This window comes from Archocentrus centrarchus, chromosome 1 (genome assembly GCF_007364275.1).
Source record: "Archocentrus centrarchus isolate MPI-CPG fArcCen1 chromosome 1, fArcCen1, whole genome shotgun sequence".
Lineage (NCBI taxonomy): Eukaryota > Metazoa > Chordata > Actinopteri > Cichliformes > Cichlidae > Archocentrus > Archocentrus centrarchus.
In genome coordinates this window covers 367,235-511,413 of record NC_044346.1, presented here as the reverse complement: position 1 = coordinate 511,413, position 144,179 = coordinate 367,235, and the positions used below count along the sequence as shown (strand labels likewise).

The following is a 144,179-nucleotide window of genomic DNA, read 5'->3' as shown; positions in this document are numbered from 1 at the left end:
TGCTCAACGTCACCAAAACGAAGGAACTGATCGTGGACTTCAGCAGGAAGCAGCAGAGGGACTACCATCCACTTGTCATCAGTGGTGCTGAGGTGGAAAGAGTGGACACTTTCAAATACCTGGGAGTGACCATCTCACAGGACCTGTCCTGGACTCATCACATAAACATCACTGTGAAGAAGGCCAGACAGCGTCTCTACCTCCTCAGGCGGCTGAGAGACTTCAAGCTCCCACTCAAGGTGCTCAGGAACTTTTACACCTGCACCATCGCGAGCATCATGCGTGGGAGCATCACCACCTGGATGGGAAACTGCACCAAGCAGGACTTCATGGCCCTAAAAAGGGTGGTTCGTTCAGCTGAACGGACCATCAGAACCACCCTCCCCAACCTGCAGGACATTTACACCAAGCAGTGCAGGCTGAGGGCCATGAAGATCCTAAAACAGCCCAGCCACCCCGGACACTCTCTCTTCTCCCTGCTCCCATCAGGCCGGCGTTACCGCTGCCTGAGGGCTAAGACTGAAAGGTTGAAGAAGAGTTTTTACCCACAAGCCATCCGTCTGCTCAACTCTGAGCCCTAACTGGACCATTATTGCACAGTGTAAATATTATAATTTATAAAAGTGTGTATAGTGTATAGTATATAGAGTATAGTGTATAGTGTGAATTACTTTTTTTTTAATTTTTATTCTTATTTATATGTGTGTGTATATATGGTTGCAGGTACAAAATACATTTCACTGTGCATTGTACTGTGTATAACTGTGCATGTGACAAATAAACACTATCTTAATCTTAATCTTAATTTCAAACAGAAGCTTCAGAGACGTTCACATCACAGCTCTCCAAAAACTGTTGTTGCATTATTGTGGAAATTAATCAGTATTTAGGGGTCATTAAAACGTGTTCATGAGTCATGACACAGCTCTCCCCTACCTCAGCTCCCTTTAGGAGTTCAAAGTATTGCAATACTCAGGTGGCCCTGTACTCAGTACTGTGTGCACATGTATGAGAGCAAATGCTAGCTTGGGTTACTTCTTGGTAGTAAGAGCCCAAAATAATATCACTTATCTTACCTGTGCTGATCATAATTAACTATCATGGTCACCATCTGCAACACTGGGTTTGTGTTTAAAGGATATGTATATAAACACTTGATTATCAGGGTATGTGTCTGTAGCAGGAGTGTCTGAAGAGTGTGTTTCAAGTAATGGTTTGAAGAGCTGTGGTGCGCTGCAAACATGAATCATTTGTCCTCATTGAACGTGTGGGCGGCCCTTAAAAGGACCTTTGTGTGTTTGTAGTTGTGTGTCCGAGCTGTGAGCTTAACCTCCAAAGCCGTACAGAGTGCGGCCCTGCCTCTTGAGCGCGTACACCACGTCCATGGCGGTCACGGTCTTCCTCTTGGCGTGCTCGGTGTAGGTGACGGCGTCACGGATGACGTTCTCCAGGAACACCTTGAGCACCCCGCGGGTCTCCTCGTAGATCAGACCGGAAATACGCTTGACACCACCGCGGCGAGCCAGGCGGCGGATGGCGGGCTTGGTGATTCCCTGGATGTTATCACGGAGAACCTTGCGGTGACGCTTAGCGCCTCCTTTTCCGAGTCCTTTGCCTCCCTTACCTCTTCCACTCATTTTCACTGGTCGGTCAGTAGATCGTGAATCAGCTCGTCGAGGGCCTTGCAGCTATTTCTGGGTGCTCTGAGGACGTAATTGAGAACAGGGGCGGGTCTTATTCGTGTCCGTGGGCAGCATCAGCGCCACCTGCTGACCGGTAGCAGGAATGATGTAGAGAATGAGGAAGACACTGATGAGACTCAGCAGATCGACGCGCTCTCAGGCCTGCTGGACTTCCTCTGATCTCTCTGCTCTCACTGAGCTTCACTGTAGTCTGAAATTCATCAACATTGTAGGGTTTAAATGTAAAGTTAAAAATGTCCTGACCGTAACAGGAAAGGGTTTTTCACCAATCCGGTCATTTAGAGTCAGCGTGGTCACGAGTTAAAATCCCTGAGCTCGTCCAAGGTTTCAGTAAAAGTGAAACAAGATGACAAAGCTCAGCCGAAGCGGGGTCAGAAGAGTGTGGTCAGCACTCTGAGGTGTGCAAAGAGCCACAAAAAATTTGGGTCTATTATAAATTGTATTGAAATGATTTTCCTTTTAAATTATGTCCTTTACCTTTTCCTAAAGCAATTTTTTTTTATCTGATTAGTTTGAATCAACTCTAAAGACGAATCTGCTGAAATAGATTTTTGTTACATGCAGGAGCTCCAAACAAACATGCAATGAAGACCGGCTTACAGTCACAGACATGATGTCTCTCAGTGTTCAGCTTAAAGGCATTTGACAGCATGAAAACTTAGTAAAACTAGTGGTATATTAAAACTGTAAGATAATTTCTCAGCATGATAAACAAACAAGGGATTTACCATTAAGAGCCACTGACACCTTGGTGTCCTGTTAAACTATAGTCCTGGTTGTTTGTGTAAATGTAATTATTGACCCATAAGGCCTGCAGGTCATGACTCAATTTGTTTAACTGACAGGGAGGAATTGGAACTTTATTTCACTTTCTCCACAGGAGCCTGAGACCAAACCTGAGACATTGATGCGCCTTTCACAGGAAACTAACCAGGATGACGGCCATATGTGAACAGTGTTTGTCTAAGAGGTGTAGGAATACATTTCAAGTGATAAATCGCTGACTACTGTGGATTGAACATCTATGTATTCAGTGAATATAAGCACTGTCAGAACTGATGAGTTGGAGGCTGAAGGCTGCATATTTAACTGCTACCTGTGCATTGACCCAGTTGATAATTTCTTTTTATGTTTGGAGTAAGAGCTTCGTAGAGTTGGACTTTGATTTGACCCAAAGATAGATGCAATCAACATATATCTAAAGAATTTTAGGCCAAAAATTAGGTAATAACGGAGTCAGAGTCACTGTTTGCCATGTGGGCCAATTTATATGAAGAATCTAGATTGAACTGACTGATTTTAAAAGCTAATACACTTCACAAGAGCATCACTGACACACAGAAGATCAATTATTGATATCAATAATCATGGGTCACTAGCTTATGGGAATGTGAAATAAATAGGTGTGTTCTGATTTATGTGTGTAACGGTGATCTTATCTTATCATGCTTACATCTACTGTTTGTTTTATTTTTTTATTTTTGTTTTAATGCCATAAAAAATAATAGAATAGAGGGAAATATGTTATAAATATGACATTATTAAACCCTGTCTTAAACTTGCTGACAAAGATTGACAACCACAAAATATGAGACTAGTTTTTCACAAACGGGCCTTGTAACGTCCGGGTTGTGTTCGGTGGTGAAGAGGAGGCGGCGGGCAGCCAAAAAAACGCACAAGCACACTGGCACTGAGAATTTCAGTGTTGCCCTTTTAATAAACGTAATCTTCACAACCTTATGAAGCCCGGTTGAACGGCTGCTACAACAACACACATGAAAATGAGCAGTGTTCATACAACCTGTGACGGTGCAAAAAATAAGAAAAGGGAAAGGTCCTCCTCAAGCCAAAATGTCCGTCTGCAAAACATCTCCCGCGCTCTCTACCGAGGAGCGGTGGGCGCACACTGGTGACATCATCAACACAAAAAGACCAGACTGTCGTAAAGAGACATCACAATTACGACTGTTACAAGCACTAGATAGATGCTGAAGTACCACGACCACAACTTATGGACATCTGCACTCAGTCCGGCCACTGTTAGCCCCGAGTACAGAGCTATAAATGATACAGGAATGATCTGGTTTTGCCTCTTTCATGTCTTTTTATATGATAAAGCCTGGGGATGGATACACCAATATGATTGTCCCCTGCCAGCACACATAGGTGGGCCCCATATGGGATAAGGAAGGGAAAACATTATCTATTAAACACGGACAAATTCAATTTAATATTCTTCAACCTCATATATTATACACCATACAGATTGAGTAAACTATCACTGACAAATGCCAAAGGTGTAAGATGTCTGTTGGGGATGTTCTCCATTTGCTTTGGAGTTTTGCATTCACAATAAATATATCTAAAACAAAAAGGTGGATTCTTAGCAAAGAAAGAAGCAGTAAACTCTGGAGCAGCTCTCGATCACTGTCTTAGTTAAGGCACTGCAGGGAGCTGAGGAACACGTTTGGCTGTGTACGGTTCAAATGCAGTGATAGACGAATAAAGATCAGGAGTTATCTTCAGAACAAAGTTCACCTCATCCGGTTGGCTTTGGTCTCATCGCTGCCATCGACAGACTGATAAGTGTTGTTCACGTCAGCAATCTGAAACAGAGACGAGTGATTCAGGCGTGGCTGATTTGACTTCTCCCCGAGGCCCACCGGAGCATCCCGGACGAACAGCGAGGGCCCATGAACCCGACACTCTTCACAGACTGAAGGACAAACCAAACAGTGGATACAGGCTGAATCTGGATCACAGCTTCCCCCTCTGCAGTTGCACAAGCACAGTCTCATAAGTAGGAAACTAAAACGTCTCTGCTGTACACTGAGCAGCAGTGTGAGTGTTAAAAAGAGAATAATCAATGAAAATGAAAACATCCACATGAAGCTGATTTGAAGGTAAAATGAAGAGTTTTTAATCCTGTTTTTAAGGATCTCTGTCAGAGACGAGACAGATGACCCAGGTGATGATCTTCTGCTGGCTGCTCCTCATCACATGAATGTTTTCAATGCCAATGAACTGCAGCTTGATGTTGGTGTAGTGGTCCTCGTTCTCATAGCCTTTACCCACTGCTCGATTTGCCATCGCGTTCAGCTGTGTGCGCGCGCAAACACACATGTTATTCACAACCCCTCTTCATGTCACTGTACGTGCATGTGTGTCTGTGTTACCTTGGGCCTGGTATCCACCACATAGATGTAGTCACTGCCAGGGTTGGACTTCATCACCGCCTGTAGCATCATCTCATCCTCCTGGCAGCGGCTGACTGCACCGGCACACGGCTGCCTACAGGGCGATAACACACTCAGAATCACCACCTTCCTTTCTGTGTGTGTGCGTGTGTGTGTGTGTGTCTGACCAGCGTGTCCTGGTGGAAGTACGACAAAGCAGGAAATCGTCCTCGACTTCTGAACCTCGAGCTGCCGACAACGATGGCGGGCGTGGCCGACTTTGGAACAAACAGCTCTGAGGGGTAGGTATCACACACCTGCAGAGGACGCACACAGCAAATACTTTTGGGCTCCAGCTCAAACCAAAGGCAGGCATCATTTTACAGTGAGACATTGGTGCTCAGCTTTATTTAGCACAAATGCAGCCAAAGTCCAATCTTTGTGCAGGGTTTGCCAAAAGCTTCCCATCTGAGGTCAATTACTGCTCATTTCTGATTAAATATTTAGTGACTAAACAGCCCTGTGACAGACTGGCAACCTGTCCACAGTGTACCATGCCCCTCATCCTAATTGCAGCTGGGATAGCCTCCAGCCCCCCCCCCTTATGGATAAGCAGAAGAAAATGGAAGGACAGACTAAGCACTGGAGGAAAACTGGACTGAGCCACCCTGAGCTGGAGGCAATAAGCAGCGTTCTGAGGGAGCTGCTGATCGCAGGCTGAAGGGAAACTTATCTAATCTATGACCTTGTAAACATCCTGAGTACAAAGACTACTCACTGCACTTATCAAGAGAAATATGAACAGCTTCAGCTCATAGTACAGGAGCAGAGCCCAATGCTGTGCTAACTAAGGAAACAAAAATCAACTTGAGAACACATGAACTACAAAACAAGCAGATATGGAAACACTGCAGGGAGCACAGATAAATGTTTACACTGGACACTAAAAGTGATGAACCTGACCGGGGCGACCAGAGTCAGAGGCCACAGCCCTAATAATACAAACATCCTCCCCCTACAGCTGTTATGAAGGTGAAAGTTATCTACAGAGACCAAAACAGTTTCTGCATCTGGCTGTAAACACATGTTTCTGCTGGGAAGTTTTAACATGGGGGTCTATGGGACTGACTCACTGCTGGCGCCCTGCTGGACTGCAGAGGAACTGCAGCTTTTGTCTCCTTTGTCTCCCCAATAGAAACATTCCTGCTGTCAGCTGAGCAGCATGTCTGAATCTGATGATGGTTTGAGTGGCAGAGCGTGGAGCTCTCAGAGCATCGTACCATCAAAAGTCTTTAGCAGTAACTTTAATTTCAAAGTGTTTAAATGTACTCATCTGTTAATTAACAGTGTCCTTTTCCTTACATACTTGACCCTTGTTCCTACATAAATGTCACATGACCACGACTGACCCTGTATTCGCTGTTGGCTGCCGTAGCAACCCACAGGTTGTTAGGAACTCCCATCCTCTTGTAGTCGGCGACGAGGTCGATGAAGCTCCACGACTCCTCTCTCTCCTCTTTGTTCACGTTGGGGTTAAAGGACAGGCAGTAGAGCTCGCTGTACTTCTCTAAGAGGACAGGACTCACTGTAACACTCAGTATTTTGTGTGTCCTGTCACAGCAGTTCATACACACAAAAAACATGCACACACCTGGTCGTGACAGCCTGGCCAGTGAGGTGTGGACGTCCAAGCAGTCCCGCTCCTGTGGAATGAGGATCTGGAAGATCCTGAAGTCCTTACAGCGAAGGATCAGCTGACCTCCTGAGGGGGTGGTGGGTGGCCTCTCCACGCTGCTCACCATGCTGTGCAACACCTGTAACACAGTCATTTCCTGTAGACCTGCTTCATTCTCTCTCTTCATTCTTCATTGTCTAAACTTAATGTTTTTGAATACTCTGATTGGCCAGTGCTAGTCTTTATTGGTTAAGGGTTAAGCTGGGTTCACATTCAGCCGTTTGTGTATAAAGACACGTTCATTAAACACAAGCTAATCTAAATTTAGGCCTGAATCTGTCTTTGTTTCTGCTAATCCAGTCAGTCTGTGCCTGCTGAGTGAAATGTGACACGCCTGGCTCCCTTTATTATCCACTCAGGTCCAGAGGGACGAGGTGGACCCTGGGAGGAGGTTTAAGAGGGGGAAGGGTGGCATCTTTGCTCCCTGTCTCTGCCCCCCCCCGAAAAGCCTGCAGATTTGAAATAAATTACATGCCAGATGAAGCTATAACTCCCCGTGTCATCATGGCAAATGTGCCACTAACAGCAAAGGAGATGAGGAGCTGCAAAAAGGCTGCAGTTAATGTTCTTCTGCTGCTTTTAGCATGCGGGCCTCTTCTGCTCAAACAGGATTCACTAAACAGTCTTTAAAAAGGCAGGATACTCATACAGGCCATAATTTCCTGTCAGTCACAAATAAAAACAAATTCTCCTCATTAGCATTCTGAGGGCAGCATTTTTGACATCCTTCATGGAGGAATTACATTGGGGGGGGGGTTAATCTGCTGCATGATAAATGAGTGAGCGAAGCTCTCAGCAGCTTTTACCGTCAAATGTTTCTCTGTGGCTCACATTTCTGTCAAAACATGCCTTCATAGTTTCTCTCACTTTCAGATCTGTGAGTATCTCTGCAGCCACACACACACACACACACACACACACACACACACACACACACACACACACACACACACACACACACACACAGATACACACACACCTCTATACTGTATTACCCCTAGTCTTTATTACATTGTAGGGACACCTGACTAGAGCATGCATTGTGGGAACCGGCCTTTCTGGTGGTGGTCATCGCTGGAAAAAAATCAGGCAGTATTTCACAAAGGACCTAAACATAACTGTCACTTCAAATGATCAATCAGAAAAAGCAGAGTTCCCAGACCTGACTATGAACAGCCTTCTGGGGCCTTATCAGGTTTTCAGTAATAAGTCAGGACAATCTGTACACACTGGTTTTTCATTCTTCCTGAGTACCACTCAATAAACTTCAAGGTTCAACTTACTTTGTGGTATACTTTTGTCTTTAAAAAGTATACTGAGCAAAAGGTTCTGCTAAGAAATTGTACACCAATAAATTTAAGTTACACAGTATTATGTACAGGCCCAATTGATGGGTCTCCCATCCATGATTAGATACTGCTACTTTAGGAAACCTGGTACTTGTTGAATAAATGTCACAATTTAAGTAAAACAGACTGATTAAAATTTCATGAATGAACAATGTGAGACCAGCATCACTGAACACAATAATTAAATACATGTATGATTAAAGAAACTAAGACTAAACCCTGCATCATAAAATATTCTGTTTAATTATCTTATGCACTTCTGATTATCCACACACCAGCTGTTGTATTAATAGTACAATACATCCATCCATCCATTTCTTCTGCTTATCCTTTCCTGGGTGGAGGGGCTGGAGCCTATCCCAGCTATCACAGGGTGAGAGGCAGGGTACCAGCCTGTCACTGTTTTCTATTTATTTCTTAGGTTGAATTTAAGAAGTTGCTCTGAATGAGAGACTTAGGTCAGATTAATTCAACAGTTCAAAAGTTTTATTTGAATGTTAAAGCAAAACATGTTTTTGTGCATTTCTCCAAGTAAGTTATCCAAAGAAAGTATTAAACAGAAGCAGCTACTGAGATCATTTAAATGTGAAGCTTTTCACTGAATATATGAATGTAAATAAAATCCCTTTGGGTTTGGATGCTGGTTGGACAAGAAGCACAAATAAAAGGTTACAGACTCCAAAAATATTTTTCTGACACTGAAAAAAATCAAATCTGAAGTATAAATTAAAAAAATCTATCTTGAAATGAACCGTTAGTTGCAGCTTTTGTATTACTAACAGTACAGATTTGGACTTCACAGGGTACAAAAACTGCTGCAGTGATTTATCTTGAATGTACAAACAACAACAACAATGAACCTGTGTCCACCGTCCTGAGCTGAGATGTCCAAGCACCAAGCTCTTTTTCTGGTCACCTGGTGACGTCACTGCTGTCAGTAACATCAGAACAATCCTCACCTGGTTCAGTTCTGGTGGAGTCTAAATGGTTAATCTGGTTGCTCATCTTTAGAAAAGAAAAAAATAAAGTCAGCAAACAACTAAACATTTGCTGTGTGCACTTGATGTGCATTATCAACAAAGAGATAGTAAATGCACACATACATCTGAGCTACAGTATTTCACAAGAGTACACCTCTCATATTTTGATAGTACTTTATATCTTTTCAAGGGACAACACTGGGACAACCCTTATATGGCAGTATAGATTTACTCTCTTCTGAAAATAACAGCCATTAAAGTCCAAGTAGCTGGCAACACAAGTCAGCACACCTCACAGTGAACACGTCAAAATTGGACCCAATATTTTGTTTGCATTATCCTGCTGAAAGTGGCCGCAGCCATCAGGGACACGTGTTTCTGTAAACGGGTGTACATGTTCAGCAACAGTGCTTTGGTAGGTGGTACGTGTCAAAGTCCACATTGATGGCAGGACTCGAGGTTTCCCAGCAGACCATTGTCCAAAGCATCACACTGACTCTGCTGGACTTCTTCCCACAGTGAATTCTAGTGCCAAGGGTTCCCCAGGTAAGTGACACTCACACACACACACACACCCGGCCAGCCACGTGATGTAAAAGAAAACTTGACTCATCAGAGCAGGTCACCTTCTTCCATTGCTCTGTGGTCCAGGTCTGATGCTCATTGGTGCGCATTTGGCAGTGAAAAGGGGTCAGCATGGACACCCTGACTGGTCTGCTGCTATGCAGCCTCATACACAACAAACTGTGATGCATTTTGTATTCTGACACCTTTCTATCAGAACCAGCATTAAGCTCTTCAGCAATGTGAGCTACAGCAGCTAATCTGTTGGATTGGCCCACACAGCATCAGTGAGCCTTTGCTGCCAATGACCCTGTCAGTGGTTCACCGCCGCTCCTTCCATGGACCACTTTGATAGATACTGACCACTGCAAGCTGGCAACGCCCCACAGCAGCTGTAGTTTTGGAGATGCTCTGACCCAGTGGTCTAGCCATCACAGTTTGGCCCTTGTCAAATTCACTCAAATCCTTACGCTGCCCATTTTTCCTGCTTCTAACATCAAATTAGAGGAAAAAATGTTCACTTGCTCCCTAATATGTCCCACCCACTAACAGGTGCCATGATAAAGAGATTATTCACTTCACCTGTCAATGGTCATAATGTTAAGCCTAATCAGTGTGTTGCCTTTGTCTCACTCAGAATCATTTGTTACTGTTGTCAGCCTTATGTTGGCTCTGATATGGTAACTGGACCAGTTCTTATATAGCACTTTTCTCCTCTACATGCCTCATTCACAAGCACTTCTTTCTAGGGCAAAGTGATTTCTATCTGACATCCACACATATTCATTCTCCCAACAGCTGCATTGGAGCAGCAGCCAGGAATCAAACCACCAACCTTCCAATTAGTAGGCGACCTGTTCTACCTCCTGAGCTACAGCCAAACATCTCTGATAAACATGAGGTCTGCTGTAGCATGGCTGTAATCAAGTCCATTTCCTCCTGCTAAATTGGACCTTTACTTGTTCTCAGTTGTAATTGTTACAATGATTCTGAGTCAGATACAGCAAATATTTGGTTATTGTTTAGATAAGTCTCTGGAGCTTGAAAAAGGCGACTGGACTTCTTTTTGTTTCTTGAAGACGTTTCACCTCTCATCCGAAAGGCTTCTTCAGTTCTCAACCAAATGGTGGAGAGACCCAGGTATTTAAACCCCTGTGGGCGTAGTCCCCTGGAGGTGGTTATGACCCTCTATTGATCATGTGCTTGAACACATGTGCCCAGGTGTGAAGGGGGCGTGGGTCATATTTAATCAGTGGTTTCAGTTGAAACCAATTTAGGACTCCGCTCCATTGTTTCCTGTGGCCTATTGAGGTCACTGGAACAAAGGTGTGAATGGGGGTTGAGACGTCTGGGAAGGGAGCTCAGGACAGCACTGTAAGCGGGGGAAAGTTGGTGACGTAATCCACCTCCTCTGTTCAGTGATGGTTGTTCACAGTGGACATAGATGGCTTCTTTCACTCCTCTTTCAAACCATCTGTTTTCCCTGTCCAAAATGTGGACATTGGCATCCTCAAAAGAGTGCCCTTTTTCCTTCAGATGCAGATGTACTGCTGAATCTTGTCCTGTCGAGGTGGCTCTTCTATGTTGTGCCATTCGTTTGTGAAGAGGCTGTTTGGTTTCACCAATGTAGAGGTCCGAGCACTCTTCACTGCACTGAACAGCATACACTACATCGCTGATCTTGTGTTTGGCGGGTTTGTCCTTGGGATGAACCAGTTTTTGTCTTAGGGTGTGACTTGGTTTGAAGTATACTGAGATGTCATGCTTGGAGAAAATTCTTCTGAGTTTCTCTGACAAGCCTGACACATATGGGATGACAATGTTGTTCCTCTTGTCCTTCCTATTCTCTGTAGTTTGTGTTTGGCCTTCATTCCTGTGCATCTTAGCTGATTTGATGAAGGCCCAGTTGGGGTAACCGCATGTTTTGAGGGCTTTCTTAATGTGTGTGTGTTCCTTATGCTTCCCTTCTGCCTTAGAGGGAACACTTTCCGCACGGTGTTGTAGGGTCCTGATCACCCCAAGTTTGTGTTCCAGAGGGTGGTGGGAGTCAAAGAGGAGATACTGGTCTGTGTGTGTGGGCTTCCGGTAAACTTCAATGTTGAGGCTTCCATCTTCCTCGATAAGCACCGCACAGTCCAGGAATGGTAACTTGTTATCTCTGGTGTCCTCCCTGGTAAAACGTATGTATTTATCCACTGAGTTAATGTGACGAGTGAAGGCTTCTACTTCTTGGGTTTTGATTTTGACCCAGGTGTCATCTACATATCTGTACCAGTGGCTAGGTGCCTTCCCTTTGAAAGAACCAAGAGCTTTACTTTCCACTTCCTCCATGTAAAGGTTGGCTACAATGGGAGACACTGGAGACACTGTTTAGATAAGTGTAACCCTGAAGTCATAAATAGGCTGCCAAGGACATTCTGGTTTTAGGGATTTAGTGAGGCCCAGTCACACACCTATCAGGTCATAGTGTTTGTGGGATCCATGGAAACTAAATTATATCACTTTAATTTAATTACATTTATTTATATATAAAAAGCATATATAACATGTCCCTGAACACGAGCTCAGTCCCCTTCTTACCAGTCATTTCAGCTTTAGGCCGCAGGCTGAGAACAATAAAGGTTTAGTTTGGCAGGAGGAAACTGACCTGTGACCCAGAGCTGAGATGACTGCAGGAAGACAGCTGAGCTTAATTTCAGTATTTCATGATATACATGGTGCTTTAAAGGTTCACTGGAGATTATAGACAATGAATGTAATTAAAAATGTATGTTTGTTACCATGGCAGCAGACTGTAGTCCATCCTGAAGGAGTTCAGCATCATTACTGAGTACCTGTTCAGCAGCAGCATCATCTCAGTTCAACAACTATCACCAGAGGCAGATGCAACAGACAGAAAGACGGGTACTTGTATTACTCAAATATTTCCTGTGTCCGGCTCAGAAATCATTGCTGCTTCTGACTGAGTCAAGCTGGCTCTGACACGGCTCACAAATTCAAAGTGAGCTTTGGCACTGCTTTAAACCTTTAGCTGTTTTCAACTATAACATAACTATAACTATAACTGACCCAAAGCTGAATAACTGGCAGGAAGACAGCTGAGCTGATGTTCAGTGTCACACATGGTGTTTCATAGGTTCACGGGCTGAACAGATGCAATAAATGTCATTAAATATGTGCATATGATTCAGTTACCGGGGTCCCCACAAACACATCAGACCTGACAGGTGTGTGTATGACCGCACCGCATTAAATCACTAAAAGCAGGAAGTGCTTGGCAGCCTGTTCATGTTTTATAGTCATGTTTTATTGTTCTCAACAAATCCAACATGTACAGTGATGTGAAAAAGTATTTGCCCCCTTCCTGATTTCTTTTTTTTAATCATATGTATCACAGTCACATGTTTCATTAGCAAAATAAGCCAAGAGCAAAAACCACTGGTTCCTAACTTTACAACAGGCATTAGTGCTGTGATAACACACATTTATTTAATGAGGCGGCCTGTTTCATATTCAGGTGCTGGTTTTCATCACGTGCTGTGTTTCACTGACTGAGTCCTTCAGACTGACTCGGTCACTGAAGTCGATGGTCATCCATTAAGAGTTTACCTGTCAGTACCTGCAGAAACAGTACCTGCAGAAACAGTACCTGCAGGAACAGTACCTGCACGAACAGTACCTGCAGAAACAGTACCTGCACAAACAGTACCTGCAGGAACAGTACCTGCACAAACAGTACCTGCAGAAACAGTACCTGCACGAACAGTACCTGCAGAAACAGTACCTGCAGGAACAGTACCTGCACGAACAGTACCTGCACAAACAGTACCTGCAGAAACAGTACCTGCAGGAACAGTACCTGCAGGAACAGTACCTGCACAAACAGTACCTGCAGAAACAGTACCTGCACGAACAGTACCTGCACAAACAGTACCTGCAGAAACAGTACCTGCAGGAACAGTACCTGCACAAACAGTACCTGCACAAACAGTACCTGCAGGAACAGTACCTGCACAAACAGTACCTGCAGAAACAGTACCTGCAGGAACAGTACCTGCACAAACAGTACTTGCACAAACAGTACCTGCAGGAACAGTACCTGCACGGCAGTGTCCATTGGTCACTAAGAGCTGTTGTTGCTAGGCAACATGAGCATCTGACAATACTGTTCTATGTAGGCGGGGCTTGTTGCAAATTTTAAAACAAAATGTTCAGTAGAACTCTGATGTCATCACATCGCTTAGTTTCAGCATTTTTAAACAAGACAGACAACACAACACTGCAGACAGCAGCCAACACAGCAGCCAGCAGCCAACAGACAACACAGCAGCCAACAGACAACACAGCAGCCAACAGACAATACAGCAGACAACAGACAACACAGCAGCCAGCAGCCAACAGACAACACAGCAGACAACAGACAACACAGCAGAAAAGACATCTCAGCATCTCAAATAAAACAGAAATTATCACAGTGAAAGCACAACAACAAAATACTGGAAGAACACAGCTTCGACTGTGAACACCTGAAAGGTAGCTTCATTTCCTCTTTTACAAATTTCTTCCTTTGATTAAAACTTTTCTCAGTTGATTTGGCCCAATTCTCACAGCACAAAAGTGATTTTCACCACTCTTAATGCAGTTCTCCAAACAGTTAAAGCATTTTTCATAACTTATACTCACCTGTGCAAAAGGCAACATGGCGTCAACTACTATATAGTCCATAAAGCCATGCTACATACATTCAGCAGCCACTTTATTAGGTACACTTGTTGGTCACTCGACCTCAAAAAAGTTTGAGGTCATTTGATTGAAACACTAACACAATGCTGGACAGTATTCAGGGAAATGAGAGCTGGAGAGTTGTGAGTGACAAAAGTGTGAGAATTGCTCCAAATCGATTGAGAAGAAACTGTAACAGCACTTTAAAAAAAAAAGAGATTTTCATGGGAGGCTAATAATTCTGTCCTGATCTGTTGCTTCATTTCTTGGTGGAAAAGCCACAATGAACAGGTCAAACTCCAGAGCAGGACTGGTGAGCACCTCGCCCTTCACAACCGTCTCAGAGCTCATCGCGCTGCGCGAGGCCTTTAAGTCCCTGCAGGTGGAAAACTACAAGCTCAAAGAAGATGTGCAACGAGTTCAACATCAACTTAAAGAGGAAGAAAAAGGGAAAATGGAGGCAAAGATGGAAGTAGAGAACATAAAGAAGGAGCTGAGAGCAGTAAAGAAAGAATTAGAAGAAGAAAGAAAAGGAAAAGAGCATGTGGAGAAGGATGCAGAAGATCTCAAAAAGAAACTACAGGAAGTGGAAGAAGCTCTAGAGGAGGAAGTCAAAGGAAGACTGGAGGCTGAAAATGAAAATGGGAAAATAAAGAAGGACTTGTTAATATTATTGAAGGCACTGGAAGAGGAGGTAAGGGAGGTGCAAAAAACAAAACATGACTGTGAAAATGCAAAGGAGGAAGTGGACACTGTTAATAAAAAACTGTTAGAGGTGAAGAACACATTAGAAAAAGAGAGAAGAGAAAGAAAGTGGGCAGAGTACGAAACCAAAAGTGTGAAGCAGAAGCTACAGGAAGTGGAAGAAGCCCTAGAAGAGGAAGTCAAAGGAAGACTGGAGGCTGAAAATGAAAATGGGAAAATAAAGGAGGACTTGTTACAATTATTCAAAGCATTTGAAGAGGAGGAAAGGGAGCAGGCAGAGGACGACACCAAAACTGGGAAGCAGAAACTGCGGGAAGTGCAGCGTGTGCTCCAAGAAGAAATGAAAGAAAAGCTGATGGCCAAAAAAGACTCAGAAGATCTAAAAAATGAATTATTGGCCACAAAACAAAAACTAGAGGAGGAAAAAATAGAAGTTTTTATAAATACAAACATGCCCGAGACTGAAATGACAGCAAAAGACTGTAAAACAGCTCTCAAACAGCTGAAACTAGAACACAAAGCAGCCAAGAAGAATTTGAAAGTGAAAGCAAAAGAGGCCAAAAGAAACTGAAAGGAAAAGTGAAAGAGGCCGAGCAGCAGCTGCTGAACACAATGAAAGAGCTGAAGAAGCAGAAGAAATCCACTAAGACATGAAGTCCACTTCCTCCTTCTCCTCCTTCCCTCTGTCTCCTCATCCCCCCCTCTCCTCATCCTTCCCTCTATCTCGTCACCCCCCCCCCTCCTCATCCTTCCCTCTGTCTCCTCCTTCCCTCTGTCTCCTCATCCCCCCCCCTCTCCTCATCCTTCCCTCTGTCTCCTCATCCTTCCCTCTGTCTCATCCTTCCCTCTGTCTCCTCATCCCCCCCCTCTCCTCATCCTTCCCTCTGTCTCCTCATCCTTCCCTCTGTCTCCTCCTTCCCTCTGTCTCCTCATCCCCCCCCTCTCCTCATCCTTCCCTCTGTCTCCTCCTTCCCTCTGTCTCCTCATCCCCCCCCCCTCTCCTCATCCTTCCCTCTGTCTCCTCATTCCCCCCCCTCTCCTCATCCTTCCCTCTGTCTCCTCATCCCCCCCCTCTCCTCATCCTTCCCTTTGTCTCATCCTTCCCTCTGTCTCCTCATCCTTCCCTCTGTCTCATCCTTCCCTCTGTCTCCTCACCCCCCCTCCTCCCACCACGCCTTTCTCTTTAACACCCCTAACCTTCCATTTTCCTCCCTCCCTTTCCCTCTATCTTTCCCATCTCCTTTTTGACTTGTTTCAAGTTATATTTCCTCCCATTTTTTAGTTGTTAAGTTTCCTTTTTTAGTGGTTGAGTTTCCTAAATGTTAGTTAAGTTTCTTATTTTTTAGTTGTTAAGTTTCCTTTTTTAGTGATTGAGTTTCCTAAATGTTAGTTAAGTTTCTTATTTTTTAGTTGTTAAGTTTCCTTTTTTTTAGTGATTGAGTTTCCTAAATGTTAGTTAAGTTTCTTATTTTTAGTTGTTAAGTTTCCTTTTTTAGTGGTCGAGTTTCCTAAATGTTAGTTAAGTTTCTTATTTTTTAGTTGTTAAGTTTCTTATTTTTTAGTTGTTAAGTTTCCTTTTTTAGTTGTTAAATGTGATTGAACTGTGTTGTGTTTTGATGTCTTCATATAATAAATGAATACAAAGTAAACAAAAGAGGTTTCTGTCAGTATGTTCAACAGGACGAGAGGAAGCACTAACTCATGTTTTTGTGTGTATGTCCTCATGGCTGCATTAATGGTGTACAACTCATTTTGTTCACAGTTGTGTATCACAGAAGTTACTATGAAGTGTCCCCACAAAAACTTTTGAAATTGCATTTTTTCACACAAACATCATTTAATTCTTCTGCTTCATTTTCAAACACATTCATCATAAACCACCTCAGATAGTAAAGAGACTCGGGACCGGATCCATCCTGATGTATCACAGACTGTAATGGATCTGCAAACTGGGTCCGGATCAGAGTCCATTCGCACAGCGGGATGAATCCAGAATGGATCAGATTTATGGATCAGGATCGCTCCTTGTACTTTGCTGCACAGCTGGTTATAAGCTAACGTTATGGCAGCTAACGTTAGGCTCGAGTGTCCTAAAAAGCCGCTTTCTCTCCGATACAGTTTGATTAAATCATCACTTTGTGTCACACGACAGGTCAGTTGGAAAAACAACAGATTTGTGTTCACTGAAAGTTTTTGTTTTATAAAGAAATCTTTATTTCACATCATTTCATTCAGGAGTAAGAATAAAACTCCCCACTCCACAGAGTAGGTCCGGGGACAATTTCACTGCAGCCAATCAAAGCATACGAGGTGAATAAACCCCTTCAATGATCTTTAACTCTAATTAGCATCACACTAAATCTCCAAAAACAATTCTCCACGGCAAGAGCAGCTAGAGGCTCACAGGTGTGCCGCAGGGAGACAAATTTACACTATTAAAGGTTTTATTAAAAAGACATTTAAAAACAGTTTTACTGATACACACTAAAATACCTGGTACCTCGATCTGCCCCTCTATTGACTACCAGCTTCCTCTACTACTGCCTCTACACAGATCTGAAATTAGGTCATCTATAAATACACAATTTCACAAAAACTTCTGTAAGAAATAAAACTTGAAACCTTCAGATATTCATGCCCAGGATTATGCCGCTCACATGGAGTGAGGTGTGCACCCGCCTCACTCCAATGGCCTGATCCCACTCGTAAAACTGTTTCTACGTGCAGTTGATTGTATATTTACCCCTGGAAGCACTAATTAAAGGCACAACCCCCCCTTTTTCCTTCAGTACCAACTGCCACATTCGTATGAGTTTATTCTCCAAGTGTCGCAGGTCAGTGATGATGGATCTTCTTCACCGCTAACAGCAGCAGAAACACCAGGGCTCACTGACAGAGAGGTCAGGATGTCCTCAGCAGCTCACCTCAGTATCACTGACACTGCTCAGCAGAGCTTCACTCACTTGTATTGAACTCCTTTTCCAAAGTTTTCCAGCCTCCTCCAGAGTAACACCTGGAAGCTTCTCACCGGCTCACTGACAGCTGAGTTACTGACAGCAGCACTGACTACACACAACATTTAAAGGAGCTTGTTGCAGCCCATCAGTGTGATGTTCACTGAACAATGACTTCATAAAGGAAATGATCATAAACTGTGGCAAAAGCTTCATCTTAAACATTTGAACTTCAGCAACAGTTGAAGACATTCAGACATCAGTTTTAGGCAATTAAGCTCAAAATCATTATTTACACGAACCAAACTAAGGAAACCAGTCAGACTGTCTTAAATTCAAGTTTGGAGTTATGAAACATCCTCATAACTCCAAACACAAAAAGAGTGCAAATGTGCAGGAACCACTGAGAACTGTGTTTGACTCACCGAGTAAGCTTCTGTTTGCATCTCATAACAGAAAGAGGTAACTATTACAACACTCCAGAATAACATGGAGCTGGGATAGGCTCCATCCTATCAGCGGATGGATGGATGGATGATGGATGGATGATGGATGGATGGATGAAAAGTAATGCATCCTAAAAGAAAATAATATTCAACTTCAGCCCTCAGCATTAACAATGGTTAGGCTCAGGTGACAGTGGAGTATTATGAGTGGGGCCCCTTCAAGGCTTGTCCAGCCCTGCTCTAGCTGCAGCATTTTGGATCAGCTGAAGGCTTTTCAGGGAGCTTTTAGGACAGCCTGATAATAACGAATTACAATAGTCCAGCATAGAAGTAATAAATGCATGAATTAGTTTTTCAGCATCACTCTGAGAAAGGATGTTTCTCATTTTGAAAATATTGCGCAAATGCAAAAAAGCGGTCCTACATATTTGTTTAATATGTGCATTGAAGGACAAAAATGACTCCAAGATTTCTCACAGTGTCACTGGAGGCCAAAGTAATGCCATCCAGATCAATCAATCAATCAGTTTTAGTAAGGTCTAAAATGACCCCTTTCAGGGTATGAGAGTACAGTTAACAAATGTTTTAACCTTTAACCTCTCTTCTTCCTCTCTCCTCCTCCTTCTTCCATCTTTCTCCATCTCTGAGTGAACTTCTCTCTCTTTTCTCTCCCTGGAAACACAGCAGCTGTTCTTTAAGCTAGCAGACACACTGTGTGACAAACTGCACACAAACAGTTTTTGTGTTTGCTGATATTTGAAATTACCTGCAACACGTTACTTGGGTCAATGTCACCAAAAAGTGCGTTTGGGACTTCGTAAATCGCCCCCAAAAAAGTTTCAATTTCCCAACTAATTTCATATCCATTGTATCAAGTTGACCTTTGGCTGTTGTAAATAAATGTTGGTCAAGCTCCCACACTTTGTATGAATTTACTGCAAGCAGGTAAAGAATGAGCACATTGTAAAATATGTCCACTCTGTCATGGACAAAGTCAAATGAAAATAAATACATTTTCATAACAATGTGATTACAGTGGCTTGCAAAAGTATTCATACCCCTTGAACTTTTTCATATTTTGTCACATTACAACCTCAATCATAAATATTTTTCACTGGAATTTAATGTGAAAGACCAACACAAAGCGGTATACAATTGTGAACCACCTTTTGCTGCAATTACAGCTGCAAGTCTTTTAGGGTATGTCTCCACCAGCTTTGCACATCTAGTGACTGACATTTTTGCCCAGTCACAATTAAGATCTATAATAGGATCTAAGGTGGCACTTATCCGCAAACAGGATAAGTGGAAGAGAATGGATGGATGGAAGGAATCTTGTAGCAACAAGGATGTTACTTAAAAGAAAAAAGAATCTCAGTTGTACTGATGCATTTCTCCCACAGCAAGTTAAGGCAGCAGGACACTCCTCTCTCTCTCTCTCTCTCTCTTTTTTTTTCCATTTTGCCCCCTTCTCTGTCTCACTGAGCTCAGGGAGACCCTTCTTCTTTCCAGTGTTTCTGTCTTTATCTCGTCCTCTGTCTGGAGCAGCATCATGGTGTTCCCAATATTGCCGTGCTGTCTCTGCTCCACCTGGACTCATTGCTTTAAAAAGACAACACAACACTCACCAATGATTGACCCTTTTTAGCAGTATGAGCCTAATTTGAGAAAAAAAAGTTCAAAGAACTCTTAAATTATCACCATCTCATCAAAATATGTAAAAGAAATGAAAGAAAATCCCAACTATACAATACAAAGTCCACCCTGTCATGTGGGGTTTGGCGACAGGGTGGACAATGACAGGGTGGACATTTTTGGATGAATTTAGTATCTAAGAAGCACACGGTGGACCATCAGCTACCAAAGTTATTGGTTATTGAAGGAGACCACCTGCTGTTTTCAAAATATATTTAAACTTTCTGAAAACTTTTTCTATTAATCAGCTTTTCCTCTGACAGGGAGGACATGTTAAGGTTGACCACACCTAACTACCAACATAATTACATGAAAATAAGGAAATATAAGTGTAGCTGCTCACTGTAGCTGCCGCAGTTGTTTCAACCTCCTTGAAGAAAGACAGATTCAGGGTGTTGATGTTACTGATTTCATTAGTTGGTCTCTTAAAGGGGCAATTACTCAATGAGGACAGGGTGGACAGTAGTTTTAGGGACGTGCACAAAATGTTAAATAAAATAATAAGAATAGAGACAAAAAAAGTCAAAATGGTTTGTTTTACCCAAGAATTTGGTAAGAGTAATAAGAACAGGAGTTATCTTCAGAACAAAGTTCACCTCATCCGGTTGGCTTTGGTCTCATCGCTGCCATCGACAGACTGATAAGTGTTGTTCACGTCAGCAATCTGAAACAGAGACGAGTGATTCAGGCGTGGCTGATTTGACTTCTCCCCGAGGCCCACCGGAGCATCCCGGACGAACAGCGAGGGCCCATGAACCCGACACTCTTCACAGACTGAAGGACAAACCAAACAGTGGATACAGGCTGAATCTGGATCACAGCTTCCCCCTCTGCAGTTGCACAAGCACAGTCTCATAAGTAGGAAACTAAAATGTCTCTGCTGTACACTGAGCAGCAGTGTGAGTGTTAAAAAGAGAATAATCAATGAAAATGAAAACATCCACATGAAGCTGATTTGAAGGTAAAATGAAGAGTTTTTAATCCTGTTTTTAAGGATCTCTGTCAGAGACGAGACAGAGCCATGGCACTCAAGAGCCACAGACAGAAATATGGGAAAAAATTCAAAGTGCTGGACTTCCTGTTGGGTTTTGCGTGTCTTGCTATGGTGCAGGTATCACATGAAGCTCAAACCATGCACAAGAGGTGCTGCTCTGAAATTTCAGTGATGCATTGGAACAGTTTTGTGTGTAAGATCAATAAAAATATGCACATTTTGACAACTTCAGAGTGCAGAGATTTTGAGCATTTTCACGCTCTTCTGTAAATAATGACTCTGATCCAGCAGGGCCTTCAGTTTGTGATTTGGTACTAAAATAATAAAAGTGAGCTGAGCTGATTTCACAGGAGGACTTTATTTATTTGGTAACTCTGAGATTTAACTAACAGCATCACAGATGTTAGTTTGGGGGATGCCGTGTCACTGTCTGAATATAAAGGAACCTCAGGCAGGATGTTGGGATGCCTCCTGGACCCTCCTGGGTGAGGCGTTTCGGGCGTGTCCAACAATGAGTCAGGCCACGCTGGAGAGATTGTGCCTGTTGAATAGTTTGATATACCTTGGTGTTCCCCAAGAAGAGTTGGAGGTGTGGAGGTGGCAGAGGAGATGGAGGTCTGGACATCTCTGCTTAGACTGCTGCTGCTGCTGCAACCCAGACTGGGATGAGTGCTAGAAAATGGGTGGAAGGAGGGAAACTAGGGAAAGAAGGAGGAGAAGAAGGGAGAAAGTGTAAAAGAGAGACATAATGGTAGCACCACCCTCTGGGTGGAGCCTTTGTGCAGCAGCTGCCTAAAGCAGCCATGGGTACAGAGTGTGAGGTGCAGCTCCAGGACGTTTGGACCTGAACGCCTCGTGATTCACACCACAACTGCAATTCAAAGGAAGATGATGGTTAGAGTTGATGAAGATTGTTGTTCTGATTTCTATAAGGGATTTGACTGAATTTGGTTTCTAATTTGGCTAAGCTGCTCAAACTATTTAAAGGAGCACTGAGATCATCTAGCCAGATGCTCTTAGTGCATCTTGTTTTATACATAGAGGGGATCCGGCTTTTTATAATTAAAATGATATAATTTACCACTTTATATTTGTACTGCTGAGTCCATACAGTCATTTAAATCCTCTCTAAAAACTCACCTTTTTACCTTGGCTTTTGATTCGAGTTCAGTTTGAGTCCCATCAGGTTTTATGTTGTGGTGTCTCTTGTTTTAGTGTGTTAGTTTTAGTTTGTGTTATTGCATCATATTTATTGTGTTTCTTTGTTTTTATGTTCTGTGCTTGATTCTATTTTATTCACCTATGAGGTTATCTTGCTTACTTTTGTAGTTGATCTTGTAAAACACTTTGGTCAACAATGTTGTTTTTAAATGTGCTCTAGAAATAAAATTGACATTGACATAATTTGAGAAAAAACATCAAGTAGTTAAACATTAGAGTTAGTTTGGTAGTAAACTGTTTTAATGAGCTCTGGATCCACCGACCGAGTGAATCCCGAACGAAAATACTCGAAACATGCACGTGTGTGTCCTCATTCGGCCGCTAGAGGGTAGCACGAAACATGAAAACCAGCAGGTGAGGCGTCAGTTCTGCAGAGCGCCCCTGCAGCAAACTTCAGAAATGTTAACCCCAGATTAAACATCCAGCAGTTTTCTTTGGGCAACATTTGACCTTGACTGATAGCTTCAGACGCAGGTCCATCTTAGGTGTGCTGTGGCACGTGGGCCACATCTGGCCTGGAGAACATCTGCCAGTGCTGTAACTGTCGCAGTCTGTGCGCTGTATGAGGAAGAGGTGCGTTTTAGTCCCATCAGTTCCAGACACGCTTTTCACCCACAAAGGTGCAAATTTCAGAGCATGTGCTAAACTGTGCATAAATGCTAAACTGTGCTTGATTTGTGTTTTTGCTTATGAAGAAACTGTCATCATAAATTAAGCTTTATATTTAAATTCATAAAGCAGGACATTCCTGCTACGCCCACGTCTTCACTCCCATAATAAAATGTTTTTTTTAACTATCAACTATAACATAACTATAACTATAACTGACCCAAAGCTGAATAACTGGCAGGAAGACAGCTGAGCTGATGTTCAGTGACACACATGGTGTTTCATAGGTTCACGGGCTGAACAGATGCAATAAATGTCATTAAATATGTGCATATGATTCAGTTACCGGGGTCCCCACAAACACATCAGACCTGACAGGTGTGTGTATGACCGCACCTCATTAAATCACTAAAAGCAGGAAGTGCTTGGCAGCCTGTTCATGTTTTATAGTCATGTTTTATTGTTCTCAACAAATCCAACATGTACAGTGATGTGAAAAAGTATTTGCCCCCTTCCTGATTTCTTTTCTTTTAATCATATGTATCACAGTCACATGTTTCATTAGCAAAATAAGCCAAGAGCAAAAACCACTGGTTCCTAACTTTACAACAGGCATTAGTGCTGTGATAACACACATTTATTTAATGAGGCGGCCTGTTTCATATTCAGGTGCTGGTTTTCATCACGTGCTGTGTTTCACTGACTGAGTCCTTCAGACTGACTCGGTCACTGAAGTCGATGGTCATCCATTAAGAGTTTACCTGTCAGTACCTGCAGGAACAGTACCTGCAGAAACAGTACCTGCACAAACAGTACCTGAAGAAACAGTACCTGCAGGAACAGTACCTGAAGAAACAGTACCTGCAGGAACAGTACCTGCAGGAACAGTACCTGCACAAACAGTACCTGCAGAAACAGTACCTGCACGGCAGTGTCCATTGGTCACTAAGAGATGTTGTTGCTAGGCAACATGAGCATCTGACAATACTGTTCTATGTAGGCGGGGCTTGTTGCAAATTTTAAAACAAAATGTTCAGTAGAACTCTGATGTCATCACATCGCTTAGTTTCAGCATTTTTAAACAAGACAGACAACACAACACTGCAGACAGCAGCCAACACAGCAGCCAGCAGCCAACACAGCAGCCAGCAGCCAACAGACAACACAGCAGCCAACAGACAACAGACAACACAGCAGCCAACAGACAACACAGCAGCCAGCAGCCAACAGACAACACAGCAGCCAACAGACAGCACAGCAGCCAACAGACAACACAGCAGAAAAGACATCTCAGCATCTCAAATAAAACAGAAATTATCACAGTGAAAGCACAACAACAAAATACTGGAAGAACACAGCTTCGACTGTGAACACCTGAAAGGTAGCTTCATTTCCTCTTTTACAAATTTCTTCCTTTGATTAAAACTTTTCTCAGTTGATTTGGCCCAATTCTCACAGCACAAAAGTGATTTTCACCACTCTTAATGCAGTTCTCCAAACAGTTAAAGCATTTTTCATAACTTATACTCACCTGTGCAAAAGGCAACATGGCGTCAACTACTATATAGTCCATAAAGCCATGCTACATACATTCAGCAGCCACTTTATTAGGTACACTTGTTGGTCGCTCGACCTCAAAAAAGTTTGAGGTCATTTGATTGAAACACTAACACAATGCTGGACAGTATTCAGGGAAATGAGAGCTGGAGAGTTGTGAGTGACAAAAGTGTGAGAATTGCTCCAAATCGATTGAGAAGAAACTGTAACAGCACTTTAAAAAAAAAAGAGATTTTCATGGGAGGCTAATAATTCTGTCCTGATCTGTTGCTTCATTTCTTGGTGGAAAAGCCACAATGAACAGGTCAAACTCCAGAGCAGGACTGGTGAGCACCTCGCCCTTCACAACCGTCTCAGAGCTCATCGCGCTGCGCGAGGCCTTTAAGTCCCTGCAGGTGGAAAACTACAAGCTCAAAGAAGATGTGCAACAAGTTCAACATCAACTTAAAGAGGAAGAAAAAGGGAAAATGGAGGCAAAGATGGAAGTAGAGAACATAAAGAAGGAGCTGAGAGCAGTAAAGAAAGAATTAGAAGAAGAAAGAAAAGGAAAAGAGCATGTGGAGAAGGATGCAGAAGATCTCAAAAAGAAACTACAGGAAGTGGAAGAAAGCTCTAGAGGAGGAAGTCAAAGGAAGACTGGAGGCTGAAAATGAAAATGGGAAAATAAAGAAGGACCTGTTAATATTATTGAAGGCACTGGAAGAGGAGGTAAGGGAGGTGCAAAAAAAAAAACATGACTGTGAAAATGCAAAGGAGGAAGTGGACACTGTTAATAAAAAACTGTTAGAGGTGAAGAACACATTAGAAAAAGAGAGAAGAGAAAGAAAGTGGGCAGAGTACGAAACCAAAAGTGTGAAGCAGAAGCTACAGGAAGTGGAAGAAGCTCTAGAGGAGGAAGTCAAAGGAAGACTGGAGGCTGAAAATGAAAATGGGAAAATAAAGGAGGACTTGTTACAATTATTCAAAGCATTTGAAGAGGAGGAAAGGGAGCAGGCAGAGGACGACACCAAAACTGGGAAGCAGAAACTGCGGGAAGTGCAGCGTGTGCTCCAAGAAGAAATGAAAGAAAAGCTGATGGCCAAAAAAGACTCAGAAGATCTAAAAATGAATTATTGGCCACAAAACAAAAACTAGAGGAGGAAAAAATAGAAGTTTTATAAATACAAACATGCCCGAGACTGAAATGACAGCAAAAGACTGTAAAACAGCTCTCAAACAGCTGAAACTAGAACACAAAGCAGCCAAGAAGAATTTGAAAGTGAAAGCAAAAGAGGCCAAAAAGAAACTGAAAGGAAAAGTGAAAGAGGCCGAGCAGCAGCTGCTGAACACAATGAAAGAGCTGAAGAAGCAGAAGAAATCCACTAAGACATGAAGTCCACTTCCTCCTTCTCCTCCTTCCCTCTGTCTCCTCACCCCCCCTCTCCTCATCCTTCCCTCTGTCTCCTCATTCCCCCCCCTCTCCTCATCCTTCCCTCTGTCTCCTCCTTCCCTCTGTCTCCTCATCCTTCCCTCTGTCTCATCCTTCCCTCTGTCTCCTCATCCCCCCCTCTCCTCATCCTTCCCTCTGTCTCCTCATCCTTCCCTCTGTCTCCTCCTTCCCTCTGTCTCCTCATCCCCCCCCCCCCCTCTCCTCATCCTTCCCTCTGTCTCCTCATTCCCCCCCTCTCCTCATCCTTCCCTCTGTCTCCTCCTTCCCTCTGTCTCCTCATCCCCCCCCCTCTCCTCATCCTTCCCTCTGTCTCCTCATTCCCCCCCCTCTCCTCATCCTTCCCTCTGTCTCCTCATCCCCCCCCTCTCCTCATCCTTCCCTCTGTCTCCCTCCTTCCCTCTGTCTCCTCATCCCCCCCCCCCTCTCCTCATCCTTCCCTCTGTCTCCTCATTCCCCCCCTCTCCTCATCCTTCCCTCTGTCTCCTCCTTCCCTCTGTCTCCTCATCCCCCCCCCCTCCTCATCCTTCCCTCTGTCTCCTCATTCCCCCCCCCTCTCCTCATCCTTCCCTCTGTCTCCTCATCCCCCCCCTCTCCTCATCCTTCCCTTTGTCTCATCCTTCCCTCTGTCTCCCTCATCCTCCCTCTGGTCTCCTCACCCCCCCCTCCTCCCACCACACCTTTTTCTTTAACACCCCTAACCTTCCATTTTTCCTCCCTCCCTTTCCCTCTATCTTTCCCATCTCCTTTTTGACTTGTTTCAAGTTATATTTCCTCCCATTTTTAGTTGTTAAGTTTCCTTTTTTAGTGTTGAGTTTCCTAAATGTTAGTTAAGTTTCTTATTTTTTAGTTGTTAAGTTTCCTTTTTTTAGTGATTGAGTTTCCTAAATGTTAGTTAATTTTCTTATTTTTTAGTTGTTAAGTTTCCTTTTTTTTAGTGATTGAGTTTCCTAAATGTTTGTTAAGTTTCTTATTTTTTAGTTGTTAAGTTTCCTTTTTTTAGTGATTGAGTTTCCTAAATGTTAGTTAAGTTTCTTATTTTTTAGTTGTTAAGTTTCCTTTTTTTAGTGGTCGAGGTTCCTAAATGTTAGTTAAGTTTCTTATTTTTTAGTTGTTAAGTTTCTTATTTTTTTAGTTGTTAAGTTTCCTTTTTTAGTTGTTAAATGTGATTGAACTGTGTTGTGTTTTGATGTCTTCATATAATAAATGAATACAAAGTAAACAAAAGAGGTTTCTGTCAGTATGTTCAACAGGACGAGAGGAAGCACTAACTCATGTTTTTGTGTGTATGTCCTCATGGCTGCATTAATGGTGTACAACTCATTTTGTTCACAGTTGTGTATCACAGAAGTTACTATGAAGTGTCCCCACAAAAACTTTTGAAATTGCATTTTTTCACACAAACATCATTTAATTCTTCTGCTTCATTTTCAAACACATTCATCATAAACCACCTCAGATAGTAAAGAGACTCGGGACCGGATCCATCCTGATGTATCACAGACTGTAATGGATCTGCAAACTGGGTCTGGATCGGAGTCCATTCGCACAGCGGGATGAATCCAGAATGGATCAGATTTATGGATCAGGATCGCTCCTTGTACTTTGCTGCACAGCTGGTTATAAGCTAACGTTATGGCAGCTAACGTTAGGCTCGAGTGTCCTAAAAAGCCGCTTTCTCTCCGATACAGTTTGATTAAATCATCACTTTGTGTCACACGACAGGTCAGTTGGAAAAACAACAGATTTGTGTTCACTGAAAGTTTTTGTTTATAAAGAAATCTTTATTTCACATCATTTCATTCAGGAGTAAGAATAAAACTCCCCACTCCACAGAGTAGGTCCGGGGACAATTTCACTGCAGCCAATCAAAGCATACGAGGTGAATAAACCCCTTCAATGATCTTTAACTCTAATTAGCATCACACTAAATCTCCAAAAACAATTCTCCACGGCAAGAGCAGCTAGAGGCTCACAGGTGTGCTGCAGGGAGACAAATTTACACTATTAAAGGTTTTATTAAAAAGACATTTAAAAACAGTTTTACTGATACACACTAAAATACCTGGTACCTCGATCTGCCCCTCTATTGACTACCAGCTTCCTCTACTACTGCCTCTACACAGATCTGAAATTAGGTCATCTATAAATACACAATTTCACAAAAACTTCTGTAAGAAATAAAACTTGAAACCTTCAGATATTCATGCCCAGGATTATGCCGCTCACATGGAGTGAGGTGTGCACCCGCCTCACTCCAATGGCCTGATCCCACTCGTAAAACTGTTTCTACGTGCAGTTGATTGTATATTTACCCCTGGAAGCACTAATTAAAGGCACAACCCCCCCTTTTTCCTTCAGTACCAACTGCCACATTCGTATGAGTTTATTCTCCAAGTGTCGCAGGTCAGTGATGATGGATCTTCTTCACCGCTAACAGCAGCAGAAACACCAGGGCTCACTGACAGAGAGGTCAGGATGTCCTCAGCAGCTCACCTCAGTATCACTGACACTGCTCAGCAGAGCTTCACTCACTTGTATTGAACTCCTTTTCCAAAGTTTTCCAGCCTCCTCCAGAGTAACACCTGGAAGCTTCTCACCGGCTCACTGACAGCTGAGTTACTGACAGCAGCACTGACTACACACAACATTTAAAGGAGCTTGTTGCAGCCCATCAGTGTGATGTTCACTGAACAATGACTTCATAAAGGAAATGGTCATAAACTGTGGCAAAAGCTTCATCTTAAACATTTGAACTTCAGCAACAGTTGAAGACATTCAGACATCAGTTTTAGGCAATTAAGCTCAAAATCATTATTTACACGAACCAAACTAAGGAAACCAGTCAGACTGTCTTAAATTCAAGTTTGGAGTTATGAAACATCCTCATAACTCCAAACACAAAAAGAGTGCAAATGTGCAGGAACCACTGAGAACTGTGTTTGACTCACCGAGTAAGCTTCTGTTTGCATCTCATAACAGAAAGAGGTAACTATTACAACACTCCAGAATAACATGGAGCTGGGATAGGCTCCATCCTATCAGCGGATGGATGGATGGATGGATGGATGGATGGATGGATGGATGAAAAAGTAATGCATCCTAAAAGAAAATAATATTCAACTTCAGCCCTCAGCATTAACAATGGTTAGGCTCAGGTGACAGTGGAGTATTATGAGTGGGGCCCCTTCAAGGCTTGTCCAGCCCTGCTCTAGCTGCAGCATTTTGGATCAGCTGAAGGCTTTTCAGGGAGCTTTTAGGACAGCCTGATAATAACGAATTACAATAGTCCAGCATAGAAGTAATAAATGCATGAATTAGTTTTTCAGCATCACTCTGAGAAAGGATGTTTCTCATTTTGAAAATATTGCACAAATGCAAAAAAGCGGTCCTACATATTTGTTTAATATGTGCATTGAAGGACAAAAATGACTCCAAGATTTCTCACAGTGTCACTGGAGGCCAAAGTAATGCCATCCAGATCAATCAATCAATCAGTTTTAGTAGGTCTAAAATGACCCCTTTCAGGGTATGAGAGTACAGTTAACAAATGTTTTAACCTTTAACCTCTCTTCTTCCTCTCTCCTCCTCCTTCTTCCATCTTTCTCCATCTCTGAGTGAACTTCTCTCTCTTTTCTCTCCCTGGAAACACAGCAGCTGTTCTTTAAGCTAGCAGACACACTGTGTGACAAACTGCACACAAACAGTTTTTGTGTTTGCTGATATTTGAAATTACCTGCAACACGTTACTTGGGTCAATGTCACCAAAAAGTGCGTTTGGGACTTCGTAAATCGCCCCCAAAAAAGTTTCAATTTCCCAACTAATTTCATATCCATTGTATCAAGTTGACCTTTGGCTGTTGTAAATAAATGTTGGTCAAGCTCCCACACTTTGTATGAATTTACTGCAAGCAGGTAAAGAATGAGCACATTGTAAAATATGTCCACTCTGTCATGGACAAAGTCAAATGAAAATAAATACATTTTCATAACAATGTGATTACAGTGGCTTGCAAAAGTATTCATACCCCTTGAACTTTTTCATATTTTGTCACATTACAACCTCAATCATAAATATTTTTCACTGGAATTTAATGTGAAAGACCAACACAAAGCGGTATACAATTGTGAACCACCTTTTGCTGCAATTACAGCTGCAAGTCTTTTAGGGTATGTCTCCACCAGCTTTGCACATCTAGTGACTGACATTTTTGCCCAGTCACAATTAAGATCTATAATAGGATCTAAGGTGGCACTTATCCGCAAACAGGATAATGGAAGAGAATGGATGGATGGAAGGAATCTTGTAGCAACAAGGATGTTACTTAAAAGAAAAAAGAATCTCAGTTGTACTGATGCATTTCTCCCACAGCAAGTTAAGGCAGCAGGACACTCCTCTCTCTCTCTCTCTCTCTCTTTTTTTTTCCATTTTGCCCCCTTCTCTGTCTCACTGAGCTCAGGGAGACCCTTCTTCTTTCCAGTGTTTCTGTCTTTATCTCGTCCTCTGTCTGGAGCAGCATCATGGTGTTCCCAATATTGCCGTGCTGTCTCTGCTCCACCTGGACTCATTGCTTTAAAAAGACAACACAACACTCACCAATGATTGACCCTTTTTAGCAGTATGAGCCTAATTTGAGAAAAAAAAGTTCAAAGAACTCTTAAATTATCACCATCTCATCAAAATATGTAAAAGAAATGAAAGAAAATCCCAACTATACAATACAAAGTCCACCCTGTCATGTGGGGTTTGGCGACAGGGTGGACAATGACAGGGTGGACATTTTTGGATGAATTTAGTATCTAAGAAGCACACGGTGGACCATCAGCTACCAAAGTTATTGGTTATTGAAGGAGACCACATGCTGTTTTCAAAATATATTTAAACTTTCTGAAAACTTTTTCTATTAATCAGCTTTTCCTCTGACAGGGAGGACATGTTAAGGTTGACCACACCTAACTACCAACATAATTACATGAAAATAAGGAAATATAAGTGTAGCTGCTCACTGTAGCTGCCGCAGTTGTTTCAACCTCCTTGAAGAAAGACAGATTCAGGGTGTTGATGTTACTGATTTCATTAGTTGGTCTCTTAAAGGGGCAATTACTCAATGAGGACAGGGTGGACAGTAGTTTTAGGGACGTGCACAAAATGTTAAATAAAATAATAAGAATAGAGACAAAAAAAGTCAAAATGGTTTGTTTTACCCAAGAATTTGGTAAGAGTAATAAGAACAGGAGTTATCTTCAGAACAAAGTTCACCTCATCCGGTTGGCTTTGGTCTCATCGCTGCCATCGACAGACTGATAAGTGTTGTTCACGTCAGCAATCTGAAACAGAGACGAGTGATTCAGGCGTGGCTGATTTGACTTCTCCCCGAGGCCCACCGGAGCATCCCGGACGAACAGCGAGGGCCCATGAACCCGACACTCTTCACAGACTGAAGGACAAACCAAACAGTGGATACAGGCTGAATCTGGATCACAGCTTCCCCTCTGCAGTTGCACAAGCACAGTCTCATAAGTAGGAAACTAAAATGTCTCTGCTGTACACTGAGCAGCAGTGTGAGTGTTAAAAACAGAATAATCAATGAAAATGAAAACATCCACATGAAGCTGATTTGAAGGTAAAATGAAGAGTTTTTAATCCTGTTTTTAAGGATCTCTGTCAGAGACGAGACAGAGCCATGGCACTCAAGAGCCACAGACAGAAATATGGGAAAAAATTCAAAGTGCTGGCCTTCCTGTTGGGTTTTGCGTGTCTTGCTATGGTGCAGGTATCACATGAAGCTCAAACCATGCACAAGAGGTGCTGCTCTGAAATTTCAGTGATGCATTGGAACAGTTTTGTGTGTAAGATCAATAAAAATATGCACATTTTGACAACTTCAGAGTGCAGAGATTTTGAGCATTTTCACGCTCTTCTGTAAATAATGACTCTGATCCAGCAGGGCCTTCAGTTTGTGATTTGGTACTAAAATAATAAAAGTGAGCTGAGCTGATTTCACAGGAGGACTTTATTTATTTGGTAACTCTGAGATTTAACTAACAGCATCACAGATGTTAGTTTGGGGGATGCCGTGTCACTGTCTGAATATAAAGGAACCTCAGGCAGGATGTTGGGATGCCTCCTGGACCCTCCTGGGTGAGGCGTTTTGGGCGTGTCCAACAATGAGTCAGGCCACGCTGGAGAGATTGTGCCTGTTGAATAGTTTGATATACCTTGCTGTTCCCCAAGAAGAGTTGGAGGTGTGGAGGTGGCAGAGGAGACGGAGGTCTGGACATCTCTGCTTAGACTGCTGCTGCTGCTGCAACCCAGACTGGGATGAGTGCTAGAAAATGGGTGGAAGGAGGGAAACTAGGGAAAGAAGGAGGAGAAGAAGGGAGAAAGTGTAAAAGAGAGACATAATGGTAGCACCACCCTCTGGGTGGAGCCTTTGTGCAGCAGCTGCCTAAAGCAGCCATGGGTACAGAGTGTGAGGTGCAGCTCCAGGACGTTTGGACCTGAACGCCTCGTGATTCACACCACAACTGCAATTCAAAGGAAGATGATGGTTAGAGTTGATGAAGATTGTTGTTCTGATTTCTATAAGGGATTTGACTGAATTTGGTTTCTAATTTGGCTAAGCTGCTCAAACTATTTAAAGGAGCACTGAGATCATCTAGCCAGATGCTCTTAGTGCATCTTGTTTTATACATAGAGGGGATCCGGCTTTTATAATTAAAATGATATAATTTACCACTTTATATTTGTACTGCTGAGTCCATACAGTCATTTAAATCCTCTCTAAAAACTCACCTTTTTACCTTGGCTTTTGATTCGAGTTCAGTTTGAGTCCCATCAGGTTTTATGTTGTGGTGTCTCTTGTTTTAGTGTGTTAGTTTTAGTTTGTGTTATTGCATCATATTTATTGTGTTTCTTTGTTTTTATGTTCTGTGCTTGATTCTATTTTATTCACCTATGAGGTTATCTTGCTTACTTTTGTAGTTGATCTTGTAAAACACTTTGGTCAACAATGTTGTTTTTAAATGTGCTCTAGAAATAAAATTGACATTGACATAATTTGAGAAAAAACATCAAGTAGTTAAACATTAGAGTTAGTTTGGTAGTAAACTGTTTTAATGAGCTCTGGATCCACCGACCGAGTGAATCCCGAACGAAAATACTCGAAACATGCACGTGTGTGTCCTCATTCGGCCGCTAGAGGGTAGCACGAAACATGAAAACCAGCAGGTGAGGCGTCAGTTCTGCAGAGCGCACCTGCAGCAAACTTCAGAAATGTTAACCCCAGATTAAACATCCAGCAGTTTTCTTTGGGCAACATTTGACCTTGACTGATAGCTTCAGACGCAGGTCCATCTTAGGTGTGCTGTGGCACGTGGGCCACATCTGGCCTGGAGAACATCTGCCAGTGCTGTAACTGTCGCAGTCTGTGCGCTGTATGAGGAAGAGGTGCGTTTTAGTCCCATCAGTTCCAGACACGCTTTTCACCCACAAACGTGCAAATTTCAGAGCATGTGCTAAACTGTGCATAAATGCTAAACTGTGCTTGATTTGTGTTTTTGCTTATGAAGAAACTGTCATCATAAATTAAGCTTTATATTTAAATTCATAAAGCAGGACATTCCTGCTACGCCCACGTCTTCACTCCCATAATAAAATGTTTTTTTTAACTATCAACTATAACATAACTATAACTATAACTGACCCAAAGCTGAATAACTGGCAGGAAGACAGCTGAGCTGATGTTCAGTGTCACACATGGTGTTTCATAGGTTCACGGGCTGAACAGATGCAATAAATGTCATTAAATATGTGCATATGATTCAGTTACCGGGGTCCCCACAAACACATCAGACCTGACAGGTGTGTGTATGACCGCACCGCATTAAATCACTAAAAGCAGGAAGTGCTTGGCAGCCTGTTCATGTTTTATAGTCATGTTTTATTGTTCTCAACAAATCCAACATGTACAGTGATGTGAAAAAGTATTTGCCCCCTTCCTGATTTCTTTTTTTTAATCATATGTATCACAGTCACATGTTTCATTAGCAAAATAAGCCAAGAGCAAAACCACTGGTTCCTAACTTTACAACAGGCATTAGTGCTGTGATAACACACATTTATTTAATGAGGCGGCCTGTTTCATATTCAGGTGCTGGTTTTCATCACGTGCTGTGTTTCACTGACTGAGTCCTTCAGACTGACTCGGTCACTGAAGTCGATGGTCATCCATTAAGAGTTTACCTGTCAGTACCTGCAGGAACAGTACCTGCAGAAACAGTACCTGCACAAACAGTACCTGCACGAACAGTACCTGCAGAAACAGTACCTGCAGGAACAGTACCTGCACAAACAGTACCTGCAGGAACAGTACCTGCACAAACAGTACCTGCAGAAACAGTACCTGCAGGAACAGTACCTGCACGAACAGTACCTGCACAAACAGTACCTGCAGAAACAGTACCTGCAGGAACAGTACCTGCACAAACAGTACCTGCAGAAACAGTACCTGCAGGAACAGTACCTGCACAAACAGTACCTGCAGAAACAGTACCTGCAGGAACAGTACCTGCACAAACAGTACTTGCACAAACAGTACCTGCAGGAACAGTACCTGCACGGCAGTGTCCATTGGTCACTAAGAGCTGTTGTTGCTAGGCAACATGAGCATCTGACAATACTGTTCTATGTAGGCGGGGCTTGTTGCAAATTTTAAAACAAAATGTTCAGTAGAACTCTGATGTCATCACATCGCTTAGTTTCAGCATTTTAAACAAGACAGACAGCAGCCAACACAGCAGCCAGCAGCCAACAGACAACACAGCAGCCAACAGACAACACAGCAGCCAACAGACAACACAGCAGCCAGCAGCCAACAGACAACACAGCAGCCAACAGACAACACAGCAGAAAAGACATCTCAGCATCTCAAATAAAACAGAAATTATCACAGTGAAAGCACAACAACAAAATACTGGAAGAACACAGCTTCGACTGTGAACACCTGAAAGGTAGCTTCATTTCCTCTTTTACAAATTTCTTCCTTTGATTAAAACTTTTCTCAGTTGATTTGGCCCAATTCTCACAGCACAAAAGTGATTTTCACCACTCTTAATGCAGTTCTCCAAACAGTTAAAGCATTTTTCATAACTTATACTCACCTGTGCAAAAGGCAACATGGCGTCAACTACTATATAGTCCATAAAGCCATGCTACATACATTCAGCAGCCACTTTATTAGGTACACTTGTTGGTCGCTCGACCTCAAAAAAGTTTGAGGTCATTTGATTGAAACACTAACACAATGCTGGACAGTATTCAGGGAAATGAGAGCTGGAGAGTTGTGAGTGACAAAAGTGTGAGAATTGCTCCAAATCGATTGAGAAGAAACTGTAACAGCACTTTAAAAAAAAAAGAGATTTTCATGGGAGGCTAATAATTCTGTCCTGATCTGTTGCTTCATTTCTTGGTGGAAAAGCCACAATGAACAGGTCAAACTCCAGAGCAGGACTGGTGAGCACCTCGCCCTTCACAACCGTCTCAGAGCTCATCGCGCTGCGCGAGGCCTTTAAGTCCCTGCAGGTGGAAAACTACAAGCTCAAAGAAGATGTGCAACAAGTTCAACATCAACTTAAAGAGGAAGAAAAAGGGAAAATGGAGGCAAAGATGGAAGTAGAGAACATAAAGAAGGAGCTGAGAGCAGTAAAGAAAGAATTAGAAGAAGAAAGAAAAGGAAAAGAGCATGTGGAGAAGGATGCAGAAGATCTCAAAAAGAAACTACAGGAAGTGGAAGAAGCTCTAGAGGAGGAAGTCAAAGGAAGACTGGAGGCTGAAAATGAAAATGGGAAAATAAGAAGGACTTGTTAATATTATTGAAGGCACTGGAAGAGGAGGTAAGGGAGGTGCAAAAAACAAAACATGACTGTGAAAATGCAAAGGAGGAAGTGGACACTGTTAATAAAAAACTGTTAGAGGTGAAGAACACATTAGAAAAAGAGAGAAGAGAAAGAAAGTGGGCAGAGTACGAAACCAAAAGTGTGAAGCAGAAGCTACAGGAAGTGGAAGAAGCCCTAGAAGAGGAAGTCAAAGGAAGACTGGAGGCTGAAAATGAAAATGGGAAAATAAAGGAGGACTTGTTACAATTATTCAAAGCATTTGAAGAGGAGGAAAGGGAGCAGGCAGAGGACGACACCAAAACTGGGAAGCAGAAACTGCGGGAAGTGCAGCGTGTGCTCCAAGAAGAATGAAAGAAAAGCTGATGGCCAAAAAAGACTCAGAAGACCTAAAAATGAATATTGGCCACAAAACAAAAACTAGAGGAGGAAAAAATAGAAGTTTTTATAAATACAAACATGCCCGAGACTGAAATGACAGCAAAAGACTGTAAAACAGCTCTCAAACAGCTGAAACTAGAACACAAAGCATCCAAGAAGATTTGAAAGTGAAAGCAAAAGAGGCCAAAAAGAAACTGAAAGGAAAAGTGAAAGAGGCCGAGCAGCAGCTGCTGACACATGAAAGAGCTGAAGAAGCAGAAGAAATCCACTAAGACATGAAGTCCACTTCCTCCTTCTCCTCCTTCCCTCTGTCTCCTCATCCCCCCTCTCCTCATCCTTCCTCTGTCTCCTCATTCCCCCCTCTCCTCATCCTTCCCTCTGTCTCCTCCTTCCCGCTGTCTCCTCATCCTTCCCTCTGTCTCATCCTTCCCTCTGTCTCCTCATCCCCCCCTCTCCTCATCCTTCCCTCTCTCCCTCATCCTTCCCTCTGTCTCCTCCTCCTTCCCTCTGTCTCCTCATCCCCCCCCCCCCCCCCCTCTCCTCATCCTTCCCTCTGTCTCCTCATTCCCCCCTCCTCATCCTTCCCTCTGTCTCCTCCTTCTGTCTCCTCATCCCCCCCCCTCTCCTCATCCTTCCCTCTGTCTCCTCATTCCCCCCCCTCCCTCATCCTTCCCTCTGTCTCCTCATCCCCCCCCTCTCCTCATCCTTCCCTCTGTCTCCTCCTTCCCTCTGTCTCCTCATTCCCCCCCCCCCCTCTCCCATCCTCCCTCTGTCTCCTCATTCCCCCCTCTCCTCATCCTTCCCTCCCTGTCTCCTCCTTCCCTCTGTCTCCTCATCCCCCCCCCTCTCCTCATCCTTCCTCTGTCTCCTCATTCCCCCCCCTCTCCTCATCCTTCCCTTGTCTCCTCATCCCCCCCCTCTCCTCTCTCATCCTTCCTTTGTCTCATCCTTCCCTCTGTCTCCTCATCCTTCCCTCTGTCTCCTCACCCCCCCCTCCTCCCACCACACCTTTTTCTTTAACACCCTAACCTTCCATTTTCCTCCCTCCCTTTCCCTCTAATCTTTCCCATCTCCTTTTTGACTTGTTCAAGTTATATTTCCTCCCATTTTTAGTTGTTAAGTTTCCTTTTTTAGTGGTTGAGTTTCCTAAATGTTAGTTAAGTTTCTTATTTTTTAGTTGTTAAGTTTCCTTTTTTTTAGTGATTGAGTTTCCTAAATGTTAGTTAAGTTTCTTATTTTTTAGTTGTTAAGTTTCATTTTTTAGTGGTTGAGTTTCCTAAATGTTAGTTAAGTTTCTTATTTTTTAGTTGTTAAGTTCCTTTTTTTTAGTGATTGAGTTTCCTAAATGTTAGTTTAGTTTCTTATTTTTTAGTTGTTAAGTTTCCTTTTTTTTAGTGATTGAGTTTCCTAAATGTTAGTTAAGTTTCTTATTTTTTAGTTGTTAAGTTTCCTTTTTTTTAGTGGTCGAGTTTCCTAAATGTTAGTTAAGTTTCTTATTTTTTAGTGTTAAGTTTCCTTTTTTTTAGTGATTGAGTTTCCTAAATGTTAGTTAAGTTTTCTTATTTTTTAGTTGTTAAGTTTCCTTTTTTTTAGTGATTGAGTTCCTAAATGTTAGTTAAGTTTCTTATTTTTAGTTGTTAAGTTCCTTTTTTTTTAGTGATTGAGTTTCCTAAATGTTAGTTAAGTTTCTTATTTTTAGTTGTTAAGTTTCCTTTTTTTTAGTGATTGAGTTTCCTAAATGTTAGTTAAGTTTCTTATTTTTTAGTTGTTAAGTTTTCCTTTTTTTAGTGGTCGAGTTTCCTAAATGTTAGTTAAGTTTCTTATTTTTTAGTTGTTAAGTTTCCTTTTTTTAGTGATTGAGTTTCCTAAATGTTAGTTAAGTTTCTTATTTTTTAGTTGTTAAGTTTCTTTTTTTTAGTGATTGAGTTTCCTAAATGTTATTTAAGTTTCTTATTTTTTAGTTGTTAAGTTTCCTTTTTTTTAGTGATTGAGTTTCCTAAATGTTAGTTAAGTTTCTTATTTTTTAGTTGTTAAGTTTCCTTTTTTTTAGTGATTGAGTTTCCTAAATGTTAGTTAAGTTTCTTATTTTTTAGTTGTTAAGTTTCCTTTTTTTAGTGGTCGAGTTTCCTAAATGTTAGTTAGTTTCTTATTTTTTAGTTGTTAAGTTTCTTATTTTTTAGTTGTTAAGTTTCCTTTTTTAGTTGTTAAATGTGATTGAACTGTGTTGTGTTTTGATGTCTTCATATAATAAATGAATACAAAGTAAACAAAAGAGGTTTCTGTCAGTATGTACAACAGGACGAGAGGAAGCACTAACTCATGTTTTTGTGTGTATGTCCTCATGGCTGCATTAATGGTGTACAACTCATTTTGTTCACAGTTGTGTATCACAGAAGTTACTATGAAGTGTCCCCACAAAAACTTTTGAAATTGCATTTTTTCACACAAACATCATTTAATTCTTCTGCTTCATTTTCAAACACATTCATCATAAACCACCTCAGATAGTAAAGAGACTCGGGACCGGATCCATCCTGATGTATCACAGACTGTAATGGATCTGCAAACTGGGTCTGGATCGGAGTCCATTCGCACAGCGGGATGAATCCAGAATGGATCAGATTTATGGATCAGGATCGCTCCTTGTACTTTGCTGCACAGCTGGATATAAGCTAACGTTATGGCAGCTAACGTTAGGCTCGAGTGTCCTAAAAAGCCGCTTTCTCTCCGATACAGTTTGATTAAATCATCACTTTGTGTCACACGACAGGTCAGTTGGAAAAACAACAGATTTGTGTTCACTGAAAGTTTTTGTTTTATAAAGAAATCTTTATTTCACATCATTTCATTCAGGAGTAAGAATAAAACTCCCCACTCCACAGAGTAGGTCCGGGGACAATTTCACTGCAGCCAATCAAAGCATACGAGGTGAATAAACCCTTCAATGATCTTTAACTCTAATTAGCATCACACTAAATCTCCAAAAACAATTCTCCACGGCAAGAGCAGCTAGAGGCTCACAGGTGTGCTGCAGGGAGACAAATTTACACTATTAAAGGTTTTATTAAAAAGACATTTAAAAACAGTTTTACTGATACACACTAAAATACCTGGTACCTCGATCTGCCCCTCTATTGGACTACCAGCTTCCTCTACTACTGCCTCTACACAGATCTGAAATTAGGTCATCTATAAATACACAATTTCACAAAAACTTCTGTAAGAAATAAAACTTGAAACCTTCAGATATTCATGCCCAGGATTATGCCGCTCACATGGAGTGAGGTGTGCACCCGCCTCACTCCAATGGCCTGATCCCACTCGTAAAACTGTTTCTACGTGCAGTTGATTGTATATTTACCCCTGGAAGCACTAATTAAAGGCACAACCCCCCCTTTTTCCTTCAGTACCAACTGCCACATTCGTATGAGTTTATTCTCCAAGTGTCGCAGGTCAGTGATGATGGATCTTCTTCACCGCTAACAGCAGCAGAAAACACCAGGGCTCACTGACAGAGAGGTCAGGATGTCCTCAGCAGCTCACCTCAGTATCACTGACACTGCTCAGCAGAGCTTCACTCACTTGTATTGAACTCCTTTTCCAAAGTTTTCCAGCCTCCTCCAGAGTAACACCTGGAAGCTTCTCACCGGCTCACTGACAGCTGAGTTACTGACAGCAGCACTGACTACACACAACATTTAAAGGAGCTTGTTGCAGCCCATCAGTGTGATGTTCACTGAACAATGACTTCATAAAGGAAATGGTCATAAACTGTGGCAAAAGCTTCATCTTAAACATTTGAACTTCAGCAACAGTTGAAGACATTCAGACATCAGTTTTAGGCAATTAAGCTCAAAATCATTATTTACACGAACCAAACTAAGGAAACCAGTCAGACTGTCTTAAATTCAAGTTTGGAGTTATGAAACATCCTCATAACTCCAAACACAAAAAGAGTGCAAATGTGCAGGAACCACTGAGAACTGTGTTTGACTCACCGAGTAAGCTTCTGTTTGCATCTCATAACAGAAAGAGGTAACTATTACAACACTCCAGAATAACATGGAGCTGGGATAGGCTCCATCCTATCAGCGGATGGATGGATGGATGGATGGATGGATGGATGGATGAAAAAGTAATGCATCCTAAAAGAAAATAATATTCAACTTCAGCCCTCAGCATTAACAATGGTTAGGCTCAGGTGACAGTGGAGTATTATGAGTGGGGCCCCTTCAAGGCTTGTCCAGCCCTGCTCTAGCTGCAGCATTTGGATCAGCTGAAGGCTTTTCAGGGAGCTTTTAGGACAGCCTGATAATAACGAATTACAATAGTCCAGCATAGAAGTAATAAATGCATGAATTAGTTTTTCAGCATCACTCTGAGAAAGGATGTTTCTCATTTTGAAAATATTGCACAAATGCAAAAAAGCGGTCCTACATATTTGTTTAATATGTGCATTGAAGGACAAAAATGACTCCAAGATTTCTCACAGTGTCACTGGAGGCCAAAGTAATGCCATCCAGATCAATCAATCAATCAGTTTTAGTAGGTCTAAAATGACCCCTTTCAGGGTATGAGAGTACAGTTAACAAATGTTTTAACCTTTAACCTCTCTTCTTCCTCTCTCCTCCTCCTTCTTCCATCTTTCTCCATCTCTGAGTGAACTTCTCTCTCTTTTCTCTCCCTGGAAACACAGCAGCTGTTCTTTAAGCTAGCAGACACACTGTGTGACAAACTGCACACAAACAGTTTTTGTGTTTGCTGATATTTGAAATTACCTGCAACACGTTACTTGGGTCAATGTCACCAAAAAGTGCGTTTGGGACTTCGTAAATCGCCCCCAAAAAAGTTTCAATTTCCCAACTAATTTCATATCCATTGTATCAAGTTGACCTTTGGCTGTTGTAAATAAATGTTGGTCAAGCTCCCACACTTTGTATGAATTTACTGCAAGCAGGTAAAGAATGAGCACATTGTAAAATATGTCCACTCTGTCATGGACAAAGTCAAATGAAAATAAATACATTTTCATAACAATGTGATTACAGTGGCTTGCAAAAGTATTCATACCCCTTGAACTTTTTCATATTTTGTCACATTACAACCTCAATCATAAATATTTTTCACTGGAATTTAATGTGAAAGACCAACACAAAGCGGTATACAATTGTGAACCACCTTTTGCTGCAATTACAGCTGCAAGTCTTTTAGGGTATGTCTCCACCAGCTTTGCACATCTAGTGACTGACATTTTTGCCCAGTCACAATTAAGATCTATAATAGGATCTAAGGTGGCACTTATCCGCAAACAGGATAATGGAAGAGAATGGATGGATGGAAGGAATCTTGTAGCAACAAGGATGTTACTTAAAAGAAAAAAGAATCTCAGTTGTACTGATGCATTTCTCCCACAGCAAGTTAAGGCAGCAGGACACTCCTCTCTCTCTCTCTCTCTCTCTTTTTTTTTTCAATTTTGCCCCCTTCTCTGTCTCACTGAGCTCAGGGAGACCCTTCTTCTTTCCAGTGTTTCTGTCTTTATCTCGTCCTCTGTCTGGAGCAGCATCATGGTGTTCCCAATATTGCCGTGCTGTCTCTGCTCCACCTGGACTCATTGCTTTAAAAAGACAACACAACACTCACCAATGATTGACCCTTTTTAGCAGTATGAGCCTAATTTGAGAAAAAAAAGTTCAAAGAACTCTTAAATTATCACCATCTCATCAAAATATGTAAAAGAAATGAAAGAAAATCCCAACTATACAATACAATGTCCACCCTGTCATGTGGGGTTTGGCGACAGGGTGGACAATGACAGGGTGGACATTTTTGGATGAATTTAGTATCTAAGAAGCACACGGTGGACCATCAGCTACCAAAGTTATTGGTTATTGAAGGAGACCACCTGCTGTTTTCAAAATATATTTAAACTTTCTGAAAACTTTTTCTATTAATCAGCTTTTCCTCTGACAGGGAGGACATGTTAAGGTTGACCACACCTAACTACCAACATAATTACATGAAAATAAGGAAATATAAGTGTAGCTGCTCACTGTAGCTGCCGCAGTTGTTTCAACCTCCTTGAAGAAAGACAGATTCAGGGTGTTGATGTTACTGATTTCATTAGTTGGTCTCTTAAAGGGGCAATTACTCAATGAGGACAGGGTGGACAGTAGTTTTAGGGACGTGCACAAAATGTTAAATAAAATAATAAGAATAGAGACAAAAAAAGTCAAAATGGTTTGTTTTACCCAAGAATTTGGTAAGAGTAATAAGAACAGGAGTTATCTTCAGAACAAAGTTCACCTCATCCGGTTGGCTTTGGTCTCATCGCTGCCATCGACAGACTGATAAGTGTTGTTCACGTCAGCAATCTGAAACAGAGACGAGTGATTCAGGCGTGGCTGATTTGACTTCTCCCCGAGGCCCACCGGAGCATCCCGGACGAACAGCGAGGGGCCCATGAACCCGACACTCTTCACAGACTGAAGGACAAACCAAACAGTGGATACAGGCTGAATCTGGATCACAGCTTCCCCCTCTGCAGTTGCACAAGCACAGTCTCATAAGTAGGAAACTAAAATGTCTCTGCTGTACACTGAGCAGCAGTGTGAGTGTTAAAAGAGAATAATCAATGAAAATGAAAACATCCACATGAAGCTGATTTGAAGGTAAAATGAAGAGTTTTTAATCCTGTTTTTAAGGATCTCTGTCAGAGACGAGACAGAGCCATGGCACTCAAGAGCCACAGACAGAAATATGGGAAAAAATTCAAAGTGCTGGACTTCCTGTTGGGTTTTGCGTGTCTTGCTATGGTGCAGGTATCACATGAAGCTCAAACCATGCACAAGAGGTGCTGCTCTGAAATTTCAGTGATGCATTGGAACAGTTTTGTGTGTAAGATCAATAAAAATATGCACATTTTGACAACTTCAGAGTGCAGAGATTTTGAGCATTTTCACGCTCTTCTGTAAATAATGACTCTGATCCAGCAGGGCCTTCAGTTTGTGATTTGGTACTAAAATAATAAAAGTGAGCTGAGCTGATTTCACAGGAGGACTTTATTTATTTGGTAACTCTGAGATTTAACTAACAGCATCACAGATGTTAGTTTGGGGGATGCCGTGTCACTGTCTGAATATAAAGGAACCTCAGGCAGGATGTTGGGATGCCTCCTGGACCCTCCTGGGTGAGGCGTTTTGGGCGTGTCCAACAATGAGTCAGGCCACGCTGGAGAGATTGTGCCTGTTGAATAGTTTGATATACCTTGCTGTTCCCCAAGAAGAGTTGGAGGTGTGGAGGTGGCAGAGGAGACGGAGGTCTGGACATCTCTGCTTAGACTGCTGCTGCTGCTGCAACCCAGACTGGGATGAGTGCTAGAAAATGGGTGGAAGGAGGGAAACTAGGGAAAGAAGGAGGAGAAGAAGGGAGAAAGTGTAAAAGAGAGACATAATGGTAGCACCACCCTCTGGGTGGAGCCTTTGTGCAGCAGCTGCCTAAAGCAGCCATGGGTACAGAGTGTGAGGTGCAGCTCCAGGACGTTTGGACCTGAACGCCTCGTGATTCACACCACAACTGCAATTCAAAGGAAGATGATGGTTAGAGTTGATGAAGATTGTTGTTCTGATTTCTATAAGGGATTTGACTGAATTTGGTTTCTAATTTGGCTAAGCTGCTCAAACTATTTAAAGGAGCACTGAGATCATCTAGCCAGATGCTCTTAGTGCATCTTGTTTTATACATAGAGGGGATCCGGCTTTTTATAATTAAAATGATATAATTTACCACTTTATATTTGTACTGCTGAGTCCATACAGTCATTTAAATCCTCTCTAAAAACTCACCTTTTTACCTTGGCTTTTGATTCGAGTTCAGTTTGAGTCCCATCAGGTTTTATGTTGTGGTGTCTCTTGTTTTAGTGTGTTAGTTTTAGTTTGTGTTATTGCATCATATTTATTGTGTTTCTTTGTTTTTATGTTCTGTGCTTGATTCTATTTTATTCACCTATGAGGTTATCTTGCTTACTTTTGTAGTTGATCTTGTAAAACACTTTGGTCAACAATGTTGTTTTTAAATGTGCTCTAGAAATAAAATTGACATTGACATAATTTGAGAAAAAACATCAAGTAGTTAAACATTAGAGTTAGTTTGGTAGTAAACTGTTTTAATGAGCTCTGGATCCACCGACCGAGTGAATCCCGAACGAAAATACTCGAAACATGCACGTGTGTGTCCTCATTCGGCCGCTAGAGGGTAGCACGAAACATGAAAACCAGCAGGTGAGGCGTCAGTTCTGCAGAGCGCACCTGCAGCAAACTTCAGAAATGTTAACCCCAGATTAAACATCCAGCAGTTTTCTTTGGGCAACATTTGACCTTGACTGATAGCTTCAGACGCAGGTCCATCTTAGGTGTGCTGTGGCACGTGGGCCACATCTGGCCTGGAGAACATCTGCCAGTGCTGTAACTGTCGCAGTCTGTGCGCTGTATGAGGAAGAGGTGCGTTTTAGTCCCATCAGTTCCAGACACGCTTTTCACCCACAAACGTGCAAATTTCAGAGCATGTGCTAAACTGTGCATAAATGCTAAACTGTGCTTGATTTGTGTTTTTGCTTATGAAGAAACTGTCATCATAAATTAAGCTTTATATTTAAATTCATAAAGCAGGACATTCCTGCTACGCCCACGTCTTCACTCCCATAATAAAATGTTTTTTTTAACTATCAACTATAACATAACTATAACTATAACTGACCCAAAGCTGAATAACTGGCAGGAAGACAGCTGAGCTGATGTTCAGTGTCACACATGGTGTTTCATAGGTTCACGGGCTGAACAGATGCAATAAATGTCATTAAATATGTGCATATGATTCAGTTACCGGGGTCCCCACAAACACATCAGACCTGACAGGTGTGTGTATGACCGCACCGCATTAATCACTAAAAGCAGGAAGTGCTTGGCAGCCTGTTCATGTTTTATAGTCATGTTTTATTGTTCTCAACAAATCCAACATGTACAGTGATGTGAAAAAGTATTTGCCCCCTTCCTGATTTCTTTTTTTTAATCATATGTATCACAGTCACATGTTTCATTAGCAAAATAAGCCAAGAGCAAAAACCACTGGTTCCTAACTTTACAACAGGCATTAGTGCTGTGATAACACACATTTATTTAATGAGGCGGCCTGTTTCATATTCAGGTGCTGGTTTTCATCACGTGCTGTGTTTCACTGACTGAGTCCTTCAGACTGACTCGGTCACTGAAGTCGATGGTCATCCATTAAGAGTTTACCTGTCAGTACCTGCAGGAACAGTACCTGCAGAAACAGTACCTGCACAAACAGTACCTGCACGAACAGTACCTGCAGAAACAGTACCTGCAGGAACAGTACCTGCACAAACAGTACCTGCAGGAACAGTACCTGCACAAACAGTACCTGCAGAAACAGTACCTGCAGGAACAGTACCTGCACGAACAGTACCTGCACAAACAGTACCTGCAGAAACAGTACCTGCAGGAACAGTACCTGCACAAACAGTACCTGCAGAAACAGTACCTGCAGGAACAGTACCTGCACAAACAGTACTTGCACAAACAGTACCTGCAGGAACAGTACCTGCACGGCAGTGTCCATTGGTCACTAAGAGCTGTTGTTGCTAGGCAACATGAGCATCTGACAATACTGTTCTATGTAGGCGGGGCTTGTTGCAAATTTTAAAACAAAATGTTCAGTAGAACTCTGATGTCATCACATCGCTTAGTTTCAGCATTTTTAAACAAGACAGACAGCAGCCAACACAGCAGCCAGCAGCCAACAGACAACACAGCAGCCAACAGACAACACAGCAGCCAACAGACAACACAGCAGCCAGCAGCCAACAGACAACACAGCAGCCAACAGACAACACAGCAGAAAAGACATCTCAGCATCTCAAATAAAACAGAAATTATCACAGTGAAAGCACAACAACAAAATACTGGAAGAACACAGCTTCGACTGTGAACACCTGAAAGGTAGCTTCATTTCCTCTTTTACAAATTTCTTCCTTTGATTAAAACTTTTCTCAGTTGATTTGGCCCAATTCTCACAGCACAAAAGTGATTTTCACCACTCTTAATGCAGTTCTCCAAACAGTTAAAGCATTTTTCATAACTTATACTCACCTGTGCAAAAGGCAACATGGCGTCAACTACTATATAGTCCATAAAGCCATGCTACATACATTCAGCAGCCACTTTATTAGGTACACTTGTTGGTCGCTCGACCTCAAAAAAGTTTGAGGTCATTTGATTGAAACACTAACACAATGCTGGACAGTATTCAGGGAAATGAGAGCTGGAGAGTTGTGAGTGACAAAAGTGTGAGAATTGCTCCAAATCGATTGAGAAGAAACTGTAACAGCACTTTAAAAAAAAAGAGATTTTCATGGGAGGCTAATAATTCTGTCCTGATCTGTTGCTTCATTTCTTGGTGGAAAAGCCACAATGAACAGGTCAAACTCCAGAGCAGGACTGGTGAGCACCTCGCCCTTCACAACCGTCTCAGAGCTCATCGCGCTGCGCGAGGCCTTTAAGTCCCTGCAGGTGGAAAACTACAAGCTCAAAGAAGATGTGCAACAAGTTCAACATCAACTTAAAGAGGAAGAAAAAGGGAAAATGGAGGCAAAGATGGAAGTAGAGAACATAAAGAAGGAGCTGAGAGCAGTAAAGAAAGAATTAGAAGAAGAAAGAAAAGGAAAAGAGCATGTGGAGAAGGATGCAGAAGATCTCAAAAAGAAACTACAGGAAGTGGAAGAAGCTCTAGAGGAGGAAGTCAAAGGAAGACTGGAGGCTGAAAATGAAAATGGGAAAATAAAGAAGGACTTGTTAATATTATTGAAGGCACTGGAAGAGGAGGTAAGGGAGGTGCAAAAAAAAAACATGACTGTGAAAATGCAAAGGAGGAAGTGGACACTGTTAATAAAAAACTGTTAGAGGTGAAGAACACATTAGAAAAAGAGAGAAGAGAAAGAAAGTGGGCAGAGTACGAAACCAAAAGTGTGAAGCAGAAGCTACAGGAAGTGGAAGAAGCCCTAGAAGAGGAAGTCAAAGGAAGACTGGAGGCTGAAAATGAAAATGGGAAAATAAAGGAGGACTTGTTACAATTATTCAAAGCATTTGAAGAGGAGGAAAGGGAGCAGGCAGAGGACGACACCAAAACTGGGAAGCAGAAACTGCGGGAAGTGCAGCGTGTGCTCCAAGAAGAAATGAAAGAAAAGCTGATGGCCAAAAAAGACTCAGAAAATCTAAAAAATGAATTATTGGCCACAAAACAAAAACTAGAGGAGGAAAAAATAGAAGTTTTTATAAATACAAACATGCCCGAGACTGAAATGACAGCAAAAGACTGTAAAACAGCTCTCAAACAGCTGAAACTAGAACACAAAGCAGCCAAGAAGAATTTGAAAGTGAAAGCAAAAGAGGCCAAAAAGAAACTGAAAGGAAAAGTGAAAGAGGCCGAGCAGCAGCTGCTGAACACAATGAAAGAGCTGAAGAAGCAGAAGAAATCCACTAAGACATGAAGTCCACTTCCTCCTTCTCCTCCTTCCCTCTGTCTCCTCACCCCCCCCTCTCCTCATCCTTCCCTCTGTCTCCTCATTCCCCCCCTCTCCTCATCCTTCCCTCTGTCTCCTCCTTCCCTCTGTCTCCTCATCCTTCCCTCTGTCTCATCCTTCCCTCTGTCTCCTCATCCCCCCCTCTCCTCATCCTTCCCTCTGTCTCCTCATCCTTCCCTCTGTCTCCTCCTTCCCTCTGTCTCCTCATCCCCCCCCCCCTCTCCTCATCCTTCCCTCTGTCTCCTCATTCCCCCCCTCTCCTCATCCTTCCCTCTGTCATCCTCCATCCCTCTGTCTCCTCATCCCCCCCCCTCTCCTCATCCTTCCCTCTGTCTCCTCATTCCCCCCCCCTCTCCTCATCCTTCCCTCTGTCTCCTCATCCCCCCCCTCTCCTCATCCTTCCCTCTGTCTCCTCCTTCCCTCTGTCTCCTCATTCCCCCCTCTCCTCATCCTTCCCTCTGTCTCCTCCTTCCCTCTGTCTCCTCATCCCCCCCCCTCTCCTCATCCTTCCCTCTGTCTCCTCATTCCCCCCCCTCTCCTCATCCTTCCCTCTGTCTCCTCATCCCCCCCCTCTCCTCATCCTTCCCTTTGTCTCATCCTTCCCTCTGTCTCCTCATCCTTCCCTCTGTCTCCTCACCCCCCCCCTCCTCCCACCACACCTTTCTCTTTAACACCCCTAACCTTCCATTTTTCCTCCCTCCCTTTCCCTCTATCTTTCCCATCTCCTTTTTGACTTGTTTCAAGTTATATTTCCTCCCATTTTTTAGTTGTTAAGTTTCCTTTTTTAGTGGTTGAGTTTCCTAAATGTTAGTTAAGTTTCTTATTTTTTAGTTGTTAAGTTTCCTTTTTTTTAGTGATTGAGTTTCCTAAATGTTAGTTAAGTTTCTTATTTTTTAGTTGTTAAGTTTCCTTTTTTTTAGTGATTGAGTTTCCTAAATGTTAGTTAAGTTTCTTATTTTTTAGTTGTTAAGTTTCCTTTTTTTTAGTGATTGAGTTTCCTAAATGTTAGTTAATTTTATTATTTTTTAGTTGTTAAGTTTCCTTTTTTTAGTGATTGAGTTTCCTAAATGTTAGTTAAGTTTCTTATTTTTTAGTTGTTAAGTTTCCTTTTTTTTAGTGATTGAGTTTCCTAAATGTTAGTTAAGTTTCTTATTTTTTAGTTGTTAAGTTTCCTTTTTTTTAGTGGTCGAGTTTCCTAAATGTTAGTTAAGTTTCTTATTTTTTAGTTGTTAAGTTTCTTATTTTTTAGTTGTTAAGTTTCCTTTTTTAGTTGTTAAATGTGATTGAACTGTGTTGTGTTTTGATGTCTTCATATAATAAATGAATACAAAGTAAACAAAAGAGGTTTCTGTCAGTATGTACAACAGGACGAGAGGAAGCACTAACTCATGTTTTTGTGTGTATGTCCTCATGGCTGCATTAATGGTGTACAACTCATTTTGTTCACAGTTGTGTATCACAGAAGTTACTATGAAGTGTCCCCACAAAAACTTTTGAAATTGCATTTTTTCACACAAACATCATTTAATTCTTCTGCTTCATTTTCAAACACATTCATCATAAACCACCTCAGATAGTAAAGAGACTCGGGACCGGATCCATCCTGATGTATCACAGACTGTAATGGATCTGCAAACTGGGTCCGGATCGGAGTCCATTCGCACAGCGGGATGAATCCAGAATGGATCAGATTTATGGATCAGGATCGCTCCTTGTACTTTGCTGCACAGCTGGTTATAAGCTAACGTTATGGCAGCTAACGTTAGGCTCGAGTGTCCTAAAAAGCCGCTTTCTCTCCGATACAGTTTGATTAAATCATCACTTTGTGTCACACGACAGGTCAGTTGGAAAAACAACAGATTTGTGTTCACTGAAAGTTTTTGTTTTATAAAGAAATCTTTATTTCACATCATTTCATTCAGGAGTAAGAATAAAACTCCCCACTCCACAGAGTAGGTCCGGGGACAATTTCACTGCAGCCAATCAAAGCATACGAGGTGAATAAACCCCTTCAATGATCTTTAACTCTAATTAGCATCACACTAAATCTCCAAAAACAATTCTCCACGGCAAGAGCAGCTAGAGGCTCACAGGTGTGCTGCAGGGAGACAAATTTACACTATTAAAGGTTTTATTAAAAAGACATTTAAAAACAGTTTTACTGATACACACTAAAATACCTGGTACCTCGATCTGCCCCTCTATTGACTACCAGCTTCCTCTACTACTGCCTCTACACAGATCTGAAATTAGGTCATCTATAAATACACAATTTCACAAAAACTTCTGTAAGAAATAAAACTTGAAACCTTCAGATATTCATGCCCAGGATTATGCCGCTCACATGGAGTGAGGTGTGCACCCGCCTCACTCCAATGGCCTGATCCCACTCGTAAAACTGTTTCTACGTGCAGTTGATTGTATATTTACCCCTGGAAGCACTAATTAAAGGCACAACCCCCCCTTTTTCCTTCAGTACCAACTGCCACATTCGTATGAGTTTATTCTCCAAGTGTCGCAGGTCAGTGATGATGGATCTTCTTCACCGCTAACAGCAGCAGAAACACCAGGGCTCACTGACAGAGAGGTCAGGATGTCCTCAGCAGCTCACCTCAGTATCACTGACACTGCTCAGCAGAGCTTCACTCACTTGTATTGAACTCCTTTTCCAAAGTTTTCCAGCCTCCTCCAGAGTAACACCTGGAAGCTTCTCACCGGCTCACTGACAGCTGAGTTACTGACAGCAGCACTGACTACACACAACATTTAAAGGAGCTTGTTGCAGCCCATCAGTGTGATGTTCACTGAACAATGACTTCATAAAGGAAATGGTCATAAACTGTGGCAAAAGCTTCATCTTAAACATTTGAACTTCAGCAACAGTTGAAGACATTCAGACATCAGTTTTAGGCAATTAAGCTCAAAATCATTATTTACACGAACCAAACTAAGGAAACCAGTCAGACTGTCTTAAATTCAAGTTTGGAGTTATGAAACATCCTCATAACTCCAAACACAAAAAGAGTGCAAATGTGCAGGAACCACTGAGAACTGTGTTTGACTCACCGAGTAAGCTTCTGTTTGCATCTCATAACAGAAAGAGGTAACTATTACAACACTCCAGAATAACATGGAGCTGGGATAGGCTCCATCCTATCAGCAGATGGATGGATGGATGAAAAAGTAATGCATCCTAAAAGAAAATAATATTCAACTTCAGCCCTCAGCATTAACAATGGTTAGGCTCAGGTGACAGTGGAGTATTATGAGTGGGGCCCCTTCAAGGCTTGTCCAGCCCTGCTCTAGCTGCAGCATTTTGGATCAGCTGAAGGCTTTTCAGGGAGCTTTTAGGACAGCCTGATAATAACGAATTACAATAGTCCAGCATAGAAGTAATAAATGCATGAATTAGTTTTTCAGCATCACTCTGAGAAAGGATGTTTCTAATTTTGAAAATATTGCGCAAATGCAAAAAAGCGGTCCTACATATTTGTTTAATATGTGCATTGAAGGACAAAAATGACTCCAAGATTTCTCACAGTGTCACTGGAGGCCAAAGTAATGCCATCCAGATCAATCAATCAGTCAGTTTTATTAAGTCTAAAATGACCCCTTTCAGGGTATGAGAGTACAGTTAACAAATGTTTTAACCTTTAACCTCTCTTCTTCCTCTCTCCTCCTCCTTCTTCCATCTTTCTCCATCTCTGAGTGAACTTCTCTCTCTTTTCTCTCCCTGGAAACACAGCAGCTGTTCTTTAAGCTAGCAGACACACTGTGTGACAAACTGCACACAAACAGTTTTTGTGTTTGCTGATATTTGAAATTACCTGCAACACGTTACTTGGGTCAATGTCACCAAAAAGTGCGTTTGGGACTTCGTAAATCGCCCCCAAAAAAGTTTCAATTTCCCAACTAATTTCATATCCATTGTATCAAGTTGACCTTTGGCTGTTGTAAATAAATGTTGGTCAAGCTCCCACACTTTGTATGAATTTACTGCAAGCAGGTAAAGAATGAGCACATTGTAAAATATGTCCACCCTGTCATGGACAAAGTCAAATGAAAATAAATACATTTTCATAACAATGTGATTACAGTGGCTTGCAAAAGTATTCATACCCCTTGAACTTTTCCATATTTTGTCACATTACAACCTCAATCATAAATATTTTTCACTGGAATTTAATGTGAAAGACCAACACAAAGCGGTATACAATTGTGAACCACCTTTTGCTGCAATTACAGCTGCAAGTCTTTTAGGGTATGTCTCCACCAGCTTTGCACATCTAGTGACTGACATTTTTGCCCAGTCACAATTAAGATCTATAATAGGATCTAAGGTGGCAAAAGGAAGTGTATGACAAATTGCTTCTCTGGGAGTCCCTTCCTAAGTTCTTCATTGTATTGTACACAAACTCTCTGCATTTTTGTCTTAAGTTGTGTGACTTTTTGCTTGTGTCCAGTTGCCATTTGACTAACATAATCTTGCAGAGGGCAGCACGGTGGCGTGGCGGTTAGCACTGCTGCCTCACCGTTAGAATGACATCTAGAAGGTCCGGGTTTGATTCCACTTTGGCCCTGACCTCTCTCTCTCTCTGTGTGGAGTTTGCATGCTCTCCCTGTGTCTGCATGGGTTTCCTCCCACAGTCCAAAGACATGCAGTTACTGGGGTTCGGTTAATTAGTCACTTTAAATTGGCCAAAGGTGTGAATGGTTGTCTGTCTCTCTGTGTTAGCCCTGCAGCAGGCTGGCGACCTGTACAGGGCGTACCCTGCTTCTCACCCTATGTCAGCTGGGATAGGCTCCAGCCCACCCCCCCCCGCAAACAGGATAAGTGGAAGAGAATGGATGGATGGAAGGAGTCTTGTAGCAACAAGGATGTTACTTAAAAGAAAAAAGAATCTCAGTTGTACTGATGCATTTCTCCCACAGCAAGTTAAGGCAGCAGGACACTCCTCTCTCTCTCTCTCTCTCTCTCTCTCTTTTTTTTCCATTTTGCCCCCTTCTCTGTCTCACTGAGCTCAGGGAGACCCTTCTTCTTTCCAGTGTTTCTGTCTTTATCTCGTCCTCTGTCTGGAGCAGCATCATGGTGTTCCCAATATTGCCGTGCTGTCTCTGCTCCACCTGGACTCATTGCTTTAAAAAGACAACACAACACTCACCAATGATTGACCCTTTTTAGCAGTATGAGCCTAATTTGAGAAAAAAAAGTTCAAAGAACTCTTAAATTATCACCATCTCATCAAAATATGTAAAAGAAATGAAAGAAAATCCCAACTATACAATACAAAGTCCACCCTGTCATGTGGGGTTTGGCGACAGGGTGGACAATGACAGGGTGGACATTTCTGGATGAATTTAGTATCTAAGAAGCACACGGTGGACCATCAGCTACCAAAGTTATTGGTTATTGAAGGAGACCACCTGCTGTTTTCAAAATATATTTAAACTTTCTGAAAACTTTTTCTATTAATCAGCTTTTCCTCTGACAGGGAGGACATGTTAAGGTTGACCACACCTAACTACCAACATAATTACATGAAAATAAGGAAATATAAGTGTAGCTGCTCACTGTAGCTGCCGCAGTTGTTTCAACCTCCTTGAAGAAAGACAGATTCAGGGTGTTGATGTTACTGATTTCATTAGTTGGTCTCTTAAAGGGGCAATTACTCAATGATGACAGGGTGGACAGTAGTTTTAGGGACGTGCACAAAATGTTAAATAAAATAATAAGAATAGAGACAAAAAAAATCAAAATGGTTTGTTTTACCCAAGAATTTGGTAAGAGTAATAAGAACATTTGAAAAGTATTTTCATTTTGTGCCATTTAATACCTTATTACACTGCTTGAAAGGAGCAGACCAGCGTGTGGGACATAGCAAAAACAGACCAAAGAAAATGGTATAAAATTAGTGAAATTCATTTTAAGAAACTTGTTCTTGGACTGATGTGTGTGTCAGTGTATCCAGTTATAATAATACCTAAAATTTTCATTATTTTGAAACATGTTAACAATAATTTATTGATTCTGATGAGGACACCAAAAGGTACTTTATACTGATATTGACCCACTCCCTTTATTTTCACTCTTCTGTAGGTTGTAACGTCCGGGTTGTGTTCGGTGGTGAAGAGGAGGCGGCGGGCAGCCAAAAAAACGCACAAGCACACTGGCACTGAGAATTTCAGTGTTGCCCTTTTAATAAACGTAATCTTCACAACCTTATGAAGCCCGGTTGAACGGCTGCTACAACAACACACATGGAAATGAGCAGTGTTCATACAACCTGTGACGGTACAAAAAATAAGAAAAGGGAAAGGTCCTCCTCAAGCCAAAATGTCCGTCTGCAAAACACATCTCCCGCGCTCTCTACCGAGGAGCGGTGGGCGCACACTGGTGACATCATCAACACAAAAAGACCAGACTGTCGTAAAGAGACATCACAATTACGACTGTTACAGCCTCTTAACATCGATGCAGTCCTGGCTGAGCACCTCAGAGGTCCAAAGGGGGACTGAAGGAAGGAGCGTAAATACGCTGCACAGTAGACATACTATAAATATAACAATTTAAATAGAACTATAGTATCAAGTAGTATATCACAGCATTAAGCTTCACAACAAGGTGAAGGTGTTGAAAAAACCTTGCACAGGAGACAGAAATAAAACCGCATAGTAGAGAGAAAGGAAAATCATGCTGGATGAGTTGTATGTGTTGCCTGAGATTGCACACAGTACGCTAATTAAGGCAATATAAGTGAGCAGGCAAGTAAGCGGAGTGATTTCTAATGCAAAAAATGTGTATAATTTATATGTCTCTGGAGCTTGAAAAAGGCGACTGGACTTCTTTTTGTTTCTTGAAGACGTTTCACCTCTCATCCGAAAGGCTTCTTCAGTTCTCAACCAAATGGTGGAGAGACCCAGGTATTTAAACCCCTGTGGGCGTAGTCCCCTGGAGGTGGTTATGACCCTCTATTGATCATGTGCGTGAACACATGTGCCCAGGTGTGAAGAGGGCGTGGGTCATATTTAATCAGTGGTTTCAGTTGAAACCAATTTAGGACTCCGCTCCATTGTTTCCTGTGGCCTATTGAGGTCACTGGAACAAAGGTGTGAATGGGGGTTGAGACGTCTGGGAAGGGAGCTCAGGACAGCACTGTAAGCGGGGGAAAGTTGGTGACGTAATCCACCTCCTCTGTTCAATGATGGTTGTTCACAGTGGACATAGATGGCTTCTTTCACTCCTCTTTCAAACCATCTGTTTTCCCTGTCCAAAATGTGAACATTGGCATCCTCAAAAGAGTGCCCTTCTTCCTTCAGATGCAGATGTACTGCTGAATTTTGTCCTGTCGAAGTGGCTCTTCTATGTTGTTCCCTCTAAGGCAGAAGGGAAGCATAAGGAACACACACACATTGAGAAAGCCCTCAAAACATGCGGTTACCCCAACTGGGCCTTCATCAAATCAGCTAAGATGCACAGGAATGAAGGCCAAACACAAACTACAGAGAATGGGAAGGACAAGAGGAACAACATTGTCATCCCATATGTGTCAGGCTTGTCAGAGAAACTCAGAAGAATTTTCTCCAAGCATGACATCTCAGTATACTTCAAACCAAGTCACACCCTAAGACAAAAACTGGTTCATCCCAAGGACAAACCCGCCAAACACAAGATCAGCGATGTAGTGTATGCTGTTCAGTGCAGTGAAGAGTGCTCGGACCTCTACATTGGTGAAACCAAACAGCCTCTTCACAAACGAATGGCACAACATAGAAGAGCCACCTCGACAGGACAAGATTCAGCAGTACATCTGCATCTGAAGGAAAAAGGGCACTCTTTTGAGGATGCCAATGTTCACATTTTGGACAGGGAAAACAGATGGTTTGAAAGAGGAGTGAAAGAAGCCATCTATGTCCACTGTGAACAACCATCATTGAACAGAGGAGGTGGATTACGTCACCAACTTTCCCCCGCTTACAGTGCTGTCCTGAGCTCCCTTCCCAGACGTCTCAACCCCCATTCACACCTTTGTTCCAGTGACCTCAATAGGCCACAGGAAACAATGGAGCGGAGTCCTAAATTGGTTTCAACTGAAACCACTGATTAAGGTGCCGTTTACACGAGACCGTTTTCATTTTGAAACGGTGTCGTTTTGATGCGTTTCGGCCTTGCGTTTACACGACAACGGTGTCGTTTTGATGCGTTTCGCCCTTCTGTTTACACGACAACAGAGTGAAAACAATGTGTTTCAGAAACGGGGTCCAGAGTGGAGCGTTTCAGAAACGCACCGGCTTGCGTTTTCGTGTAAACACTTGAAACCGGGGTGATTTGAAAACGCTCGACTCGCACATGCGCACTATGGTTGCGACGGCCAGTTTTTCGCGCACGCGCAAACTGATAAACAGTACTCGCGGATTCACGAGTGCTTCTTATGCTTTTCCTGTGTTTTTACCGTTTTGTAATTCAGCGTTGTGTGCAGCAGCGATCCAACCTCATCATCGGTCCACACAAAACCTCTCACATTGGCCGTTTTGTAAGTAATGAACAATTTGCCGCACTACCTACTGTCACTCCACGCATGCGCGTCTTGCGTAAACAAACTTTGCAAAGAGAAAACCAACGCCAACTTGTGGCCTGGCATGGGAACTACATCGTTTTCATCGTTTCACATGTCCTCGTGTAAACGCGGATCGTTTCTGAAACGCCATCGTGTAAACGAAAGGCTGAAACGCATCAAAACGACACAGTTTCCAGTGAAAACGGCTTCGTGTAAACGGCACCTAAATATGACCCACGCCCCCTTCACACCTGGGCACATGTGTTCACGCACATGATCAATAGAGGGTCATAACCACCTCCAGGGGACTACGCCCACAGGGGTTTAAATACCTGGGTCTCTCCACCATTTGGTTGAGAACTGAAGAAGCCTTTCGGATGAGAGGTGAAACATCTTCAAGAAACAAAAAGAAGTCCAGTCGCCTTTTTCAAGCTCCAGAGACTACTATGACCTGGATGACTGAGAATCTACACAGACATATAATTTATATGAAAAAGATTTTTAAAGTATTTACATAAATGCGTTTAAAAATGTTGTTTTTAAAAGCATGCTTTAAAAAATTATTTTTAAATTGTTTCACTGCAGGGTAGAAGTGTTGTGATACTTCACTGTAAATGTCCCCACCGGTTGTCACAGCTTCCTGCACACTGGAAATGCTCCTGATTGGCCTCTCCAGCATCAGCTGACTCACAGCTGAGAGGCAGCGATGGGACAGGTCCAAATGTGGCAGCGAGCTGCGGGCAGATCCTGTCAGGACAAATATGAACCGTCTGCTCTTCAACAGTGACCCATCCGGGAGTCCAGCTCTCGGCTGTGGTTTGCTTTGAAGCGAGCAGCTCTCACACGAGTGCGGCTGCGCCATCAGCCTCCAGCATCCTCGGTGTGTTTGCTGCGAGCTCAGCAGCTTCACTTTGTTCCCCAGCTGCGCTCAGCAGATGCTGCTCTCAACTCGGAGCCTGTCAGCCAGCATGCGGCTCATCCACAAAACCGCTTTTCACGGAGCTGCGCTGCGTCCTCATCCTTTCAGCGGAGCAAAGAGGGGCAGAAGCCGCCGAGCAGCGCTGCACTCCGCGCTGAGCCGCCGAGCTCCGGAGGCTCCACCGACAAAGCGCAGACAGCAGCAGAGCTCCGCATGAGGCCGACGACAGGAGACGCGTGTCCGCTGCGGTCCGCTTCAGCGTCGCTCTGCAGGGCGGTTCACACGCACACCTGGAGCCCTTTGATCCCGGACACAAAACACAAAGTGGAGCCGCTCAGGCCGCGCGCAGGAGCCCCACGCGCTGCCTTCACTCTCCACGGTTCTCATGGTGTGTTTAAGTGCAGCGCCGCGCTGCGAGCTTCCATCACTGTACCGTGACTCTCGTGTTTTTGCTCCCAGTGCGGAAGCGACGTGGAAAATGTCTGAAGAAGCTCCAGCTCCAGCTCCGGCCGCCGCTCCGGCCAAAGCGGCCAAGAAGAAGAAGACAACGCCCTCCAAGCCCAAGAAGGCCGGCCCCAGCGTCGGCGAGCTCATCGTTAAAACCGTGGCTGCTTCCAAGGAGCGCAGCGGCGTGTCCGCAGCCGCTCTCAAGAAGGCTCTGGCCGCCGGAGGCTACGATGTGGACAAGAACAAGGCGCGCGTCAAGACCGCCATCAAGAGCCTGGTGGCTAAGGGGACTCTGGTCCAGACCAAGGGCACCGGGGCCTCCGGGTCCTTCAAGATGAGCAAGAAGGCGGCTGAGGGTAAAGAGAAGAAGCCCGCCAAGAAAGCCGCTGCTAAAGCCAAGAAGCCCGCCGCGGCCAAGAAACCAGCAGCGGCCAAGAAGCCCAAGAAGACGGCGGCAGCCAAGAAGCCCGCCGCAGCCGCTAAGAAGTCCCCCAAGAAGGCCAAGAAGGCCAAGAAGCCCGCAGCAGCCGCCAAGAAAGCGGCCAAGAGCCCCAAGAAAGCGGCCGCCAAGAGCCCCAAGAAGGCGCCCAAGAAGGCGCCCAAGAAAGCCCCCGCCGCAGCCAGGAAAGCCCCCGCTAAGAAAGCAGCCAAGCCCAAAGTCAAGAAGGCCGCGCCAGCCAAGAAGAAGTGAGCGCTCACACTCACAATACAACTACACAAAGGCTCTTCTCAGAGCCACCACACCATCACCCGAGAGCTCTTCTGCACTCACATCACTACACACACACACACACACACACACACACACACACACACACACACACACACACACACACACACACACACACACTATGACGCCTGTTGACAACATTTAGGAATCATTCTCCATACATCAGTACTTGCTGTGTTTTTATGGCTTGCAAGACTGAAAACATTAAATCTCTGCACTTCCTCAACATATATTTAAAATCCAGTCAGTGGATGAAATCTGATTTAAGTATAAAATGACAGCAGGAACGAAAATTGTCACTGCTGCTTTTTTTGTTACATCAAATGAAATGTTTCACTTTAGGGTTCAAATATTAAAGGATGACATGACTGTCAAAGTACTCAAAGCTTTATCACACTACAGGAATTATGAAACATGAATAAGCAGAATAACTGTGTATAAATGCCTCTGTCTCCAAAGCCCTGTCACAGTAAATAAGGAGGAATGCTTCTCTGCAGCACTCTGTCAGTACTGACTGCGCAATTTATTTACTTATGTAAAAAGGAAACAGGTGGAGTGCCCACTCCGGCTCAGGGACAATCTGCTGCCCCAGGTGGAGGAGTTTAAGTATCTCGGGGTCTTATTCATGAGTGATGAGAGGAGGGAGCGGGAGATCGACAGATGGATCAGGGCTGCATCTGCAGTGATGCCATCTTCAATGTTACCACTATGTAAACATGAGGGTCACCAGAAAAAAAAGGATTTTATTTTATTAAAACACACTCAATTGTGAATATGAAATTAAAATATGATCCTTATTTTTGCATTTATTATCCTAATCTTTAATTATCTGTTCCAAACCCACCACGTCTGTCATGCAGATCCTCCTGCTGCAGTTTGCTCTCCTCCCTGCTCCTGCTGCTGTGCCTCCAAAGGAGGTGCAGAGCTCAGTATGATCCACTCACATACAGTCTCATGGAAACCTGCACTATGTTGCACATTATCTCTAAGCCTGATGCAGTTCTCCATCACATAACAGACTGCAGCTTCATGTAAAACACAGCAGGCCATAGGCAAGAACCATTCACATGAACCCAGCTGTTAACTGAGAGATTTAAACGATTTAAAAGAACGTGTCAGAATCTTGTGTTCATTCATAGGTGTGCTACTGTGCCAGGACAACATGAGAAAGGACTTTAGTGCTGCAAGTACACATGTTGAACCATCATGTCATACATTCAGATGTAAATTAAATGTAAAGGACATTTCTGAGGATATTCAAACCACTGTGCTGCTTTATGTGACCTTAACACTTATTGTACAGAAACTGCACATCCCAGAAACTCAGTCCCTTGGAGTTCATGCTGACCTCATCCCTGAGATCCACATTTCTCAGTACAGCCTTAAAAGGTTAAAGTCCTGAAGAAGTTTGAAGATTCACTCAAGCAGTATTGTCCAAAATCAAACCCTGTGCTGCAGGCAGTGACACCACCTGAGTTGGGCCAACTGTGAGGTGTTTGATGCTAAACAGGTTGATAGTTTAAAATGTCGAGGCCCCGGGAGCAGGCCGCCTTCACCATCAGCTGCTTGGGGGGAACTGCAGCAGCTTCTCCAGATCCTCTGTACTCAGGCACGAAACGCCGAACATTTAAAGTGTTGCTCACACAAAATGCAGAGTGAGGAACAGAGGAAAAATAAAGGAACAAAAGAAGCCTGTTAGAAGGAAAGAAGTGTTATTAATAAAGCCACACAGGTTTAATATGCTCAGGCAGCACAGGTCTGACTGATCATGTTACATTTCTGGCCTCTAAACTCAGACTCAAACTCAGCTGCCATCAGTACAGCAAACAAGGTGTCATTTTTATTAGTTTTTAGAAAGTCTTTATGAATCCATTGTTGAGGACAGTTGGTCAGTTTAGAAAAGCCACTCTTACATTATTATAAAATCACCTGAGCAGAGAAATAAAAATGTTGGAAAACCTGGAATGATAAAAATACTCAAGATTTACTGCAGATATTTTCACTTGAACAAAGTGTGAAAATGATTGTAACATGAGTCATTGTTTTACAATAAAAGCACTGATCCTGGTTCTGCTGTGGTGATGTGATACAGACATTACTGAACAGCAGTGAACACATGGAGTTGTTTACTTAAACTCTACAGGTGACGTCATAGATCAGCTTTGTGTAAATTGTAAACTGAGTGCAGTCTGTAACATAGTAGACTGAAGTCTGGAGAACCAGGGATGTACTGTTGAAACTGCTCCTCTTTCTTTCAACATCTCAGTCTGTTCATCTTTCTGTAAATGGGTCCCTCATTAAACAAGGACTTGATTTTTTTCCCCCCACAAGCCCATTATTATGCAGTTTGACTGATTTGGCTTATTTAAAAATCAAAATTGGACCACTTGTAGCCCTTTAACTGCAAGTCCTGATGACTTACAGACAATAGATACTTTTTGTTCACTAATTGTAGTTTGTGGTGAGGCTGCGTCTCAGAGAGCAGTGTGTGGCTCTTAAAAGAGCCTTTGTGTTGCAGCAGCAGCAGCAGTAAGTTGCGTTTACTTGGCCTTGGCGGGCTTCTCGGTCTTCTTGGGCAGCAGCACGGCCTGGATGTTGGGCAGCACGCCACCCTGAGCGATGGTGACTCCGCCGAGCAGCTTGTTGAGCTCCTCGTCGTTGCGCACAGCCAGCTGCAGGTGTCGGGGGATGATGCGAGTCTTCTTGTTGTCGCGGGCAGCGTTGCCGGCCAGCTCGAGGATCTCAGCGGTCAGGTACTCGAGCACGGCCGCCAGGTAGACGGGGGCGCCGGCACCAACGCGCTCAGCATAGTTGCCTTTGCGCAGCAGCCTGTGGACACGGCCCACGGGGAACTGCAGTCCAGCACGGGACGAGCGGGTCTTGGCCTTAGCTCTGGCTTTGCCGCCGGTTTTGCCGCGTCCACTCATGTTGATTTGTGTTTCGTTGCAGTTTCAACACTCCAAGGAAATGTGTTTGCAGCCGCGCAAAGCCTCGCTTATATGCGCGCAGGGGCGGGCCGCTGTCGCTTGTGGCGCGCACTTTGAACGCGCTTTCCTCGCCCACGAGAGAGCCGCCAATGAACCGGCGCTCTGACGCAACGTCACAGCTGCGTCACAGCCGCTCGCTCGCACAATATAAGAGCATCGAGCGGGCGCTCCTGTCGCTACGTTTTGTCGTGTTGACAGAAGGAAGAAAGGATGGCAAGAACCAAGCAGACCGCCCGTAAGTCTACTGGAGGCAAAGCCCCCAGGAAGCAGCTGGCCACCAAGGCCGCTCGCAAGAGCGCCCCGGCCACCGGAGGCGTCAAGAAGCCTCACCGTTACAGGCCCGGTACCGTGGCTCTGCGCGAGATCCGCCGCTACCAGAAATCCACCGAGCTGCTCATCCGCAAGCTGCCCTTCCAGCGCCTGGTCCGAGAAATCGCTCAGGACTTCAAGACCGACCTGCGCTTCCAGAGCTCCGCCGTCATGGCTCTGCAGGAAGCCAGCGAGGCTTACCTCGTCGGCCTCTTCGAGGACACCAACCTGTGCGCCATCCACGCCAAGAGGGTCACCATCATGCCCAAAGACATCCAGCTGGCCCGACGCATCCGCGGAGAGAGAGCTTAAGCTGCCTCCGTGCACCAAAGCAAACCCAACGGCTCTTTTCAGAGCCCCCCCCCACTCCCACACCGAGAGCTCGCTCCTCTCACATTGCACCCACTCTCACGGCAGCAACAAATCACTACAATCACTTTTATCATCTCTCTCTTCAGCTCCTTTACAAAGTTCACTGCGTTTTATTCACGGATACAAACTACACTCTCAAGCTGCTCCAATACTGACTGCATCTACAAACTTATGCTCATCAATGAGCTGCAGCTGCAAACACAAACATGCTGCTATCACTCATATTCTCACATTCAGAGCTCACTCCTGTGCTTTAAACACTACTCTATTCATCTTCTGCTCTCTCATTCTACACTTCATTCACAGGTCACTGATCAATCTGCACATAGTAAACAAAGGCAGCTCTGTCTGTGTGTGTGTGTGTGTGTGTGTGTGTGTGAGAGAGAGAGAGAGAGATGTCACTTTGTCCTGAGCCCATCTGCATCGGGTAGTAGGACCCTCAATGGACCCACTCCAGTTTGCATATCAGCAGCACATTGGAGTGGATGATGCCATCATCTTCCTCCTACAACGAGCTCTTTCTCACCTGGAGAAGCCTGGAAGCACTGTGAGAATAATTGTCTTTGATTTCTCCAGTGCTTTCAACACCATCCAGCCTACAGCCTGGGGAATAAATTGGAAAACACTGGAATTGGCCACCACCTAACATCCTGGATCCTGGATTATCTCACCAATCGGCCACAGTATGTGAGGTCATGTGGCTGTTTCTGACACAGCTGTCTGTAGCACAGGCAGGGGCGGACTGGCATACATTACTACCGGGGATTTCCCCGGTGGGCCGATGGGTTAGTGGGCCGCCGGCTGTTTAACTCAGTCCGTGGAGGAGCCATTGCCGCGCACTGTGGCCCCGGCCCATAGTCACGCTGCTGTTTAACGGTGCCTATTACCTCTCCCCCGCTCCAGTCAGGCAAATCTGCTTAGCGCGCGGCCGCGGAATGAGCCCGTAAACACATGAACGAGCATGCCGGCCAGCTGATGCGGGCTGACGGCATGCAGCGGAGATCAGGAAAAAAAAAAAACTTGTCCCAGAAAATCCGGGCCGGACTACGAAAACATACAGCAGCTGTGTCACTTATTAATACAAGTAGTCACGAACTGGAAAAGCCTTGTCTATACTAATGCCACATTAATTACATCTCCCTGTTTGTATCCCATGAGCGACAAGTCAAGAGAGAGACGCCAGTTGCGCACTGACACTGCTGAGGGGGTCTAACTCATCATGGGATCCCTCCGCGACACTGTTGACACTACTGAAACGTGAAAAAATAAGTCCGCATTGCCATAAAGATGGAGCAGTCTAAGCCAGGGTCTAAACAAACGACGAAACGTTTGCCATTTGAAGACAATGCAACAGTTGCCAGTTTACAGAATGAGCTCATCAGCCTGGCAGGACAGTGGGACCGGTTAAAGACTTCTGTAATGGAGGAGTATCCAACCAAGGAAACAAAGGAAGGACCACAGGATGCTGAAGATGAGATGGAGATAGTTTGCAAAAACTGTTCATCTTGCAATGACTGTCCATTTTGCTGCTGTCGCGTTCTGAGGCAAAACAATCTCCTTACAGATGCATACAGCACCATAGGGCTTGCATACAAGTCTCTGCTAACCCTGTCTGTAACACAGGTAGCTTGTGAAAGAAGCTTTTCCACTCTAAGGTTCATCAAAAACAGGATTAGGAGCTCTCTTTCACAACAGCACCTTGAGGCTTTCATGCTCACGGCTACTCAGACAGATGTCCTAAAGATGCTGGAGAGTGATAAAATTATAGATGGTGTAGCAGAAAAGAGTCGGTTGCTGCAGAGGTTACTCACTGAGTGAACAATGTAGGTTTCAGTAGCTTTCCAGTTGTTTTTCCCCTGTATTTTGTCAGGGTCAAGTTGTTAAGTTTGTTAGTTATTTTGTTACGCCATATTATTGTATTATTGTAATCATATTATTGCTGGAAGTAATATTGTCCATATGACAATAAAAGTCATATACACTACGTGCCATGTATAGATTCATATACAGTATACACACACACACACACACACACACATACAGATATATATATATATAGTGGGCCAGTCTGTCAGGAACTCCCGGGCCACTTTTTCTCCCCAGTCCGCCCCTGAGCACAGGGGCCCCACAGGGAACAGTTCTAGCCCCATTCCTCTTCACATTATACACTGCTGACTTCTCCTATAATTCACCCACTTGTCATCTGCAGAAGTTTTCAGATGACTCTGTGATTGTTGGTCTTATATGAGATGAGGATGACGGGGAATACGGAGATTCTTGGTCTGGTGTCAAAGGAACCACCTCATAATCAATGCAAGCAGAACCAAAGAGCTGGTGGTGGATTTCCACAGGCACAAGTGCACTTCCCCCCCACACACCGGTGATCATCCTAGGTATGGACATTGATAGGGTCACATCCTATAAGTACCTGAGTGTTTATCTAAACAATAAACTGGACTGGTCAGACAACAGCACTGCACTTTATAAGACAGGTAAGAGCAGACTCTACCTGCTCAGGAGACTGAGGTCCTTTGGAGTGCAGGGGGCACTCCTGAAAACATTTTATGACTCTGTGGTGGCATCAGCTCTTTTTTTACAGTGTGCTGCTGACAGGAAGAGACTGGTGTAGCCCGGATGGAAAAATGGGGATTAAATAAGCTTAATTCCTTTGGTCATAAAAGCAAAGTTAACAGGAGTGTAATGTACTTTGCATATAATGTGTATTGTGTAATTGAAGAGGAATAATGTTATGTAAATATAATGTTTTCTTACAAAGTTGCTGAATGTAACAGAGCTAACACTCTTAGTTCGTATTTTCTGAGTGGTCAGTGAAGGTGGTCTGTGCATGTCTACCTGTTGTATTTGGCTGGGTGTGATGAGAGAGGAAGGAGAGGAGAAGAGAGAGAAACGGAGAACGGACGCAGCAGTGTTGGCTCGGAGCGCGCTAGCACACGATAAACTAACAAAAGAGAACTGACTAGTAAATACTATCCAGTGACTGTTAGTAGGAGGCGTTGGGAAACCGCCTGCCCGACAGCTGTGCAGCCGCAGACGACGGTGATTCAGAGCGAGGCATCAGCATCGGCGGCTAGCAGCTAACGGCTAGCAGGAGCTCGTCGCGGTGACGAGCGCCATCTTCTTTGCCCTGTCGGTGGCGAGTGGTGAGCGGAAACAGACTGCAGACGAGAACTGGTTGACTGTCATCCGGAGGGGACGAGAGGGTGAGCTGGTTCGCAACGCGGAACTGTAAGTCAGACGTTTCTGGTGCAGCTATCGGTGAGTGAAGAGGAGTTTCGCCACTGTGCTGCAGCACACAACAATCAGGCCTGCAACGTTTGTGTGAATGCGAGCGTGTGTGTGGGGCCCATGTATGAGTACTGTTAAGTGACTGTGTATATTTGAATGACGGAGTAGTTAGAATTAACCCTTATAAGCCTAATCCATTCGGACTGATTGGGAAAAGCTAAGGTTGAGTTCAATATTTTTACTGGTATTATAAGAATACAAGTGTTTTAGTGTTTCATTTGTGTCTTACATTTTGCATTTAAAAGTGTGGTTTTCTATCTTGTGTTCACGTTCAGTAAATGTTCAGTTTTGGAGTTAAAGAGTCATCTGAGTCAGTGTTATTTTAAATAGTGTGTGATTTAAGTTTCTTAATAGTCATCACATCATTGTCCACAAGTGAACCTTCGTGGTATCCACTTTGCATCGGACCCACACCCCACCTAGTTTGGTCAATCCTGGGGTTCCCGGTCAGAACACAATATAAAGCGGTGGGGTGCTACACTAGATAGGCTCATCAGAAATGCCAGCTCTGTCCTCGGCTGCTCCCTGGACACTGTGGAGGTGGTGACGGAGAGGAGGACGACAAGAAGGTTGTACTCTATGCTGTCAAATGACTCCCACCCATGTATGGAACTGTGACAGCCTTGAGGAGCTCCATCAGTGACAGACTGTTGCACCCCAAACGTTTGAGAGAGCGCTATCACAGGTCCTTCCTGCCTGCAGCAGTGAGACTTTTTAACCAGCACTGGTCCCTGAAGGAATATTATGCCATATATATCTTACATACATTTACTTCCCTGAGAAATTGGTCTGGAAAATAACATAACTGATTAAAATACAGAAGCTTATAATGTTCCGTGTCATCATGAACTTTGTGTTCGGACTGTACAACGAATCACACTGATGAAGACTAAACAATGACAGAAACGGAGACTGCGAGGTCACCCTGTTGTTGAAATTCTCTGTTTTCCACATTCTGTTTTGTAAATGATGTAATCCAGACCGATATGAGCTGACTATATGACAACTGTAAGTTGAATGAGAAAGTGCCAGTGCTCCATTTCATGTCCAGCACCACACTGGGCATGGTGTGCAGCTCTGACCTGGATTAATCTGTAAACTGTTTGGAAATGACTTTATTAAATGTAATAATTGGACTCCTTATTCCGTTGTGTATGTCATTCCTGTTCGAGAAACGAACACGCAGAAAAGGTTTAAACAGCAGACAGCACACACATTTATTAATAAATTCCTTCATCCCAGACATAAGAGTGTTTTACTATGTATATATCTACAGTACTGACATTTGGTCACATTGTCTATCTCGTCTATATGTATCGTCTATATTGATCACAATCTCTATATTGTCTATACTGTCTGTACTGTCTATATTGTCTATACTGATACTTTACATAGTATATACAGTTTTTTATTTGTATATTCTGTATTTGTATTTTCTTATTTTTTTTATCTTTTCATTCTTTCTTATTGTGTTGTTAGTATCTATTGTGTCTCTGTACAATAGCTTGCTGCTACTACACTAAAATTTCCCCATTGTGGGACAAATAAAGGGATTTTCTGTTCTATTCTATTGCATTAGATCACTTCAGTGTTCTAATGCAGTCACATTCATGGAAGGGTGATGGTGTCAGTGAATGATTTAAAACTGTGTGTTATCGAGTAAAGTATAAGTAGTAGTAATTTTGTACTTCTTTACTTAAGTAAAAGTAGCAGGTTGTATAAATGTTGGATTCAGTGAATGAATCTCAGCATCAGCAGCTTTGATTCAAACTCATCTCTGCTGCACTGATGTAACCTGTGACTCTGACTGTGAACACAGCCTCTGTGCACCAACACAGAGCTTTATTGTAGAGTACAGCAAGCTGACTTGTTTTGATACAATCTTTAAATAACACAAAGTTAGCATACCTCCGTTTGTTTTGCAGTCCTCACCTTTAAATCTAACCTCTTCTTCCTCTCCTTTCCTCTTTCTTACATCTTTCTCTCTCTTTTCTGTCCCTAGAAATACAGCAGTTCTTCTTTTAGCTAGCATTGTGTGACAAACTGCGTCTGTTTTTAATTCTTTGTTTTCAGTGAGACTGAGTAGGATGGGCATGAATTAGTTTAAATGCTCCTGCATGTTAGTGCAGCTGAAACTGAGGCTTTACTCACAACCGTGTCCAAAAAGATTCAAAGATTCAGCGCCATCTGGTGGACAACTGAAGCCACAGCATCCTCCATGCTGTTCATGTTTTATTCATCTATACTAATAGTGATTACATCATTATTACACACTAAAATAAATGATGCTTGTTACACACCCTTTTACTGAACCCCCCCCCCCCTATTCAGATATTTCCCAGCCATTCCCACAATGCTGTGAATGCTCTGAAAAGCCTTCAACTGATCCAAAATGCTGCAGCTAGAGTACTGACAGGGACTAGAAAGAGAGAGCAGATTTCTCCCATATTGGCTTGTCTTCACTGGCTCATAGTCCCATATTCAATTCAATTCAATTCAATTTTATTTATATAGCACCAAATCACAACAAACAGTCGCCTCAAGGCGCTTTGTATTGTGGGTAAAGACCCTACAATAATACAGAGAAAACCCAACAGTCAAAACGACCCCCTATGAGCAGCACTAATATTCAGATTTTTCCTGTGTATGCTGTGTATCTCTACTTCACTGATTTCATTAACTACAGTTGGTTATGTGTTAATGTGAACCTAATGAGCTGTCCGGCACATTAGGGAAAAATATAAGTTACATAAACAATCATCTGGTTGCTTTAATTAGGATAGGGGGCACACTGCCAGGCTGTGTATGTATACAGTGGTATGCAAAAGTTTGGGTACCCCTGATTATTTTCATGGTTTTCCTTTGTAAATCATTGGTTGTTTGGATCAGCAGGTTCAGTTAAATATATCATATAGCAGACGCACACAGTGATATTTGAGAAGTGAAATCAAGTTTACAGGATTTACAGAAAGTGTGAAATAATTATTTAAACAAAATTAGGCAGGTGCAAAAGTTTGGGCACCTCAACAGAAAAATGACATCAATATTTAGTAGATCCTCCTTTTGCAGAAATAACAGCCTCTAAATGCTTCCTATAGCTTCCAATGAGAGTCTGGATTCTGGTTGAAGGTATTTTGGATCATTCTTCTTTACAAAACATCTCCAGTTCAGTCCGGTTTGATGGTTTCCAAGCATGACAGCCGGCTTTAAATCACACCACAGATTTCCAATAACATTCAGGTCTGGGACTGAGATGGCCGTTCCAGAACGTTGTACTTGTTCCTCTGCATGAACGCCTCAGTAGATTCTGAGCAGTGTTTGGGGTCGTTGTCTTGTTGAAGTATCCAGCCCCGGCACAACTTCAACTTTGTCACTGATTCCTGAACATTGTTGTCAAGAATCTGCTGATATTGACTGGAATCCATGCGACCCTCAACTTTAACAAGATTCCCAGTACCTGCACTGGCCACACAGCCCCACAGCATGATGGAACCACCACCACATTTCACTGTGGGTACCAAGGGTTTGTCTTGGAATGCTGTGTTCTTTTTCCGTCATGCATACCGCCCCTTGTTATGTCCAAATAACTCAGTTTTAGTTTCATCAGTCCACAGCACCTTATTCCAAAATGAAGCTGACTTGTCCAAATGTGCTTTAGAGACTCTGTTTGTGGTGTGTGTGCAGAAAAGGCTTCTTCTGCATTACTCTCACATACAGCCTCTCCTTGTGCAAAGTGCACTGAATAGTTGAATGATGCACAGTGACACCATCAGCAGCAAGATGATGTTGTAGGTCTTTGGAGCTGCTCTGTGGGTTGACTATGACTGTTCTCACCATCCTTCACCTCTGCCTATCTGAGAGTTTTCTTGGCCTGCCACTTCGGGCCTTAACTAGAACTGTGCTCTTCCACAGTCAGTTCCTCACAGTGGAAACTGACATGAAATCTCTGAGAGAGCTTTTTGGATCCTTCCTCTAAACCATGATGTTGAACAATCTTTGTCTTCAGCTCATCTGAGAGTTGTTTTGAGGCTCCCATGTTGATGCTCTTCAGAGAAGATGCAAAGAGGAGAAACACTTGCAATTGGCCATTTTAACCCTTTCTCATAATTGGATTCACCTGTGTACAGTATGTAGGTCAAGGGTCAGTGAGCTTACTAAACAAATTTTGTGTTCCAATATTTAGTGCTAAAGGTATTCAAATCAATAAAACTATAAGGGTGCCCAAACTTATGCATCTGCATAATTTTGTTTAAATAATTATTGCACACTTTCTGTAAATCCTATAAACTTCATTTCACTTCTCAAATGTGGGGTGGGCCTCACATGAGTTTATTGTGGGCTACATGGGTAATGAGTGGGCATGGGATTTATCTGAGCTAAGTGCATGAGGCCCATATGGTTAACCTAAAATGGGACCCATATTGCTGACCCATTTTGGCTAAATGTATGGGCCTTATTCAGCATTAATGTGGGCTAACTGGGTATTTACCATGTGGAGTAAATACAGTCAGCCCACATGGGCTTCCCATATTTACCCCACATGGTATAAGCATGGACTGACCATACATGGGTTGGATTCTGGTTCTTTAGTCCCTGGTCAATTCTTCTTCTCCCTCTGAATTTACTATAACTGGATCTACCCCAAAAGTTTATAGCCCCAGCGCAACCTCAACTCTGAGGAGCCCCAGAGCACCTCCTGTTATAAGCCCTGGGACTCCATCAAGCATGAGCAGCTGCAGTGGCTTGGGGGAGATTATGTTCACCGGACTGGTTACTCTTCTAGAAGAAGTCAGGAAAACCCAGAAAATACATGGGAAGATGCTGAATACCCTGCTGAGGCAAAAATCTGCTGTATCACTGGTGGAACCACCTGAGGGAGCCGTGTTTCCCATGACCACAGTGGATGATGTCCTGGCCATGAATGAAAAGCTGTGTGACTCTGACTTGTCTGGAGTTGTAAGTTAAAATTTGGTTCCTTAAAAATTTACCTCAAATTGATACGTACATTAACGATGGGCTTTTTGTCCATGCAGAAAATGAAGCATATAAGCTGTACATGTGTGAAACAATGATAACAAATTGATTAATTAATACATTAATTGTTAATTAATAAATGTATATCGATTCCAAAATGTCGTCTTGTAATTGTCATCATACTCAAGGTTGCCATGTTTGCAGAAATTGGAGGGACATCTTTGGACGACACAACAAGACGAATAACAACGTTCCCGATGTCCCATGAACTGGCGCTCCAGTTCAATCGTTTTGGTGGTCATGGGAAACACAAGCTCCGGGACCTGTGTCTCTTTGATGTTGTGTATGAAAATATCAGTTTTCATGGTTGGAGTAACTTTTCTTTCCTCCTTTTTTTTCCTAAAACATAAAAAAAAAAAAAGATATAGTTTCCTGTAAATGATTGAAATTGGTTACAGACATGCTGTACACTATCACGATCAAAAAACCTCAGTGGGCAGCACGGCTCGAGCGTCCCACGGGCCTGATCATCACCACTTGCGGCTTTAATTCATCTTTTTTTTCCCCCCAAGTTTTATGCTCAAGCATTTTAGGACTTTGGTTTGTTGATTAAGATTGCATATCTATGAATGTAATTCACTTCATATTACAGCTTAGTTGAGAAAGACCCCATTAATTGGTCCTTCGGGAATAAGGCATTACCATCTGCTCCCACTGAAAAGCCATCCAGGCCCTTTAAACCCACATGGGCAAACTTATATGGGCCCATCATGGAAAATGTGGACAAATCCTCTTGTTACCCATATTTCAGCCCAGTTGAGAGCCTATTAAGGCCCAGTTAATAGTTCCTTAAAGCACACAGGTGGGCCATACACGGGCTTCATGTAAGTCAGCCATTTGGGTCCCACTGAAAACCCATTCAGGGCCCATTAAACCCATGTGGGCTAACACATATGGGCCCACCATGGAAAATATGGACAAACCCATTTGTTACCCATATTCTAGCCTAGTTGAGACCCAATTAAGTCCCAGGTAAATATTCCTGAAAGCACACAAATGGGCCCATACATGGGCCTCATGTAAGTCAACCATCTGGGTCCCACTGAAAACCCATTCAGGGCCTGTTAAAATCTATCTGGGCAAACCCCTGTAGGGCCACCATGGAAACCGCGGACAAAACCTTTTGGGGCCCATGATGTTTGCCCTTACTTATCCCATATGGGGCCCACCTACTGTATGTATGTGTGAGAGAGCTGCTGTGATAGCAACTAATAAACATTGCTGGGACTCACCTGTGTGTAATAAGCTGTCAGGTTAAAAACTGCTTAATGTCCAATATCTGTGTTCTCAGGTAACTTGTAGAAGAAGTGTGGTGGACTTTAGATGAGAAAAAGAAGAGGACGATTGCACGAATAGTAGAAGACCAGTGAGTCAGGCTGATGAAACGGTGGTGAAAATGTGGAGGACAGACAGAGAGACTTCTTCTCTTCATCCCACAACTGTTGCTGGAGGCTCCTGCACGGCTCCTTAGCAGATCCTCCAAACGTGTCTTCAGCAGAGCTCTGATCGGGACTTATGACAGCTGCAGATGGCTGATAGCAGATCTCTCTTTAACCCTGTCTGTAGGGTCTGTATCAGCTTACACGATAACACACAGTTGTTTCAGCGTTCACACTAATGGAGTTCATTTGACTACTATTGAAGATTTGTTGTTTCTGCCAGCAGGTGGCACCCTGTGAACGCGGTCTTATTTCAGGGATATCCGTGGATATTTATCTGCCTTAATGAAAATAATTACATAATCATTTAGTGAACGGTCGTAGCCTGATTTCTCTTTTGTTAATTTGTTGGACAACAGTGAACATTTTAAATCACTTTCATCTGCACCTGATCTTCAAAAATCTTTTCTTTTTGGCTCACATTCCGCTGAATTGCGCACATTCACAGCACTCCTTTTCTTGTCACCGCACTCGCAGAAGTGACTGCATGATGAGGAGAGACAGAAACGGGTTTGGAGTTTGTGTGCTGTCATGTGGGCGCTGCTCTGAGATCCCTCCTGTCTCCGCTGCTGCTGCAGCTCCACTCTGTGCGCGGCTTTCACAGTGTGCGCACACGCTGCTATGGTCACCCAGAGGACATCTATGTGGATGGCAGCTCTTGCATGTAAGTAGCTTCTTGGACCTTTAAAGCATAATTAAGCGAACTCCAGCCTCTTTCTGTCAGTTTCTTGTTTCACTGATATCAGTGAAAAGCCCAGAAAGCCGGTGCAGCGCTAACCTCCAACGTCCAACCCGCAGCTGTGACACTCACGGAGGTCTTTGGCGAAGAGGAGAGACGCAACAGGCACCGGGCAAAGCAAGCATGTCGGGATATCTGTTGGCACGAAAACCTTTTTATATTAAACCTCACCGCTGAAGGGGAAACAGAAGGGCAGAAAGCAGCGATCATACGTTATCATGGCCACGCCGGCCATGATAACAGCACTGTATCCGCACATGAGCCGCTTTTATTGTCTTTAAAGTAGAAACAGAAGATTTAGCTCAGCTGCTTTAACTGTTGTGGCGGACAGAAACTTTAAATAGTCTTTAAATCAGCAGGCGTGTGTGTGTGTGTGTGTGTGTTATTACTTGACGACAGGACCAGTGAGCAGATCGTTAGTCTTCTCCTTTCTCTCTCCTCTCAGCACTCATTTTTTTGCCCGGAGGGTTAAATGAGAAAATCCGGAGTCTGACGGTGAAGCCTGGAGACTCGGTCACGCTGCAGACCGGACTCACTGGGCTGGATGGTGGGCACATCTTGTGGATTTACGACTCCAGCAGGAGGCTACTCCTCTGCAGTGAGGGAATCATCAGTGACCCTCCAGAAGAATATGAAGGACGACTCGACCTGGACCCATCATCTGGATCTCTCACCATCAGCAACGTGAGAAAGAGCGCCGTTTACAGAGGAGAGATGCTCAAAGGAAATGAAAAGCTCGTTTTTGACTACAGCGTGATTGTAGGTGAGTTTTCTAAGTCTGTGGATCACATGTAGGATTAATTCTCATTTAACTATTAAACACTGTTTCCACTCAGGTGCGTGGAGTTGCTTCACACACACTGGCTCCTCCTGCGCTGCTCAGTGTCACAGTAACTGTTTCCTGCTGCTGTTTCAGAGGCTGACCCACGTACTGCACCTCCCTTTGACTCTGCTGCTGACCTGAGGAGCCTCTGGGGACTCATCTTAGCTGCTGCTGCTGTCTGCTTTGAACTGAAGGTCAGTAGGAGGAGGTTCAGCAAAGTGTTGGACACTCCTCCAGCTGTTAATATTAATATTTAGGTCCTAGCAGAATATCAAGAACTGAAGAAACTAAACTATTTAATCAGGAAGGAAGCTACACATCTATAAGAAAGTCACATATCACATGTTTCTGAAGTGTTTACATTGGGGAATAAATTATCCCCTGACTCTGAGAAACGATCAGAATTGCCAGAATAATCTTATACTGGGCCTCTGTACATATGCTTAATTTTTTTTAGTTCTAGTAATGTGCAAAAGTCTTGGGTCACTCTTCATTTCTTTATATTTTGCTTCCAAGGAGCTGATTCATTTTTAAAGTGGTCTTGAGCTGCTTTTTCACTTGTTTTCAGAAATGTGGAAATCTGTCAGGCTGAGGTATGCCACATTACACTGAAAGTCAGTGACTGTGACTTCAATAGTTCTACTCAACTTCAGCAGCAAGTGCGTTCTTGCTACAAGTCTCATTCACTCACACGTGCATACAGGGCTTTTATCTGTGCCTAATCACTTTTTTAAAGTATAATTCACACATACACACTCTAATGGATGCCTCAGGGTTCAGTATGTTGGCCAAGGATACTTTGACATAGACTGGAGGAGCGAGGAATTGAGCCACCAGCCTTCTGATTGGCGGACAACCTGCTCTACCATATGAGCCACAGCCAAAAATCAGCAGCAGCAGGTCTGATGGAGTGATGAATCCAAAATTGAGATTTATGGTCAGTATGTACAGAGGGGGTCAGGAGAGAGGAGAGTCAGTGAGTGTCTACAGTCATCAGTAAAACAGCTTCGTTTGTCAGTCTTACAATGATCCCAAACACACTGCCAGTGCAGTACAAACACACCTGCATATGAAAACACACAATGAACACTATCAGTCATGGATTGGCCTCCTCAGAGCCAGGACCTCAACATTACCGAAGCAGTGTGGGATCATCCACAGAGAACAGAACAAAACCTCCAAAGAAGAGCTCTGAGTGTCCTTCAAGAAGCCTGGAGAGCTGTTCCTGAAGACTGCTTAAAGAAATGAAGCTGCCTCAGTGTTCAGAATAAAGGCGGTCACACCAAACATTCACTTACAAGCTGGTTAGAATTGTACAAACTCACTTTTTGCCTTAAACACTGTATTTCCATGTGTGCTTGCACATTTCAATAAATCCCTGCAGCTATTTCCCATTTTCCTAGCAAAATATATTTATATAAAAAACAGGGCTGGCTTGAGACCTTGCACTTGACTGCACATTGTGGCATACATGCTCATGTCAGGACCCAGAGCCTGTAAAATGTAACTGCAGTACTTTTAAACTGTTTGAATCAAAGCTCAGAGTCTACACTTCAATCACAGCTTCAGTGTGATGTGTTCAAAGGTGCCAAAATTACAGCTCACTTCAGAATGACTTTATCTCAGTGTTTTACACACGAGCACAGACCTCTGTATGAACTGCTCACTGACTGCAGCTGTTTTCATCTTTTCTTCTTTTCTACAGTGACCTCTGACCTCTGCAAACCTTTGCTCCAAAGTTCATGTCTTCTGAGAAGACCAAATGAAGGAGGACCAAATAAGAACGGGATTTTTTGGACCATGTTTGCACTATTTCACAGCTGTACTGCACTTTAGAGTCATCCAGGTGCTTAATTATACTGACTTTGACACTCTGCAGATCAAGTTATTATGTGCTCATTATTGGATTTATTTAAAAAAAATACTACAAGCACAAAACAAAAGAATTCCCAAGATCTAAGTCCTGAAAAATAAATGAATGTAATAAAAACTGGATTTCCCCTCAAACATTTCTCACTGACTGCAGAGTTTGTGTAATTATCTGGAAGTCACCCTGATGTGCTGCTTTAAGTTTTTTACAAACCTGTCTGGGTTTATTATTTATTCAGTTCAGGTCAATTTTATTTATATAGCACCAAATCATAACAACAGTTGTGTGAAGGTGCTTTATGTTGTAAGAGACCATAATTGAATTGCAATTATCCAAACAGATTCATGAACATGAGATCAATAATATTTAAAAAGGATCAGTGAGCAGGAGACAGAAGGGAAGAGCCAGGATTAGAGTAGACCTTTACTCATTATGCCACCAGATATTAGTGGGAGTGTATGTGTACTTTTGACCCTGTGTGGATTAGAGAAATACTCTCCACAGTGCATTTTGTACTTTGTGACCTTTTTCTGTGAAAAGTTAAAAAACAGACCTGTAACAGACAAAGGTCTGTTAAAAATTATTATTAAAAGCAATAAAAGAAAAAGACCCCAACTAAATGCAGAGACAGAAAACTCACACTGGGTGGCTGGTACTGTATATTAAACCATTGCTTCATAAACAGCTGTGAGCTTCTGATTAATCCAACCTAATGACACATTGAAAGAAAAGATCCAATCAATACTTTAAGAGTTCAGAGAGCCTTTATATGCAGAGGGTCCCACCCACATATTTACCACTTTGTACTTCCCTGCTATATGTATAACTCAGCCTTCTGTGGTCAGAGAGACCACAGAAGGAGGAGGACGGTTTCAAACCTCAGCCTGCCGCCTTCATAGAGCAGTGCGCTGAACTGAAACCTCTGATTCACTGCCACCGGGGACCTCTCTGCAATGTTGAAGAGTAGCTCAGTGTGACACTCAAACTGTGGTGACCAGTCTATAAAATATAATAGTCTGACAGCATTTATGGCTCTGCAGAGGATGGCACTCTTTTTGCTCTTTTTGTCCACATCTGTGCTGCTGTAGAAGTGTTCAGACAGCCAAACTTATTCCCAGTTGCCACATTTCCTCAAGCAGACTGAGATGTCATCCATGTACTGTAGTGGCCACACAGAGTGTGGGTTACCCAGCAGTGTGTGAACCACACAAACATGTGATGTGTGTATTCAGCTGAAGCATGAAACTCATTACTTGTGATTTAATGACCCTGTTTTTGTGAACACTGAATCAACTGTGTGCAAGCTTATGCACACTTCAGGAAAGAAGACCTTTATCCACGGGAGTAATACTGATGGGAGGGCGGAGTGTCTGTCTGGCAGACGCAGGAGGATCTGGGGAGCAGGAAAACAGTGTCAGGCAGGCGCAAAATAACAGTATGGTGGTGGTGCATTAAGGGGATGGGAATGTGCTCATGCAGAGAGGCTCGGTGGTCAAACTGGTCAGGGTGTGGGAGTTTGCAGGGTCTGGAGGCAGGAGTGAGTGTAGGCTGATATGATCTGTGCAGCTGGCAGGCAGAACTGCCATCAGTAGGTGGCCGAGGAGGAACCGGCTACTCTGCTTTCTTCTTTTTCCCCTCACCTCCAAGTATGGCAGATGGATGCCTGTTCCTGAGTCTCCCTGAGGTTTCTTACTTAACAGTAACAGTTACAACAGCTGCTCTCAGGGAGGAATTAGTGCTATATATAAAACTGAACTGAAGTGAACAAGGGGCTACAGGTTGCACGTGCCCTTTATAATTAAATTTGATTAGGGAGCTGAGCCCTGAGGAGTCATCAGGGCATAGCCTGACTTCATCAACACTGAGGAGCACTCCCCAGTACATTCAGGGATGTTTGACCTTTGACATTACAGCACGTCACACAGAATAAATCTCTCTGGTTTACTGTGTGTGAAAAAAGAGCACTAAGACCACAGTCCTCTGCCAACGAGGCTCCTCTTGTCTTTTGTACAAAGTTAGGTCTCACAGGGTGCTCTGCTATCACAGCAGGCCTCCTGAACAAATACCTGTTATTCTTACATTAACAGCTGTAAGACTGAAGATTCATAAATGTTACTAATGTCTGTAAAATGCCTCTCAGTGGTTGCAGAGGTAAATATGGGCATTTACATTCCTGTCCTTTGTTCACAACATGATAAACATTTCATGAGCTGGTGCCACACTCGGTACACACACAATTTCAGGTGAATGTAACCACAGAGAAGGAAAGCTGTGCTGTGACATGGACGCCCACATAGATTACAAAACTGTACCTTCAGTTTTTAGTCACTCAGCTCAGCACGAAGGCTTCAGCTCAGAAAGAGCAGGAGCAAAGCTCAGAGCAGGGAGCCTAAAGGCCTGCAGGCACTCACACCTCTATCTATCTATCTGCTAAAATATAAGAGGAAGTATTTCATTATTTCACAAATGTAAGAAGAAAAAGACTCACAGCATTCTCACACATGTGCTGCTCACAAGAGAAAGTTATGAAAACCATTATGTTCATTTGAATGTCTCATTAATGAGACAGGCTGCATTTTTCCATTACAGTCCAGGACTAATGCTCAAACATTATGTATCACAGCATGTGCCACACGTGTTTGTATTTCCTTATTCTGCTCTGTAAGCATTTCCCACAAGCCTCTGATGAAAGTCAAGAGCTGCAGTTCTTTAAGAGACGCAGATTATTAAAAGCTGCATTCCCACCAAGCAGAGTCCTGTTATGGCTCATGGCCTCCCAGATCTTAATGAACCTGAGAGTCAGCAGTAATTTGCTCTGCTTTACTTTCTCTACAGTGATTATCAGACATCAATCTCCCTTTTAGTGCCAGGTTAAGAGATCAAGCTTCTGGCTGCATACCTGAGCAGGATGTTTGTATGAATTGTGATTTTTATTTCCCCTGTTGAGGCCACAGTGGTGTCAGGAGGGTGCACTTGTTAGCTTTTCCTTACATGAGTCATTGGTTGAGACACATAAAAAAGGAAGTAAGTTTATCAGTGCATCAAGTCATAGATGGAAAAGCAGCCACAGACAGCTTTCATGCTGTGTGTGCTTTTGGGCCATGTTGACCTTAAACAGACAAACTGGTGAAAACCAGCTGCTAGTAAAAGTCATTCTATAGCTTAGGACTACATACAGACACGTTCATGCATGAAGGCGTGAAGACGGTCTTCCTGCTTAAAGGAGAGTGTCTTCTCCCCAAGCTTCAAATAAAGGAGAACAAACACTTTCTCTCCATTTGTGCTGCTACCACAGATAATAGACACACACTATGCTTTCACTACTTCCTGCTTTCCAGTTCAGCTTCCTTCCAGACTAAAGTCTGCTGTGTATGCAGGCCATCCTAACACAGATCTTTGACCTTTGACCTATAGCACTGGCATCCCTGCAGCTCTCCCTATCCCACGCAGTAATCTTTTGTCTGAACACACAGTCAATGACAGACTAAAATCATTTTTTAAAAAAAGCACTAAGACCACACAACTCTGCCAAGGAGGAAAATCCCACCCACACACCATGAATGAATTTAGTCCCAGGATTCAGATCAGTCTGACATAATTTCCTGACCATCAAAACAACTTCTTGTAGTTTGTTTTATTTAATGTGTGTTTGTGGAGCTATGACATGCCTGGGAAATATGTGTAGTTACTTTCCTGTTGAGTTTGGTGAGAAGTTTAAACTCCTGAAAATCCACCTAGCAGCAGTGAGACAGGGGCAGAGTGGCTGCTTGTTTCCAGTCTTTTATTCTGAGTTCAGAGAAACTGTTACTCTGTATTGTTTCACATTGGCCATAAAAAAGAAAATATCCAACCTGAGTCTTATGAAATTGTTCCTATCTATGGGATCTAAAATAGGACAAAGCTTGCTGTCACTTCAGTCACAGGATGACTCACAGAGACGATCTGTGATACAGAAGCATCTAATACAGACAGAAGAACCAGAGTAATGAAAGAAAAACATCATCTATCATTCAGTAAATCCTGATAGTAGGAAACTGTGTTACCACTTAATTTCTAGCCTTCACACACAGTGCACATGCTCATTGAGCTCACCGACACCCTGCTAACCACAGATAGTGTTCTGTCACATTTCCTAACAGCAGCACACAAAGGCAGAAAAGAGCAGAGGAGGAAATTTCATGCTCAAAGCATCTGAATCAGAATCAGAATACTTTATTGATCCCAGAGGGAAATTTCTGTTGTTACAGCTGCAACCGTTTCATTTAGACGAGTAGACCAAAAACACAATAACATACACTAAGGCATAAAATATAAAGACTAAAGAGATAATTTGACTATAAACACATCTAAATCTATACACATATGAAACTTGTGAGTGCAAAAAAAAAAAAAAAAAAAAAAAAAATTTTTAAATAGGTGTCATTATATATATATATGCACAGTCCTTTTTGTACAATGTATAAGTGTATGTACAGTGTATATAGTGTATGTACAATGTATGTGGAAATTTAAACAATTTTATGTACAATTGAATACTGATAAGTGAATGACACTGATGAACCGCAATGTCACCTATTAAGGGAGGAATTATAGAGTCTGATGGCCACAGGTAGAAATGACCTCCTGTGGCGCTCTGTGGTGCATTTTGGTGGGATGAGTCTTGCACTGAATGTGCTCCTGTGTCCCATCACTGTGTTGTAGAGTGGGTGGGAGCCATTGTTCATAATGGCCTGCAGCTTAGACAGCATCCTCCTCTCCGACACTGCCATACCACATCACTGGCTTTGTGGATCAGTTTATTGAGTCTGTTGGCGTCTGCCGCCCTCAGTCTGCTGCCCCAGCATGCAACAGCATAGAGGATGGCACTCGCCACCACAGACTCATAGAAGATCCTGAGCATAGTCCGGCAGATGTTGAAGGACCTCGGGCGTCTCAGAAAATAGAGGCGACTTTGGCCCTTCCTGTATAGGGCATCAGTGTTCTTAGCCCAGTCCAGCTTGTCAGTGTGTACTCCCAGATATTTGTAGTCCTCTACGGTGTCCACACTGACCCCCCCGATGGACATAGGGGCCACCGGTGCCTTGTCTTTCCTCAAGTCCACCACCAGTTCCTTTGTCTTTGTCACGTTGAGCTCTAGATGGTTCCGCTTGCACCATGTGACAAAGTCCTTCACTGTCCTCCTGTACTCATCCTCATCACCCCTGCTGATACATCCAACTACTGCAGAGTCATCAGAAAACTTTTGAAGATGGCAGGTCTCTGAGCAGTAGCTGAAGTCTGTGGTGTAGAGGGTGAAGAGGAAGGGAGAGAGGACAGTCCCTTGTGGGGCTCCAGTGTTGCTAACTACTCTGTCAGACACACAGTGCTGCAGGCGTACATACTGTGGTCTGCCAGTCAGGTAGTCAACAATCCAGGACACAAGGGGGACATCTACCTGCATCGCTGTCAACTTATCACCCAGAAGAGCAGGCTGAATGGTGTTGAATGCACTTGAGACGTCAAAGAACATGACCCTCACAGTGCTGGCCGGCTTATCCAGGTGAGCATAGACTCGGTTTATCAGGTAGATGATGGCATCCTCAACTCCCAGGCGGGGCTGGTAGGCGAACTGGAGGGGGTCCAGAAATGACTGGACCATGGGCTGGAGCTGATCCAGGACGAGCCTCTCCATGGTCTTCATTATGTTGAGTTCTCTGCAGCGTCATCCATGTTATAAATGATCACACAGTTTAGTGTTTAGGCTCCTTTATTTGGACTTCATCACAGACACAGAGCAGCAAGGCACAAATCAAGTCAACACACTGACCATTACAGCAGGAAGACAATGAGCCATATTTAATCATAAACCCTTAAAGTCTCATATTAAAGTGCTTTTCATGCTCCACGACGTGCTGGACCACCTTCAGTCTGTAAAGCTGTAACTGCCAACTTTGGCCACAGTGTGAACCGTGTGTGTCTTTATCCACATAACAGATTCAAACTCAATCACTCTGGACTTTAGTTATTGAAACAAAATATGAAAAGAAGCAGTGCAATAAAATAACTACTAATAATTTAAGTTTAAGACAGGCACAGATTCATCACAACACTCCTCCACTTCACAAAGCATTTGCAGTCTTTTGAATCTTTAAATGAAATATTAATTTAACACTAAAACACCAAAACCAAAAGTCAAACACTCTCAGTGCACTTCCAGCTTCCTCGTCAGTAGGTTTTTGGTACGACTGAAATAAGCTCCTTCCTGTTTGGACCGGCTAGGTCTGGCTTTTGTCTTGCTAATGCTAATGCTAATGTATTGCTAGCAATCCTGAAAAGCAGCTAGTTCACTAAGCCTAGCTTATTTTAGATGGCAGAACCTCATTAACAGACCTCGACCCTCCAGTGAAACACTAATGACCCCACAGTGTAAGATGCCACTGTGACATTTGTGTGAGGAAGATGATGCTCTGTCCTTCTTTATGGAGATCACAGATGATGAGGGGTGGAGGTCACGTAGGAGACCATGACTCCAGTTCAAAGCAGCTCGTAGAGAAAAGTGAGGCTCATGAATTCAAGTCATTTTCCTTTGAGGTGGCCAGCAGCTTTCAGTGTTATGAGTGACACCCGTGACCTCAGATGACCTTTGGTGTTTTTTGCATATGTTTGGTGTTATCAGAGACTGATTCCCTGAAACTAACCTGAACCTGTACCTGTTCAGTACCGGATGAAAAGAAATGTTGAGGATGAGCAGAAGTGCTGATTAAAGGGCCGAATAAATCTTTCATAATTCACAGGGTAAACTCGCAGCAGCAGCTCTTTAAATGTGTTATGTGCATGTTTCCTCTTCAGTATGTTTAATGTTCATACTACATGTTGGGATTTTCTCCCAGTTTCTAACCACCAGCCCAATGCAGACAAGAAGGGCAGCCAATCCAAACAATCCAATCACAATCCAGTGTGTCCTGATCTGTGGAGGTCCAGCAGATGGAGGTTTGGGATCAGGCTCTGAAACGGAGACAATCAGAAGCAGTTTTAGCAAAAAGCACTGACATGAATGACACCAACCTGTGCTTTCATTGTGTGCACAATTACAGTGTGAGCTGTAATGAAACTCCTGAAACAAACACAAGTTTGCATTCTGTCCTGGGCTGCACAAACTGCTCCACCCCCACAAACTTTCCACTTTTAGCTTTCTTGGCAGGAGCTCATTGATGCTGACAGCACTCAGTCTGTGAGGGCTCTGGGTCATATGACCTGACTCCTTCTTAAATAAACTGGTTATAACCTGTCTCTCACCTGGAAGGCTTCTCTTGTTTGGTTTGGTGTGACGGTGTTGAGTTAATCATTCATACATGTAGATTTAGGCTGTTATGTTATGTTTGCATTACTTTGAGTGATCCTTGGCTGAAACAGTCAAGCTTTACAAGTCTGTATGTCATGTTATGTGTTGAATTAAATTAGATGAGTTTGGCTGAGTTAATATACAGCTGTAAGCATATTAGGCTAAAAATAATAACTCATAAAAACCCCTGTTAACCTGAGCCCTTCACTATCACAGGCTCACATTTCCAATGCAGAGGCAAACCAAGGAATGAGGATTATTATGTCCTTTATACTCACCCACATCCTCCATCTTCTTCCTCTCCTCCAGCTCAGGGCTGTGGGGGGGCTGGAGCTTATCCCAGTGGTCACCTACAACAGTCAGGTTAAATTTTTGAGATGACCAAAGGTTACTGAAGATCTGGCCCCAGTAGAGCCCGCTGTCGTTGGCAGTGAGGGATCGAATCATGAGCGAGCCGTTTGCATCCAGCTGGAACTTTTCTGAAGCTTTAATCAGCCATGTTCCTCTGTCACAGTTGATGATGACTTTGTCCCCTGGACCACGAGACCAGACGATGTGAGAGTCCCCGTTTACTTCAGTGGCTCCAATCACCAGGCAAACGTCTCCTCCAACCTTCCCCACCACTGGTTTAACTTCACTGTGTCCATGAGAGACGACCACTATGAGAGAGAAAGAGCAAAAGAGAATAAAGCTCACCTCTGCCTGTCTCAGTGAACACAAACCAGAATCTACAAAAGACTCTTAACTCTGATCCCTGACTTCTCTTCTCTATGTCTGTGTCGGGACAGGGGTGGGGGTGTCTGAGTCAGAGTATCCCTGAGTACTGAGCTGTCTGATGGCTTAAAGAAAACAAAAGTTTTCCAGTCTGCCCCTGAAGTCCTGATTAGTGCCAGACGGCAGGAGAGTGGAGAGCCTGTGTGAGGAGAGCTCAGGAGTTTCCACAATGCCGGTGGCTTTGCAGATGCAGGGTGTGTGGGATGGAGGGAACATTTCTAATTTTTATCAAGGTTAAACATTCCACAGCTTCATTGAGTCAAAATTCCTCTCTGTGATTCCTTTGTGATCCTGCTCGACTGCCACAAACCAAAAAAAGCCTGAAAGGAAACCAGGATCATGTCTACATAACGATGTACAAATCTGCACTAATAAAAGTACAGCGCTGCTCCCAACTCTGCATATTCAACACTTTGAGACTGCCAGTACAGATAATTAGGAGTTGTTCAGCTACAGGGAATATGAATCATGAATACAGGCAATAAACAACTACTGGAAAAAGTTTACTGTTCATGGGCTGCCAGAGGTGCACTCGTCTCTCCAACATCTCACACACCTTTGCTGATTGTTGTAAGTCTGATTGTTTTAAAGTTCAGCAGCTTTTCTTTAAAGGAAGTAAAAGAGATAAAAATGTAACATAAAAGTCAAAACTTTCACACAACAGCTGCTGAACACTGTAATCCTGAGGTCCATTATAGAAGAGTTAGCCAAACTCCCCATCTGCAATATTTCTGCTGAGAAGAATCATCTCATTGTTGTACACAAGAAATATATAACTGTAATCTATAGACTAATAAATGCTTTTCATTCTGCACACAGTTAATCTCTGCTGTGTAAACACTGAGCGAGTGATGTGGGTGGTTCATTAATAACCACTGAACAATTTCATAACTGCAAAGTAATAGACGATGGATATGAAACACTCTCAACTGTGGGAAGTGAGACTGATGGTTTGATCAGTAATAATCTCTCGCTGCTCTGTCCTGAAACAGCCACATGGCTTCACTGCACTGAAGCTCACATCATCTGATTTAATGAACTGCCCAAAACCAACTGTGTGAGTTTATGTTTAATAATCTGTTCCTGTGGTTTGAGCTTTGTGAAAGATTACAGCTCAGCAGCTTCTGTTTAAACAGCAACAGAGAAGAACAGGTGTGTTTGTGTGAGCTCACGTCCTGTTGGTTTAAAGAAGGCAAAGAATCAAACGTGAAGCCAGAAGTGATGATTCACTCACTTTTCAGGCTGAACGCTGAAACCTCAATGACATTTAATAATCCTCACGATCCTGCATTCATACACAGCCTATTAGCACTGATACTCAGAGTTCCCCCTGAAACACTGTAATTAAACCTCTCTCTGTCTGTAGCCACATTATCTTATTATTGTTATCTGGTCTATATATAAATCCAGTCCAGTAATCTTCCCAAAGAAGTAAAGACATTACTGTATGTTCAGTGTTACAGGACACTAACACTGTCCCTTCTTCTCCTCCTTTTCTGTTTGTTAGGGTGATGAATCGACCCTGAGGCGCTCTGCTCCTCCTCACACTGCATTAATAATCTGAGTGCAGCCAACTGTAACCTGCAGTTAAATGTCTACTTGCAAACATTAAACAAGCATCCATACCTCTGTTTGTCTCCAACAGATTCCACAGAATTATGTGAGAGAGGCAGAGTACAGTTTTTAACAGATAACTCCCATGAATGTTGTTTCACGTGTGCCGTAATGGATTTGAGGGTTTCTCATCTGATAAGATCACAATCAGTAAGAGTAGCTTATTGTTTCTGAGTAGAAACACTCTGCTGGGCCACAGTCACACAAACGAGCCTCTGTCTGCACAGCTGACTTTGATGAATATAAGTCACTTACACGTGTATTTTTCTCACCCTAACATGATACTGTTGTGTTGGCTCAGTGTTATAAGCTGCAGTTTATGTAATGACAAACATTTTCATGGCACACCCACAGCTCCCCTCTGTTCTGTTATCACTCTGTAAACATGCAAATAGTCTTTTTGTTGTTGTTTATTTGTGACGTTTAAGTGTTTCATCACCTCACTGTGACTGATAACAGATGCCTTTCCTGCCTGGAAAGTGACAACAGCATATGTCCACACTCAGGTGCCTCTGCTGGATCATATCAGACAGAGTGATGAATGATGCTTCTAGAATAATCCTCTTTTGTCCTGCACACACCCCTGACTCAGTATACTCCACTTTATGAAGGGACACCTCTGCCCCTTTGTAATCTACCAACCTTCAAAAACTTAATTAATTTGTTTGACACATCTGAATAAAATAAAGTTATTGTGTTTGAGAAAGTGAATCCAGCCTGTTAACATCAAACAGACTGTCACTGCTGTGTGAACAAAACTGGAATTTTCCAGCTATGTGAAGGTTTACAAGCTACTACCATCTTTAAAAAAACATCAAAGCTAAAGTTTAATAAAGAGAAGCTTGACTCACAGAGCGCAGCACACACGCAGAATATCCTAAAAGACATTGTAGCAGCAGCAGGTTCCTCCTCAGAGCAGCAGCGAAGACTGAAGTTTGTCTAAACAGTGCAGGACTTTAAGCAAACAATACACCCGCCCATTTCCTCCCCTTAGCCTTTGGTGAAAAAAAAGAAAGCTTGAGTGTGTGTGCGTGTGTGTGTGTGTGTGTGTGTGTAAGCCAGAACGTGGACCTGTAGGCCTGTATTATTTTATTTTTGTTGTTATTTAAATTTATTTATATTTGTTGCTATTTTCTTGTTTCTGTTCTTATTTATATGCTTGTGAAATTTGTATTTTGTTCTGATTTAAAGAGGTGATGATTCTCTTCAGTACCTAGAAGAAAATGCCATGTTCACACTTTTTGGGGTTGCAAAGCAAGAATCCACAAAAGAGCAGCAAACCTCGGAGCCAGCAGCTGCATCTCAGCAGCCTCTCCACAAATAAAACACATATACAGCTGCACTGGATCCCCACCTGCCACATCCCACCAACCACAAACTACAGTACAACTGCTATTGTCCCACCTCAAGTTGCTGCCATGAGGTTAAAGAGAAATCCAAATCTGACCTTAGAGTCAGAGGGTTCGGATGTTTTTGCAACAGCAAAGACAAGATTAAACTACTGAATTTGTACCAACACACACACACACTACACTGGGCACTTCTCAAGAAGGTGCACATGCATGATGGCCATCATCTACATGATTTCCTCAAGAGAAGGTTAGTCTTCTTTAGTCTTCTGGACAACTAAAAACCTGTTATATTATAGGCTGGGGGCAGCACAGTGGTTAGCACTGTTCTCTCACAGCAAGAGGGTCCTAGGTTTAAATCCCCCTTCGTGTTTGAAGTTTGCATGTTCTCCGTGTGTTTGAGGGTTTTCCTCCCAGTCTGAAACATGCAGTTAGTGGGATTAGCTTAATTGGTGTTTCTAGCCCACAGGTGTGAATGGTTGTCTGTCCAGGGTGTATCCTGCATCTCGCCCTATGACAGGGCAAAGGGTGAGAGGTGGGTCTCTGCAAAGGAAAATGGACGAGTGGATATTATAGTGTGAGGTTTGTGGGACTGACAAGTTTTAGCTTGTTGCCAGTGGCAAAACTTTTTTTTTGAATCAAAATTTTTTTAAAACTTTATTGGAATCAACAGTTATCATTTTTACAGTGTAGACAGTTAAACCAGTGTCAGTTTATTCAGCTGCTGAAAGTTACTTAAATTAAATATGAGTCACCTTTCACAAGCTCTTGTCTTCTAGTGGTGCTGACCCACTGACTGCTCTGTCGGTGTCACTGGGTTAAATCCAAGTTAATCTGCACTGATCACCTCGTATGCAGCCCATTAAGCAAGGCCCCATTAACTGAGTGGCTTTAGCTCAGGAGGTAGAGCAGGTCGCCTACTGATTGGAACGTTGGTGGTTCGATTCCGGGCTGCATGCCAAAGTATCCGTGGGCAAGATACTGAACCCCAAGTTGCTCTCTCACGCAAGTGTTGGAGTGTGAATGTAAGATAATAAAGCTCTTAGCTTAGTTAATCATGGAAGTGCTTCGGTGAATGGGGTAAATGTAAACATGTTGTGTAAGCTCTTTGAGCGCTCAGGCAGAGTAAAAAAGTGCTTTATAAGAACGAGTCCATTTACCATACACGGATAACAAAATCCTGCATCTTTCTTGTCCTATTTACAAATGCTAAAGAGCAAATTATTTTTGAACATACAGCTCATTGAAACAAAACGCAGTAACAGATCAGAGATAACTGATTCCAATCCCATTTGGAGACACAGCCAGGTGCTGTCAGTGACCCATAAAAAGGGGGCTTGTTAGGAAAGAGTTGGTGTGGGCACGGGAGCAGAGGGAGGGGGAGAGGAAAGGAAAATCCCAAACATGAGGAGAGGAGTAAAGAATGTGTGGTGGTGAAGGGGAAGAACTACCACTGATGAACTTAGAGCCTCCATCATAGACCGTGTGATAAACCATGGTCTGTCAGAGAGGCTGTGAAAGAGTGCAGCCTAACTAACCTCAGACGGCCTGTTGCTTCCATTATTTTTTTCAGCAACCTAACAGCTAACAGTACAGTTTACAAGTATATTCCTAGTGATGCTATATATCATACAGTAACTGTAGGCCACCAGTCCCACTGCTAATACATGTTGTATTTTTGTTCCTTTAAAGAAAGCAAAGTCTTCCACCCTGTGGGGGAAGGGAAAACTCCTGAGAGAAGAAGGAGCACGCCATTGTGGACATTGTGATTCACATTATCCTGACAACATTGCCTACACTCTGACTGACTGTGGTTAAAACCACAGTGTGTTACTGTCACATTAGCTCAGACCCAGGCATTTTATTACAAACATGTTGGTTTTTGCAAGACTGCAGTCTGTGACGTCAAGGCTTACAACCTGAATTACTGACATAAACTACTCAAATAAAACTGAAAATATGTATTTTAAACGTGTTTTCTTTTAGGATCATGTTTCTGAGTTAAAACTTCAAACTTCAAACAATGTTCAGCCAAGCAGCCGTGAAGTTTTCCCATGAAAAGCCCTGAAGGCACGTCTGTGTCTGCAGCAGAGAATCAGAGAGAAAACGTGAGAACACAGTGAGAAACATCCTGCTGTGGTTTTCCTCTTTTTCCACCGCTGCAGGACTTTGGTTAGACTGATGGCCCAGTGAGCTGTTAATAATGAATTGGTTATTTAGAGGAACAAAGCTAGAAATTAATGGGAGAAATCACTTTCACCTGCTTGCCAAACCATTGTGTTCATAACTGTGTGAGTTTGTTTAAACACAGCTGATGAGTGACAAATGCAGCCTGCAGCTGTTTGTCTCATCTGCAACCTTTAAGAAGAGCAGTTTCTGCACTATCACTGGGTTCACTCTGCACTGGTCAGCTCTCACACAGCTGCTATCAGACAGATGGTTAACTGAGGTTCACTGGACTGATGATCTCCAGTGTCTGATATGAACTTCATTCCTAAAGAAACTTCAGGCTGAGAGGCTAATGTGGAAAATGAATCCTGATAAGGTGTCTGTTTGTAACCTGATCAGAGGACGTGACCAAGTGATAGTGTGTCAAAAACTGGAAGTGACATTATGGGGATTTCCACACAGCACTACTCCTTACTAACACACAGGCAGTGGCTGAGGGCGGGGCACCAATCAACACCACCCAAACATGTGCCTGTCTTACATGCCTCTAAGTACCATAAGCAGAAAAATGTTAAGCAATGATGAAAGGAAAATAAAAATAAAGTGAGAGAGACATGACATTATAGAAAATGTGTGGATGGAGATCTGAAGCAAACTTTCTCTCTTCAGGCCGGTCAGTCTAAAGCTGTCATGGTTGCAGCTGTATGGAGGCCACAGCAGGACCCAATAGAGGACTTGGAGAACAGAGAATGAACTCAAACACTGCACTAAACTAAGAATCAGCCACAAAATCACAGAAACTGAAAGTCCACAACTGATGGCGTCGGGTCACAGGCCCAAGATCATGTGGTAACTTTCTGAAGATATGAAAACATGTTTGTAAGTGTTGGTTTATGTTTCCAGAAGGATACAGTTTGTAGCTTTCTACACAGCAGCCACACACCACCACCACCACCTCATCATCACAAAGACAACTCTTACATTAGGCTGTGTGACCCTGATCTTACACCCATGCTAAAATCTTACATGTTAGCAACAGCAGTTCATGGACTTTCTAAACCAAGAACTAAGAGATTAAATTGTTGAAGGTTTAAATAAATTCAACGTACAGCATATTAACTCTAACAAGCTGTTGCAGCTGCCTGGGACACATGTGAGGCCTCTTAGGGAAGAGGCTGTTCATGTTAGTCTGAGCCACTCTTAGATGGGCCTAACATCAGTCGTACTAAGTTAGACATGTTGAAAAAGAATCAAAAGATTTCTGTTGAGTTTGCAGTCACGTAGACTAAATAATGACCTGTGTGGATGCACAGTGATGCAAAAACTGAGTCAAAAGAACAGGAAAACATGTGTGACTGACTGCTGCCTGTAAAAAAGGATGCAATTATTTTGCAGCAGCAAAACAAAGAAACCTTTCATAGTGTTTTATTGATAATGGTGCTTTAAACTAAACTTTGCAAACATTTCAATCACACGTTCTTGTGACAAACAGTTTTCCTGATGGCTTAAACGTTCTCAGTACAAAGAGAACCAACTGGCCGTTTACATGATTTAAAGTTTTATCAGATGTTTTTTAGGATTTTAGGAAATTAAAGTTCCAGTAGCACTTTCACATTATAGGCACGCAGAGAAGCACAACAGAAATAAACAAGCAAATGAATAAATAAATAAATAATAAACAAGAAAGAAAACAACAAAGACAAAAGGAAGTTATAAAATGTTAAATACATTATGTGCTGTTACACCTGCACATGGTCCAGTATTGCTTTATGCCACACACACACACACACACACACACACACACACACACACACACACACACACACACACACACACACACACACACACACACACACACACACACACACACAGTTGAAGTGACTTTGTGAGTCACCATGCAGGGCGAGGCCACAGGTTGCTGCGTTCAGAGAGACTCAGTTACTTTTCCCACTTTGTTTTCCTCTGTTGTAGGAACAGGTGTTGCTACGATAAACATGGAGACTCAGGATAATTCACAGCAAAGTTACAGTACAGCAGCTCATCATGTTATACTCTCTGTGTAGATTCTCAGTCATCCAGGTCATAGTATCTCTGGAGCTTGAAAAAAGGCGACTGGACTTCTTTAAGTTCCCTGAAGACGTTTCTCATCCAAAAAGCTTCTTCAGTTCTAAAGAAACTTAAAGCAGTCCTGTCGCTTTTTTCAGGCTCCACAGACTTTACCTCATGTAGTTCAGAATGTAATTCTACAAATTTACTCACTGGTGTTCAATCATGGGTTTCTACGGTCCAAAGGTTTTCAATTAGCGGTTTGTTTTCTGTCCACAGTGACGGCCTAATTAGACGCACCACAAACATAAAAGTCTGAGAAAGAAGAGCAGGAAGGAAAGAAGCAGCTCTCTAAACAGCAAAAAGTGTCACAGTGAGTCCACTTGTATTTTAACCTGCACTGCCGCCTCCTATAATCCACAATCCACGGCTGGACCATGAAGTCAAGCACTTCAGTTTCTGCCTGCATTTGAGTTTGATGAATATCAATCACTCACACACAGCCTGCTGTTACAGAGTCATTCTCACACAGTTATCATCTAAATCTGTCTCAATCTTTACAGTCCAGCAGCTTTTCTCTGAAGGGAACTCCACGAGCCCTTATCACAGCAGATCATCTGCCTCCATCTCACCCAGGCTTGAACCTCCTCTGAGGTCTTCCTCTTTTCCTCCTGCCTGGCAGCTCCATCTCCTACATCCTTTGTCCAGTACATCCACCCTCCCTCCTCTGCACATATCCAATCCAGCTCAGCCTCGCCTCTCTGAAACTGAAACTTTCAGTTTGTGCACCTCTGACTATTAAAAAAAATGCCACCTGGAGGTAAACCTGCTGCAGACTTTCTATCGCTCCACAATAGAAATAGAAATGCTGGCTGTACTGCAAGAGACAGAAAGGCCCTGCAGAGTGTTGTTAAAAAGATTGACAAAATAATTGGCTGTCCCCTGCCCTCTTTAGATGACTTGGCAAACTTCTGAGGGTTAAACAGGGCTAGGAAGATCCTGGGCGATCCATCCCACCCTAGTCAAGCTCTCTTCAACCTCCTGCCCTCTGGCAGAAGATACGGGCTCTGAAGAGCCGGACAAATCGGTTCAGAGACATTTTCTTTCCCTGGGCTATTACACTTCTAAATAATGCTCTGAATATTAGAAGGTGTAAATAAGTGCAAGTGTGGGGCGGGGGGGAAACAGAGTTGTGTAATTTAAAGGGTGGGTTGTGGGGCAGGGTATTCATATGTATGTACCTAGTTATTTGATCTGTTATTTATTTATTTTTATTTTTTTTATTTTTTTATTTTTTTAAGACACTAGATAGATTGCTTACATAATTTCGTTGTCACATCACTGCACAATGACAATAAAGGATATTCTATTCTATTCTATTCTATGACAGAGGTCAGACAGCCAAATCATGGAGCCAAGCTGCTGAGAACTGATGATGTATAATGACGTGTGTCAGCCACCAGGATAGCTAAGACTTCAGCTGTGTCCCATTTAGTGCAAAAATGTGTCCTATATGCAGAGACAGAGGTTACATCTGATTCTTTAAATACACACACTCTTCCTCACATCAGTGTATTTCCACACTAACACAGGATATTACCGCATGAGCCTGTTATAAACAACATTATCATCATTCATAATATTTTATAATTTATATGGACTGTTAACCTTATTCATTTTTACATCCACAGTTAGATTCTGCTCTGTGATCACCGTACAAGCAAAGTCTGATCATGATTGGTCATTAGCACAAATATAAACCAACAACATCCAGGATAAAAATCCTGTCTCTGTCCTAAAGATGTCCTAAAGTGTTCAGATGCAGTTTTCTATTCACAGAGAAAATTCAGGTTCAAGATGAAGATGATTGCAGCAAAGAGACAAACTGTCAAACAGAAGAAGCCAGAACAGCGAAAACAAAGTCCAATTCAGAGGAATCAGTAAAGCAGCATTATCCTTCATTACAGACACACTCCTGCTTGTTAGATGGTGTTTGATCCCACTAGTTACTCACTTAAACAGTAAAGCTGCAAATCCAGTTAATGATGTGGTTTGAATGAAAGCAGCTTCCTCTGCAGTTACAGCCTGTCACATAAACCACTGAGCTCACATTAGCATGGCCACAGATTAATGTTATGTCATATTTCCTGAATGCTCTCAGTGCAGCAGCTAACATGACAGTCACGTCTCCTGTGTTGTGACACAATGAAACACAACCTGATTAAAGTACTTTCATCCATCTTTTAGTGGCGCTGACCCACTGACTGTGACAGAGAACAGGAAACTGCTCTGTCAGTGTCACTGGGTTAAACCCACGTTTATATGCATATGAATGCAGCTCATTAACCGAGGCCACATTCAGCTGACCGATAATCTCAAGTATTCATGAACTTGACTCCTGAAGTCACAGCAGACATTTATTATCTGCAGAGCTTTTTGTTTGATGGGACCTGATCAGAGAGTTGCAGCTGCACTCTGTAAACTCAGCCTGTTTGCAGGATATGGTAAATGGACTAGTTCTTATAGAGCGCTTTTCTGCTCAGTATGAGCACTCAAAGCACTCACACAACATGTTTACATTTACCCATGCATACAAGCACTTCCATGATTAATTAAGCTAAGTGCTTTAATTATCTAACATTCACACACATTCATACTCCGACAGTTGCGTCGGAGAGCAACATTGGTATGTAGCCAGGAATCGAACCGCTGACCTTCCGATCAGTAGGTGACTGCTCTACATACTGAGCTACAGCCACCCCAGCTTTTCAAAGTGAATGCTTTAAAAAGATGGATCAGACATTATGGGAGATTTTCTGATATGGAATGAGACAAACAGTCGCTGCAGGGAAACACCAGCTCAGCACCAGCCACGCTCCTGCTACACTCGTCCAATGGGATTCATTCACTTGTTCCTACAGAGTGTGGGTGTCCTGATTGTGCTGAATGGGTATGAAAAGTATGAAGATTACACACACAGGCTCACACCCAAAAGTTGAAAGTTAAACAATAACCTGCTCAAAGCAGATTTGGGATTGAAATTGAAAAGTTACAAATGTTAGTTTAACTTCTACAGAGAGAAAGATCATTCACGAGAGGAAAACACTGATCAAACAGCTGCTTCCCAGGAGCAGATGTCCCTGCCAACTGACCCCAAGGTAAGACTGTCCAATTGTCACAGAAACTGCAAAAAAACCCTGAAGAGCTCCATCTCAGACTCCACAGGCCTCAGTTAGCATGTTAAAGGTCAAAGTTCATGACAGCACAATTAGAAACAGATGTTTGTCCATAATGCACTGCAGCACGTTTGGAGGAAACCAAACTCAGCACATCAGCACAAACACCTCAGAGCAGCACGGTGGAGGAGGGCTGAGGATTTGGGCTCCCTGCAGTCACTGAGTGACCTGAACTCCTCTGTACACCAAAGTATTCTAGAGGCACAGGTGAGGCCGTCTGTCCCACATCTACAGGAAAGCTTGGCCAGAACTGGGTCATAAAACAGAACAATGATCTCATATCTGAGGTTGTATTTAAAGCTGACATGGGTAGATGATCATTTGTTATGTCCTGATATGTAAAACTTATTTTTCCCTTCTTTGTGGATATAAAGATGCCACTGCCAACCTTGAGAATATCACTGACAGATCAGTCTCACTGATCTCCAGGGAGGTCTCCTCTCCAAACCTCCTTGTGACTGAGTTATGAAATGTTAGACATTTTATCCTCAGTATCAATCACACGCTTGACAGTTTTCCAGCCATGCATAGCAGGAATACACCCTGCCTTTCACATGTGGCTGTAGTAGCGTTTCCTTTGAACTGAGCTGGAGAGCTACTTTTTGTTAAGAAATTTTATTTTTAATAACTTTTCCAACTGTTTTTAAAAATAAAAGCAATGAAATAAATCCTTAAATTCTTACCCTCACTAACCACAACAGATATTCTGACAGGAGCAGCACCTTTAAACTGGGTGTTTCTAATAAACTCAGTTCAAAATCTGATTTGCCTGCCAGCAGTATGAACCAGTATGAGTACAAGGCAGGAGCCTTCAATTCATGATGCAAGGTGGGCTGAAGGAGAAGTTTGTCAGAATGGAGGCTGTTAACCACAGGGAGTGAAGTCTATCCCTGCTGTCATAGGTGAGAGGTTGGATAATTCTCCTTTCCTAAGACTGTTGCTGGTAATCAGAGCTGTAACACACAGATGAGCCACCAAACACAAGTGTTTGTTTAACCCAACAACATCACTGTGTTTCACTGGTTCATCTACAACAATCAGCACGGTGGCTTCAAACCCCAGACTGTACATAAAAGAACCCTGATTAGCTTACAAGCTTCCACAATTTGATAAAAAACTAAAGTAAAAGTAAACTGGTTTGATTTCTGTTATTAAAGTTATACTCACTCATATTTGTGATCACAATCTTTATTTCAATGAAAAAAAACTAAAACAATAGAAGTTTATCCACATCTGTCCAAATGAAAGCAAAGCAAAAGCACAAAAAAACAAAAATCCAGTGCAGTCTTTGGAAATGTGCAATTTACAGCATCTTTAAATTAAATAATAGTATAAGAAAGGCTGAGTTATGGTCTCTGAAACTCTTGAAGTCAGTCGGGGTTTTGGTTTGATGTTTGAAATGAGGTCATTCCTGTTTGCTTTAGACGGACTTCACAGGTACAACTGCTAAGGTACTGCAAGCTAACCAAAATAGCAGCTACTCGGCTAGCTTGCCTTCTTTGATGTGGGACGGTCTGTCACACGAGTGTATCCCTCTCCTGCTCCTGCTCCAGTTTTCCAGGATCTTCTGGTTTGCATGGTGTGAACCGACCCCGGAAAAACCCTGTGGAGAGGAGGAAACATGACATCCTGCTGGTGACTGCATCACATCTCCTCCTCGCTGAAAGAAGAAGCTTCTTGTAATAATGCACTTCAGTCCAAACTTTAATCCTGTAGTGTTAAAGCTTTGTCTTATGGGTGAGCCTGTCCACCCACAGTCAGTGAGCCGCTGAGCAGACAAACACAACTGAATGTTTCTGAGTTTTTGTTCTGCTGGTTTCTACAGATCCAAACTGCTTACAACGACCATACGAGACAGGAGATGATGGTCTACGTGACTCATAATTTCTCCCACTTTGATGGATGGTTCATTAAGTTCACATTAACAAATTAGACTGGTGACTGAAGTTGATTTCATGGTATTTATGTGGAAAAAACTGTGAAAAACCTTCAAAACAGGATGAAATCTGACTTATTTTACTTTAGTGACACAGACTGAGAATCTGTCAGCTCACATAGTGAGAAAGTCCATCATCCTCTCATTTATAGCAGAGGGGTAAGCCCACCTCTGCACTTCAGTGTAAGACACAACACAGACACGCTGAGGCTCATACTGACCTTTGATTGGCTCACGCTTTATAATCACCAGCACGGTGCAGGCACCAAGACCCAAAAAGAGTCCAACCAGTCCAATGATCCCGAGTGGCTGTGGAGGTCCAGTTGGTGGGTTGGGATCAGGATCTGAACCAGACAGATGATAACAAGCAGTTTTAACAAATATCACTGATGTGTATGTGAGTGTGAGCTGAGATGAAACTCTTGTTCCTAAAGAAGCACAGAGTCAGCCCACAGGCCTCAGCTGCACCCACTGCCTACCACCCAGCTCAGCACCACTAATATCAACCTTATATGGTTCATAATTTATTGTGTGTGGATGGCAAAGAAAGACAACCATTACTGTTACTGTTACTATTGTGCTGGAATTGTTTTTATTGTTTTTGAAATATACAAGAGGGAAGAAGAGCCACAAAAATTTAACGTGAATCTGAATAAATTTACCAATTGCAAATGAAAATCTTAAATAATAAAAACTTAAATAGGAAAACCCAAATACAAACTATTAGTTAATGAAATTAAACAGATAAATTAGACAGTAATTTATCTGAGAGGCCTGCTCATGTTTATGTGGAGGAAATGAGCCCCTGCTTAAAGCTCACCTGTTGGACGCTGATCAGCTGAAGAAGAAGTCTGAGAAGCGTCATCGGCAGATGGATTTTGTGCCGGAGTTGGAGGATATTTGGATGGTGCTCCTGGAATGAGTTGAGTTTATTTTACCAATTTATAGCAAAATCAAATATCTCAGCAACACCCAAAGCACGGCCTTATAGTGTAACAGTGCTGGAAAATAACCACAAAGACCTAAAATGATAATGTGCTTGAAGTAATGCTGTCATCAAAGTCTGTGAAACACAAATTGGGTTTCATAATGACTCACTGTGAGTCACAAATCAATACGGTTTGACCTGAAACTGGAGTACATTTACTCTTTTTTACTCTTTTTTATTATGGCAACAAACAGCCGAGCATCTCATGAACATTATGTGCTGAAATAATTGAAATAGAAAACTTAAAGAAACGCTATTTCCCCTTAGCACGTCACAGGGTCACTGTGGTCAGATATTTGTGACCATATTTACTACTACCATCATCTTCTTGCTGCTCTCTTTCTGTCACACATCACCCCACTCACTCACACCCCACTCACTCCACCCTGCCTGCCCTCCTTCTTCTTCTCTCTGTTGCTTTGGACGGTTGACCCCCGGTATTTAAACTCATTTAATGTGGCTTCATAATGACACTTCTTAACATTCTTAAAATGAATGTTTCTGCATTAGCAGAAAGAGGTTGTTACTGATTAAAAGCACATCTTTCATTGTAGGATTATTGTGTCTATTGTGCGACTCACCCACAACACTCAGGTTAAATGTCTTTGCTGTCCTCTTGCTCCCACTGAAGATCTGGACCTGGTAAAGTCCGCTGTCGTTGGCAATGAGGGATCGAATGGTGAGTGATCCGGTCTTTGTATCCAGCTGGTACTTGTTTGCTGCATTCGTTACCCATTCTCTGTTATCATAGTTGATTAAGACCTTTTGAACATGAGACCAGATAATCTGATATTCATCGTGCAGCTGAGCAGCTCCAGTGATCAGGGTGATGTCCTCTCTAAAATTCCCTGTCAGGGAATTCTGTCCATCAGCATGAACAACTGTCCCTGAGAGAGACAGAGCAGGATAATGAGAATGAAACCCTTGATTTTTCCTCAACCTCCAAACCCTTTGCTTTTAATTCTTTTAGGAGAAACACAACTACACTTGTCACGTTGTCACATTTTTCCTGCCATTAATGGATCTTGTACAATAAGCCAAGTTCACTGAGACAGCATGCAGCTTCAGGGAACACTAACCAGAACAAAAGAGCCCAAATCAAACCCCCATCATGTTTAAGTAGTTTTACAAATCTGCACTGAAACACAAACACACCGGTCTTCCCCGCACTGCGTTCATAACTCAGTCAAAGCCTTTGGGGCTGCATAGTTATAGAGTCAAGTCGCTGTCAGCACTCCAGAGTATAGTTTTAATGTAGCCAGCTCCAATAAATGTTTTTCTGCATGTGTGATAATTGATCTGTTGGTTTCTATTCTCATACTTTAGTAGTGTGAGATTCATAAGTGTAAAAACTCTGGAGCCATGCATATTAGTGTGTAGCTGTATATATGTGACTATTTGCCTGCAGCTGAGTGTGTGTTGCATCACGACGGGCCAGTCGGTGCTTCTCTGCAGTCATCAGAGCCTGTCTGAATTCACCTGCTGTCGTGATTCCTTTGCTGGTTTTCAGACTATGAAAATTGTCACAAAGTATCAGAGGACACGCATGGAGACTGATATGATTTGATACGTATTACTCTCATTTGATCTACTCCCTAAAACAAAACAACAGTACAGGTCTTCTCCACACTGAAGCTTTTTCTCCACTAATCTAATAAACTGAGGTTTTCTGTTTGACTCTGCTTTATACTTTAATTCTTTGATTTTAAACCCACACACTCATGTGTTACTGCTGCTGCCTGATAATAAACCTGCTTATGTGTTCTGCTGGCTGAAAGCTGTGAAAGTTTACATGTGCTTTGTGGTTTTCTTAGCGGCAGAGGCTGTGTGTGAGCTCAGTGGAAGAACGCCGGCATTTACCATCTCACACGGCATGTTACTTCTCACCTGTTAACTCTGTTATAAATTATAAACCCTGCTACTGTGAGGGATATATGCTAAGCTGGTTAAAAGCTGTGTCAAAGTTTACCAAACACCAGTTTCTCTAACATGTAATGAAGAAAAGGTGAGTTACTCACACAGAGCAGCAGACACGAGGAATGCAGAGCAGGACATTTGTAGAGAGAGCAGCAGAGCTCTTCAGACTGTGTGTGAACTGAGGAGTCTGAATGAGTCTCTGCCTGCAGTTCCTTTTTACCCCCCCTCCCCGGTCTCTCTGTCCCCTCCCCTCCCCTCCCCGGTCTCTCTGTCCCCTCCCCTCTCCTGTCTCTCCAACAGGTTTTGAGAGGCAAGTAAAACACACACACCCTCTGCCCCACCAACCTCCACCAAAGACACAGAAAGATCCAGTAAGAGAGCCTTGTTCTTTGCCTTATCTGTATCTCTTTTAAATATTTCTGAGGCACCGCAGTGACACACAGTAACACACAGTGACACACAGTTACAGTTGCCATGTTTATAGTAATGAGAAAACTCATCCCTTTCATTGAGTTCTGTTCAACCCCAAATCTAAAAAATTACATAAATAAAATCCCCCCTGAAGTTGCTGAAGAACGGTTAATAAGAAATAAGAATCTGACCTCAGAGTCAGAGGGTGTGGATCTATTTCACACAGCTGTGACAGAACAAGGTAAAAAGATAAGTCCCCTCTGAGCCTCTTTCTCAGCACTGTGAGAGCTCAGTGAGAGGACGATCTGAGTTTAAAGCAGCAGCAGTCAGTTTACCCTCAGACACTGAGAATCTGTGGTTATAAAAAACTTTAGTAATGTTGAATAGTTCAAGGTTTTCAGAGTGTGTAATTGTTGTCCAGATGTTTTCCAGCCTGCTCTGAGCCCCTCTTATGTTGCTTGATGGTGGAGGAAACAAGCTGATCTGGTCTAAAGGCCAATTATGCTGTATACTCTGATTTCTCTTCACATTTTCTTCCCTTTAAGATTTCCAATCACTTCTTATTCTGTCCTTCACTCATCAACAACCTCAACTCAACTCAACTCAGATATACTTTATTTTCCCCACGGGGAAATTTGTCTTGGACATCGTACACAAAGCAAGCTGCTACAATAATGCAGTATAGCAATAAAAATCATGTCAACCTGTCAACCTGCTGTTTAGAGACTTTTTTGGGATGCTGTGTAAAAATGAAATGCAATGATTGGCAAATCTCATAAATGGAGATTTGACTCAAACATTTCAAAAGTCATTTTAAATTTGCAGGCAGTGACGTGTGACTCTCTCTGTGCTTCTGACGTCTGCAGACAGGACTTTCCACCTGTCAGTGAGTGCTGTACAGTAACAGTGTGCTACAGTGTGCTACAGTGTGGCACTACAATAGTTCAGGTAATGTTCCCTCCTTCATTCCAGCTCCATAGGGGAGGAATTTTGGCAGAAGTCAACTGTTTGGGATGATTAAGTCTTACAGTTTGCATTATTAATGACATGGAATTTAAATTTAAAATTACAGGCTGCTCAGTGTGAACCACAGCCTAATGATGTCTTCAGTTAGGTACAATTACAGCATTATAAAAAAGACTTTATTAAATTAGAATCAGTCACAGAAACATTTCCATGTTTTTTCATCACATGCACAAGGCTCCAGGTTCAGTGACAGAGCTTTAAGCTAAAATCCACACGAGCTTTGTGTCTTCAGCAAATAATAAGTAAGAAGAAGAACACAACAGAGTGAGCAGTTTGCTATTGTTAAGAAATAAAGTCTGACTGATGTGAATGTTTCAGAATGTCTCACCCCAGTGAAAAACAGAAGCTCATTTTCACAGCCTGCATTAGTTCATAATTTTTTATGCAGCTATTTATAGCAAAAGGACGAGGAAAGAGAGAGAGCAGAGGGGCAGCAGGAAGTAGAGGGCTGGATTAAACTGGGGACGCATGCAGTCGCTGTATGTGAGGCAGACTGTGGACTTCTGGGCGTGTCACCAGATTATGTGCAGTTTCTTTGTCCCCGAAAGGAAAATGATTCAGCATAAATGTTCAACAGAAAAGTTTCATCAAATGTTTCATTAACCACCCTCAGCTGTAGGCACCAGATGGTTCAGCTGAGACTTAAATGTCAGATTGATCTAATGCACTGAAACCTCCGTTTACATCATCCAAAATATGAGGAATTAATAATACAAACGATGAGCCTAACTCATCAAAACAGGACAAACACATCGAGACCTGGACTGTTTCATTCTTTGTAAGGTCACATCCTACACACATCAGCCAGTGTGTCTTTGTGTGTTTTTGCTGTTAGTACCTTTTAGAGCATTTTAATGGATTATCAGACCATCCCGGAAGTTTGTTTCGGATTTGGTGACTGGAATTCTTGTATTATATTAGTCTTTCACTCAGAAACTGTTCATGTGTTGGAGTTTATGGATCCAGCCTGTTATCCAAGCTCGCTAGCATTAGCTGATAAAATAGCACTCCACCTTTTCATCCATACAGTAACACAAGGAAGATGGAGGAGGCCAAAACAGCAACATTAAAGAAATGTAGAATCTAAAAGCAGCTACATCCATGTTTTCTGTCTGTGGAGTCCAGCATGTCTGCTGGCTGGAGAAAATGAAGTTGGAACAATCATTTACTGAGGGGGGGGTGAAGGTATCTGACTCTGATGCATCCAGTGCATCCATAAATCTGTGTCAACAACGTTAAATAAAAGCACCATAATCGTCAGAGTCTCAAGAGAAACAATAAGTAATCCAGTAACAGCTGTCACCCTGAGACCAAGTACACTATCCTGTTTGCACTGTGACAAATCAGCTTCAACTCCAAGACTTTATCTGCCATTTGTACTCACACGCAAGGTTTGGGTCCACAGGAGATCTTGTGCAGAGCTTTCGAGTAGGAGTGTAAAATAAAAATACAATAAAATATAATAAAATACAAAATATATAGAATAAAATAAGTAAATATTTACATAAATATATATACACACATATACAAAAAAATAAAAACAGTTACTTAAGTTGGAAGATTGATGGATACTGAACAGCAGTTATTCCACACTGTTACAAACAACACAGTGTAAACTGCACTGTAGATCAGACAGATATTGCACCAACAAGTGCTATTTGAATAAATACAATGCTGAACATCAGGTTTTAGCTGTGTGACAAACACTGCACAGTGGATTATGGTTGTGAACAGTCCTTTACTCTGCCATCAGTCTGACTGTGGCAGGGAAGAAGCTTTTACAGAATCGAGTCCTGTGTGTGATGATGCTGTCTGCTCTACTTTTACTCAGGCTGCATGTTGTGTGTTTGGGCCTGAGGAGGAAGTAGGCAGATTGGTATGGGTCTGTGATTATGTGCTGTGCCCTCTTTTTGCATCGTTGTATTTTTGCAATCGTGGAGTGTAATCTCATTTTTGTTGAGCTGTTGTGTCAGTGAAGGCAAGTCTAGCCTGTTAGCATCTTTTCCTCTGTGGGTGCATACAGACAAACTGCTCCCTTCACCTAAACCAAGAGGCTCCTGCAAAGTCACTTTGATTTAAACAACAGATCAGAACAACTTCCTCATCAGGTTCCTGTTGGTTATTTCATTCACTCCTCTGAGAAAGTCTCTCTTCCCTGACATAAACCTTATTTGGACATTGGCTGTTTCCGCTGCTCTCTCCTGTCTTCACTTTTGAGGAAATACACACTTCTTATGACTTCTAGTTCCAAGTTCCTGTCTTTACAATCAAACAAAATACAAACGGTTGAATTTTAGAGTCAACTGTCATTTTTAGCTGCTTCTGTAATAATCACGTTCCTTTTTAAAACTCACTGATGTGATTTTGTGATTTGATAAGTAACAGCCTCAGAAGTTGTATGACATTAAATCACTTTGGCTCCTCATCTTCTATTCTAATAAACTAATGTGGAGATTAGACCAGGTCTCTGGCCCCAACATTAGCCAGATCATCTGGTTAAAAGAGAAAAGCATCCCACTGTTCTGACTTGTAACAAGTCCTGTTGTGAAGGGCAACTGTCACCAAGAACCATCAAGAACCATCAAGAACCATCAAGAACCATCACTAAATTCAATCCAGTTTATTTTCTCGAGGACTTAGAAACAGTTCTCTGATCTGCTGTCACTTCCTGTTTATTCAGGTATTCCAGTTCCACTCTCCTAGACTTCTAACCAGTACAAAGTAAAGCACATCCCTCCTGCTGGAGCTGGCTCTCCAAACTCTGCTCCCTCCTCCCCCAACACTTCCATTGTCTGTATAGTTCTTCCAGTTCCCTGAACCCCCCCCATCCTCAGCTGAGTAACTAAGGTGTGTCCACCCACTGTGACTGAAGGCAAAAGTCCTCAGAATGTTGATTAATGGACATTCATTCATTAATATTTTTACATTCTAACATGTTGGCCTGTTGGTTGTTTAAGGGGCTAAAGAGAAATAAGACTCTGCTGTGTTAAACAGAGGGACTCCACAGTGTTGTTGTTTACACATCCACAGTTCGATACTGGGAGGAAACTAAATTCCTTTGGGATTATGTCAGGAATGGCATCTGAGGTGAAAATGTACCAGCTTCCTGCCGTGGTGCTCCTTTGTCAATAAGGGAGCAAAATCTGTTTACATGCAGCTTACATGCACCTCCAATCCCTCCATCATTCTTCACCTGCTTTGCATAGAAGTAACTTCCACAGCATGGAAACAGAATGGTTCCCTGTTAGGATCTGTGCCAGAGGAAGGGAAGCTTACACCAGATTTGTTTGGCTCGCTCAAGCATGATGACATCTAAACACTGTTTAAACCTTAAAGCAGTGAGGACTTTGCTGAGATTACTGGGAATGCTGCACTTGTGTCTGATGGCAACAACTCACACACACTTCATTAAAAACCAGCTGGATTCTACAAGACTGTATCTGTCTGTGCATGACACCCAGACTGACAAAAACCTGCCAAAACTGGCAACACAGAGATATATTTTAAACAGGTTTTGTGCCCTGTTGTGTTTATAAAAGCTCTAATAGGGGATTCGTATGGCAAACTAAGCTGAACTGTATTTACAGTTCTAGATAAAGTGAAATGAATTTAATCCTGGCAGAAAGAGAAATTTTCTGGCACTGAGACGCAGTCATGTGTGTATCTGTAGCCGCCATAGTTTCCCGCGTTTTCATTTTCCCAGATTCCTTCAATCCTTTTAAACAGTTTAAAGCCACCTGATCAGGATACTGCTGTAGAGGAATCATGATCAGATTATGATGATAAGAATTTCATAGACTTTATCTGTCAATAAAGAATCAGTTATTCATCATTATGCTGCACATTGTGCCTCTGATTATACAGAAAGGGCAGGAGGTTGGTATGAAAAGTATGAAGATTACACCCACAGGCCCATAATCACACAGTAACCTGTTTAACGTGATGTTTGGACTGAAACGATTTAAAGTTTCAGATGTTAGTTTAGTTTTTGTGTGTAACATTTATTCCTTTCAGGGATCATTCTCTAATCCAGCAGTCAGAGAGCAGCCGTCACTGTGAGGCCGTTAAACACTCTGTAAGCATCAGTGACGTGTTGACAAACGTAAAGTCTCCTTCAACACATTTAAAGTGCACAGAGTCACTGTTTTCAGTTAGATTAATAAGAGCATCAGCGTCATCTGCTGATTCAAAGAGATTGTATATTTTATGAAAGTCAGAACTCACAGTCCTGCGCTCTGCTGCATCAAAGGTTATGTAATCAGCAGAGCAGAAGAAGACACTGATGAGGTCACTAATTAGACAAATCATGGTCCAATCAGAAACTGTGGATAATGTCATTACCTCTGACAGGTGCTGTACTTAAACACGATTGTACCAAACTATATCCGAGTTCGCCTTTGGCATAAAAACACAAGACTTTCAATACAGCTTTAATTGTTGCTCATTAAAAGGAAACTGTTCCACAAACTGAAGGCAAACACCTTCATCAGCCTTCAATAAATCTTTGGGTGTGTTCAGCTCGATGCTCAGAGGTCAGTGGCATTCCATTATAATTGGATAAGAGGTAACAGGAAAGGGGACTCTCACTCTGAGTCCTTTAAAACTATCATGAAGTAACAGCGTCACATTAACTACAGGCCAAGCATTCAGCCAAACTGCTGAGTCATACAGAAATGCTCTGAACTGTAGATTGTTTAGAGGCAGAATTCCTCTTAGTTTATAAACGGGGACAATCAGACATGTTGTGAGACTGGAAACAACGTTTGAGTCAAGTAAAATACACCATATAAAATATGGGACAGAACTAAAGAGCAACAGAAAGCATGCTCATGAGAAACTAACTGAAAATAAGAGTTGCTAAAGTTTGCTTGGTTGTAAACAGTTTGTGTCTCTGTGAGCATCGACAGGCCCTCCCAGTCATCAAGAAACTCTCCACACAGGGGTGACAGTAAATCATTTAAATGCAGCGTTCAGGGTTTAACAGCTGTCATATTAGAACAAACGTATTCACATCAGGAGCGTGTCAGTACACACAAACAAGCTGCTTCCATCAGGCTGTGCGGCCCTGATCTTGCAGTGATACGATCTCTTTCATGGACATTTTGCTCAGATATAAAAGCCGCTATGAGTCAACGAACCCTTTAAAGTAGCCTGTGAGCCCAGTGCTGTGCACCATAACTCAAACGCTGAGATGACAGACCTGCTTTGGCCTTAAAACCAGCCACATTTGTTCATACTTTTAACATTCAGCATGCTCACTGAGGCCTGTAGAGGTTTGTCTTTTTTCATATTTTACAAATCTGAGTTAATTGCAGCCCCCTCTCCCCCTGCACCTGCTCAGCTCACGCCTGGTCCTCTGGGAGCTCACAGAGCCTTCACTGTCCACAGACCCTTTCCACTGCTGCCTGAGGCCTTCTTTCTCTGCGCTTGTGTTTCTCCCTCTCTGTCTGTCTCAAAGTCTGTCTCGTGCTTTATGCTGTGCTATTTATATTTGCCTCTCTTAGGTACTCCAGAGACTCCCAAAACTCTCACTGTGGTGTTTTATTTTTCCCCTATGCAAATAAGTTTTGAGTGAAAGCATATTCTCCTGTTAGTCGCCTAAAGAGAGAAACATGTGACTCTTACAGAAGATTGTAGAACTAAGATCAACACGAGCTGTTTGCCTTCACAAATCCGGTCAGTAGATGATGGAGTCAGTTTGCACCTGATGTCCCGACTACTTTGGATAATTTGCTCCACCCAAATTAAATATTATCAGCATAATAATAATTTTTTAAAAAGATGCAATCTTATTTACAGTTTGTCTGACCAATATATAATCATTAAAGCTACCCTACCCTCCAAAGAAATCTCCCTGATTCAATTTTCCTTGTTTATTTGCCAATTAATTTTGGGACCCAGACATATCTACATCAGATAGCACTTGTTTCTCTAACATTAACATTAACACCGTCCTTCCTCTGGTGAGCCAGCACTTTTTTTCACACATGCAGTTGGTACAGAGGAAGCACTGCTGGGGTCATTTCCTATCTGTAGTGTATTCTGGGGTGAGACGCCGGGGCTGTGCCCCCGGTCACAGCAATTGTGTCTTTTGAATGTAACTTTCACACTGTGAAGAACTTCAAATACAAACATCTAAACCTTTCCCATAAGTCACATGATATGAGTAATGTTTCCAGTACAGGTTCTTAAACAGCCCCCGTGTTTGCAGCTCTAAAGACTCACAGTTGTTCAGCTTTCAGCTACAATATTAGGCATGTATAGTAGATGTATATTATATATATATATATAATATATATATATATATATATATATATTATATATAATATATATATATATATATATATATATATATCTATATCTATATATATCAGTGACGTGCGGTGAGGGTCGTGACTGGTGAGGGCACTGACGTCATCACATCAGATTTACAAACATATAGCTTATTCACCCAATTTGATGGCAACAGTTGTTTTGTTTAACATTAACATAGTCTGAAGCAAACCTTTTAGCTCCGGTGTTGGTCTTCCTTTAATTATTATCTTCTGCTTCGATTGAAAGTCCAGTTTAGAAAATTCTTTCAGTGAGTTATGTAATCTTCCATGTTGAACATAAGGCCAAGCAACAGGAAAAACTAACTGGCCTTGCTAACTGTTTATGGTAGCTTGCCGCCGAGGAGTCGTAGAGTCCCTGGGATCACCAGCGCCCCCTACCATGAGGCACGAGAATGCGTGCCTCACCTAGGTCTCTTCGCAGCAGTTTCCATGATCGCTCAACACAAGAATGCATTACACACCACATACAGTTGTTAATGAAAAAAACAACAAAAAAAAACTGTGCATTATATACACCAGCTAAAATATAGAAATTTAGTTCATATAGTAAAAGTGTTAGAACATTTTAATTGCACATGCAAAGGGAAAAGTAATCCGGTCTCACTGCATAGCATGCAGCACAGTTAGTAGTCATTGGCAATGACTATACTGAGCCGCACCACGGATTGCGCAATCCGTGGTGCGGCTCGCCGGGCTGGTGCCTCACCGTTCGTCTCTTAGTATTTGACCGGCAAATGCAAAATTCAGCGATTTTGAAAAAACTAATCTAAAAATGGTGTAGTTAATGGAAAAGAACTTTAAAATACAAATCACTGAATGAATATAACCATTTAATTTATTTTTAATTTTATATTTCCACGATGACAGGTGAGGCCGTGCCTCACCTGCCTCCCCTGACTGCACGTCACTGATATATATATATATATTATATATATGGCTTTAGGTCCTTAAACCTCCAAGACTTTGTCCATAATTTAACATGTGCAACAGCCAAAATCTGCTTCCTGCTTCATTCCAATAAACACATAAATATGACAAAGAACTAAACAACAGCAACACAACAGGAAACAACCAGACAGAAATAATAAAAACAAACAGTGAAGAATGATCAATGACGATAGAAGGACAACAGAAAAAGCTGGTGGCAAAGACGGGGTCTCCACAGCAGTGTGAGAATGACATCGTTTGGTTTGTATAGAAACGTCTGCTGTTTGTAAAATGTTGCACCGACAGAAAGTAATGTTGTTAGTAGATGAAGAGTTTAGTGTTTTCCTTGTGGTTCATAATATTGCCAGTGAGCATCGACTCGCGTGGCTTTTAGGACACGCTACAGTTTGTGGCTTCGTGTAAACTCGCAGCACCCACTCAGCTCACCCTCACCATGAGGAAAATGTCGTCTTGCCGTAGTCATGTGACAAAGACTCTGTCCTGTTGCTGTCAGATATGGAGCCAGGATGCTGTGTTTGTTTCTTGTGGTCTTACAGGCTCAGCGACCAAGTTTGTTAAACTAAAATTAACACAAGCTGCCTTAAAAACCTGATCAATAAGTAGAGGAAGAACACAGGGGAGCAAATGATTTGCAAATGAATGCAGAGAGATGAATGCAGAGATGAGGTTCAGGAGCTTTCTCTGCAAACAACCACACATACCAGTAAGACCAGGGAGACTGTCTCTGACTGCAGGAGGCCGTAGGGGGCTGGCTGAGAGGCTCCCTGTTTTACATTCTTGGCTCTCTGTTGGTTTGCCAACATGACAGCAGTGGTTTTTAAAAAAGGGCCCACAGAGACCACATAGAGTGTTGCTATGAAATCACAGAGGAGAAGCTGTTACAACTCTGCCACTGAGAGACATACCCCATCATAGTGTGGCACATTATGGTGCTCATTTGGTTTCTTTTTGTCACCAAAGCCCATAAGTGAGGAAACAAGCTCCAGTCCCAGCCTCCACACCACCCCCTCGGCCCCCTTGTGGGGCTGCTGGTTGTGGGGCTGCTGGTTGTGGGTGTTTTGTTTTTTTTTGTGACACTTCCCTCTTCCTAAAACCTCCTCTGGCAGGATTCTTGGAGCTTTTACATGTTTATTGAATTCTTTTGACTTTAGGATGAGGTGCAACGAATGCGCTGAAACCTCAGCTTAACCCAGACTGTAGAGAGAAAAACACACAGCAATAACCTAAAACCCAAAACAGCACCTATCAGACCCAAGCTGTTACACTATTTTCATATCAGTTTTTTTTCTATACACACACCAAATGTTTGCTTGTTGTTGAGTGGAGGTGACTGTTATTATGGCTTGTTGTGTGGTACAGACCATTCCTGAACTTTGGGTTTCAGATTCAGTGAATGAAATTCTGCTATTTTATAGAGTCTGTCATCCTGCACTAATAGATCATTTGTGTGTTGTGCACTGCACACATACAGTAGTGAATGCAGCTTGCAGACCAAGCCAGTGTAAGCTGATGAGTTAGTGCTCCACCCTCACATCCATAAAAGGTCAACTTGGGCTCTAAAAAGAAGCTGCTTAACTGCATGTGTGGCACCAATGAGGCCCCTGAAGCAATCACTTCCTGTTTGGCAGAACAACAGCTGTCTCACACTCATGCGTCCATTTCACACTCCTTTTTATAAAGCAGCCATCTTCATTATTCTGGATGAGTCTGAAAATCTGAGCATCCAAGTAAAAGAGATCATAATCATCACAGTCCCAAGAGAAACAAGTAGTCCACAGCAAGCCCTCGTTCTCGAACAGAGAAGGTTATCCTGTTTGTACTGTGACATAACTGTAGCTTCATAGTGTAGTATGCATTTGCCTTGCAAGGGAAAGGCCCCTCCTTCAAATGTAGGTGCAGAGAAATCCGCTTTGGGATTGTGTCAGGAATGCATCCAGTGTACAAATCTGCCAAATCCAACATGCAGAGCGACCTGCTGTGCACGCTCTGCTCAAAACCTCTGAAGTACCAACAAACACCTCTCACTGTCAGGTCACCCACAATCCTCACCTCTCTCAAGAAGACAAGCACAGCAACCGATACAAACTCCAGTCAACACAACCCACAAGGCAGTCATATCACTGCAGGGGAAAAAACCTGACAAACTCTCAAAGAGAACTTTGTTCTTCTCCTTATTTACACCTGTTCAGGTAAACTGGTCACACAGATTCATTCAGTGCTGTCCTGCTCAAAGGCAAACACTCCGGGTCTGTTCAGTCATCAAATAACTACAGGAAATGGAAATCAGGAACACTGACATCAGCTTGGTTATTAAAGTGATATTGACTAATAGATGATAAATACCCACAGCTGGGGATTAAATATCCACTCTGCTACCAGTGAAACACTCGTCTCATCAGCATCTCTTGTAGTTTTTAAATCTGGATCAGTGTGAAAGTTTTACAAGTCAATGCTTTTCTTGAATGGAAGCACAGGCAGTGCTGGGCTTTTCTTTGGTTACACTTTGTTTGGCCTCTCAGGGCCACCATACAAAAGATCTAAGAACCATTACAAAAATCAGAAATCATGCAAGTAGCTTCTACCAGCTAACTCTGAGTGTGTCCACCTGCAGCAGCTGAAGGCAAATATCCTGAGAATCTTGACTAACTGGTTTTTGATATCTCACCATCAGAATTTATTGGCATATTTCAGTGTCACACAATGTGAATCTGTACCTCTGTGAATGCAGTTAATGATGAGCTTTGAATGAAAGCAGCATCCACAGCACAAATCCTCAGTCAGGATTCAGGTCAGAGGGGAAGATTTAACTCCTCTGTTCTGTGGCTTGAATTTCACAATTTCCTCTGTGAAATTCAGATTTGTTAGAACAACATACACATTATACCTTTTTACAGCATTAAGCTGTTTCCTGATCACATGCTTCTTAACAGCACTGAGGAGCAGGATGGGCAGTGGGGAAATTACCAAAAATAGTCACTTGCCCTGTAAATGGCTAACAAGGCTAACAGGTTCATATGGAAGAAATGATGCTCTGCAGTGACAGATAAGAACATTACAATAGAAACACACATTTTTACTCACCGGCATTTCACACTTAGAATGCAAGTGGCAGCATCTGCCCCCCCCTCAGACTTTCCCACTCAAATCAAAAGTTATTCTTTTATATGAAAAATATGACATTTATATTCACATGGTCCCACAAAGTCATACACTAAAATAACTTGTGTGAAGCAGTCTTTAGACTATTTAATGTGTTGAATGTTAGTTTTGGTGTATTCTACACTTATTGCTGTGGCACACACACTCAGTGCACTGCGGGCTCGAAGGACCAGAACTGTTTCTAACTGGATGTGAGAGCGACTGCATCCTGCAGAAACCATCGTATAGCTGCTGCATGTGGGAGAGAAACAACACTGAATATCTGAATGTGTCCTGGAGACCCTCAGGCTGTTTGTGCTGTTTAAAAACTGCCGGCTGACATTTTGATGAGGCCGCCCTCACTGACAGAGACAGACTCACATCACTCTGACTAAAAAGGACACACCAGCTTCAGTTTCATCAGGTTTGGTAGAAAGCTCATCAGATATTATTTATTCCTCAGCCAAAATGCACCACCCAGAAACAACAAAGCTGTTGAGGAAAGCCAACAGGTGACATAATGAGGATGCATGGGGTTAGGATGATTTTATGTCAAGTTTTGCATGCTTTTGTTTTTTGTGTGATATGGGCCACGCCCATGTGGGAGTGGAGGTCCCACTCTAGTCCAGCTGCCAGGCATTTGGAGTCTAGTGCTGGAATTAAGTGACTGGTGTGGGTTTGGGGCCTGCTATAAAGGAAGAAGAGAGGAGGCGTGCTGTGTGTGGGAGAGACAGGAAGTAAGGGGGCATGAGCACAGGAGTGGCTGCGCAAAACGGAGTTGGATTGGAAATCTGAGTTAAGGAAAACATCTTTTTTTTAAGGAAGCTCATCTTTTACCTGACCTGGTTGATTTTAAGTCTTTTTAAAAAGGGGTTTAGTTTTATTGAGAAGAAGATTCATCTCAATAAAAGTGTGTTTGGAGTTTTTTTTAACAAAGAACAGGACTGGGAACTGCTAAGGAGTGCCTGCATGTAAAGGGAGCTGCAGGAGGGAAAGGTCCACTGTGCCATTAGGAGGTGGCCACCCTGATGAAAGCACTCAAGACTGGAGAGGATAAGACTGAGCTGCAGTCCCAGGATTTCATGTGGAACCCCACTCTCCACTAACGCAAGGCTTTTGAAGATAACCCTGGTGGTGGTGTTCTTGGGCCCTGAATTCCAGGCCAGGATTATACTCCCAGCACAGCATCACACTTTGAAAAGAATAAATTATTGTGAAACTTATTTCCAGCGTGAGAGTGTTGGTGTTTTTTTGCTGGTCACTCCTTGAACCCATTCCTTATTTGGGGCAGATTTGCCTACTTTTTCACAATAATGCCAGTGTTTTGGACAGCATGTGGTTCCTCTGTGTAAATACAGACCATTACATTAAAAATAGAAAACACATCTTTGTTTTAACTGTGATATCAAAAGTTTGGGGTAATTGTTTCAGAAAATCATTGAATATTACTGCATGCACTGAAAACCCAGATAAGTTGAATCTACTTAAAAAAAAAAACAAGGTAACTTGTTGCCTTAAATTTTTAAGTAATGAAACAGTTGAATAAGTGCAGGAGATTATATTCAGTGTACTTGAGGCCCTTTTGGAATGAAATGGAAGATCTAAGTTGAATGGACTAATAACAGAGTTTCAGTAACTGAAGATACTTAGTTTAAGCAATCACCAAAGCACTACTGCATTATCAGTTGAACTCAACTGTATGATCTAATTGACCAAACTTATCTTTTATAGTTAGTGAAAAATTAAAATGGGGGGTGTCACCAGCCTGCTGCTGTGGAATCAAACCCAGGTTATTTGATAGTTAATCTAGCTATGAGGCAGCAGTACTAACCACTACACCACCGTACTGGTCAGCAACAAAAATATTCTTTACAGTGTTGAACTGTGTCTGTTTAAATTTGGTAAATAAACAAACATGATAAAACTCAGCCCTGCTGAACACTGGTACATTAACATTTACAAATTACATTTGTCCATAGAACAATAAAAAAACTGTACAAGTAGAGAACCAGAGGGAGAACAAAAACCAACTATTTTATAGTACACACAGTCAAGGTGGAATTGAACCCAGACCTTCTAGATATCTTTCTAGCTGTGAGACAGCTCTGCTAACCACCACATCACCGTGGTGCTTCATATTAATCCAGTCTGTTTAAACCGGTATAAACTAGATTTTTATTAAGTTGTTTGAACTCAAACACATAATTACAATAAGATAGACCATCAACAAGTACAGTCTACTCAGCATTAACAAGTAATGTTCACATTCTAGGTAAATTTAAGTAATATGAACTCAGTATTTTTAAGTGGAATCAAAATCTGGGTTTACAGTGTGGAAACGTTCCTCTCCAAAATCATTCACAGCTGATCGCTCAAAATGGTTCAGCTGACGAGAACAAGAGCAGATATTTTGTACAGGAAGTTTCATTAATAAAATAAATCAATGAATATCATGTTATCAGGTATTCAGCTTTACCTGTGGCACAAAGACACACGTCATGCTGTCACTGCATTTTCAGTGCAGCGGCCTGCTAAAGCCTCTGAGTATGACTGTGTGTGTTTGCTGAAGTGTGGATTCAAACATCAAAATGAGAAACCAGATTATGGCTCGTTTTTTCCGTTGGTGCCATTTGGTGTTTGCTGATTCTGTTTAGTTCAGCATGTTGCAGGTCCAGACCACAGCTACAACTGGCTGGGCTAAAATTTATGAAGAACCTGAAATGACTATGAAAAGCAGGCAAAACTGAAATTTACTAAGAGCCAGATTTGGCCCATGGGCCTTGATTTTGACAGTTTCCACACAGGAAGTCTGACCCTGTGATTCAAAGCAGCGGCGTCTACAGCAGAAGTGCTGTTGCTGCTCCTTCCTGCAAAGCTGGAAGGGCACTCAGTACAGCACATGTCTCCCCCACCAGGCGCTGTGCAGATACAACACTGCAATAGAGCACCCAATGCTGCCTTAGTCAGTCATCAATCACTTAATCAACACGACTAGAAATGTATTTTATTGGTGTTTAAAAACTTATTTTAAATTTTCATTTCAGATAATGGCACATATAGTCTGGATATGTTTAAATACACTTCATCCAGTTTATGTAGCCTAAGAAAAGAGCAAACATTTGCTGAGATATGGTGAGTGGACTAGTTCATATACAGAGCTTTTCTGCTCTAGCTGTGCACTCAAAGTGTTTTATATAAAACATCTGGATTCATCCATTCATACAAGCACTTCTTGTATGTAACATACACACATTCATACTCCCACGGTTGCATCGGAGAGCAGCTTGAGGTTCAGTGTCTTGCCCAAAGATACTCTGACATGCAAAATGGTGGGTTGGTAGTTCAATTCCTGAACCACCAACCTTTTGATTAGTCCATGACATGCTCTACCTCCTGAGCCACAGCCACCACGTATGAGTTGTATATGTGTGTGATTTTTGTGTAGGGGTTGTAGTTCACGTTACATTATTATGAGAATTTTAATGTAAAATATAAAAAGAGACAGTGAATTATGAACAGCAGTTGTTTATACATCCATCCATTCGCTCGTCCTGTTCAGAGTCGTGGGGGGGCTGGAGCCTATCCCAGCTATCATAGGGCGAGAGGCGGGGTACACCCTGAACAGGTCGCCAGCCTGTCGCAGGGCCAACACAGAGAGACAACCTTTCACACTCACCTTCACACCTATGGGTGATTTAGTGTAGCCAGTAAACCCAGTAAGTGCATGTCTTTGTGTGGGAGGAAACCCACGCAAGCACGGGGAGAACATGCAAACTCCACACAGACAGAGTGAGAGGCCTGGGCCAAGGTGGTATCGAACCCAGACTTTCAGATGTTATTGGGACTGTGAGGCAGCAGTGCTAACCATGCGCCACCGTGCAGTTCCCTGATTGTTTATACATGAGCACCAAATTTAAAGAGAGTAGATGAAAAATAGATCATATTAATGTAAACTTTTTGCCAATGTTGGGAGAGAAGTTTTTAATTTTTAGGTATTTTTGGTGATCTTGACCTTTGACCTTGAAAATGAAATCATATGATCTTGGGCCCATAAGGAATATCTCCACAACATTTCATCAATATTGGTTCAAAACCTTTTGAGTTGTATTGCTGACAAACAAACAAACGCACACACAGTGATGAAAACACAACCTCCCTCCACCTACTGGTGGGAGAAGCAAAAAAGACATTTTGACATACTTTATTATTTTGGTTAAATTCCAGGTATAACAATGCTGCATGTGTTAGTGTCACTGTAACTACACTGATAAAGAAATACAGTATATGAATTGTGTGGTATTTCAATTCAGTTCAATTCAATTTTATTTATATAGCATTAAATTAAACAGTCACCTCAAGGTAAAGACCCTACAGAGGAAACCTGACAATCAAAACAACACTGTATGAGCAGCACTTGGCAACAGTGGGGAGAAAAAACTCCCTCCTGACAGGAAGAAACCTCCAGCAGAGCCAGGCTCAGGGAGGGGCAGCCATCTGCTGCCACTGGATTGGGGGGGGGCTTATCCATCATTAGCCAATCTTTGTTCCCAAATCATAAATCTGAAGAATCAGTTCCAAGGCTCTCTTACCTTTTCTGCTACCCCACAATAGTCTTGTCAGCCCCACCCTCCAGCCAACCACAAACCATCCCCTGTGTTTCCATGGCTGCCTGTGGCCTAGTTTCTCCTCTCTAGCGTGTGTGTGTGTGGGGGCTGGGGGTGGGGGTGCGGGGGGTGTGGGTACTCTAATGACACTAACTCTTCAGTCCACTGATTTTATTTTGTTTTTACAAATCACTTCTCAGTGAGTGTCCACTCTGTGAGGTTTAAAGGCTCAGAGACAGTTTATCAAATTACAATCAACACAAGTTTTTTTGTCTTCACAAAACCTGATAGATGAAGAACACAGTGCACTAAGGCAGTGTTAAAATATTAAAATAGAAACAATATGACTGGTTTATGTGGCTGTCTCAGGAATACGTTACCAATTCCTCCTCATGGAGCCTCATGGAGGCTTTTCCAATAGCCTACAGTGGAAACTCTGATGCAATATGAAACTTCCATCTTCCCACCTCAGACGAACCTCCACTATCAGGATTTCTGGGATTCTTGAGACTAAAGTCTAAACTCAGGTTGGGCTTGTGACAAAAGAAGGATTCAAGGTTTTTATTTGCCATTTGTGCATAAACCAAAGTCTAGACACATTGGAATATTTTCGCAGCGCTCTCTAGTGGTCAACCAAGTATAAAAAAATTAGAGCAATAAGTATAAATATAGAACAAGGAGACAATATAGAAATTACAAACATCAATATCAGATCAACTCAACTGTTGGATAAAAACCAACTAATGCAGTGCAACCTCAGCTTACCTGATCCACAACATGAAGAAGAAACAACTCAAGTGATTACCCTCATTTATCACACAGCAGGAGCTTGAAAATGCTACAAGAACCTACCACACTGTTCCATTATTGGGGAGCTATCAGCTCACGCTGCACCACAGAAATGAGGACTGGTTTGGTGTTGGGTGGAGGCGGGAAGGTTACAGCCTGCTGAAGCTGGAGGGAAACCAGTCCTTTAACTGCACATGTGGAGGCACAAAGAAGTTTGCATGAAGACTGAGGCAGCAATAAGAGTAAATATCAATATACCCCAAGTGGAGGACAGTGGGTTTTATTCACACACCCCCCACCACCACCCCAAAAATGCAAAAGTAAGTTGAACAAAAGTCGAGTAATGAAGATGTGAAACGACCAAAACAAAACCCAAGTCATGACATTGGAACTTAACAAAGTAACTTCAAACTAACTGCTCAACAGAACCAACGGAAACTTAAATACTGGCTGATCAGATCAGTTCAACACACAAGAAGAAATGAATACTAACTAATTATCCAACAACCGTGAAACAAAACTATAAGTTACTTCAAATTTATGTTAATCAAAGACAAAAATAGCCAAATACTTAACTCATGAATCAGAATCAGAAAACAAAATAATATATTAATAAGACTTAATGACTTCATCCACCCTCATGATGGCTCAGTCAGCACTTCCTGTCTATGACAGCGATCAGTGATTGTTGGACTGGTGCAGAGCAGAGATGAGTTTGAATTTAAGCTGATGAAGCTTAGATTCAATCACTGAATTCAACCTTTTATACCAACTTTATACGCTGAGTGTAGGGGGATGGAAGATAGCTGTGAAAAATCTTGTAGAATGTGTTGTGTAAAGCCACACAGAGCAGTGAACCTCAGAGCAGCAGCCTGCACACAAAGAAAATATGGAGCGCACAAGAGAAATTATTGTGAGCTGGGACTCTTTTCCCCACATTGAACCACTACAACTGATCTTGCCCCCCCCCCCCCCCCCCCCCCCCCCCCCCACACACACACACACACCACACACACACACCTGCTGAATCTCACTGTAACCCTCCTGTACTTTCGTTTTCTGTTTGGGTGATGAGGCAGCCCTCTACTATGGAGGAGGTAACATAGTGTTTGAAGCTGAGTGCATTCATTAGAATTACAATTTGAATTGAAAATAAAGTTTGTATTCTCATGTAATATTGTTTTATTGTTATGTTAATATAGCAGGTTCAGTTAGCTTTGCACAAAAATAGCAGGTAGAAACGTCCTCCAAAGAGCTACTTTTACTTTCTTTGAGTACATTTCAGAGCCTGTACTTTTTCACTTTACTTGAGTAAAGTTGAACCAGTACTTCAACAGAGTATTTTTTTTAACTCAAGTATCTGTATACTTCTACTTAAGTATAGCATGTCTGTACTTAAAGAACACTGAAGTTGGCTGTGCCGGCTCACAGAACAGCTGATGCAGTCTGCACAGTTCAACACGAGGAGGCCGTTTATTCGTGATGATTAATGAAGATTTGATAGACTTAATGGATGGAGGGTGGATGGAAAAAAAAACAATTAAACTATTTCATTATAATTAAAGATCCAATCAAATCCCAGCACTAAAGCTGCTGAAAGGATTGAATAAATTAGGATAACATCACTAACGAACCACCATCTGAGTATTCCCAGTTTCTTTAAAGGTAACAATTGCAGGAACAAATGATACCTTCAAGTGAGAAAATATTCATTTACATTGTATGGCCCATCCATCAGAGTCTTCTTAACTTATAAGTTTGTTTGGTAAAAAGGTCAAAGGTCAACCAGGCCAAGAGGTGGAGTTCTAATGACTCCTGTGTGTGTCCAAAAGATTTAGACGGTATAAAACAGGTGATTTAAACATAAACAGTTCAGTTTGTTAGTTTGACGATGAGACATTTACAAACATCTGTGAGGAAAGTTTCCTTTTTTCTCTGAGGAAGTTCTCCTGTGCACCACAGCTCTGCTTTAGCTTCACTTTCTCAGAGAGAGACCTCACATGATGATGCTGAGACACTGTCAGCAGAGACAAAAAATCTGTATCAGTGTCTGTGTCTGTGGATGACCATCAGCGTAACAGGATTTCAGATTAATATCTACAGCCACAGTCCTGAAATCACTTCATTTGTCTGGTCAAAATCGAATGAATCTGCATGATAACTGAATTCAGCCTTGATTTGGAGTTTTGACCATTATTTCCTCCACACGTTTTTAGGTGAACGTGAGCGCGGCCTCAGAATCTGAAACAACTGCGCCATCTAGTGACAAGAACGTCACAGCACAAGGATTTTCCCCCAACAGTCGTAAAACTGCAAACCTGATGTAAAATAATGATTTACAACATGTTTACATCAGTTTCATTTCAATGTAAAGATCTTTATGGTCTTAATACTCATATGAAAACTACTGGAGCAGCGGGATTACTCTATGGCATCTGGGAACAGCCGGACGGATGGAGGAAAAATATAATTTAAACAACGTTTCTGTAACTGCTGAAAGAACCAATTTAAGATGATTTTTCTCACTGTATTTTTTCTGTACTTTAACTGTAGATTTATTGTTACAGCCCACAGGCAAAGATGATGCATCCACAAAATGAGGCCTAACAAGGCATTTTTCAGTTTCATCTCTTCTGATCGAGACATTAATGAGTGCAGCTTCAAAAAATAACTAAGCAATTGCAGCTGGTGTCATGAAATGATGTTTCAGTAAATTTTTAAAATTATAAACTAGTAAAACAAAAGTCAGCACAAGACTAAGTGTGACCCTCTGACAGAGTTTAGTGATAAAAATCTTAAAGTAATAAACACATTCAGACTAAAATGAAACAAAAATACTGTTGCAGAGTGTAGATCTTTGAATGAAATGTTTCACTGTGTGTGGCATGTAGGGTTGGACTCAGCTGGACAGACAAACAACCAATCAGAACATCAGAACCTGAGCAGAGACCAGGCCTGTCCCCTCTCCCTGCACACTCTGATCCTGGATCTGCTCATGTGGCAGCTCAGGGCACTGAGAGCTGTTCCAAACCAAACAGCCTTTTTTAACCACGACGTGGCGCTGCTGAGTGTTCAGGGCTGGATCCTTAAGTGGGAGTGTGTTATAAAGCCCTCCAACACCACATCTGCACCAATGAAGGCTCTTTAACCCACTCTGTGAAGGCCAACCAGCTGTTTTGTGTCCAACATGGAGGAAAAGTCCACACCTAACAGATGTAGTTAGTACGAAGATTATTTCTCAGTCCTGTCAGTAATAAGCAAAAGAAAACTGCTTTTTGTGGGGGGATTTTTATAATCTTATAATTAAAAACACATAAATGAACAAAGACAAAGTGGTGCATTTTAGAAATGCTGAAAGGCTTAAAGTAAAATCTGAAACAGCTGACGGCAGCAGTAAAAACTGCTGCTGATGCAGATTAAAGTTCCTGTTTCTGTCAGAGAAACACAAACAGCTTTACACTGTTTTCTTTCCCATCATTCACACACATGCAGGAATTCACATTATTCACATAGATACACCTGTGTGGGAGTGGGAGGCTGTAGGAGATTCATTTGATTAGCAGAGATGATCTCTTTGAGGGGGAGTTTCACTGAACACAGTCTGCCCACAGGAGCATGACTCTCTCACACTGCTGCATTATCAAACTAAATATGGGCACAGGGTGGACCTGATGATACTGTAATGTGTTACATGTTTGGCAAAATGAATCCCTAAACCCACTGTTGTTGCTTTAAAGCAGACATGGTAAATGGACTAGTTCTTATATAGTGCTTTTCTACTCAGAATGAGCACTCAAAGCTCTTATACAACACGTTTACATTTACCCATTCATACAAGCACTTCCATTATTAACTAAGCTAAGTGCTTTAATTATCTAACATTCACACTCTGACGGTTGCGTCGGAGAGCAACTTGGGGTTAAGTATCTTGCCCAAGGATACATTGGCATGTAGCCTGGAGTAGCCAGGAATCAAACCGCTGACCTTCTGATCTGTAGGTGATCCGCTCTACCTACGGAGCTACAGCCACATGAACAAGATATGACAGGAAATGAGGGAAAGCAGAACAACATGCTGCACCCTCTGTTTGAAAGCCAGTGCTCAGCATTCCGTCCTGCTGTGACTCGCCTTTACCTGCTGTAATCTGTGGTTAGCAGTGTGTTATGAATGCAGGTTTGTCTGTCTCAACAAAACAACATCAGTTCATAAAACCAGCTCACTGAAGTCAGAATCTCCTTCACAGCAGAGCAAGAGGAATGCAGCAAACTAACAGATCACACCAGTGCTGCTTTAAAATGTCACAACAACAACAACAGAGCCAAACTTTCACTTTCACTCACTACACTGCCACACACACACACGCGCGCACACACACACACAGAGCTGAGGGTGTAAAGTGTGCCAGCTTTGCTCCCACAGCTCAGACAGCCTCTGCACGTCCTTCTTGTCAAATATTCTACAAAGTAATTCAGCTTTTCTTACCTGCAGTGCGATCAGCAGTTGAAACATGTATGGAAGAGAAAGCTGAGGAACTTGAAGGTGTGGCTTGTAGTAGGGTGGGATGGTTTTCCTGCTTCCTCTTTGTTTCAGAGAGAGCGACCTGACATTTACATCCCAGTGAATCTAAGAGTTCACAAACACTGTGTGCACAAAAGATGTTTGCTGTAAATTCTTGTGTTTAAAAATAGTTTAAAACCTTCCAGAATGAATTAAAGTTATCAGCAGAATGTGAAGAAACAACCACTCATGCATCCATGTCCAAAACAGAGACATCAGCTGTGAAGCTTTCTGCCACAGCACAGATGTGAACTTGAGGTCAGTGTGAACTTAATTTAACCAGGCAGCACATTCATTATTTTCACTGGTGCCAACGCAGCACGACACACCAACTACACACATATATAAAATCAAGATTCACATTAGCCTGCATTATTCCAGTGGATATAACTTTATCATAAAATCTTGTTTATTATGCATTTATTGTGTTTTTATCTTATTTCCTTTCCTCTGTTTTTTAATTAATTTATTTAAGCTCTGGCATGTACACACAGCACACATACAATCTGCCTCCACCAGGTGTCCCTGTTACACAAAATAATGTCACTACATTTTTCCCACATTTTGAAAATATAAGTGTTTAAAATGTTCTGCAGTATTCTCTTGTACAGTATGTGCCCCTCCTTATCACAGAGCAGCTACAGTCCAGTTTACAATACAGTGTAATATTTATTTTCATATTATCAGTCTGAACCTTTATGAAGGCTTCAATATGAAGGGTCTGCTTATCTGGTGCTTCTCAGAGAAGAACAGTCACAAAACGCTGATCTATCGGATTTAATGTTCCTGTTATTCACATCATTTTTGTACAAGCAAAACATACAGCTTTATTTGGAGACTGAAGCACTCGACCACCTCACTCAGCAACATTCAACCTGTCACAGACCTGTTAGAGTCAAAGCTGCATTTATGACATCTGATAACTTTCATTTTAAAACTCTTCTCACCATTTACTGCTCGACACATACTCTGGGGGCTGGCTGTAGATCAGGAGATAAAGGAGGTGACCTCCTAACTGGAGGGTTGGTGGTTCGATCTCTGTCTGCTCCAGTCTGCATGTCAAACTATCCTTGAGGAAGATGCAGAACCCCCAGTTGCTTTCCCCATTGCAACCGTCAGAGTTTGAATGTGTGTAAATGTTAGCTAAAAAGCCCTTAAGCATAGAAAGAAGTGCTTGTATGAATGAGGCATGTTATATAAATTTCTTTGAGTGCTAAAAGTAGAAAGTCACTGTATAAGAACCAGTCCATTTACCATTCTTTCCATTTCATACACTGTAAACACAAATGATGTTCTTACCTAAAAATAAAAATTAGGTAAAAATTTTAAGACTAGTCAGTGTTCCTGTTCAGAGTTGTTGTTCAAATGTTTTTGTGTTATTGTGTTTTCTAAAAAGTGAAAATTTCCTTTGTGAAAGTTTCCATTGTTCATGTAGGATCTGTGATCTGTGGCATTTCTTTCTTTTTCCATGTCAAACTCAGAGTAAAACATGGAGCTGCTGCAGCAGTTTGTGCTGCTGCTGCATGTGGGAGGTTTCCAGTTCCTCCTGGAGACTCTGGGAACCTCAGACCAACTTCTACTTTCTGTTTAATCTTTCTCAGCTGCAGATCAGACTCAGCACAGCTGCACAAAGGAACAAAGGGACGAAGGATGAAACCAGTGCTTCTCATTTTCCTTATAGGTAAATGTTGATCTGTTACTCATTAATGTGCGGTTAATCTACATTGTTTTAATCCTGGAAGCTTGTTGTGAACTGATCCAGCATGAACAGAAATAGGATTTTCAGAGTAACAGATTTAAACAAGCTGATGCAGTCGGGGAACTAAAGGACTGCTTCAATAACAGCTCTGCTGACAGGTTGCTGATTTTACCACATTGATGAAAAAATGCACTAAAACATTTGTTTCAATTTCTTTTTTTTTTTTTTTTTTTTTTTTTTTTTTTTTTTTTTTTACCCTTTAGTTTCAATTTCACTCAAGAAAATAATTTGTTTAGTTTTCAGATTCTTAAGATTTTTTTAAACCATATTTTTGAAAATGACATGAAAACAGTGTTCAGATGATTTTCCTCACTAGAAAAAAAAAACAAATAAGCTGTGAGATTTTGTAGTTTTCATTTAAATTACCCAAAAAGTAAAATGTCAGTTGACACAAGTGTGATTTAATTGTTTAAATTTAAGGCAACAAGCTTGGATTTGGGGGGTTATAAGATGAATAATTATAAAGCAGGCCCAGCCCAACATGTTCAAGTCAAGCACACTTTGCTTCTATTTTAATGATTGATTGAAGTATGTAAAATTCTTTTTTTAGAGCAATTATTTCTTTAAAATTTGTGCTATAAAAACACAAAATACTTGTAGTGAGAAATTTTCAGTATATGACCCACTGTCATGCCATGTCAGCTCATGTGTGGGTTAGAATTTAATTTACCACAGAATTAGCTCTGTATGTAAACCATTTCCCATAAATATTTGAGTTCAGTAATCAGGAAGGCAAAAGGGAAGGTTTAAGATGAAAAGTGGTGGGAAGATAAATTTGGAAAGGAGTCTGGGGGTCGTCTGCTGGGTTTCTGAGTCTGACTATGAAGTGTTCCAAATGCCGTCCTAGTCCTCACCCAAAACCCCGCTGGTAATAAGAAAGAAATGAAATCATTAGTGGGCCTGCTTTGACTGCTGAACACATGTACTGAAACTGAGTAAGATACAGTGGATGGATGGATGGATGGATGGAATTAATTTCAGTGACTGAATATTATTGACTTCTAACTAACTTGGGGTGATTTTTCATATGATTCTTCTTCTTTTCAGGCTTTGTCTTTAGTGAAGACATTAAAGTAGTGAAGAAGGCTGGAGAGACTGTGACTTTACGTGGTAATAAAACATGGCATCAAACTAAGACTTATCTTTGGTACTTCGGGCACTATTCCCCTGAAACAGCAATTACCATCGTCACCAATGGGGAAGTCATTCGTGTCAATGGAACCAGATTTACAAACAGGCTCAGCACAGATGTAGAAACTGGATCAATCACCATCTGTAACCTCACCAGCAATGACAGTGGAATGTTTTCAGCTCAGTTTGTGACTGCAACAGGATTACTAAAACAAAGATTTAACCTCACTGTCCTCGGTACGTGACTTTTATACGTTTGATCAGTTACTTTGGAAACTGCTCAAAGTTGTTTTTGAGGATTTGTTCTGCCTCAGAATTCTCCAAGAATAATGATAATATAATCAATGTTTTTTTCTATGATTTGTTTTTAAAAATCCAGATAACAGAAATTTTTATAATGTTCTGAAGGGGAACAATGTCACTCTGGACCCTGGACTAAAGGAGCAACTCAAAGACCACAAAGTCAGATGGATTGAGGGTCCACATTGGGATGGAGAGGAGATAGCTTCCTGGGAGAGTAACAAAACCAGCATTGGTAAAGACTATGAGGGTCTAGTGCTGCTGAACTCTCATAGTGGAGCGCTTTCCTTTATTGGTATGACCAAAAAGCTTACCGGGAGTTACTGTGTGTGGATAGAGCTACACAAGTAAACGACATATTGCCACACTGTCATAGACACGTTTTATGAACATTTTAAGTAATTTAAGTCTCATCAGACATGGATCATGTTCTCATCCTAAACACAATGCTGTTTGTCAGACACTTCCTGCATTTCAGCATCATACACAAACTGTCACTTTCAATCTGATTTAAAAAACAAAAACAACTTCAGTTTGGCAACTTTACCCTAAAGCAAAGATGAAAAAAAAAGTCTCCCAGGAACTTAGACTCCTATTATCCAAAGTTAAACTAGATTACACTGAAAATTTGTACATTAGTTCACCTTTTGGAAACAGGAAGGAAATAGAGACACAGTAGAGAAACTCTACTGTTTGCATGTATCAGCCCAGCAATATATTTGACTATAAGTCTCCCAGTGACTGCTGACTGTCTTTCTTTAAGGATTCTTTAGATGTTGTGTCTCCTCTTCTGTGTCTGAAGTAACACAGACTCAACAAGAAGACTTTTCTTCCTTGTAGATCCTGTTTCTGTACCACACATCACTGCATCACAGGCTGTCATAAACACACAGCCAGTGAACAGTGGGGTCTGCTCCATCATATGTTCAGTGGAAAATTCACCTGATGTCACCCTGTCCTGGTACAGAGGAGAGGAGAAGATAGACCAGACCAAGAACCCAGATTTCTCCATCAACCTAACCCTGTGCCTGGATATCCAGAGCCAGAATAAAGCCATCTACACCTGCAAGGCAGAAAACCCAGTCAGTAATGCGACAGCTACCTTCAACTCCACACAGCTGCATCTGCCTCATGCTACAGGTACAGGACTTTCTAATTGCTTCAGATGAAGCCTGATCAAAGTCAGAGTGTAAGTAATCTGTTTTTTAACAGCAAATTGTAAGGGCAGAAAAAGGTAGAGCTAGAAAAAATAACTAGTTACTCTGTATTAACAGGAACTAATTTGCCAATTCAGTACCCTCCTGAAAGTATCATTTCAGAGTACTTATTTCCATTAATACTGTGACATCCACAGTGGGAGTGCCAAGGAAGTTATGGATTTGCAGGGTATAAAATATTCTCCATGCTCCATCATTTTTCCCAATTGTGTTTATGGTTCAGCTTCTCAGATTGTGTTTCATTAACCATCATGGAAAAGCAAAGCTTTAACACCATGAGTGAATGAGGTAGGTGGGTTATTATCCTCATCGCTGTAGTAGCTCAGTTAGGAGTGTGCAAAAGAGGCTCTGCTTTCTCTAAAAAGGGTGATCTTGGAAGTAAACTTAAAGGTGTTGTGCTGATAGTGAGAGTGACTGGTGACTCGAATTTAATGCAAGATAAGAGTAGTAAAAAATTGTGTTGCATTGAAGGACAGTTACATTAAAGGATGTTTTGTATCCAGTGTTTTAAATGGCAGTGGATGGGGACAAATTGGTCTACAAATTTGAGCATGAGAAAGTGCTACTACTAACCCGTCCTCATGCGCGGGTGCCATTGGCATGGCTGCTATTCAAACAAGGTGTCTATTCTCTCCTGTATTAGTGAGTGAGATCTTTCACTCCCAAATCATCCTTTTTCAACCAGCAGGAGTTTGCTGCTCTGAAGGTGCCATTTTTACCCCAATCATCTCATCCTAACACTGATCAAGTAGTTTTCAGTACTTAAATGTGACCAGTGACTACAGGGCAAAGATAAAAATTGAGGGGCAATGAAATGAGTGCTGGCATGACTTGCAGGGTAGCCTTACATGAATGAAGCTACATGTAGCACTGACTCACATGCATGCACTGCTTTGGTGTAGCTTCAGCTTGTTGAGCACTGCATTGTATCTGGGCTGAGGGCATGCATTTGTGTCGATGTCAGCATGTGCGTGCATTTCACTGATGTATGAATGCAGGAACACAGAGGTTTCCAGCTGGCATGGAAGACTTCTGCAACAGGTAGAAAAAATGTGTGTCAGTGTCACAGTTCATGTGAGCAACAACCAAAATACCGAACATGACCATGGACCAAGATTTTTTTTTTTTTCTGAAAGTTGAGTTTCAGTCTAAAAGCCATTATTCACCATCATAATTGTGAACGCTGTTCTTAAATATGATGACCAAGACACTCATTCAGCAAAAAAAGCAAAGCTGAGAAATGCCAAGAGCCACATTTCACATGAGGACCGGGACTTTGGTGGATGCCCACTTCTTGTTTCCTCAGTGCCGTCTCACCAGCAGGAGGAAGTGCAACAATCAGAAAATTCCTCTCAACAATGACTTCTCTGTTAAAGCTGAAAAATGAAATGCAGAAATAGAAAATTATCATCTGATTTCTGTTCTTCCACAGTTTTTCAAACACAGTGCTGAGTAATTGTTTTATTATATTTTCTGCTTTCTTATCAGTTGCAATTTCGTGATTGGTTAACATTCTTTTTACTATTGTTATATAACTGTGAGCATAGATGACATGAAAGGCAGCTCCCCATGTATGTCTAGGTTGCTCATGTCTGTGTTGTTGTCATGTTTCTGAACAAACAGCAACACCAAGGAAATGAAAACGTTTTCCTGTGTTTACAGGTGATGAAAAATGGAGTTGGAATACCAGATCAGATGTTTCAGTGCTTGCTGTGCTCGCTGTGCTTGTTGTGGCTGTGGGATTCATCGTGCTCGGGTTAAGAAACATAGAATCAGGAAGTATGTGAATTCAAAGCTTTGTTATTCACCATATTTATCTTTTTCTGTTTCTTGTTACTATTGCTGACAATATTTCCTGTAATCCTTATAATAATTTTTTTTTCATTATTATTTTTCTAGATGATTATGTGAAACTAGGGACTAAAGTCAGAGAACGAGAGACAATTCATGACCACCAAGCCTTGGAGGTATCCATGTTAGAAATGTTTTATATCTATCACAAACTTGTTAACATTCATAATAATTCAGAACTTCCAAAAATTTCAGTAAAATCAGGATGAGATATTTTCCACTATGATTCTTTTCCCCACATTGCATACAGCAGGAAAAGCCCCGTTTAGATGAAATCTCCATTTAGCAAAAACTCCTTTGAGTTTAGGCAAGATTGCAGGAAATATGGCATCTTCTCAAAGGGAATAAACCTGGACTATTCTCACCTGAACGCTTTGTCGGAGGGTGTGTCTGACATTGTGTTCTCACCAGAGAGTATATAAAAGATGGATGCATGCATTACACCATTGTCCCAATACTTGATATTATTATTGAATTGAAACACCAGTGTTGACTTTTCAATTCAATTTTATTTATATAGTGACAAATCACAACAAAAAGTTACCTCAAGGTGCTTGATATTGTAAGGTAAAGAGCCTACAGTAATTACAGAGAAAACCAAATGCTCAAAAACAAATCTCTGCGGGCAAGCACTTGGCCACAGTGGGAAAAAAAAAAAACTCCTGCTTAACAGGAGATTTAAACATATATATCATTTGTGATGATGATTATTATCAGCTGGTGAATGAAGGAAAATAAAGTTATTCTATCTCTTCTAAAAATACATCAACTTATAGCTGCCTTTATCTAAAAAAATAAAAACAGCTAAATAACTACTGTCCTAATAAAGATAAATTGTGTTTTAGATGTTCCTTAATAAAACTGCACATAAAGAAATACATATAATCAGACAGTTTTGGTTATAAATGGATCATCCCTTTAAAGTTTTCTTAACTGCTGGTTTCAACAATTGCAGAAAAATTCATGTGTAATTTATTTTCTTCTTTCAGGGCAGTAATGAACACCTGCTGTCAAACAGCACAGGACACGACTACCAGACAATAAATTAAAATGCTTCAGACTTTTCTTTGTTTGTCTCTCCTCAAGCACTGGGAGAATCAACATGAAACAGGGATGGAGAGTGTGAGATGGGGTCTGTGTTTAAACTGGACTTTCTCTGGGGGACGCTGATTTGCTGAGTGTGGATCTTCATTATAACCAAATCACACTTTTCTCTGATTTTACAATCCAACAAATCATTTTGCAAGTACATTATTATTATTATTTTCAATGCGCTTTTAACCCAAAAACTTACTTTTATTATTGTCAGAAGTGGGGGTTTTTGTTTGTTTGTTTGTTTGTTTTGTTTTATATGTTTCACAAATGTTTTAAATGTTGTGAATTTCTCAATCAATTTGTTCCCAATGATGCCACATCATTATCTGCTATTTCTGCTTTCATTACTGCTCAGTAAAAACTACTGATTTCTGCCTATGAAGTTTTAATAAACTGAATTATTTATGAAGTTATTGTTTGTCTTGTGTCCTAAATTAAAGTATCATACAGTATCGAGGGGACAGGGGCACTCTTAGTAATTGGAAACTTGACTGGACATTATCAGAAGTCAAAGTTAAGTCAAAGAAATCTTTGTAATCCCCACAATAGTTTTGCAGCTAGTGGTAACATTTTCTGTTATTTAACAGACATATTACCAAAGTAACAAAACAGTTTTTGAGCCTGTTTGTCCTTGACCATGGCACCACACATCTGCGGCCTGAGGAGAGCAACCTGAAGTGGCCATGAAGATGGTGGCTGGGGTCGGCCAGGACAGAGCAGGCTTTTCTTAAGATGCTGACCTTGTACACCTCCCCCCAGGGTGTTCAGGGAAACCCCCGCAATATTGCTGCATAGTTTTAGTTCCGTCTTCCTCTTCTGGGGTGTGCACAAGGTTGCCATCAGGATGTGGGGCCTCAGGTCTTCTGAGCTCCTAGTGGGCTGTGGATGGCCTGAGTCCTTCCCTATTCACCTCTGGATCTCGGGGGGCATGGTTGCAGGTTCTTGCCCTCATTATTGAGTACATTGCATGACAGAGGCGCATCCAAACACATTACTGCGAACAACAAAATTGTGTGTATGTGTGTATATGTATGTGCATGTGTGTGTGTATGGATGTGTGAGTGTGTGTGTGTATATCTACTTTTCTTTGATTATTTATTTTTCCTTCCTTCCCTTTGCCCCCCCCCCCCCCCCCACCCCCCCCCCCCCTTTGTTCTTGCCCCTTCCTATGTGCCTGTCAAAAATAAATAAATAAAAATACAAACATTAACAAGAATAGCCTATAGAAAACTTATAGAGCTGTCCTTCTAAAAGCAAATAGGTTTGGTACATCAGTGCATTCGGATCATCATTCTGATTGTGAAAAATGACAGACATGACAGGCTTTAAAAAAAAAAAAAGGAATACTCAGTGCATCATGAGAACCCCCCCAGCAGCCTGGGTCTATTGAACCATAACTAAGGGATGGTCCAGGGTCACCTGATCCAGAAACTGGTGAAGAAGCTGAGGTTACTGGACATGGACACTGACATCTGCAACTGAGTCCTCTGCTCCCTGACGCAGCGGCAGCAGACAGGCAGGGTGGCAAGAAAACATGCAGCTCCATCATGGTGAACATAGGGTCCCCTCGGGGCTGCGTCCTGAATCCCCTCCTGTGTAGCCCCTTAACTGGCAAGGGCCCGGTGACGGGCCGTTTGTAGTCGCTTTTATATGGCAGGCTAGACCCTCCCATTTTTATTGACACGTCATTCGGCCAATCATGTAACTGGCTGCACCAAATCACCTGACAAAGCTACGTGACGCCCTCTGAGTATTATTGGCTCTGGGAAACCCATTTCTTAACATGATTGGCCGAATGAGGTGTCAGTCAAAATGGGCGGGTCTAGCCTGCCATATAAATGCACTTCATTCGGCCCGCGGACCAGACGCAGCCGATTAATAGGCTATGAAATGGGTTGTTCAGAGCCAATAATAACCAGAGGGTGTTATGTAGTTGTTTCAGGTAATTTTATTTGCTGCCAGTTAAGGGGTTAACCTGCTAACCCATAACCGCACTGCCACCCACCCCACCATCCATATCATTAAGTATGCAGATGACACAACTGTGGAGGGTCTCAATGAGAACAACAATGAGACTGCATACAGAATGGAGGTGGAGCAGTTAACACTGTGGTGCAGGTCCCACAACCGAGTCCTTAACATAGAAAAAAACAGCACGAGATGGTGATGCATTTTGGAAAACTTGACAGACAGGCCTGCAGACCTCTAACCACCAATGGGGCTGCTGTGGAGAGGGTCAGCAGTGCCAAGTTTCTCAGAGTCCACCTGATAGAGGACTTGACCTTACCACCAATACTGCACAATACTCCACAGGGGCACCATTGAGAGTTTTATGACCTACAGCCTCACCTCCTGGTTTGAGCATTTGTAAGAACTACGAGAAATATCAGCTGAATAGGTTGGTGAAGATGGCCACAAGGATCATAGGTACCCCCGCCCCCCCCTCTCGCTGCTGGACATGTACAGCACTGTATCCGTAGTATGTCAGAAATTCTAAAAGTCTCTTACCAATCATCTCACAGCCTGTTCTCCCAGTTACCATCTGGGAGAAGGTTCAGGAGCATCAGCTGTAGATCCAGCAGACTTTTCAACAGCTTCTTCCCACAGGCTGAGAGCACTAAACAAACTGTGACCAGGTACCTTCTTTGAACATTTGCACAATTCTTGCTTTTGAAATGTCTGTGTAGATTCTCAGTCATCCAGGTCATAGTAGTCTCTGGAGCTTGAAAAAGGCGACTGGACTTCTTTTTGTTTCTTGAAGACGTTTCACCTCTCATCCGAAAGGCTTCTTCAGTTCTCAACCAAATGGTGGAGAGACCCAGGTATTTAAACCCCTGTGGGCGTAGTCCCCTGGAGGTGGTTATGACCCTCTATTGATCATGTGCGTGAACACATGTGCCCAGGTGTGAAGGGGGCGTGGGTCATATTAATCAGTGGTTTCAGTTGAAACCAATTTAGGACTCCGCTCCATTGTTTCCTGTGGCCTATTGAGGTCACTGGAACAAAGGTGTGAATGGGGGTTGAGACGTCTGGGAAGGGAGCTCAGGACAGCACTGTAAGCGGGGAAAGTTGGTGACGTAATCCACCTCCTCTGTTCAATGATGGTTGTTCACAGTGGACATAGACGGCTTCTTTCACTCCTCTTTCAAACCATCTGTTTTCCCTGTCCAAAATGTGAACATTGGCATCCTCAAAAGAGTGCCCTTTTTCCTTCAGATGCAGATGTACTGCTGAATCTTGTCCTGTCGAGGTGGCTCTTCTATGTTGTGCCATTCGTTTGTGAAGAGGCTGTTTGGTTTCACCAATGTAGAGGTCCGAGCACTCTTCACTGCACTGAACAGCATACACTACATCGCTGATCTTGTGTTTGGCGGGTTTGTCCTTGGGATGAACCAGTTTTTGTCTTAGGGTGTGACTTGGTTTGAAGTATACTGAGATGTCATGCTTGGAGAAAATTCTTCTGAGTTTCTCTGACAAGCCTGACACATATGGGATGACAATGTTGTTCCTCTTGTCCTTCCCATTCTCTGTAGTTTGTGTTTGGCCTTCATTCTTGTGCATCTTAGCTGATTTGATGAAGGCCCAGTTGGGGTAACCGCATGTTTTGAGGGCTTTCTTAATGTGTGTGTGTTCCTTATGCTTCCCTTCTGCCTTAGAGGGAACACTTTCCGCACGGTGTTGTAGGGTCCTGATCACCCCAAGTTTGTGTTCCAGAGGGTGGTGGGAGTCAAAGAGGAGATACTGGTCTGTGTGTGTGGGCTTCCGGTAAACTTCAATGTTGAGGCTTCCATCTTCCTCGATAAGCACCGCACAGTCCAGTAATGGTAACTTGTTATCTCTGGTGTCCTCCCTGGTAAAACGTATGTATTTATCCACTGAGTTGATGTGACGAGTGAAGGCTTCTACTTCTTGGGCTTTGATTTGACCCAGGTGTCATCTACATATCTGTACCAGTGGCTAGGTGCCATCCCTTTGAAAGAACCAAGAGCTTTACTTTCCACTTCCTCCATGTAAAGGTTGGCTACAATGGGAGACACTGGGGAGCCCATGGCACATCCCTGCTTCTGTCTGTAGAATCCATCATTGTATTTAAAATATGTTGTGGTAAGGCAGAGATCTAAAAGTGCACAAATCTGATCTGGGGTGAAGCTGGTTCTGTTCAGTAAGGAATCGTCTTCCTGTAGTCGTCTTCTGACGGTCTCCACTGCCTCAGTTGTAGGTATGCAAGTGAAAAGTGAAACCACATCAAAGGACACCATGGTTTCATCTGGATCCAGTACAAGATTCTGGACCTTGTTAGTAAAATCTGTAGAGTTTTCAATGTGGTGATCAGGACCCTACAACACCGTGCGGAAAGTGTTCCCTCTAAGGCAGAAGGGAAGCATAAGGAACACACACACATTAAGAAAGCCCTCAAAACATGCGGTTACCCCAACTGGGCCTTCATCAAATCAGCTAAGATGCACAAGAATGAAGGCCAAACACAAACTACAGAGAATGGGAAGGACAAGAGGAACAACATTGTCATCCCATATGTGTCAGGCTTGTCAGAGAAACTCAGAAGAATTTTCTCCAAGCATGACATCTCAGTATACTTCAAACCAAGTCACACCCTAAGACAAAAACTGGTTCATCCCAAGGACAAACCCGCCAAACACAAGATCAGCGATGTAGTGTATGCTGTTCAGTGCAGTGAAGAGTGCTCGGACCTCTACATTGGTGAAACCAAACAGCCTCTTCACAAACGAATGGCACAACATAGAAGAGCCACCTCGACAGGACAAGATTCAGCAGTACATCTGCATCTGAAGGAAAAAAGGGCACTCTTTTGAGGATGCCAATGTCCACATTTTGGACAGGGAAAACAGATGGTTTGAAAGAGGAGTGAAAGAAGCCATCTATGTCCACTGTGAACCACCATCATTGAACAGAGGAGGTGGATTACGTCACCAACTTTCCCCCGCTTACAGTGCTGTCCTGAGCTCCCTTCCCAGACGTCTCAACCCCCATTCACACCTTTGTTCCAGTGACCTCAATAGGCCACAGGAAACAATGGAGCGGAGTCCTAAGTTGGTTTCAACTGAAACCACTGATTAAATATGACCCACGCCCCCCTCACACCTGGGCACATGTGTTCACGCACATGATCAATAGAGGGTCATAACCACCTCCAGGGGACTACGCCCACAGGGGTTTAAATACCTGGGTCTCTCCACCATTTGGTTGAGAACTGAAGAAGCCTTTCGGATGAGAGGTGAAACGTCTTCAAGAAACAAAAAGAAGTCCAGTCGCCTTTTTCAAGCTCCAGAGACTTGCTTTTGAAATCTTAATGCACAGTACAGCATATACACTTCAACACTTCACTACGCAGTATGAATGCTGCTACCTGCTGGCCTTGTTTTGGTTTTGTTCAATGCTGTTTCCACTTACCTTGATTAACTAGTGTGTGCATTTAAGCCCTCAGTTTTTCCTGTTCTTTGTTGTGTCATTGTCAATGTCCCTGGTTGTGTGACTGCCTGTTCCTCAGTTTTAGTTCTGGCTTTTGTTCAGCCCAGTTTATTTGTACCAGTTGTTCCCCTTTTCAACAAACCTCAATTAAGTCCAGCTTACCATTTGTGGTCCGCCTTTGCCTGCCTGCCACAGCAACCGTGATATTTACATTTTAGTTAAATTGATTAAACTTCATTTGCACTGCTTCATTCCACGCAAAATGCCATTTTCTTTCTGTTGTACCTGAAACTGCAGAAAGTACAATAAAGAATCTTGAAGGTCTGAATATTGTCTCATACTGAAAGTGTAGAGTTAGTACACTATGCCCTCTAGGAAATGCGTCTATGAATATTATCTTGATCCACTGTTTACATTATTTAATGCTCTAATGTTGGCTTGATCATCACAGGTTAGGGACATGCTGCAGTCATGCAGCTGCACTCTTGTTTATGTTTATGTTTATTGAGATCCCCATTAGTGTCAGCAGCATGCTGCATCAGCTATGCTTCCTGGGGTCAGTTTACATAAAAATACAAATTACATTGATAAACAACAAAAACAAACAAAAATCATTACAGATGCAGTATTCAAATAACACATGCTCATATTCATAATTTTTAAACAAGACACTTTAGTTTAAGATAGGGAGATATTTTAGATTTCGCTTTCATAAAAAGTATTATACCTTATTTATTTTATAGTATATTTTCAGTTGCTACTTAGAACCGTCTGCAGTACTTTGTTTAATGTTTTGTGGTAGTGAATTCCATTCATGCATTGCTCTAAACGTCACTGTACGTTGGCTTAACCTAGTTTTACATTTTGGCAGAGTGAAACACAGTTCAACCGCGTGCCTTGTTGAGTAATCATGGGTATCTTTACTAAGTGGTAGTTTATGGTAAAATATAGATGGACTTTTTACTGGAACTATGTTACTTAGAAAATTTGTCAGTGCATACAACCCTCTATCCTTCACCCATAACCTGGAAAGCTGATTATGCATTCTAGCAACATTTGTCTTAGTGCCACCTTTTAGAGCCACACGTGCTGCCTTATTTTGCACCAGTTATAATTTTTTAATGATCTAAATGAGACAGTACAAGAGTTTGAATGACAACTGGGATTGTTTGTTTAGTTAGATATTCCGAACATCTTTTAATAACAGACAAACTACTCCCCATTTTAGAAACTACTCTCTGGATATGTTTATCCCAGGAGAGTTTACTGTCTATAAGAATTCCTAAGAGCTTCACCTCTTCCCTTTTTTAACCAATACATTCTTTATGTGGAGATCCAATTGAGGTTCGGCTCTTAGAGAATGATTTGTTCCAATGACAATACTCATTGTTTTAGAAACATTTAAAATGAGTTTGTTACTGTCCACCCAGTCAACTATACATTCAATCTCTCGTTCAAGATCAGTTTTAATCTCACTAACAGACTTTGCTGCTAGATATACTGTAGTGTCATCAGCAAACATTGAGATGCCAGCTTTACTTAGCACTGATGGTAAGTCTTTTGTAAATATCGTATATAGAGTTGGGCCAAGACAACTGCCTTGTGGCACTCCATATGTTACAGTTTTAATGTCTGAATAGCAGCCATTATAATAGACCAGTTGTCTCCTGTCACTAAGATAACTACTGATAAACTGTAATCCTGATTCTACAAAGCCATAGGATTTAAGTTTCTTCAACAAAATCTCATGATCAATAATGTCAAAGGCTGCAGAGAAGTCAAGTAACACAACCTCAATTATATTATTATTTTCCATTTCCCACAACCAGTCATCTGTCATTTGAGTAAGTGCAGTTGCAGTGGAATATTTTTCTCTGTAAGCATGTTGATAATTTGTAAAAAGGTCATTGTCTTTAAAATAAGTGTTATTCTGTTCGTGTATAATTTTTTTTCCATTATTTTACTCAGAATTGCCAGTAAACTAATGGGTAGACAATTTGTTTCAGTAAATGTAATTTTTTTATTTTTTAATAGAGGTATTTCGATACTTTCCAAGCAGACAGAAACTTGTTTTTATTAAAACACTGATTAATTATATGAGTTACTACTGGAGCAATAACTGAGGCTATAGGTTTTAATAGTCGCCAGTCCAGTTCATCCACTCCAGGAGGTTTGTCTTTATCAGTCTTAAGTAATGATTCAACTTTTGATATGCATACATTTTTAAAAATAAAATTGCATGTCTTATTATGCATCATTTCATTTATTAGTGAATATCATATATTTTCCTTGTTCAAGGTGCTTCTTAAGGAATCAGTCTTGTTTAGAATCTCCTCTACATATTAAACAGGATTAAAATTACTGAATATTCTTTTTCTGATGATTTTTGGACCAGTTCTAGGAATTTTTGTCTTCCTTATTATTTTTATTATATTATGGTCACTAAAACCTACAGGAGTGGATGAAGAGTCCATGCAGAAATGTGACATGTTTGTAAAAATATGGTCAATACAAGTTGCAATTTTGGTTCCATCACTTTTGTAACTTTTATAACTTAGTCTAGTTGGTTCATTTATTATTTGTGTTAGACCACAAGCAGCAGGTGCAGTTATTAATTTTGATTTCATGGGGCAGTTTGAAGAGCACCAATCAATGTTCAAGTCTCCCAATAAATAGACTTCATTGTCTGTGTTTGTGACAAGATCCAGCATTTGACAAACATGTTCTAAATAATCAGTCTTTGCATTTGGGGGCCTGTAGCAACAGCCAATAATTAGTGGCTTAACGTACTTTAGATGAAGCTGGATCCAAATGGTTTCAACTGTGTCCAGCATGAATTCTTGTCTTACTTTTACTGGTATATGACTTTGAACATAGATGGCAACTCCTCCCCCATATGCATTTCTACCTTTACGAAATATATTATATCATTTATTGCTACAGAACAGTCCACAAATGTTGAGTCTAAGTGGGTTTCAGATAGTGCCAGTACTTGAACATTATTAGAAAATAATAATTTTTCTATTTCACATAGTTCATTTCTAATACTGCATATATTTATGTGTGCTATTTTTAACTCTGGAAATGTTGAGTGACATTTTTATTTATTTTGTTTCATTACATCAGACCTTTATTTTTTTATTCCTTCCTTGTATTACTTTATCTATATCCATCTAACTCTTTGAGATCTTTAACAATCACAGCTTTGGTTCCATCATTGGATTGTATCATCACCCTGCAATTTCTGGTCCATGTTGCTCTAATTTTGTTTTGTTTTTTAAGAATACGTGCATGTTTTGCAATTTCTGCATTTTTAGGAATCAAGTGTTCATTTACGTATACCTCAGTACCCCTCAGTACCCCTCAGTACCCCTCAGTTTTTTTGACTGTTTAATTAACTCAATTTTATGTTTCCTGTTCCGGAATCTGACAATTATGGCAGATTTTACTGTGTTATCTTTTTTGGGGAGTATATGACAGGCTTCAATGTGACTGCTCTGAATGGATATGTCTTTACTTTCCAAAAAGTTTATAATCTGTTGTTCAAGCCTCTTTAGTCCTCCACCTGGCGCATCCTCTCCCACCTCACTATTCGCTGATACAGCTCTGGCATATGTTTGATGTTTTGTATCCAGTCCTTGTATGATTATATCGTCTGAGCTGTATGTGAGGATGGGAAGAACAGATACAGGGAGCACATCAGGGACCTGCATGTGGAAAGACATGTCCAGGAGAGAGGTTCCTGTTGGTACTTTTTTTAGGGGTCTCCATATTCCTTTTTGGCTGCAAATTCAAAGCCAATTAAAACCACAGTTGCCCACAAATCACTGGATTGAGTAGGTTCTGGTGCAGGCTGTTTATTAGTCATCTTTGTTACACACACAGTATATTCATAAAGTAAGACACAGACAGTAGCATAGTTAAGACTGAGATACACACACACACACACACCACAGACAGAGAGAAGAACTGTTGATCGTGCTCCGGCTCCCTCATGCAGATCCTCTCTTTTGCAGAGACTGAGTGAATGTGCGAATAAAATCAAACTGTCCAAATGATCCATGGTGATGAGCAAGTTCCATTGCAAGTTACTAGTACTCAGAAGTATACAAACACAAAAGCTAAAGAGCAAAAAAGCCCTCCCGGGAGGTTATGCCTTAGCAGGTACTGAACAAACAGACAACACAGACAAAGACTATCACTACATCCTCTCCCCTATTGTTACTCTTCCTCTAACCATGGTATTTATACTCTTCTCCTTTCTTTCTATAAGATTTGTGCTGAGTATGCTTTTTCTAAGCATACATTACGGGGTCTCATTAATCTTCTCATATCTAAAAGAGCACAAACATCCCGGAGCATTTTTAATTCATCAACATTACAGTAAGAAAAATCATCACAACAATTGTCAAAATTAACCTCCTTGTTGCCATCCTTTAGTGCTCATTAAAAAGGATTTACAACTGCTCAGACTTACACTGGCCAGATATTGGAGAGAAAGTGAGGCTAAATTTGCCCCTAGACTTGTTGCTTAGAGAGATTTACACTTTTTTGATTTGCATTATCAGAATCCTTAACTGTGCTACATAGGCAAGATGTCCTAAGGCTAGGTCTACTGGACAGATTTATCCCTATCACCAGTATAAGTTGAAAGATGGGCAACTGGGTTAACTGGTGTCCCGCACGTGAACCCGAGAAGGGCATTTTAATGAGCTGAGACCCCTAAGCATGAATTTAAATGAGCAACAGGTTCAATACTGGGCCAGAGCAGAAGACGAGTATGCTTTGAGAATGATCTGAGAGGGTCTGCTTGGCCAGAGCAGACTGCTAAGGAGGGGTACCAGAGCTTCTGGGGCCCTGAACGTGAATAAGAGCAATTCCAACAGGCCTCAAATCTTCCCACTAACTTTAGACACACAATATGCATTTTATTTCAGTGAAAAAAGCAGTTTAGTTGCAAATAAAAAGAAGCTAGAATAATAACTTTAAATATCAGCATTGAAATGATAAAAATATTTCCAACATTCCTACTTTCAGTCAGTCACCACTGAGTCAGATAAATTTCAGCCAGCCAAAGAGAATAACCAGTCTGCTCAAGACTTCTCTAAAAGAAGTAACGAGCCTAATATAAAAGGCATTAAAACCCATTGATTTCAGTGTACACTGATAAAAACTAAACTTTGTATAAATCACTCAAATATTTCAATGTAGTAAATTAAATTAGCAAGTAAAAGCAACTTCATTTCATTATGTAGATCAAACAAAGGTTTGTATAAATTACTTAATTTTGTTAAATGTATTTAATGATTTTTTCTTAAGTAGAATTAACTTGATTTTGCATGTACATGTAAAGCAAAACCATTTGGTAAATGGACTGGTTCTTATATTGTGCTTTTCTACTCTGTCTGAGCACTCATACAACACTTTTACATTTACCAATTCACACAAGCGCTTCCATGAGTTATTGTCTAACGTTCACACACATTCATGCTCCAATGCTTGCGTCGGAGAGCAACTTGGGGTTCAGTATCTTGCCCAAGGACACTTTGGCATGCAGCCCGGAGCAGCCAGGAATCAAACCGCTGACCTTCCGATCAGTAGGTGACCTGCTCTACCTCCTGAACTACAGCTAATCTCATTTGTGTTCATATATATTTTTTTAGATATCTAAAATTATTTCTGAAAGTGAAATTTATTGAATTTATAACAGATTGAGCACAAATACAGATTCTATTCACTAGAATCTGTATTGAGAGTTGTTATTTTAAAGTAGCATTTCATATTGAACATGTATTCAATCTTATCTGAATTGCATGCCTGATAATGACAAAAACTTCATAAGTAAAGGAGTGATATTGGGGGAAAAAAATTATCAGAAATTATCACTTTTTTGTGCCACTTGTTTTATTTTGATTATGCAAATACGTGAACAACACACCAAAAAACCAGAAAGTGTGTCTCCCCTAGAAGTGCCAGACCGATTGACAAAGATGTGTAGTATGAAAGCAAAAAGAGGGGTAACAAACAAAAAGAGGAAAGACTTCCAAGCCATCAGGATCTTTTTTCTGTATCAGATTAGAAACACATACTACAGCAAATCAAAACAGCACGTATATAAAAAAAAGATGCTTTTTCCCAAACTTTCTCCTATCAAAGGAGAATGAATCATTTGAATCTTCTAGAAACATTTGACAAGTAAACAAGAGGCAACAGAGTAAAGAACTGTTGACTCGTGAGTTCCATGAATCAAGTAGCTAGCTCAAGCTTTTATACAAAATACAAGCTAAATAAAAGCACTGAGATTAAAGTGGTTTCCACAGGTAGAACAGAGGAAACATAAATACAACCAATCAGGCTCAAAAACAACTGTGAGCAGAAACAAGGTCTGTGGCAGTTTATTACAAACATTTAATAATTCTATTAAACATGTACATGGAGCAATGATTGTTTAAAAAAAGAAAAAAAACTATATGTGTGTGTGTGTGTGTGTGTGTGTGTGTGTGTGTGTGTGTGTGTGTGTGTGTGTGTGGTGTGTGTGTGTGGTGTGTGTGTGTGAAGTACATACACAATTTAAGTCCATTTTGCATTGGCAGAGAAAATGTATTTACGAAAGGCATATCAGTTGCATTGCAATATTAACCTACATTCCTCAGGTTTACAACTTAAGAAGACATCCATGTAGATGTCATGATAGAAATGATCGAGCCTCTGTCTCATTGAGAGGATAAGCTCCTCATCTCCTTCAAGTCCATGCAGCAACCTGCAAATCCCTGGTAGTGGACATGTTTCTCCCTGCTGGCCATGATGTGAGGATCTGGAAGAGGACCTGCAAAGTGAGATATGTCAATTTCAACATAGATTTTAATTATGTCATGTGACCTTTCAAACTATGACAGTCACCACTAATCACCTCCCTGTACATGTTTGTAACTCTTTTAATAGTTAGTTTTAAGCTGCTGCAAATTTAATGGTGAAATTTTATTATAAATTGGCAAAGATAATATCAAGGCATATAAAGAAGCAATACCTATATTCACACTTGTGTTTATCTTAGAAATGCATTACCATCTTAAATAGCTGGGGGCTCTCATATATATATATATATATATATCCATCCATCCATCCATTCACTTCCGCTTATACTGTTCAGGGTCGCGGGGGGGCTGGAGCCTAGCCCAGCTGTCATAGGGCGAGAGGCAGGGTACACCCTGTACAGGTCGCCAGCCTGTCACAGGGCCAACACAGAGAGACAAACAACCTTTCACACTCACATTCATGCTCTCATTCACACTATGGGCAATTTAGATTAGCCAATTAACCTAACCCCAGTAAGTGCATGTCTTTGGAATGGGGGAGGAAACCGGAAGTACCCGGAGGAAACCCACGCAAGCACGGGAGAACATGCAACTCCACACAGAGAGAGGAGAGAGGCCTGGGGCCAAGGTGGAAATCGACCCAGGCATTCCAGATGTATTCTAACTGTGAGGCAGCAGTGCTAACCACTGCGCCACCGTGCTAGAATATATATATATATATATATATATAGATATATATATATATAATATTATATATATATATATATATATATATATGATATTATATATATATATATATATATATATATAGATATATATATATAATATATATATATATATATATATATATATATTATATATATATATATATATATATATGACTAATGCTATCCTAGCATATTAATTAACAGGTAGAAAAGACAAAAACACGTACCTCCATGACGTCAATGAAGAATTTGTAGCCTTTGTCCAGTTTTGAACGTGTTTGTCTGCATGTCATAATATCTCCTAAAACCGTATTTGTGCATATGTATTAGACTGTTTAAACTCCATCCACTGGAAGTAAAGATCCCCAGCATCGAGGCCAACAGAAGTTGTGTGACGTCATGTGAAAGGGGTCTATACCAAATGAACAACGCAGATGAAACGCAGTAAAGATGAAGTGACTTTTGAGGACTCTAAATGTGCATGTTCAAATTGAAACTTACAAATAAACATGCTCCTGTAACTTTACTGTTGACTTCTCTCTTCTTAAATTATAGAGGGATGATGATCTGAGGACCAGAGAGACCTTGCGCCTCATGCAGTTGGTTCTTACCAGTATGGACCTCAGCGCCCGAGTCAGACACTGAAACAGACCTAACAGAACCACTTACATCTGTTTACAACAGACAGTTAAGAGGCCCCCTGCCACATATTATTGCAGAACAGTCATGAGGCATTTAAGAAACTTTAAATTAAGCTGATCAATGTGAAACCCTCAAGCTTTGTTACCAGGGAGCAGTCAAAATTGCAGGACTTGGCAACACACCATACACAACACACAGAGAGAGAGAGAGAGAGAAAAGACAGAATAACAAGTACAAACATCTCCAAATGGATCCATTGGTAGGTATGTTTTTAATGTGCTGGTTACCTGCATGCCATAACTTCTTGTTGCCATGAAGGGGGGCCTGCAGCTTTAAAGAGAGGAGAAGAAAGAGAAGTAACTCTATAGAGGTCTAGCTGCAGTGGTAGGAATCATCACATTTGTGATTTCTGAATGAGATTTCTTAATTCCTTTTCAGTCTTATATAAAATAGCTGACTTGCTCATTCATATCTATACACTATACACACTTTATAATTATAATATTTACATTGTGCAATAATGGTCCAGTTAGGGCTCAGAGTTGAGCAGACGGATGGCTTGTGGGTAAAAACTCTTCTTCAACCTTTCAGTCTTAGTCCTCAGGCAGCGGTAATGCCGGCCTGATGGGAGCAGGGAGAAGAGAGAGTGTCCGGGGTGGCTGGGCTGTTTTAGGATCTTCATGGCCCTCAGCCTGCACTGCTTGGTGTAAATGTCCTGCAGGTTGGGAGGGTGGTTCTGATGGTCCGTTCAGCTGAACGAACCACCCTTTTTAGGGCCATGAAGTCCTGCTTGGTGCAGTTTCCCATCCAGGTGGTGATGCTCCCACGCATGATGCTCTCGATGGTGCAGGTGTAAAAGTTCCTGAGCACCTTGAGTGGGAGCTTGAAGTCTCTCAGCCGCCTGAGGAGGTAGAGACGCTGTCTGGCCTTCTTCACAGTGATGTTTATGTGATGAGTCCAGGACAGGTCCTGTGAGATGGTCACTCCCAGGTATTTGAAAGTGTCCACTCTTTCCACCTCAGCACCACTGATGACAAGTGGATGGTAGTCCCTCTACTGCTTCCTGCTGAAGTCCACGATCAGTTCCTTTGTTTTGCTGACGTTGAGCAGGAGGTGGTTCTCCTGGCACCAGTTCTCCAGGCGGGAGACCTCTCTCCTGTAGGCTGTCTCCTCATTGTGAGAGATTAGTCCCACAACAGCAGTGTCGTCAGCAAACTTGATGATGACGTTGGACTCTGACGTGGCCTCGCAGTCATGGGTGTACAGTGAGTACAGCAGAGGGCTGAGCACACAGCCTTGGGGGGATCCAGTGTTGAGGGTGAGGGAGGATGAGGTGAGGTGACCCACTCGTACCACCTGTGGTCTGCTGGTCAGGAAGCTGTGAACCCACCTGCACAGGGATCGGCCCAGGCCCAGGTCCAGCAGCTTAGAGACCAGCCTGGAGGGAACTATGGTGTTGAAGGCTGAGCTGTAATCTACAAACAGCACTCTCACATAGTTCCCCTTACCAGTGTCTATGTGTGAAGGGTCTTGTGGAGGAGGAAGGATATGGCGTCATCTGTGGATCTGTCTGGCCGGTATGCAAACTGTAGTGGGTCGAGGGTGGTGGGCAGTGAGGAGGTGATGAATGTCTTGATGAGTCTTTCAAAACACTTCATCACCACAGAGGTGAGCGCTATGGGCCTGAAGTCATTGGGGCTGCTGGGGTGTGGTTTCTTTGGGACAGGGACTATGATGGACTTTTTAAAGCAGGTGGGAATCACACACAGTTTCAGTGAGAGGTTGAATATCAGTGTAAACACAGGTGCCAGCTGGTCAGCGCAGGTCTTAAGGACACGTCCACTAATACCGTCTGGTCCAGCCACTTTCCTGGTGTTTACACGTCTAAACGCCCTCCTCACGTCGCGCTCCGTCACAGTGAGTGTCTCCGCCCCTCCGGCCGGGAGCGCAGCGGGCTGTCGGCTTCCCGACTCAAAGCGCGCAAAGAAGATGTTGAGTTCATCAGCCAGAGAAGCGTCGGCACTCACCGGGTGTGTGTGTGGTGCTTTGTAGTCCGTGATGGTGCGTAGTCCCTGCCACAGTCCCCTGGGGTCAGACTGTTGTAGTTGCTGTTCCAGTCTGCGGGCCGTAGCGATGTTTAGCCTCTTTCACCGCTCTGCGGACGTTGTATGCACCCTTGTAGTCCTCCATGTTCCCAGAGGCGAGGCCGGAGTTGTAGGCAACGGTGCGGGACCTCAGGGCGTCGCGGACAGATTTATCCACCCACGGCTTCTGGTTGGGAAAAGTCCTGATGGTCCTCCTGAGTGAGGTGTCATCAACAACTTTCCCAATAAATCCCACGACAGTTTCCGTAAACTCCTCGATGTCTCCGCCCGCGCTGCTGCGAAACATGTCCCAGTCGGTTGACTCCAACGCACCCTGCAGAGCGGCCTCTGTTTGATCAGACCACCGTGTCACTTCTCTCACAGCAAGGGGTTCCTGCCTGAGCCGTTGTTTGTATTTCGGCATGAGAAGGACAGCGGTGTGGTCAGACTTCCCAAAAGGCGGAAGAGGCTTTGCTTTGCAGCCCTCTTTGAATGCAGAGTAGCAGTGGTCTAGGGTCCTCTCTCCTCTGGTGGGGCAGTCGATGTGTTGAATCAATTCCGGTATCACCTTTTTCAAGTTTGCACTGTTAAAGTCCCCGGCTACGATGAGAGCCGCATCACGTAGACTCGTGAAATCACAGCTGAGTGCGATTGTTTACAGTGAAAGATGGGCAACAAATAATAACTGAAGGCTCAAAGGTTACTGACAGCAGATGCCTGCAGTAGTTAGATCCCATT

The 144,179-nt window shown here is 42.2% G+C and overlaps 5 protein-coding genes, 1 long non-coding RNA gene and 1 pseudogene across 9 annotated transcripts; 3 read left to right on the top strand and 4 right to left on the bottom strand.

Moving 5' to 3' along the window:
• Positions 1-1,295: 1,295 nt before the first annotated feature.
• On the bottom strand, positions 1,296-1,644 carry LOC115779744 (histone H4). The gene has a single exon (XM_030728521.1). The coding sequence runs from the start codon at positions 1,635-1,637 to the stop codon at positions 1,326-1,328; it is 312 nt and encodes a 103-aa protein (XP_030584381.1). The 5' UTR covers positions 1,638-1,644; the 3' UTR covers positions 1,296-1,325.
• Positions 1,645-3,688: 2,044 nt separating this feature from the next.
• On the bottom strand, positions 3,689-6,741 carry LOC115789027 (myotubularin-related protein 7-like; annotated as a pseudogene).
• A 50,876-nt stretch (positions 6,742-57,617) lies between these two features.
• On the top strand, positions 57,618-58,316 carry LOC115779521 (histone H1-like). The gene has a single exon (XM_030728234.1). The coding sequence runs from the start codon at positions 57,657-57,659 to the stop codon at positions 58,314-58,316; it is 660 nt and encodes a 219-aa protein (XP_030584094.1). The 5' UTR covers positions 57,618-57,656.
• Positions 58,317-60,875: 2,559 nt separating this feature from the next.
• LOC115779693 (histone H2A-like) lies at positions 60,876-61,282 on the bottom strand. Of its 2 annotated transcripts, XM_030728452.1 has the most exons (2): positions 61,202-61,282; positions 60,876-61,096 (listed from the first exon to the last, which is right to left on the bottom strand). In XM_030728452.1, exons 1-2 carry the CDS (start codon positions 61,280-61,282, stop codon positions 60,896-60,898), a joined length of 282 nt encoding a protein of 93 aa, XP_030584312.1. In that variant the 3' UTR covers positions 60,876-60,895. The 2 variants fall into 2 exon arrangements, with proteins under 2 accessions (XP_030584312.1, XP_030584306.1); XM_030728446.1 differs by having other exon boundaries at positions 60,876-61,282.
• A 263-nt stretch (positions 61,283-61,545) lies between these two features.
• LOC115779640 (histone H3) lies at positions 61,546-62,005 on the top strand. The gene has a single exon (XM_030728406.1). The coding sequence runs from the start codon at positions 61,553-61,555 to the stop codon at positions 61,961-61,963; it is 411 nt and encodes a 136-aa protein (XP_030584266.1). The 5' UTR covers positions 61,546-61,552; the 3' UTR covers positions 61,964-62,005.
• An 18,957-nt stretch (positions 62,006-80,962) lies between these two features.
• Positions 80,963-115,940, bottom strand: LOC115779530 (uncharacterized). 3 transcript variants are annotated; one of them, XM_030728254.1, is made up of 7 exons: positions 115,899-115,940; positions 97,249-97,554; positions 96,500-96,592; positions 95,901-96,023; positions 95,238-95,346; positions 82,834-83,214; positions 80,963-82,218 (listed from the first exon to the last, which is right to left on the bottom strand). In XM_030728254.1, the coding sequence occupies exons 1-5, from the start codon at positions 115,909-115,911 to the stop codon at positions 95,261-95,263; spliced, it is 621 nt and encodes a 206-aa protein (XP_030584114.1). In that variant the 5' UTR covers positions 115,912-115,940; the 3' UTR covers positions 80,963-82,218; positions 82,834-83,214; positions 95,238-95,260. The 3 variants fall into 3 exon arrangements, with proteins under 3 accessions (XP_030584114.1, XP_030584106.1, XP_030584123.1); XM_030728246.1 differs by lacking the exon at positions 115,899-115,940 and adding an exon at positions 98,686-98,746; XM_030728263.1 differs by lacking the exons at positions 95,238-95,346; positions 95,901-96,023; positions 96,500-96,592; positions 97,249-97,554; positions 115,899-115,940 and adding an exon at positions 85,795-85,838.
• An 8,657-nt stretch (positions 115,941-124,597) lies between these two features.
• On the top strand, positions 124,598-128,070 carry LOC115779773 (uncharacterized). Its single transcript, XR_004019939.1, has 4 exons — positions 124,598-124,722; positions 126,462-126,578; positions 126,699-126,766; positions 127,640-128,070. It is a non-coding gene; the product is annotated as an uncharacterized LOC115779773 (long non-coding RNA).
• Positions 128,071-144,179: the final 16,109 nt, after the last annotated feature.

Coding starts and splice junctions, on each gene's coding strand:
- LOC115779530 (XM_030728246.1), bottom strand. CDS start 98,722: ATGTCCTGCTCTGCATTCCTCGTGTCTGCTGCTCTGT. Junction 96,593..97,248: donor ATTTAACCTGAGTGTTGTGG/GTGAGTCGCACA, acceptor AACTCATTCCAG/GAGCACCATCCAAATATCCT. Junction 96,024..96,499: donor AGCTGATCAGCGTCCAACAG/GTGAGCTTTAAG, acceptor TGTCTGGTTCAG/ATCCTGATCCCAACCCACCA.
- LOC115779693 (XM_030728446.1), bottom strand. CDS start 61,282: ATGAGTGGACGCGGCAAAACCGGCGGCAAAGCCAGAGCTAAGGCCAAG.
- LOC115779640 (XM_030728406.1), top strand. CDS start 61,553: ATGGCAAGAACCAAGCAGACCGCCCGTAAGTCTACTGGAGGCAAAGCC.
- LOC115779744 (XM_030728521.1), bottom strand. CDS start 1,637: ATGAGTGGAAGAGGTAAGGGAGGCAAAGGACTCGGAAAAGGAGGCGCT.
- LOC115779521 (XM_030728234.1), top strand. CDS start 57,657: ATGTCTGAAGAAGCTCCAGCTCCAGCTCCGGCCGCCGCTCCGGCCAAA.